We start from the raw sequence: 123,048 nt of genomic DNA, 5'->3' as shown, positions 1-123,048 counted from the left end.
GACTGGTTGGATCTCCTTGCAGTCCAAAGGACTCTCAAGAGCCTTCTCCAACACCACAGTTCAAAAGCATCAATTCTTGGGTGCTCAGCTTTCTTCACAGTCCAACTCTCACATACATGACTACTGGAAAAACCATAGCCTTGACTAGACGGACCTTTGTTGGCAAAGTAATGTCTCTGCTTTCTAGTATGCTGTCTAGGTTGGTCATAACTTTCCTTCCAAGGAGTAAGCGTCTTTTAATTTCATGTCTGCCCGGAGTAGGTCCTGCCTAAGTCTAGCTCCATCAGCCCTATTGCAGCAAGGCTCCTGGGCTCTGCTTGGGCCGGTCCCGTCGCCCCCAGGGGAAGGGGAAACCAGGTCACAGCGCCTCCCAAACCTGCCTTCCCGGAATCTGGACCTCGCAGGGGGCAGCCAGCGGGCGGGGCGCTCCGCCCTCAGAAGTTGGGACCCAGAAAACGGGCTTGACTCCCATTCGGGTGCACCCTCCTCCCACAAAAACCCAGTCTCCGAATCTCTCCTTCCAAAAAAATTAACCGTAAGAATTCAGCCTCCAGCCCCTCCTCCCTCAGACCCAGGAGCCCAGGAGCCCAGGCCCCCAGCCCCTCCTCCCTCAGCTCCAGGAGTCTGGGCTTCCATTCCTTTCTGATTCAGATCCAGGAGTCACAGTACTAAGCTCCTTCCCTCCCAGACCTCAAGAGTTGGAGATTCCAGGCCCTCCTCCCTCAAGATTTCCCGTTTAGGCCCCCAGCCTCTCCTCAGCCGTACCCAGGGTTCCAGTTCCTCGGTGCTCTGCCGGCTCCGGGTGGGAGGAGTCGGAGCGGGAGGCGGGCCGTTCCAGTTAAAAGGCTCCAGGATCTTGTACCAGGCACACAGAGCTGAAGTACTGGGAGCTCTTCCTCTGGGTCCGAATCAGTAGGTGACCCCGCCCCCTGAATTCTATAAGGTGAGATGCCAAAGTTCTCAGGCACAGGGTATCAGACCCCCGCCCCCTACCCCAGAACCTCAGCTCCCTTCCTCCTTGGAGACCCAGCAATCAGCACCCCAGCCCCATGCTCTCCAAGACTTAGGAGTCTCAGCTCCCAATTGGCTCTTCCTTCAGACTCAGGAGTCGGAGACCCTGACTGCCTCCTTCCTTGGAATGCGGGAATCCAACCCCTTGGGCTCCCAGCAACTCAGATTCAGCAATCTGGAGCCCCATCTCATTCTTCTTCAGAACCAAGACTCTGGGTCCTCAGCTCCTGCTTCCTGCAAGACCCAGAAGAATGGTCCAGGATCTTGCTTCTCCCCACCCCAATCCTGAGATTACTAGGGTTTTGGTCTCCTCTTTCCTCCTCCGCTCAGCCCTGTCCTCTTGTCTCCCAGGCCCCACCATGGGACGTCCCTCACCTGCTGCAGTTTGGATCTGGATGCTCCTGCTCTTGCTGTCGGAATCCCGGGCAGGTGAGGGGGCCCAGAAGGCATCAGTGGAGCACATGAGCCTGGGGGAACACCGTGATGGTGGCTACGTGGGTGCCTGTGGTGGCCTGTGGGGAGATGGGAAGTGTGAGATGACATGTGGGAGTTCCTGTGGGGTGTCCAGAGGGTGGAGGCCTGGTACACGTGGCAGCTGGTAGGAATGTGTTCGTTTCTGCTGGGTATTGCAGGAGCACACCAAAGCCAGCAAGGCTGCCTGCTGAAGGGCGCAGATATTCACGAGAGTCTATGGGGCGGGTGCACGCAGGCTCAGCTGTGTGACTCCGTGTTTGGTGACTCATGGCCTTCCACGAGTGTACGTGTGCATCTGTGCAGCAGCATGTGCAAGCCGGGTAGCAGACGCCGGAGGAGGGGGTGTGTGTGTGTATCCGTTTGAACCCACTGTGTTTTCCTGCCCCAAACTTCTCCCTCCTGCCTCCAGGACACTTGAGGGCACAGGAGAGCAAGGTGCTGGAAGGGAAGGAATGCAAGCCTCACTCTCAGCCATGGCAGACGGCCTTGTTCCAGGGTGTCCGGCTCATCTGCGGGGGTGTTCTCATAGAGGACAACTGGGTTCTTACAGCAGCCCACTGTCAAAAAAAGTGAGTGGATTCCTGCAGCAGAGGTGGTGGAGAAAGAGCGGGCTGGGGCTCCTCTTGAGAAAGGGCGAGCTGGGGAGCGGGTCTCTGAGAATGGAAGTCTGAGAGAAGAGGGGACCTGGGTCTCAGAGAGGAGGGTCTGGGAGCCCAGATTCCTGCCTGGGTGCCCAACCACCCCCCATCATCACAGGAAATACACAGTCCGCGTGGGAGAGCACAGCCTGAAGAATAAGGATGAGTCAGAACAAGAGAGGGCCGTGGCTCAGTCCATCCCGCACCCCTGCTACAACAGCAGCAACAACGACCACAGCTACGACCTGATGCTCATTCAACTACGTGGCCGGGTACCCCTGGGGCCCAAAGTGAAGCCCATCAAGCTGGCGGATCACTGCCCTCAAGCTGGCCAGAAGTGCACCATCTCAGGCTGGGGCACTGTCACCAGCCCCCGAGGTAGTGGGAAGGAAAGGAGGAGCTGGTTGGCCCAGTGGACCCCGAGCCATTGGCGACACTTAGCCTCTAGAGCAGATGAGGAAGGGAACATGACTGTGAGGTTGACAGTCATGGGCGGTCCACGTTAGAAACCTTCAGGACCAGAATACGGACAGGCATGATGGGGGGAAAGGAAACAGATTGTTTAATAGGGCTCAGAAAAGTGGATGGATGGATGAATGAAGAGTGGATGAGTTGAATAGTGGATGAGTGGCATCCCTCCACCTTTAAGTTAGAGAGTTAAGAGACTTTCTGTTGTACAGAAAGTCAAAGTGTTCGTTGCTAGTCGAGCCTGACTCTTTGTGACCCCATGGACTGTAGCCTGCCAGGCTCCAGTGTCCGTGGAATTCTCCAGGCAAGAATACTGGAGTGAGTAGCCATTCCCTTCTCCAGGGGAATCTTTCTGACCCAGAGATTAAACCTGGGATTCCTGCATTGGCAGGCAAATACTTTACCATCTGCACCACCAGGGAAGCCCTATCCTGTTGTTCAGAGTTTTATGTAACCTTCACAACAGACTTGGGATACAGGGACTCAGGGGCCCAGGAGGATAGGCTCCCTCTTCTCCATCTTGAACCCAAGATTCTGGCCCCAGATCCTGCCACACCCAGGGGTACGGGCCTTTTCTCCCCCAGGACGCTCAGTCTAGATCCCCAGCTCCCTCCTCTTTCTTGACTCAAGTCTGGACTCCACTGAGGTCCTTCCTCTGGGGCTTCAGAGTTCAGGGAGCCCTTAGCGCTGCTTCACAATGAAGAGATTGGGGCTCAGCTCAGAGGTGAAGCGATTTGCTAGGAAAGCAAAAATCAGGATTCAGGTCCCTGCCTGTCTGACTCCTAAGAAAACAATGGGCTGCTGTGGAAAGCTACCTGCTCATGAATCAGGCAAGTCAGTTCAAACCATGGTTCTGCCCCTTTTCTCTGGGCAAGTCCCTTCCCATCTCTTGACCTCAGTTTGCTCAGCTACAAAATGGGCATAATTATCCAATGGGTTTCTAAGCTCCACGAGGACTCAGATTATATCTGTTTTCTTCACTGTATGTTCCTAGTGTTCAGGGTGGTGACCGGGATACAGTATGTCTTCGGTAAACATTTGTTGAAGGAATGCATGGGTGAAAGAATGAATGGCTCCCTTCTTCCAAGAGCTCATGTGAGGATTAAATGAGATTCTGGGCATATAGCTTCTGGTACATAGAAGTACCAGGTAGAATTTTTCCCTCTGAAGTCTGTTTTTCAAAGGTTAATAAGAAAAACTAGTTCCACTGCCCATCATCTGTTTCAGCACTTATTTTGTGAGCATCTGATATGCCCCAGGTGTTGTACCATACAAAGCCTTGTGGAGTTGCATGCTAGGTGGAGGAATAGACGATAAACAAATACATATAAAATGAAATATTTGGTGGAGCCAAGTGCTATAATGGAATATTGTAGGGGGGAGGTGAGAGGAAAGGGAGTGATGGAGATGTGGTGTTGTAGTTAGAATAATCAGGGAAGGCTTCTAGGAAGAGGTGATATTTGGAAGAAGTAGGACCGAGCTGAGATGGAGGACTTGCTGGTCTGGGAATGGGAAGATTGGAAAGATTCAGAGGTGTCACAGAGGGGTGCTTCCAGGTCCCCCTGTCATCCGACCCCTCATTTGAAAGGCAAGAAACGAACAGTAGGGTCCAAAAGTCCTTCTCTGGGTGGAGAAAAAGAAACAGCAGGGGCCATGGCTTTGTTTCCTGCGATGAGAGGAGAACGTGCCCTCCTGTGAGATGTCTCAGAAAGCCCTGTGCAGCTATGGGTGTTAGGTCCCGACAGGGATGGAGGGAAAGGATTGCTGTCTCTGGCAACTTACAACCTCTGCTCCCTCAGAGAATTTTCCTGACACTCTCAACTGTGCAGAAGTAAAAATCATTCCGCAGCATCAGTGTGAGAAAGCCTACCCGGGGCAAGTCACGGATAGCATGGTCTGTGCCAGCGACAGCAGTGGGGCTGACACGTGCCAGGTGAGTGCCTTCGGAAACTCCCTCTTTTATTTATTTATTTTCGGCTGTGCTGGGTCTCCGTGGCTTTGCTCGGGCTTTCTCCAGTTGCAGCGAACTGGATGGGGTGTGTGTGGGGGGCGTGGGTTCCTCTTCGCTGAGGCACAAGAGCCTCTCATTGCTCTCTTGTTGCCGAGCGCAGACTCTAGGCGCGTGAACTCAGTAGTTGTGGCGCCCAGGCTTAGTTCCTCTGCAGCATGTGGGATCTTCCCGGGCCAGGGATCAAACCCGAGTCCCCTGCATTGGCAGGCAGATTCTTATCCACTGGGGCACCGGGGAAGTCCTGAAACTTCCTTCTTCCCTCACTCGCCTTGCAGAGATGTGAGGCTTGGCAGTGGGGTGATCCCAAAGAGTCAGCACCCCTCTCTCTACAGAGTGGGAAGCGAGTTCAGAGGAGGCACATTCTCCCTGCAGGCTGCACAGCGCAAGAATCAGAATAATTGAATCGGCCTTGCTGTTTCCTTGGGAACGCTTGCCAGCTGGGGAAGGTGCAGGGAGGGGTAGGGGATTAAAGGGAGGGAGAAGCTAAGTCCTTGAGGGATATGCTCCCTGCCCTCTTTCCTACTGTTAGCACTTGGAGTTTGTGCAGACTTTAGATGAGCGTAGAGTGAGCTACTTTTCTCCAGGTCCTGACTGGGTTCCCTAGCATGGCTACCTTCTCTCATGACTGGTACCTTGGGGAGCAACGCTGTCTTCCCAACTGGCCAGAAGATGGCACCGTTGATTTCAGGGCTTCCTCAATGGGCTCCCCATCCTCAAGATGACACATCTTGGGCTTTGCCATTGATACAGAACTCTCTAGCCTACTGGCTTCAAGTTCAGTCCTCACGGCTCCACTTGGATTTGTCCCCACCCCTTCTGCTAAGGATTGGTCCCTGAAGACAATGCTTCAGTGCTCCCTTTCCTATTGGCCAGGAATAGAATCATTCCCTTTCCTATTGGCCAAGAATAGAATCATTTCCATTAGATGTTGCTGTGGAAGCTAGTCTTTTCCGGCTGATCCCTTAGAGACAATAATGTCTTCCCACATGCTCACCGGTTCCCCTTGGGTGTGAGTATATCCACGAGAACCCGGCTCCTTTCTCCTGTGTTTTGTAACTAGACGATCTCTTCCAGATTGGCCAGGAATTGTTGTTGTTACTGTTCAGTCGCTCAGCCATGTCCCACTCTTTGCGACCCCATGGACTGCAGCATGTCAGGCTCCCCTGTCCTTCACTATCTCCCAGAGTTTGCTCAAACTCATGTGTACTGAGTCGGTGATGCCATCCAACCATCTCATCCTCTATCATCCCCTTCTCCTGATGTCAGTCTTTCCCAGCATCAGGGTCTTTTCCAGTGAGTCAGCTCTTCGCATCAGGTGGCCAAAGTATGGAGGAGCTCAGTCTCCCCGATGCAATTGCTACTCTCTGCTCTCTGGATTGGACCCTCCAGAGAGCATTCTCTTCCTGCGTTGATCACGATTTCCTCCATTGCCCTTAGACATCCTGTCTGTATCCCCACACGTGGAAGCCCCACCCCTCTCTCTCACCATTGTTCCCAGGATACAGTGATCTTATGCCCGGGGAACCAATCACGTGAGAGAGATGGTACAAATGCTGGTGTGTGTGTTTCCATTAGTTGCTCAGTCAGTCCGACTCTTTGTGATCCCGTGGGCTGAAGCCCCACCAGGCTCCTCTGTCCAGGGGATTCACCAGGCAAGCATGCTGGAGTGGGTAGCCATCCCCTTCTGGGATCTTCCAGACCCAGGAATTGAACCCAGGTCTCCCACATTGTGGGCAGATTCTTTACCATCTGAGTCACCAGGGAAGCCCATGAAATGCTGGTAACAGTTGAGCAACTTAGGTGAAAATCTTCTATTCTCCCCTTCTAGGGAGATTCTGGGGGCCCGCTGGTGTGCAATGGCGTTCTCCAGGGCATCACATCGTGGGGCTCAGACCCCTGTGGGCGGCCTGAGAAACCTGGTGTCTACAGCAAAGTCTGCCACTCCTTGGACTGGATTAAGAAGACCATAGGCAGCAGGGGCTGATCCCAAGACAAGCTCTAAACCTCCCTCAATAAACTCACAGCATCAGCCTGGCTCCCTGCCTGTCTGTGCTTTGGCCTTCCTGGGAGGGGTGGAGGGGCAGAGGGTCTGCACCCCGGAGATGGAGAGATCAGAATTCCCATGGTCATTCTGCCCATCACCACTGTCCAAAATTTTTCCCCTCCCCCCTGCCCTTTTTTTTTTTTTTTTTTTCTGGGAGGACTTGGAGAAATGGGAGATTAGTTTCAGAGGAGAGAGAAGATGTAAGGATTTTCAGATGTCCAATGGACTGGCCTGAAAAAGACCATTAAAAGAGTTTCTGTTCGGTTTTTCTGAGCAGCTAAACTTACTAAGCTCTGGGGGGAGATGCTGTTGTTGTTCAGTCATTCAGTCTTGCCTGACTCTTTGCGACCCCGTGGAGAGCAGTATGCCATGCTCCCCTTTCTTTTTCTGTCTCCTGGAGTTTGCTCAAATTCATGTCCAGTGAGTCGGTGATGCCATCCAACCATCTCATCCTCTGTCATCCCCTTCTCTTGTCCCCAGTCTTTCCCAGCATCAGGGTCTTTTCCAGTGAGTCAGCTCTTCCCATAAGGAGGCCAAAGTACTGGAGCGCCAGTCCTTCCAATGAATATTCAGGACTGATCTCCTTTAGGATTGACTGGTTTGATCTCCTTGCAGTCCAAGGGACTGTCAAGAGTCTTCTCCCACACCACAGCTTGAAAGCATCAATTCTTTGGTGCTCAGCCTTCTTTAGGGTCCACCTCTCACATCTGTACATGACTACTGGAAAAACCATAGCTCTGACTATGGGGAGATTTATCCTTATAAACTGTGAGATATGCAAAGTAGGGTCCAGGAAATATATGAATAGCTAACATATGCCCCCATGAGCATCCATGAGACTGAGGCAGCACAAAAGCTGGAAGGACCTATTTATGTCAAGGAGCTTTTGCATACAGTGGCTGAGCCGCAATGCAAACTGGCTGTATGCATAAAGGGGGGTTGGCTGGTTTAGGCGCTTAGGAGGGCCTTGGAGATGATTCACAGTATTAGAGGAAGTGACACGGGTATCAGAGTCTCAAGTACCTGAGTCGACGTGTGTGTCTATGTGCTCAGTCACATCCGACTCTTTGTGACCCCATGAACTGTAACACCACCAGCCTCCTCCGTCCATGGAATTATCCATGGCAAGAATACTGGAGTGGGCTATTATTTCCTACTCCAGGATATCTTTCCAACGTAGGGTTCGAACCCACGTCTTTTTCGTCTCCTGCATTGGCAGGTTGGTTCTTTACTGCCAGCGCCACCTGGGAAGCCCACCTGAATTGGTGAGTTAAGTCAACCATCTCTCTGTCTCTCTGTGACGATTTCTCTGTCTCTCTCCCTGCTGTCTCTGTCTCTGTTTCTCTCTCTCACATGTGTGGACTGTTTCTCATCTCGGCTCATCTCTTTTCTTCTCCCGTGGATCTCGTTTCAGCCTCTGTAGACAAATGTCTTCACACTCACGGAACATAGTAGCCTCAGACAGCCCCAGTTCAGCAAACCCAGCAGAAACAAAGATCTGTTTTCTTCCAGCATCTTAATATGAATCCCAGGGAAGAACTCTGATTGGTCCAGCTTGAGCTGAGCCCACCCAATGGATCGATCATTATTTCTAGGGAGGAAACCATGATCTTGACTTAACTGGGCCATGTGTCTATACCAATGGGTGGGAGGGTTTTGGAAAACTAGGATTGACGGTTTCACCAGAACTATATGCATGGGGGGGCAGCTTTCCAAAAGAAGTGGGGGCTGATGTTGAAAAAAGCGGGGAAGAGAATCCCGGAATTCAGAAACAATGGGCTTTCAGAACCTAAGAAGCTGAATCAGAAAGTTCCAGGATGACAATGTCCGGGATGCCTTAGGGCAAGGCACAGCTTCAGGACAGCAAGGTTCCAGTGCTCACGTGCGACGGTGAGCCGGACGATGAGTCCTCAGGCAGAAGGCCAGGACCTGAGTCTCAGGACAAGGGGAGTATGGAACTGGGTGTCTGGGTGGGACTGAAGAGCAGGACTAAGTACAAAGGGCACGCACAAGAGGGCTGGGATTTGGGGCTCTGGCCAATGTGGGGACGAGCATCGTGAATAAGTCCATGGGTTTCCCAGTTCATTTTGAGCCAACAGAGGTTCTGAGCATAGATGATGGTGTCCCAGGGAAATTTCCTTCTCAGACTGGGTCTGTGTGATGGTGATGGGTGCATGTGTGCTAAGTCGCTCAGTCGTGTCCGACTCTTTTCGACTCCCTGAACTGTAGCCCACCAGGCTCCTCTGTCCACGGGATTCTCCAGGTAAGAGTACCGGAGCGGGTTGCCACGCCCTCCTCCAGGGGACCTTCCCGACCCAGGGATCAAGCCTGTCTCTTCCGTCTCCTGCGTCAGCAGGCGGGTTCTTTACCACTAGCACCACCTAGGATACCTTGGGCAATCCTCAGCATTCCAATTCTGACCCTTCTGACTCCTTAGCTATTGCTTTCCCACAAGGATTCTAACTTATTTTTTCCTTTGGCAGCACCTCATGGCATGTAGAGCTTCCTCAACTGGGGATCAAACCCACACCCCTGGCAGTGGAAGGGCAGAGTCTTAACCAGTGCACCACCAGGGAGGCCTCAGTTCTAACTTCTTTCTTTAATATTTATTTGTTTGGTGGTGCTGGGTCTTCATTGCTGCACAGACTTCTCTCCAGTGGCGGCCAGCGGGGGCTCCTCTCCAGGCGCGGTGCGCAGGCCTCTCACCGCAGTGACTTCTCTCGTTGTGGAGCACAGGCTCTCGGCTCGAGGGCTTCAGTCGGTGTGGCCCTTGGGCTGTAGAGGCCGGGCTTGGTAGTCGTGCGCGTGGGCTTAGTTGCCACACGGTATGTGGGATCTTCAGGGATCGAACCCCTGTCTCCCGTATTGGCAGGCGGATTCTTCACCACCGAGCCACCAGGGAAGCCCTCTAACTTCTTCTAAACCTCCCTTTTCTCATCTATAAAGTGGGGAAGACAGTCCTCGCTTGGACCCATGAGAGGAACAGAGATGAGGTTCACAAGGCACCTAACACAGCACATAGTAGGTGCACAAGAAGTAGACGCTGCTTCTTTCCTGGGAGGATGGGGCAAGGCAGCACACAAAAACTCAGGGCTCGGTCCCTGGCCCGGGGAGATTCCACAAGCCGAGGGCAACTCCCACGACCTCTGAGCCCGCTCTCTAGCGTCTATGAGCCACAACTACTGAAGCCCAGGCGCCTAGAACCTGTGCTCCACAACAACAAGCCTTTAGTATCTGTATCTTCTACCATCAGATACCACGCTCCAAGCTTGGTCAGAATTCAAAGTGAAATCTGTGTGTTGCCTTTTAACATGTCTATAATGTGACCATATCCTTCATCAGTGCTAGAGGTGAAGAAGAAGGTGGACTACCACCTTTTAACATGCTTACTTGTCCTGTTTCCCATACAACATTTTAGAATATGAGTTAGGTGAGATTTATTTATAATAAAGTAATTGCATTATTAAGAAACAAAAAACAAGACTGGTGTTAAGAATTGTGTCAAAGTAAGGATTGTGCACGAAGTCCCTGGATTTCTCTTCTGCCTCCCCAGCATTCTGTGAAAAAGAGTGAGGTCTTTTCCACTCTCTCTTGAGCACTTCATCATATCCGACCGTGTCTTCTCAGTGAATGGCAGTCCCATCCATCAAGCAAGAGACTTTGAAGCCTTAACATCTGTCTCCCTCTCCCCAGCTTCCATTTAATCCATTGCCAAGACCTGTTGATTCCTCTACATGCGCCTTGAATCTCTCCACTTATTACCATCCCCACCTCCCAGATGGCTTATATCCAAGTCATCATCATCTTTCCTTGGAACAATCATAGTTTTCTCATGTCTCCACACCCCTTATAATCCATCCTTCATATAGCAGCCAGAGTGATTTGGAAAGTACAAATCCTGTTACATCACTCCATCCCTCTGCTTGACCATCTGCGGTATTTTGGCTTGGTCCACCGGCCACTTCTCTCCCCAGTCCCAGGAAGGCTGCCATGCTTCCAAAACTTACATCCAGAGGGAGTACTATCTAGAAGAAAGAAAAGAGAATTCTGCCAGTGTCTCTTTTTGAAAGTGAGAAAGATCCAGGGGTCTCCTCCTCACTCCTCATTGGCCAGACCTGCATCACATGTTCATTTCTAAACCAGTCCCTGGTGGGTAGGATATGGTTCTCCTGCTCGGTGCGGTAAACTTGATAGTCATGATGAGGATAAAGCAAACAAAATTGGAGTTCTGATAGAAAGGCAAAAGGAACAAATGCTTAAGCAGGCAATAGTAATGTCTATTGTGGGACAAACCTAGAGTTTGGTTAGGGGTCAGAATTGAGGTGAGATTTAGGCTCAGGGTTGAGGACCAGATCACATTTTGGGGGTCTGATTTAGAATCTGGGGTCAATTCCACTTTTAGGAACTGGCCTTCAGGTATAATGGTTCCCATCTTACTCAAGGTAAGTGCCAAAGTCCTACACTGATTTTCAAGGTCCTATGTCATCCGAGTCCTGTTACCTCATCACCTTGTCACCTGCCCTGTGCTGCTGCTCATTCAGCTCCAGTCAAAGGGCTCCCCTGGACTTCTCTTGTGGCGCAGTGGATAAGAGTCCGCCTTTCAATGCAAGGGACATGGGTTCGATCCCTGGTCAGGGAAGGTTCCACCTGCCTAGGAGTCCACAGCTTCTGAGCTCGCTCTGTAGAGCCCACGAGCCACCACTAGTGAAGCCCCCACGCCTAAAGCCTGCACTGCGCAGCAAGAGAAGCCACTGCAATGAGAAGCCGGAGCCCCGCAACAGAAAGCAGCCCCTGTCCACCGCAGCCAGAGAAGGCCCTTGCACAGCCACGGAGACCCAGCACAGACAAAAAGAAATAAATGGAAATTTCCAAAAGGGCTCCCCTGCTAGAACATTCTATCCATGCCTCTTGCCTAACTTAGCAGCCCATTTGCTCCACCTAGAACTCACCCCCTCCAAGGAGCCACATGGACCCATCCACCAACTCCTTTAAGATTTTGTTCAAATGTTATCTTCATGTGGAATCTTCCTAATAATACAACCAGTGGGGAAAACCAGTATCTCCCTGTCCCTCTTCCCTGCTTTTATTTTTCTCTTCAGTACTTAACCAACATCTCACAAACAAAGCATGTATTTTATACACTTATTTTTGTATTCACAGTCTCCACCCACTAGAACAAGAGCCTGTATGAAGGAATGCTGACCACAATGTCCCCAGGAGTCAGAATAATTTCTGGCACAAAACAGATGCTCAGTAAATATTTCTTGAATGAACATAATTAGCAAAGATGAATGTACAAGGAAGCGCAACCCAGCATTATTACAATTAAAACTATCCAAACATACTCTAATTTGAAACAGATTGCATAAATCATGATACAACTATAATATGGAATATTATTATGCAACCCTTAAGAAGGAAGGGGAACCCATCTAAACATACTAAGAGAAAAAATTCTTCAAGGTAATTTATAAAGAAAGAGGTGATAGTAAGTAGATAATGTTTAGTACAGACGCTTTTGTTATAAATACATAGTATAGAAATCTGGGTATAATATGAAAACACAGATGATACTGATAACAGTAAGCATTTATCCAGTCAAGAAAGAGTCTCTCTTTTTTTTTTTAATTCATGCCCTATATGAGGGTTAAATTAAAAAGAATCTGCCTGTAATTCAAGAGACTTGGGTTCGATCCCTGGGTCGGGAAGATCCCCTGGAGAAAGGAATGGCAACCCACCGAGTACCCTTGCCTGGAAAATCCCATGGACAGAGGAGCCTGGCGGGGCTACAGTCCATGGGGTGGCAAAGAGCCAGACACCACTGAGCCACTAACACTATATGAGGGTTGGGAATGGATTCAGTCAAAGACGACTGAGTTCCAGCCTGAACGAATTCTCCCAAACTGGTGAGAATTAGGGTGTAGGGTCTAGGGCATCTCCGAGAGGGGATGGGTGCAAGAAAATGGCCCCAGAGGAGGGCCCAGCCAGAGCCGATTTCCTGAGCCCTGCTGCCCCCTGAACTCCGCCCCCAGTCCTTGGGGCCGGAGCGTCTGGGTCCTCCCTCTGCAGCTGCACCCGGGATGCCCGCCCGAAGGCGCGGGGGTGAGAGGGTGGAGAGAGCCGATTGCAAGCGCCTGGGCTGCCGCAGGGGTTCGAGATAACCGCGAACGCGGGAGGGGGCGTCCCAGAGCCGGCCCCACCTGCACCCCAGGGCGCCGAGGGCGGGTGCAGGGGTGGACTCGGTATAAGACAGCCGCCGTGCGCCGGGCTGGAGACGCCCGGCTCCCAAGCGAGTCTGGCGCACGGGTCGGATCTGACCTCCCCGAGCTGAGAAGGGGCTTCATCTACGGTAGCGGGAGAGGGGGCGGATGAGGCTGGCTGGACCCCTGACTCCTGTTCCTGAGGGGAGGGGGCAGAGGGAAGCCTGGACGCCTGGTTCTGACGGTCGAGGGGCTGGAGGTCTGGAATTTGAGGTCTCATGGGAAAAGGAACTAGGAATACAGATTGGTGGATGGGGAGGGATGGGAGCCCAGATTCCTGGGTCCCCAGGGGAAGGGCGTCTGGGGGCCTGGAGTCCTGGGTCAGAGGGAGGAGGGGCTGGGGGTGCGGACTCCTGGGTCAGAGGGAGGAGGGGCTGGGGGCCAGGACTCCTGCTTCCCCAACTCTGTCCTCAGTCGCATCAGAAAAGACACCTCCCTGCCTGGCAGCCCCTGAGAGGCTCAGAGGGGTCACCATGACGACACCCTTGCTGATCCTGCTGCTCACCTTCGCCCTGGGATCTGCTGCACAGGAAGGTGGGGACCAGCCCGGGAGTGGGGGTGGGGGCTGCGCTCACCCCCGACCTCCCATCTTCAGCCACGTTGACCCTCTTCAGGGGCTCCTCTCTGGGCTGTGCCTGCTCAGGGCCTCCCCTGGCTCCAGCAGCTTCCTCCTTTGGAAGACAAGACTCCTCTGCCTTCTGCCTCCTTCCTTCCTGCTTCCTTCTGCCTCCCAGAGTCTCTGTGCCCCCCAGACCCTGTCTCCCGCACGCAGCGTCTCTCCCTTCAGCTTTGGCAGTGGCCCCCCAAGACGAGATGCTCCTCCTGGGTTTCTGAGCGGGCTGTCTCTGTCTCCGTCTCCATCTCCTGCTCTTTCTGCACTGTTCTCCTTTTCTGCCTAGCTCCTTGTCTGTCTGTCTGTCTCCATCTGTCTCCAAATCCCTTAGCAGCTGACTCAGTCTTCCTCTGAGGCTTGCTGCCCACTTGTTCCTCCATGTCTCTGTCCAGACCAGGGCGACAAGAGTGGGGAGAAGATTATTGATGGAGTCCCATGTCCCAGAGGCTCCCAGCCCTGGCAAGTGGCCCTGCTCAAGGGCAGTCAGCTCCACTGCGGAGGCATGCTGCTCAACGAGAAGTGGGTGCTCACCGCTGCACACTGCATGATGAAGTACGTGCGAGCACTTCCAGCCCTTCCTCTGGGTCCCCATCCCCCTCTCCGTGGTCCCCGTCCCCCTCTGTCTCTGGTCCCCGTCCCCCTCTCTGGGCCCCTGCCCCCGTCTCACTCCCGGCGTCTCTCTGAGCACTGCCGCCTCCTGCAGTGAGTACGCCATACACATGGGCAGTGATCGGCTGGTGGGTGGCCAGAAGATCAAGGCCACACGGTCCTTCCGCCACCCGGGATACTCCACACAGACCCACGCCAACGACATCATGCTGGTGAAGCTGAATGGCCGGGCCAAGCTGTCGTCCAGTGTGAAGAAAGTCAACCTGCCTTCCCGCTGCGATCCCCCCGGGACCATGTGCACCGTTTCCGGCTGGGGCACCACCACCAGTCCTGATGGTGAGGCTGCCGGGGAGACCCAGGGGCCCCAGACCCTGACCCTTCCTCCCCCAGACCCAGGAGACCAGGAGTCAGCCCCTTTTTCATAATCTGAATGTGGAGTCCCTCCCCCCACCACTCCTCCCCTCGTCCTTCAGGGTCCAGAATCCTGGACTCCCATCCTCTCCCCATCCAGACCCCAGACCTCTGACTGGCACCCCTCCCCATCCCTCAGTGACCTTTCCAGCGCAGCTTATGTGCACAGACGTCAAGCTCATCTCCCCACAAGACTGCAGGAAGGTTTACAAGGACTTGCTGGGAGACTCCATGCTCTGCGCTGGCATCCCCAACTCCAGCACCAATGCCTGCAACGTGAGACCCCCCTCCTCCCCCGCCCCGGGTCCCTGGCTGCTTCGTCTGAGCACAGAGCCCCCGTTGTCCCCCTTCACCCAGAATCTCTGCACGTGACCTTGGTGCGGGGCCTTCTCCATTACCCCTGCACTCCCCGCCCCAGGCTCAGCTTTCCTAGCTCTCACCACCCCCTTCTCTGCTCAGGTCAGTAGTGGGAGCCCACTGCGGGCTGATGTGACCCTGAGGATGAAGCAGAAAAATGAACAGGAGGGTCTGGGGATGGGGAACCTGTGGGCCAAAGGGTAGGCATGTGTGGCCTTGGCTTCAAACACAAACTGTATTTATTTTTAAATTGACATCTTTGTTGAGTATCGCAACCCATGAACACAGCGGTGGTGGTTTAGTCATTCAGTCGTGTCTGACTCTTTGCAGCTCCATGGACTGTAACCCACCAGGCTCCTCTGTCCATGGGATTCTCCAGGCAAGAACACTGGAGTGGGTTGCCATTTTCTTGTCAAAGGGATCTTCCTGACCCAGGGATCAAACCTAGGTGTCCTGCATTGCAGGCAGATTCTTTACTGACTGAGTCACCCGTGAAGCCCCCAAACACAAACTTTACAGGGGAAGAGGCGCCCAAAACTCAGGAATCGAGATAAATCACTTTCTAATGCAATATTTTGTCAATTCATGCAAGAGTCCACGATGAACAAAATATCGGAATTTTCAATAAAGAGGCCTCAGTCTTACTGAATTTCTCATCTACCTCAGGCTTCAGTGAGTCTCAGCACAGCCTGGTACCTGACCCTTTATCTGAAATTGGGATACAGTGTTCATCATGAACTTTTTCATATTAATTTCAGTTTTTAAGGTATTGCATTGAAATAGTATTTATTGCAATTACTGAGATCGGGTGCTTGAAGTTAAGGTCTCGCTCCCCTCCCTTGGGACCCAGTCTTAAGCCAAGAATTCTCTCTCCCTTCTTCTTTGTACCCCCCTCTCCGTGATAGCTCAGTTGGTAAAGAATCCACCTACAATGCAGGAGACCCTAGTTCGATCCCTGGGTTGGGAAAATCCCCTGGAGAAAGGATAGGCTACCCACTCCAGTATTCTTGGGCTTCCCTAGTGGCTCAGCTGGTAAAGAATCTGCCTGCAGAGTGGGAGACCTAGATTCGATCCCTGGGTTGGGAAGATCCCCTGGAGAAGGAAAGGCTACCCACTCCAGTACCTGGCCTGGAGAATTCCATGGACTGTATAGTCCACGGGGTCACAAAGAGTCAGACGTGACTGAGTGACCTTTGCTTTCACTCTGTCTCTGAACACCATCTTCCCACATCTCCCTTTTCACTGAATTTCATTTCATTCTTTCCATCTGTGTTGCCCCCTCCACTCCCGCTGGCAACCTCTTCTTCATCCTTTGCTATACTTCTCTTCCTTTTTTTTTTTTCTCTTCATTGTCCCGCAGCATGTGGGATCTTAGTTCCCTGAGCTCCCATGTCCCCCCACACTGGAAAGTGGATTCTTAGCCACTTGACCACCACGGAGGTCCCCTCCGTTCCTTTTCTCTGTGACTCTTTGCCTTTCCTTGTCTCGCTCCCCATACCTCCCTGCCCCCACTGCTTTGCCTCTCACCGGCACCCTCAGCTGTCAGGAATGGGGGCACCGTATGTGTGAGGGGTGGGGTGATGGGACAGGAATGTGTGTCCCAAAGAGTAAGGCATCCTGTTCCTCCCCTAGTGACGGCCAGCTTCTTGAATGTGAGAGTCGTCCTGTGACACAGGGTCCCACACTCGGGAGCGTCCCACGCTTGGTTTAACATATTCCTGTTGCTGTTTTGAAATTTTTAATACTTTTTGAGCTATGGAGCCCACATTTTCTTTCTCTTTTTTTGGCAATGCCAAATCACTTGGGAGATCTTAGCTCTCTCACCAGAGCTCAAACCCAGGCCGCGGCAGTGAAAGTGCCAAGTCCTAACCAATGGACCGCCAGGGAATTCTTTGCATTTCCATTTGGCATTGGGCCTTGTGAATTATGTCATCAGTTTGGCCCCTGGGTTCCAGGGCCACCCCATCCCCCTTTGGCACATCTATCCATCCCCTGGAGACATTACACTTTCCGCCCTTGGCTTGGTGCCAGAATCCCGAAAGATACGGAAGAAATGGGGCTTTGACTGCCAGAAGCCCCGCCCTTTCCCTGTGATTGGTCCCATGGGCTGGGGCTCAAGCCAATGTCTTTAGAGAACGTGGTTTCTCTTCTCCTCGATGGCCATAATTTCTGCTCTTCCATTGGTCCCCAGAAACAATGAATCTCTCCCCGTTAGTTAGTCGTGGTGGCAATCCAGGGTCCGCCTGACAAAGACTGACACCTGAGGCGGGGGCAGGATCTTCCCTCTGAAGCTGAAGCTAATTTGCTTTATCCCTTCCAGGGTGATTCAGGGGGACCACTCATGTGCAAAGGTACCTTGCAAGGCGTGGTGTCCTGGGGCAGTTTCCCTTGCGGCCAACCCAACGACCCAGGTGTCTATACCCAAGTCTGCAAGTATGTCGACTGGATAAAAGAGACCATGAGAAGATATCGCTAATCTCTCCACTCCCATCTCTCCATCCCTACGCTCTGGAACAGGAAATTGACAGAAATAAGGACCTCAGTGACCGACAGTCCTACTTGGCTTTATCTTTCCTGAGAGGCATGTCAAAACCTCAACAATATGTGTGTAAGCCAATCAAATCAGTAAGGACCTAAAAACCAAACAAATACAAAAATCTTGATGTTGGTAAGGATGCAATGAGACCAGCCCTCTCTGCCACTGAAACTGTAAATTCGTACAGTTTTTACAGAAGGTGATTTGGCAGTACTGATTTGAGTGGGGACGTTTGTTTTGTCCTCCACCTTTGACTAGTAATTCTAGTTGTCTACTTTAAAAAAAAAAAATGCAAAACGCGGACAAAGTTTGAATTTATCACAATGTTATTTTTCATAACAAAATAGTGGAAACACAGAAGGTGTCTAGAAACAGTGGACTGTTCAAACAGTAGGCTGGTTTGAGGCAAAGATATTCTGAAGCTGTTAAGGATAATAATTACACAGAATTCTTAGTATCATGTGAGCATGTTTATGCAGTGTGATGTTAAATGAAGGAAGGAATATACAGAAATATGTGTATGTGGTTCTCACTGTGTAAAATGAAAATATTCACAAAATAAAAGCCTGAAAGGACGTGTACCAGCCTGCATACGGTGGTAGTCACGGGACGCCTGCTTCCTTCCACTTACTTTTCTGAGGGTGTGCACTTCAATAGCCTGGAAAACAAAGGTGGAGAAGCTCTGGAGCTCCAAAGTGGAGGAGAAGTCACCCTGAAGAGAGGGAGATGGGAAAGAAAACTATATCTGATGTTTGGCCCCTTGTCCTGCCTCCATGCCCAGTGGCATATTTTTTCCATTTTCCAGGTCTCAGTTTTCCTCATCTGTAAAATGGGAGAGAGAAAGAATAATAAGGTAGAGAGAGTAAAAGGGCAGCATTAGAGAATATGCCACTTCATCAGGGTGTAGAGGGATGTGAAAGTGTTTCTAGGCATTCCACAGGTAATGTATTAGGAGTACAAGGTGGAAGCAGAAGGCTGGCAGGAAGACAGGACCCCTGGGTCACGCAAGGGGCTGTGTGACCGAAAGTGAACACGCAGCCTCCAGGGTGTCAGGGGAGATGCGGGGCTGGGAACCCGGTAGGTGGGCTCCTATCCTCAAGAAGAGGCCTCACAAAGGGAGGAGGGAGAAGCCCCAGTGACTCAGCCTGGCCACACCCCTGCTGCTGCCATCAGAGGCTCCCCGGGGGAGTCACACATCAGAAGCTGCTGACAAAGGGATCCTCTCCTGCCAGTCTTTCCAGTTGCTCCTCCAGAACTCCCTCCCAGTCAGCATTCTCCTCTTGTGGAAGCTCCATCCACTTTCCTTCTCTCCTCACCTCCCACTCTCCCACCCCTCCGCGTACTGCAGGAGTTCCACTGTCCCTGCAGAATGTCTTAACTTCCTCTGGCGTTCCAGCGCAAAGCCCCCTCCTCCCTCAGACCAGAGTTCAGACACCCAATCTCTTCCTGCCTCTGAATCTGTGTCAAGTTTCAGTTCAGTTCGGTTCAGTCGCTCAGTCGTGTCCGACTCTGTGTGACCCCATGGACTGCAGCACGCCAGGCCTCCCTGTCCATCACCAACTCCCAGAGTTTACTCAAACTCATGTCCGTTGAGTCGGTGATGCCATCCAACCATCTCATCCTCTGTCGTCCCCTTCTCCTCCTGCCTTCAGTCTTTCCCGGCATCACAGTCTTTTCAAATGAGTCAGCTCTTCAAATCGGGTGGCCAACATATTGGAGCTTCACCTTCAGCATCAGTCCTTCCAATGAATATTCAGCACTGATTTCCTTTAGGATGGACTGGTTGCATCTCCTGGCAGTCCAAGGGACTCTCAAGACTCTTCTCCAACAGTTGGACCACAGTTCAAAAGCATCAATTCTTCAGCACTCAGCTTTCTTTATAGTCCAACTCTCACATCCATACATGACTACTGGAAAAACCATAGCCTTAACTAGACAAACCTTTGCTGGCAAAGTAATGTCTCCAGGTTGGTCATAGCTTTCCTTCCAAGGAGTAAGCGTCTTTTAATTTCATGGCTGCAGTCACCATCTGCAGTGATTTTGGAGCCCAAAAAATTAAGTCAGCCACTGTTTCCATTGTTTCCCATCTATTTGCCACGATGTGATGAGACCAGATGCCATGATCTTCGTTTTCTGAATGTTGAGCTTTAAGCCAACTTTTTCACTCTCCTCTTTCATCAAGAGGCTCTTTAGTTCTTCACTTTCTGCCATAAGGGCGGTGTCATCTGCATATCTGAGGTTATTGATATTTCTTCCGGCAATCTTGATTCCAGCTTGTGCTTCATCCAGCCCAGCGTTTCTCATGATGTACTCTGCATATAAATTAAACAAGCAGGGTGACAATATACAGCCTTGACGTACTCCTTTTCTTATTTGGAACCAGTCTGTTGTTCCATGTCCCGTTCTAACTGTTGCTTCCTGACCTGCATACAGATTTCTCAAGAGGCAGTCAGGTGGTTTGGTATTCCCATCTCTTTCAGAATTTTCCACAGTTTATTGTGATCCACACAGTCAAAGGCTTTGGCATAGTCAATAAGGCAGAAATAGATGCTCTTCTGGAACTCTCTTGCTTTTTCGATGATCCAGCAGATGTTGGCAATATGAGCTCTGGTTCCTCTGCCTTTTCCAGAACCAGCTTGAACATCTGGAATTTCGCAGTTTACGTATGGTTGAAGCCTGGCTTGGAGAATTTTGAGCATTACTTTGCTAGCATGTGAGATGAGTGCAATTGTGTGGGAGTTTGAGCATTCATTGGCATTGCCTTTCTTTGGGACTAGAATGAAAACTGACCTTTTCCAGTCCTGTGGCCACTGCTGAGTTTTCCAAATTTGCTCACATTCCAAATTTACTGGTACATATAAGTGTCAAGTTTAAGGAATGTCAAAAGGCTTTGAGGGACTTTCCTTGGTGGGCCAGTGGTTAAGAATCTGCACTTCGACTGCAGGAAGCAAAGGTTCAATCCCTGATCAGGGAACTAAGATCTCCCATGCCATGCAAACAGAGTATTTGGCCACTACCTTTGTGAAGCCCCATCAACATCCCCTCTCTCTAAATCCATATTCAATCTAAACATTTTTAAAAGAACAAAACATTGCAGTTTCACTAGGTCAGCCTGGGGATAGTTGACTATGCCTCTAGGTGGATCTTTATGCAAATCTGAAGGTGGGTTGTTTCGCAATGACTTGAGAGTTCTCTCTTGTTGAATTTTTTTTAAAAAACAACTCCTTTTTTCTCTGGGCAGACAGTACACTGTATTCATTAAAGACACTGACTCTAGAAATGGCTTTTCAATGCCAATCCCAATTCTGGCAGTTGTGAGCTATTTGCCTTTGAGTGCATCACTTCCCCACCTTTGTTCTTTCGTCCTTTTTTGTTTGTTTGTTTGTTTGTTGAAGTAGAATAAATCAAGTTTGTTGCTTCTTGGAACGGAGGAAACTGCACACAATGGGAATCATGATATCTCAGTAAAGGGACGTTCAGAAGAATTTATTATAAGATTTGGTGTTTCCACGAAGGGTTTACAGAAGTAGTTGTTGTTTCTGTTTTTGTTTTTTTCTGGTATTGTGCTTTTTTTAAAAAATTAATTTATTTTTAGTTGAATGATAATTGCTTTACAGTACTGTGTTGGTTTCTGCCGTGCATAAACATAAATCAGCCATAGATATACGTATGTCCCCTCCTTCTCAAATTCCTTCATCCTTTTTTTTTTTTTTTAATTTTTCTTTAAATTTTTAGCCACACCCCCCAGTGTGTGGGACCTTAGCTCTCTGACCAGGAGTTGAACCCACATTGGGTGGGCAAAGTCTTAACCACTGGACCACCAGGGAAGTCCCCTGTTCACCCCAGAAATGAGGGAAAGAGCATCTGTTTCCCATGGCTGTTACAAAGCATAAATTTAATATTCAGAAAGTGCATGAACAGTGTCTGACATAGAGTCAGCCTGCAGTGAGGGTTGATTTTTACAGTTTGTGACTTCTGGCCCTTCTTCTTGCTTCTGCTTTCATAAAGGTTTCTAATTAAACATTCTCTTTTTTTCAAATGTTTTTTTGTAACATGGACTATTTTTAAAGTCTTTTCTTGAATTCGTCACAATATTACTTCTGCTTTATGTTTTTGGTTTTTTGATCCCAAGGCATGAGGGATCTCAGCTCCCTGACCAGGAACTGAGCCCTAACCCCCTGAACTGGAAGGTGGCATCGTAACCACTGGGCCACCAGGGAAGTCCCAAACATTTTCTTCATTGAAGACTTTTGCAGAGGATGAGCATGCATGGCATCTGGGGATGGCAGAACCATGAAGGCCACTGGCAAATGCCTAGAGGTGGGCACTTCACTCTCTCTGTTAGAGCTTCTTCCACTCCCCACTGAGGACCACCTCCCTCCTTTCCTAAGGGGCTCTCTGCAGCTCCTCAAAAATCCGCCCATCCCATGGAGTAGTAAAGGGGATCCAGAGGTGGCACCCAAGAGATGGGCCGTGTCCACGGCCATGTTGGAGGTTGAGTTGCAGTTCGGGCTCCATCGTTTTCTGGGTGTTGGAGGTTGAGCAACTAAATTCCCTTCTCTGAGCCTCAGTTTTCTTTTCTGTAAAACAGGAGTGGGTGTAATGAAATCATTTAATCACTTGGTCAACATTTCCTAAGGCTTCCTCTGGGCCAAGTCCTGTGCTGGTACTTGGGACACAGGGATGAGTCAGCCCTAGGGTCTGCCCTCAAGGAGCTCAGGGTCCAAGTGTGGGAGATGGACCCAGATGGTGATAGGAAGGAGCCACCTGCTCTAGGAGCTCCGATGAGAGTGACTAACCCACCTGCAAGGGGCTGGAAGTTGGGTGGTGTTCAGGGACGCCTTCCTGAAGGAGATGATGATGAAGCAATGGCAAGTTGTTGCCAGGAGGAGGTGGGAAGAGCATTGTGGGAGAAGGGAATAGCATAAGCGAAGGCTTAGAGGCTGGAAGACATGTAATGAATGGTTCAGGGAAACTGCCAGTCTCCATGGCTGCAGCCCTAGAAGACAAGTGGAGCGGAGCTGCTCCAGGCAATAAGGCAGCCACTCACCTCGGTGTCTCCAGACTCGTGAAATGTGGCAAGTTCCAATTGAGGGGTGCTGTAAGCATAAAGGGGGCATCCCTGGTGGCTCAAAGGGTAAAGAATCCACCTGCCAATACAGGAGACCCGGGTTTGATCCCTGAGTCAGGAAGATCCCCTGGAGGAGGACATAGCAACCCATTCCAGGGTTCTTGCCTGGAGAATCCCGTGGACAGAGAAGCCTGGCGGGCTACGGTCCATGGGGTCGCAAAGAGTCAGACATGACTGAAGCAACTTAGCATGCACATATGTGTAAAAGACACGTGGGATTCAAACACTTACTACGCAAAAAATAAGAAAGCAAACCGCCTCCTTAAAATCGTATTTAGATGTCACATTGAAATGATATTGTTTTGGATGCATTGAGCTAAATGAGATATTAAAATGAATATTTTACTTAAAAAAAATTGTGGTGGCTGCTAGAAAATTTAAAAGTGCATGTGTCCCTGGCATTATATTCCTATTGGCCAAAGCTGCCCTGAATGCTAAAGGGCTGGGACTTTTGTCCTGGTGATGCTGAGGGACCCAGGCCAGGGGTGCGAGCAGGACAGAGGCAAGGTCAGCTCTGGACACAGGGAGATGCCTCTGAGGTCACGTGAAGGATACAGAGAAAGGAAAGAATTAGCGATAATGGTCCAGATGGGAGAGGAGCAGGTTTGACCTGGGACCAGGGACATGGGGATGGAGAGAGGGGATCACACAGAGAGAGGAGGTGGGGGGACAGTGCTTGGGGATCAGTGGCTGTGAATGGTCCAGCCTATTTGGGAGGATGGGGGGTCCTCAGAAGAAGATGCTGAGTTCAGTGGGGAGGTGAGTGAGAAGGGCTGGGGGAGGCTGGGGGAGGCTGCGGGGGGTGGGGGGGGGAGGAGCTTCCCTGGAGAGTGTGCCTGCTTGCTCCGTTGCTTTCCACCCTGTCCGACTCTTTGCGACCCTATGGACCACAGCTCTCCAGGCTCCTCTGTCCCTGGGATTCTCCAGGCAAGAGAGAGCATATCAAATGCCAAATCGGTTTTCATCCCAGAGGTGACGGGGCCTGAGCAAAGGTGGTGACAATTTGGTTTAATGCAAGAATTAAATGTTAACCTGTACTGCCAGGCCCACGCTGGTTGCTGAGGTAGACATTATTCATATCAGTTGGACTTACTACCCAATGACTTTCCCCAAAGCTTCCATTTTCCATCCCACCCTTCCCATCTGATCACCACACCCATTTCCCGCCACGTGGCCACACACACCCTCAGGGCTCCAGCTCATCACCAGTTAGTTGCTTCCCCACCTGGGCCAGATCCTTGAACTACCCGCATTCTCTTCCTGATCCCAAGTTCAAGTTCAAAGACACCTCTTCAAATCTTCCCTGGACGCCTCCATGGCTTCCTGAATCCCCATTACTTATCACGTTCCCACGTGGCTCCCCAATGTTCCTGCATCCCTGCCTATTTCCATGGCCCATGCTTACTTCCACAGACATGTGAATCAAGTCTTGAAGTCCCCCTGGGTCCCACTAGCTCCCCTGGGGCTCCCACCTCCAGGTTGCCACTTCTCCAGGAGTTAACACCCCTCTGTGCATACACACGCTTCTCCTGGCAACACAGGGGGGAAGCTAGGAGAGGTAAGAAGAGAGATTTAGCATGTCAGTGGAAACACAGAAAATCGAGGGGGAAAGACAGCGATACAGAGAAAAAGATAAAGAGCAAAGGATGCTGAGACACAAGCAGACAGAGAAAAAGAGATGGAGGCACCGCCACCACCGCCAGGGAGAGAGATGCACAGACAGAGACATGGAAGAGGGGGACCAGGAGGGTCAAGAGCCCTGGTATCCGGCCAGAGGTGGACGGACAATCAAAGCACAGTTGGAGAGGGACAAAGGGAAGTTATTGATGAAGCCGTCTGTCCGCCTGCCCGGAAGAAAGCTTGAGAAATGGAGGTGCTAGGAGCATGGCACAGGGTGCTGGGGGCGGACAAAGCCCGATTGTTCGAAGGCCCTTTCCGCGCAGCGCCTGGCTCTGCACCCCAGCCTGGGGCCAGGGTGGGGACCGGCTTGGTGACACACGCTCTCTTGCTGGTCGGCTTGCTCTGTCTTGCGGGGACACGGAGGCTCTTGAACACCCACAGAGGCGACTTAAGGGCAGGTGCGTGAATCACCCCAACCCCACTGAACCCTCGCCGCCTGGTGGCCCAAGCCCCGGGGCACTGATGGCCCGCAAGCCCCAGAGCGCTCACAGGAGCGGTGGGAGTTCTGGAGGCAGGGGGTACTGCGTGCTTGCCGGGGATGCAGGCCTTCTGGGGTCCTCCTACCCTGTCGTGCTAGAGGACCTAGAAGTCTAGGAACTGAGGACAAGCTCCTGCCCTTCCTGCCTTTAGATCCAGGTGTGCAGACTTCCAGCCCCTTTCTCCTTGGAGGTCCAGAATTCTCAGCCCCCAGCCCCTCCTTCCTCCACCCGGGAGTCGGGGAGTCGCCCCCCTGGTGCACTCAGGCCCCTGCACCCCCCTCCCTTGAACCCGGGATCAAGGGTTAGCAGGAGCAGCTCTGTGGGGGTGGGAGGAATGTGTGTGGGAGGCCCGGGGAAGGAGGAAAGGGCGGGGCGGTCTCCTGCTCCAGGGGCCCGGGGCGGCAGGGGTTAAAAGGAAGCATGAGAGCATCTGAGGACAGGACGGGCCTCTTCCAGGCAGGCCAGGGTGCTGGGGTGTCTGTCCGCCAGGCCCTGGGTGCCCTCATTTTCTGCTTTCAGCCCTCTATCTCTGCCTGCCTCTGCTTTCAGCGTGCCTTCTTTCTGCCCAGCTCCCTGCACTTCTGACTCTTTCTGTCTCCCTGTCCATCCATCCATTCGGGACACCTCCTGTCCCTGACCCCAACCCAAGAACCGGCCCATCCCACCCCTGGCCCCCCCGCAGCCGGCCCCAGCAGAAGCCCCAGGTGTGGAGGCGAGTGACAGGTAAGCTCAGAGCCAAGGGGAGAGGGAGAAACCCCAGGGCAAGGGAAGAGCGTCAGGGGCCCTCCGTCCTGTTTACTGAACTGGCGAACTAGAGCCAAGAGGAGAAACAGAATGAGTGTAGAAACATAAGGAGAAGGGCAGAGTGAAGGGCAGGTCCTGGGGCCTGCTGGCACCCGCCTTCGTGGGACCCTCAGATGGAAGGCGAGGGTTGGGAAGATAAGAAACAGGGAGGCTAAATGGGAAGGACGGAAGCCAAGGGTCAGAAGAGCATGGCCAGCTGGGAGGATGGGGAGGATGGGGAGGGAGGAGCCTGGGCGAACTCTGAGGCTGGGACTAATGCAGCATTTGGCTTCCCTTCTCAGGAGTGGCCGTGAAGATGCTGGTCATAGCACTGGTTCTGTTTGCTGCAGGTGGGCAAAAGGGCGGGGGGGTGAGGGAGTCAGTTTGGGCGGGGCCTGGGGGGTGGTTGATGGGGGAAGAGATGCCGGGGAGGGGGCTTAGAATGAGGAAGACATTGGGGAGTTTAAGTTAGGGATGAGGGATGCAGGTGGGGAAGGGGTAGGAAGTGGGCTTCAAGATGGGGAAGAGGTTGAGGTTGGTTTGGGACATGGGGAAATTGGTCGAAGGTGGGTTTAAAGATGGGCTTCCCAGGTGGCCGCTAGTGGTAGAGAACTTGCCTGCCAATGCAGGAGACATAAGAGACACAGCTTTGGTCCCTGGGTCAGGAAGACCCCCTGGAAGAGGGTGGGGCCATCCACTGCAGTATTCTTGCCTGGAGAATCCCAAGGACAGAGGAGCCTGGTGCGCTATAGTCCATGGGGTTGCAAAGAGTCAGACACAACTGAAGCGACTTAGCAGGCACGCACAGGTTTAAAGACAGGAAAGTTTAGGGATGGGTTTGGCTCTGGCGGTGGGGATGGAGATGAAGTTGATGATCAAGGCAGCAATGGGGTTCAGCTTGGGGGGCTGTTGCCGACACCTCCAGACTTCCCCTCTCACTCAGACCCTCCCTCAGCCCAAGCAGAGGAGCAGAACAAGGTGCTCCACGGTGGACCCTGTGAGCAGACGTCTCACCCCTACCAAGCTGCCCTCTACACGTCGGGCCACTTGCTCTGCGGAGGCGTCCTCATTCACCCGCTGTGGGTCCTCACCGCTGCCCACTGCAAAAAACCGTGAGTGTCCTCGCTGCCGCTAGGCCCTGCGGGGTTCTTGCAGAATTGCGTGACTCCCATGTCATGACGCTGTCTGATAACCAGGCTCAACTACTGCTGCTGCTGCTGCTAAGTTGCTTCAGTTGTGTCCGACCCTGTGCGACCCCATAGACGGCAGCTCAACTGGCCAGTATTTAATTGTACAGTATCCGTGCCAGGCAGTGTCTGGGGCCCTGGGGGTGGGGGGGGGGACAGAGCGGTGAGGAAAACAAGCAAAACTCCTGCTTTAATAAACCGACCTTCTAAATGGGGAAGGAGGACCTTACCGGGCCCTGTAGGGAGGGGTGGATTTAACTCCAAGTGCAGGGGGAAGCCGCCTAGGGTTTTCATCAGGGAAGCAGCAAGTTCTGGTTTACAGTTTTAGGAGCACCCTGGAAAGGGCTGCCCAGGTGGCACTAGTGGTAAAGAACCCGCCTGCCAGTGCAAGAGACGCAAGAGACACGGGTTCAATCCCTGGCTCAGAAACATGCCCTGGAGAAGGAAATGTAACCCGTTCGAGCATGCATTCCTGGAGAATCCCGTTGACGGAGGAGCCTGGTGGGCTACACAGTCCGTGGAGTCGTAAGAGTCAGACACGACTTGGCAACTAAACAACCACAGGCCCAGGACCAATCCTCAGGGCGCTAATAATCAGTAGTTAGAGGAACAACAGCCTCCATTTTTTTTCAGTGCTAACTATGGACCATGTGTCCAGTTAGGCACATGGAATCCCGCACAGTGAAAGAAAGAAATTGAAGTCGCTCAGTCGTGTCCGACTCTTTGCGACCCAGTGGACTGTAGCCTACCAGGCTTTTCCGTCCACGGAATTTTCCAGGCAAGAATACTGAAGTGGGTTGCCATTTCCTTCTCCAGGGGATCTTCCCGACCCAGGGATCAAACCCGGGTCTCCCGCATTGCAGGCAGACACTTTACCATCTAGGCCATCAAGGAAGCCCAGTAACAGACTTTTCAGACCCATTTTGCAGATGTAGAAGCTGAAGCTCAGAGAAGTAACAAGTGATAAACCAAGAGGTGTCGTGCCCCAGTGGCGTCACGGGGAGACCTGTCTCCCCCCTTGCAGGGTCGAGGACTCAAGGACCTCCAGGGTGGTCTCCCCCAAACACAGGGAAACCTGGCTTCACTCTCACCATCCTCATTCATTTATTCAGTGCACATTGACCAAGGGCAGCCACAAATGCGAGATTTGAGCTGGGCCATGGGGACCCAGCAAAGATGGAGCAAGCTACCCAGAGTCTCTGCCCTTCGGAACGCTGGAGCAGAAAGGCACCAGAAGACAGCTGTCGAATCCTTGGGGGAAGACAAAAAAGAAATATATAATCACAAATTACTCTAAGCCCAATGAAAGGGAAAAACAGGGGTGGCTCCATGAGAGAAAAGAACAGAAGTACCTGCTTTAGACTGAAGAGGGTATCAGGAAGGACTTTCTGATGAGATAAAATTTAAGCTGAGGCACAGAAAATGAACGAGAAAGGGGAACCAAATGAAGAAGCAGGCTGAGCATCCCGGGCGGAAGAAATGAAGGCCCAAAGACCCGAGGTGGCAACAGTCTGAAGAGAGTTCTAAGGAAAATGACCGGTTCACTGAGGGTCAGAGAATAGTGGGATTAGGCACGTGAGCTTTATTCCGAGGGTAATAGGGAACTATAGAAAGTTTCTGAGCAAGGGAGCAACGCTTTGATCCATTTCACAAATATTTTTTTCAATGTCTGTCATAGGCCAGACACTGGTCTAGGTGCTAAGGAGGATATATCTGACTAAAACAAAAATCTCATCTTTTAAAAAAATAATATATATGTTTTTTATTTTTGGCCGTACTGAGTCCTCATTGCTGCACAAGTGAGAGCTACTTTCTAGCTGCGGTGGGAAGGCTTCTCACTGCTATCGTTTCTCTTGTTGCAGAGCACAGGCTGTAGCGCGTGAGGGCTTCAGACGTTAGTTGTGGCTGTGGGCTCAGTAATTGTGGTGCATGGGCTTGGTCGCTCCGCAGTATGTAGGATCTTCCCAGACCAGGGATCGAACCTGTGTCCCACTGGCAGATGAATTCTTAACCACCGGACCACCAGGGAAGTCTGAATATTTGCCCTGTGATTGAGTCTCCAGGGAAGGCTGCACTGAGAAGGTGACATTTGAAGGAGGTGAGGGAGTGAGGCATGCAGGTATCTGGGAGAAAGAGTTGCTGGCAGGTGGAACAACCAGTGCAAAGGTCCTGGGGTGAGAGGATGACTATTGTGTCCAGGGAAAGGCCGGGAAGCCTGTGTGGGGCTGGAGCAGAAAGAGAAGGAGAGTGGGACACAGCTGACGGATAATGGGGACAGATTGTGCAGAACTTTATGGGCCACAGTGGGCATTTTGGCCTTTATTCTGAGCAAGACGGAAGTCATGGGAGGGTGCTGAGCGCAGGAAGTACACGGCTGGCTTGTATTGTTAAAATAGCCCTGGCTGCTTTGTGGAAGCCAGACTAGAGAGGACCAAAGGTAGAAACCAGGAGTCCAGTGAGGCTGCTGTCCAGGTAAGAGATTATGGTGGCTCAGACCAAGATGGTAGCAGTGGGGGAGGAGAGAAGTGGTCAGATTCTGGATATGCTTTGGTGAGGCAAAAAGATTTCTGGACAGCTTGGATATGAAGCAACACATAAAGGGTCGCAAATAGCCTCCAGGGTTATTCTGAAAGGATGGATTTGTCATTTGCTGAGCTGGAAAGACTGTGAGGCAAGCAGCAGGCCAGATGGTTCGTGGTGCACCAGGCTACCCCATCTCCCACCGTAGCCCCCTCTGGAGTCTCAGCTGCAGTCCAAAGGGCTCCAGGTGAGACCCCAGCCTTTCCTTTCCCAGGAATCTTCAGGTCTACCTGGGAAAGCACAACCTTCAGCAAAGGGAGCTTTTCCAGGAGGAGAGCCCTGTCATCCGGACTATGGTCCACCCGGGCTACAACGCCGCCACCCACGACCAGGACATCATGCTGCTGCGTCTGTCACGGCCGGCCAGGTTCTCTGAACACATCCAGCCTCTGGCCCTGGAAAGAGACTGCTCAGCCAACCACACCAGCTGCCACATCCTAGGCTGGGGCAAGATGGCAGACGGTCAGTAGGGGGAGAATGATGCAGTGAGCTGTCATCACTGGGTGATGGGTCGTGATGGGTCGTGATGGGAGAGGGGGGTGGTTGTTCATGGTGAGAGTCAGTGGGAGAGTGAGTCAGTGGGTGAAAGTTCAATGGGGAGGGAGGGCAAATATGAGAGCTGGGCTAACAAGTGAACAGTCAGCGAAGAGAGCAGACCAACAGCTGGTTGAAATGGAGTTGTGGGACATGCCATGAAGGGTCAGTGAGGAGGGAAGGTCGGTGCGGAGATATCAATCAGGAAGTGGGCCAAGTGTCAAAAAGGACTGATCAGGATGATCAAGAAAGGATAAACAGAGGAGGGACTAATGGAAGAAGAGAGATCAATAAAGCAGGGAAGCCAGCTGAAGGATGTTGATCAAGAAAGCGAACAGTGTAGAGAAAACTGATGGTGGAGGAGAGAAGAGAAGAGTCAAAGGTCAAGAGGGGTCAGTAGATAAAGGACTAGAGGCAGAAATAAACCCAATAGATCAGCAGGAACCATAGAGGGTGGGCCTGTGAATGAAGAGCCAAAATAGAAGGGGGAATCAACAGGGGAACACGAGGCCATTTAGGAAACGACCAATGAGGGAGCACAGCTTTGGATGAAGGGCCAATAGGAAGGGAGAACTAACGAGGAAAGAAGGGACCAGTTAGGAAAGGCACACAGTCAAGTGGTGACCAATCAGGATGAGCCAATGGGAGAACAGGTCCAGTGACGGAGGAAGGGATATAACAGAGGAGCGACTAATAGAGGAAGAGAATACTGAAGAAGGCGGGGCCAGTGGAAAAGTGACAAGTGGAGGCGGGACCTAAGAGAAAGGGAAAACCAGTAGGAAATGAAGACTGAACTGTGGTGCTGGAAAAGACTCTGAAGAATGCCTTGGGCTTCAAGTAGATCAAACCAGTCAATTCTAAAGGCAATCAATCCTGAATATTCACTGGAAGGACTGATGCTGAAGCTGAAGCCCCAATGCTTTCACCATCTGATGTGCAGAACTGACTCACTGAAAAAGACCCTGATGCTGGGAAAGACTGAAGGCAGGAGAAGAAGGGGATAACAGAGAATGAGATGGTTGGATGGCATTACTGGCTCAATGCACATGAGTTTGAGCATGCTCCGGGAGTTGGTGATGGACAGGGAAGCCTGGCATGCTGCAGTCCCTGGGGTTGCAAATAGTCAGACATGACCGAGCGACTAACCTGACTGAGAGAAGGGGTAATTAGTGAGGAAGACAGGCCAATGGGAGGGAAGAGTGATGGAAAGAAGGACCAATCAGGAGTCAGGCAGTGGAAGTGGGTGTTGAGCATGAGTGACAAACAGAAATAATGGAACCAGTGGGAAATAGGAACCATTAGGGGAGGGAGGATTTATAGATGCTGGAGGATCAATGAGAAGGGTGGACTGTGAAGTAATCATGGCCCATCTTTCTTTGCAGGTGAATACCCCAACACCATCCAGTGTGCGTACATCCACCTAGTGTCCCGTGAGGAGTGTGAACATGCCTACCCTGGCCAGATCACCCAAAACATGGTGTGTGCTGGGGATGAGAAGCATGGGAAGGACTCCTGCCAGGTGAGGACGCCGGGACCCGTTGGCTACAAGGCCAAGGACGTAGACAGGCAGGAAGAGACAGACACATAGACCAAATGGAAGGGACAGACACACATAGAGCCAGGTTGGGTGAGAATCAGAGGCATGAAAAGAGAGAGAGAGATTCAGTTCCATACACAGAAACACAGACAGGGACAGGCAGAGACAAAAAGCCAATTAACAGAGACAGGAAGTGCAGAGACAAGGATGGAGATGAAGAGATCAAGAACCAGACAGACACAGTCAGGAGGCAGATGGTGCCAGGAGACTGTCCCTCCTGCAACAGAGCCCACACCGTCCTGCTTGGAAACAGCCAAGCTGTGCAGAAGGGAGACCCTAGCCAGGGAGCAAAGGGGCCCCATCCTCTCTCCCAAATACCTTTAACTTGGGTTCCTGCCACATTGTCCATTGGATCTCTCCTTCCAATGCCCAAACTGACCCCTCTGCATCGGAGGATCTGCAAAGACCACCCAAGAGGGAGAAGGAGACAAAGCTAGAGAAAGGTGACGCCCAGTGACTTGGATGCAAGGAAAGGGCAGGAAGAGAAGTCGCATTTCTGGGACTGTCCATCCTCCCTTTAGAGATGTCTGTGTTTCTGAGTCTCCCTCAGTCTCTATTCCCCTGACTGTCACTTTGTGTCTGTCTGTCTGTCTCTCTTTCTTTGTATATGAGTCATTCTCTCCATCTCTGAGTATCTTCCCCCGCCACCAGCCCCCCGTATGTCTCTCTGTGTCTCCTTCTGTCTGTTTTTCTTTCTTTTTTTTTTTAGAGTAGATTTTTAAATTTATCTATTTGTTTATGGTTGCGCTGGGTCTTTGTTGGGGCTTTCTCTAGTTGCAGTGAGCGGGGGCTGCTCTCTCATTGTGGATGGGCTTTTTATTGCGGTGGCTTCTCTCGCTGTGGAGCACCGACTCTGGGCACACGGGCTTCAGGAGTGGCGGCACGCAGGCTCACTAGTTGCAGCAGAGCCTTAGCAGCTCCGTGGCACATGGACTCTTCCCAGAACAGGGATCGCACCCACATCCCCTGCACAGGAGGATACCTGGTCGACTGTACCCCCAGGGAAGTCGCCGTCTCTTTTTCTTTCTCCTGTGGGTCTGTGTCTGACTCTGTCCCCCTCTTCACCCACAGGGCGACTCCGGCGGTCCGTTGGTGTGTGGCGACCGCCTCCGAGGCCTTGTGTCTTGGGGTAATGTCCCCTGTGGCTCCAAGGAGAAGCCGGGCGTCTACACTGATGTCTGCAGATACGGTCACTGGATCCAAAGAGTCATTCAGGCCAACTGATCCTGACCTGTGACCTCCACCTCTTGACCTCTTCCCCCTCTCCTCCCCACACCCGATCCTAATGCTTAATAAAAAGTCGTGACACCACAGTGCAAACCCTTCCTGATGCTACCCCAGCCCCACCCTCTCATCACTAGGTGGGATGGTGGACACGGGCTAAGGTCTTACCCCCGCCGCTAACAGAATACAAACAATTCCCTTCCAGTGATCTCTCCCTCCCTTGATGACCCCATGGGCTCAATTTCTTCCTACAGAGAAGTGGTCTCTTGTCTGGCCAAAGTCGAGTTGGGGGGTCCCAGCTCCCCCACTTGCTAGCCATGTACCCACAGGAACTGCCTTCCTTCACTGTGTAGGTTTTCTCCCCTGTAAAAATAAGGACAAGAATCATACATGCCTCATAGGGCAGTGGCTGTGGTGGGGGAGATTGAAGGTTGTGAAAGTGTGAAACACACACAACAGTGCCTGGCACACCCACGTGAACAATAAAAGAGTGAAGTTTATTATTTGCGGTGCTTTTTTGCTTTTATGCCTCATCTGCCCCTCTGAAGCTCGGATATCCTTAGTTCTCTTTCACAACCCAACTTGATCTTCCTCCCCCTCAGGGGAGATGTCCTTGATTCCTCCACCTTGTGCCAGCCCTGCCCGAAGGTGGCTTTCTCCACGAAACTCCCCTTGTAGCAGCATAAGCAGGGAGATGAGAGGGCTGGGAGGCCACTGTGAGTGGATGAGAGTGATGGGAGATGAGAGGAGAGCGCAGGGACCAGATCCCAAAGGACCTCAGACCCCAAGTTGGGAGTCTGGGGCTTCTCCTGAGGGTAGTGGGGAGCCATGGAAAGAGTGTGAGTACGAGCAGCTCTGGGACCACATACAGGATGGACCAGAAGGGAGAGATGACGCGTGGGGTGAGCAGGGGCTGGGGCTGGGAGGGCTGGAGAAGGGAGGCTGAATTTGAGTATGCAGTATGGAGGTGTTTGTGTCGGGAGCATTCTCAGGATGCTAACGACCTGTAGAAAAATCTGGGCGGGGCAGGGAGGCGGCGGTGAGAACTTCCGATGTGTCCTTGACATGGTAAATTATCCAGGATGGTGGGGGCTGGGGTTTGAGGCTGGAGAAGTGGGTGATGGGGCTGGGAATGTAGGTCAGTGGAAGATGGCGCTGGGTCCTGAGTGCCAGGTGGAAGAACTTGACCTTGATCCTGAGGGCCTTGAGAAAAGTACAGACAGGATCGGGAGGCAGATACGTGAAAGATCACGCTGCAGTCCAGCTGAGGGGAGAGGAGGGGGATGGGCAGGGAAGTGGAGAGACCAGAGACGCTCCCCCCAAATGAGGGGAGCAGACAGGCAGAACTGGGTGAGGACCCAGGCTTGCATGTGCCTGCTGGGCTTCTTCCACCCGCAGGCACTGCGCACGACCCCACACTGACGTTCACGCCCTGTCCTCAGAAAGACCCTCCTCACTTAGTCCCGCTGCATGAGCTCTGAGAAAGACAAAAGGCCATCTAAGCCAGCAATCCTCCCGGGAAGCTGAACGGAACAGTAAGTGGGTCCCCAGAGAAAGGGAAACGAGGGTCCAATATGGGAGCTGAAGTTTGGAGCAGAAGTTAGGATCAGAGAGAGGGTCAGAAGCCGTGGTCCATCTGCTTCGCCAACATGAATGGCAACCTTAGTTTTGCCCTGCAGAGTAGAATGATGTCAGAAATCATCAGAGTGGCCATTCCAGACAGTCTCTAGATCCTAAAGATCTTTAGAGCTGAGAAAAAGCACACTCAGATGTCTCAAGAACCAAAGGAAGGTGAAATTTTATCAAGGCAAAATTTGAAATTAGCACAACATGGTAAATCAACTCTACTTCAATAATAAATTAAAATGCAAAAAAAGAACTCCCCCCAAACCAGAGCAAACAAACAAAAAACCTTTCTGGAATTTGGAATTAAAAAGGTGAGTGAGCTAAGCTTAAGAGACTAAGAAAGAAGTAGGATGCAGGATTTGTCATGTTAATGCGTGAAATATTCATTGCAATAGGCAAAATAAGCCTCAGACTCTTATGTTTTGACTTTTTTTTTTTCCCCTACACACTGAAACCAGCCTCGGGCTCTAAATCCTCCCCGTCAACGGTTCTGGATTACAGAGGTGGACAAAGGAACATGAGCTCTGCAAAAGCAGCATCTCCAGACACCCTTGTCTGGTTTTGTTCACAGAGAGACCTGAGTTGGCACACAGTAGATGCTCAGGAAGCAGGTGTTGGATGAGTCCTTGGCAGAGACAGAGACTCGGAGACACAGTTAAAGACAGATGCAGAGAGCTGGGGGGCAGACCGAAAGAAGAGCCTGGATGGTAAGAGGCCAGGAGAGGCAGCCCCGGATGGCCTGGAACCAGAGAGGGAGTAGGCTCCCTTCGGGTTCCCACCCAGCGCCCCATTTCCTGAGGGGCCAGGAGCCACCCACCCCTTCTCCCAGCCTCTTGGCTTCCTTCCCCATCGGCAGGTGGCCCTGCCCAACTCTCACCCACACCTGGCTGTAGGCAGCAGTCTGTGGAAGGCATCTGCGGGGGCCCCTAGACCAGATCCCTGCCCCTTTCTGCCCCCAAGGCACCAGGTCCTGGATGTGGGTCAGGAGGAGGCATTGAGGGGGTCCCTCGGTAACGTGGCTAGAGTCTTCCTGGCCCCAGATGGACAGCGAGGGAGACAGGGGGACAGAGAGATGCGGAGATATACGCACTCAGTGACAGAGAGAGAGAGGGAAGGAGGGAAAGAAGAAGATGAAGGGGAAGAAGAAGATGCAGAGACAGAAATAGAGATAGGAGACAGGGAAGGGTAGAGTCAGAAAAGAGAGAGGTAACAGAAAAGATACAGAAAGAGACCCAGGATGTGGAGAAAGAGAGGTTAATTGAGAAGCACAGAAACACATAAAAGGGCATGAACAAATTTTGGAGATGATGGATACATTTGTTATCCTGGTTGGGGTGATGGTTGGATGAATGTGGGTCAGAACGCATCACGTTGTACATGAGCATTTTATTGTAGCTCAGTCATACCTCAATAAAGCCAGGGACACTGGTTGGGCGCCTTAATACTGAAAGGGACTCAGAAAGATTCCAAGGCAAGCGGAACACAGAGAGAAGCCTAGAGCAGAGGGAGGAGGGCAGGGGAAGCCGAACGAGAGAAGGCGCAGGGAAGACGGAAAACCGAGCCCAGCGCGCCTCCGAGAGGGCGAGGCGCTGGGTTTGAGGCTCGGGGAGGCCCCGGGGCCAAAACTCTGGAGACCCCTCCCCATCCCGGGGCCAGGGAGGTAGGGAGTGGCTTTCGGGACTGGGTGGGGGGGATGCTCTGGGGGCGGAGGTGGGGGGAAGGCCGGAGGAGTGGTTGCTAAAGCCCGGTAGGGCGCCTCACTACCCGGGAATGCGCCCCGGGGATCAGTGGGTGGTTATAACCCAGGCTGGTGCCAGGAGCCGAGGAGGAGGAGGAGGTGGCGGCTGCAGGACCGCGGCGGCGGCGGCGGAGGCCTGAGAGTCTGCGGCTGAGCCGGGAGCCGGGTCCCCACCCCCCACCCCCCACCTGGGGGACGCGGCAGGTGAGCCCTGGGGAGGGGCGAAGGGACGCAGAGACGGCTTCGCGTGGGCTCTGGTCTGGGAAGGATGAGTCCGGGTCCTCTCTCCATCCCATGTCCATCCTCGCTTGGAGACGGGAGGATGCTCCGAAGTCTAGAATTTCCCCCTAGCCTCAACTCAGCACTCTGGGTGGACCACGTGCTCATGGCCCCTCTCTGCTCTGAGCAACAGGGTGTAGAAGGAGATGGGGTTGGGATAAGTGGTCCCAGAATCACCTGCCCACCCTCTTCTCCCCCACCCACCTCCATCAGGTGCAAAGACCATGGCCGCAGCAGGAGCCCCCTGGTCCTGGATGGTCCCTGCACTAATCGCAGCCCTGATTCTGGGGGCGACAGGTAACCAGGACCCCAGTGTGTGCACACAGGCCAACCGTGCTGGGGCGGGGTGGGGAGCTGTCAGGGACTCTGTGATCTAGGGGGACTCCATGTGACTAGTTATGGCCCCAGGGTCGGGTGACTGCGAATCTGCATTTGTGATTGTGTGTGGCGGTGGGACTGCTACGTACGTGCGTGTGTGTGTGTGTGTGAGTGTAAGTGTGTGTGTGTGTTGCCTTTTCCCATATCAAGTGACTCTCTGTGACAGGTGGGACTACCCTTTGAGACTGTACATGTGATCGTGTGACTGAGTGTGTGTGCATCTAAGGCGATGTGTGTGTCTCAGTGATTGTGTGCGTGGCTGTGTGTGCGCTGTGAGAGCTACTGCGTGCGTGGCTGTGTGTGGCTGTTCGGCTGTATGGATGCCAGCTGGTTTCTGTCCCTGCATCACAGGATTGTGTCTGACAAAAGTGCTTGGCGCTGTGAAACTGTGTGGCTAGGTGCCTTCAGGTAGCCATCTGTGATTGTGTGATTGTGGCTGGGTGCAAGGTTATGGGTGGTTATGGGTGGCTCTCTTTGTGATGGCTACAGGTATTGCTCACTGGTTTGACAGCAAGGAGATCAAACCAGTCGATCTTAAGGGAAATCAACCCTGAAACACTCATTGGAAGGACTGATGCTGAAGCTGAAGCTCCAGTATTTTGGTCACCTGATGCGAAGAGCCAACTCATTGGAAAAGACGCTGATGCTGGGAAAGATTCAGGGCAAGAGGAGAAGGGGATGACAGAGGATGAGATGGCTGGATGGCATCATTGATGCAATGGACATGAACTTGGGCTAACTTCAGGAGAGGGTGAGAGACAGGAAGGCCTGGCATGCTGCAGCCCATAGGGTCGCAAAGAGTCAGACCCGACTGAGTGACTGAACAACAACAACTTTGTGTGGCTGATTAAGGCTCCATGTATGGATGACTGTATGTGGCCGTGTGTTTGTAGGATCTAGCTCCCTGACCATGGATCGAACCTGGGCCCCCTGCATCGGGAGCTCGGAGTCTTAGCCACTGGACCACCAGGGAAGTCCCCATGACTGCGTGTTTATAGGGGTTGTATGTGTGACCACACAGTGGTGTGTGTGGAGTTCCCATCCCTCCTGTGACAGACCGAGTGTGCAGAAGAGGCTGTCACCGTGAGAGAGTGGCTGTGTGACAGTGAATGAGGCTAAGTGACTTGCCCTGTGTCATGCTTGGTCCACAGAGCCCGTCTAACCTTGTCACTATACTAATGTGCTGTGTGCAGAAGTAAGGGGCAGTCTCTACATGTCTGTGCACAGGGTAAATATATATATATATATATATATATATATACAGGTCACTAAGGTACTGTGTGTGGGTAAGTGAGATGGTGTGAGTTCATTTCAGTCACTCAGTCGTGTCCAACTCTTTGCAATCCCATGGACTGCAGCACACCTGGCTTCCCTGTCTATCACCAATTCCCGGAGCTTACGCAAACTCATGTCCATCAAGTCGGTGATACCATCCAACCATTTCATCCTCTGTCATCCCCTTCTCCCACCTTCAATCTTTCCCAGCATCAGGGTCTATTCCAATAAGTCAGTTCTTCGAAACAGGTGGCCAACGTATTGAAGCTTCAGCTTCAGCATGAATATTCAGCTCCAGTGAATATTCAGGACTGATCTCCTTTAGGATGGACTGGATGGATCTCCTTGCAGTCCGAGGGCCTCTCAAGAATCTTCTCCAACACCACAGTTCAAAAGCATCGATTCTTCGGCGCTCAGCTTTCTTTATAGGCCAACTCTCGCATCCATACATGACCACTGGGAAAGTGTCAGCCTCCCCGGAATGAGTGTACTTGGGGAGCGTGTGCACCACGAGGCAGAGCTGCGTGTGGGGATGATTCATGTCGCTGTGTGTGCATGTCTGTGACAGCCGTCACAGACAGGCGATGAATAGGCAATGGATGACCGATGATGGAGGAAGGTATCTGGGTCCCTTCGTGCAGGTTTGTGTGAGGAAGAAGGGTGCACATTTGTGTTTTTGAATTCACAAAACAACCCTGCTCTCCACCGCCCCACTCCGATGAACCCTTTCCCCTTGCCCCAGTCTGAGCACTTTTCCTAGCTCTGCCCCGTTTCCTCAACCATACTCCTGGTCCAGACTTTATCCACACTCCGGCAGTGCCCCTTCACCAAGAAAGCCCCAGCTTCTTTGGGTTTACCTCCTTGGGCCAGGTTCCACCTCCAGTCCTGGCCACAGTTCCTAGAACCCAGCCGTGGCCTCTTCCTCCAACGTCAGGACTCTTTATAGAATCACTCCTTCACGTGACCCTGGCCTTGGCTTCGCCCAAATCGATTCCAAGCCCCATCCACATTTCAGGCCCTGCCCACACAAGCCCAGACCTGGCTCTCTCGAAGGCTTGACTTCCTCACTTTTGGAAACTAGGCCCCACCCCTTAGGGCCCTAGCCACGCCCCTCATCAGTCGACTGGCCCCGCCCCCCGAGCTCCATCACGCCCACTTTCTGCCCCCAGACCCGGTTCTTGCAAACGATGTGGCTTCTTGCGACAACCCGTCTGCCATCGGGCCCTCTGGGAGCACCCAGGACCTCAGGCCCGGGGCGAGAGAGGACACCCGGGCGGATGAGAGCAGCAGCCGCATTGTGAATGGGACCGACTGCGAGAGGAACAGCCAGCCGTGGCAGGGTGCGCTGTTGGTGAGATTCAACCAGCTCTACTGTGGGGCCGTGCTGGTGGACCCGCAGTGGCTGCTCACGGCTGCCCACTGCCGCAAGCAGTGAGTGGGGGCTCCAAGAGGAGGGCTGGGGGAGGGGCATGGGGGGTCTGGTGAGGATGGGATGGGGTCGAGGGAGCAGGAGGTGGCAGAGTTGGGGATGGGATTTAGAATGGAGCTGGGGAGGAGAGTGGGGCGGAGATGATGTTAGACTGGGAGGGGGTTGTGGTAGGGGATGGGAGTTAGGAATGAGCTGGATTTAAGGCTAGAAATGCAAGCACTGGATGGTTATGAATGCAAAGCAGGAGACACAGGAGACGCGGGTTCAATCCCAGGGTAGGGAAAATCCCCTGGAGGAGGAAATGGCAACCCACTGCCAGTATTCTTGCCTGGAGAATCCCATGGACAGAAGAGCCTGGTGGGCTACAGTCCATGGGGCTGCAAATCGTTGGACATGACTGAGCAACTTAGCATGAATGGTTAGATGTGAGATTGAGGATGGCTGTATTAGGGGTTGAGAATGCGTTTGTTCATGGTTTTTGTGGGGGGCTTCCATTGTGGCTCAACTGGTAAAGAATCCTCCTGCAATGCGGGAGACTTGGGTTTGATCCCTGGGTTGGGAAGACCCCCTGGAGAAGAGAAAGGCCACCCACTCCAGTATTCTGGCCTGGAGAATCCCATGGACAGGGGAGCCTGGTGGGCTACAGTCCATGGGTTGCAAAGAGTCGGACACAACTGAGCGACTTTCATTTCACTTTCTGTGGGGAAAGGATTAGAGTTGGTGCTGGGGACAGGATGGAGATGCGTTGGCCATTGTGACTGGGGCGGGGTTAGGCAAAGGGTCGGAGGCAAAGATGGTGTTGGGGATGGATTGAGGATGGCTGTGAAGTTGGGGTTGGGGGTAGGTTTGGCATGGGATTTGGCATTGCATATGGGGGTCGGGATCAGAGTTGGTGGGGTGATCAGCACCCACCTTCCTCAGATTTTTCCGAGTCCGTCTTGGCCACCACTCGCTGTCACCCATGTATGAGTCCGGGCAGCAGCTGTTCCAGGGCATCAAATCCATCCCCCACCCTGGCTACTCCCACCCCGGCCATTCCAACGACCTCATGCTCATCAAACTGAACAAGAGGATCCACGAGACTCCGTATGTCAGGCCCATCAACATCGCCTCCCGTTGTCCCTCTGCCGGGACCAGCTGCCTGGTGTCTGGCTGGGGAACAACCAGCAGTCCCCAGGGTGAGTGTTCGGGTCTCTCTCTCAATGCCCACCTATGTCTGCCTTCTCCCCTTCTCCATCTCTGAGCACTCTGCCCCTCCTCCGTCTTCCTCACCACCTGCCTCCACTCTGCGGTCTCTCTTTTCCACAGTTACCTTCCCCAAAGCCCTCCAGTGCCTGAACATCACGGTGCTGAGTGACGAGCAGTGCAAGAAGGCCTATCCAAATCAAGTAGATAACACCATGTTCTGCGCTGGGGACCAGGCGGGCAGAGACTCTTGCCAGGTAAGGCTGGAGACTTCTCCATTCATTCAGCTGATACACACCGAAACCACCTATGTACCTGGAACCTTGCTGTGTCCTGGGGACCCCGTGATGATCAAATCAGTGAGACCCTCTGTTCCCACAGAGCTCATATTCTGGAGCAACGCTTTCAAGTAAAACATCATGCGAGCCTTACGGGTAATTTTAAACATTCCGGCAATTACATGTAACTTCCTGGGCTTCCCTGGTGGCTCAGACAGTAAAGAATCTGCGTCCAGTGCAGGAGACCCAGGTTTAATCCCTGGGTCAGGAAGATTCCCTGGAGGAAGGCATGGCAATCCACTGCAGTATTCTTGCCTGGAGACTCCCATGGACAGAGGAGCCTGATGGGATACAGTCCATGGGGTCACACAGACAGTCAGACCCAACTGAATGAGTAACGCTTTCACCCATAGTTACATGTAAAAAAAAAAAAAGTAAAAACAAACAGGTGAAATTAACTATTTTAATAATATAGTTTGTGATTTCCCTGGTGGCCCAGTAGTTGAGAATCTACCTTGCATCGCAGGGGACATGGGTTTGATCCCTGGTTCGGGAAATAAACTCCCACATGCTGAGGGACAACTAAGCCCACGTGCTGCAATGAAGACCCAGCAAATAATAATAATGATAATGACGATAATAATAATAATAGTGGCTCAGTGGTAAAGATGCGCCTGTCAGTGAGGAGACAAAAGTTTGATCCCTGGGTGGGGAAGATCCCTTGGAGAAGGAAATGGCAACCCACTCCAGTATTCCTGCCTGGAGAATCCCATGGACGGAGGAGCCTGGTGGGCCACATGCAATAATAATGTACCCTATTTCATCCCATGTACCCTGGCTGCTGCTGCTGCTGCTGCTAAGTCACTTCAGTTGTGCCTGACTCTGTGCGACCCAGTAGACGGCAGCCCACCAGGCTCCACCGTTCCTGGGATTCTCCAGGCAAGAACACTGGAGTGGGTTGCTATTTCCTTCTCCAATGCTTGAAAGTGGAAAGTGAAAAGTGAAAGTGAAATTGCTTAGACTCTTTGCGACCCCATGGACTGCAGCCTACCATCCTCTGTCCATGGGATTTTCCAGGCAAAAGTACTGGAGTGGGGTGCCATTGCCTTCTCCTATGTATCCTAAGTACCACCATTTCAAAATGTAATTAATATGTAAGAATTAGGAATAAGGTGTTTTACATCCTTTGAGTCTCATAGTAAGTCTTTGAAAGCTAGTGTGGATGTTTTTCAATGGTTTTTCTTTTTCCTGTTTTTTTTTTTTTTCTTGTTTGCTTTTTGTTTGCACCAGTGTTTCCTTTTCCACTGACAGCATATCTCAGTCGGGGCTAGCCATGTCTCAAGTGCTCAAGAACACCATGTAGCTAGCTAGTGGCCACTGCGTCAGACAGCACTCGTCTCAAGGGAGAGATCAAGCTTGTGTTGTATGGACAGGCAGGGTGTGCCCAGAAAAACAATCCCACATCCCATTCGTACCACATATATCACGTGTGTTCAGTTGCTCAGTCGTGTCTGTCTCTTTGCGACCCCATGGGCTGTATGTAGCCCGCCAGGCTCCTCTGTCTATGGGATTTCCCAGACAAGAATCCTAGAGTGGGCTGCCACACCCTCCTCCAGGGGATCTTCCCCACCCAGGAATTGAACCCGGGTCACCTGCACGGCAGACAGATTCTTTACCATCTGAGCCACCAGGGAAGCCCTGATAAACACCACAGGTTTGCCTTATTTATGTTGGCACTTTTCAGGCAAGTGCAGTCTTAAGAGTCTTATCCCCACAAAATCTGTAGTAGGAATGTTTTCTGACAGATGCTCGAAAAACATCTCAAAAACGGAAAACAGGAACTAGGGGTATTTTTTTTTAAGGCAGTATGTAATAGACAAGATTGATCACAAAGTTATTGGCGTAGTAAATAAATTTTTAAAAACAGTTCTATGGTCGAGAAACTGCATAAACAGCGTAATTTCAGAAAGTGGTAAGGACCATGAAGAAAATAAAATGTAGTTTTATGACAGCAAGTGATGGAGGAGCGACATACGGAAGGGTTTTTGGAAGGACCTTGAAGAGGTGACATCTGAGCAGAGACTGCATGACACACAGGAGCCAGCCTTCCACAAGTTAATGGCAAGAAAAGCATGTGCAAAGGCCCTGAGGCAGGCGGGAGTTCTACTGATTCAAAGAATAAAAAAAAGAGCCAGCATGTTTAGGGGATAGAGGTTGAGAGTGGAAGGATGAGTAGAACCCAGTGTTCAGCAAATACTCCTTGATTCCCAGGACACAGCTTCTTTATGTTCTCATGGTCACTCTATTTGTTGAGGATGACAGAAATTAATGTTACAGCTCAGGACCCTTCCCTGTAGTCAGGTCCCCAAAGGGTCTGGATGCGTGCTAAGTTGCTTCAGTGTAGTCTGACTCTGTGTGATCCCATGGACTGTAGCCCGCCAGGCTTCTCTGTCCATGGGATTCTCCAGGCCAAGAATAATGGAGTAGCTTGCCATTTCCTTCTCCAAGGTATCTTCCCAACCCAGGGATCAAACCTGGATCTGTTTTGTCTCCTGAACTTGGCAGGTGGGTTCTTTACCACTAGTGCCACCTGGGAAACCTCCCCCCCTCCAAAGGAGCCCTCCTCCCTCTAGAGGAATATAAATTAACAAGCTCTCTGCTGGCAGGATGTATGTTCAGTAATACTGGTGTTTAGTAAGCTGTGGGCTCAGACAGCACTCCAGACCCATTCTGATGTCTGGGGAAATCTCCCCTACCCCAAAAATCTTACAAATGTAACAACTGCAAAAACTGCCCAGGTCCAGCAGCTTAATCTCTGTTCCCAGTTAACCCTAGAAGCACACACATCTGGATGGAGGGGTTTTTATGAGAAGAAAGCACATCTGATTCAGATACCAAAATCTTAAAAAAAAAAAAAAAAAGCTTTAAATTTTGTATTGGGGTGGAGCCAATCAACAACGTTGTGACAGTTTCTGGTGAACAGCAAAGGGACCCAGTCACACACATACATGTATCCATTCTCCCCCCAAACTCCCCTCCCATCCAGGCTACCACATGACATTGGGTTCCGCATTTTCTCCCGTAGGTCCTTATTGGTTACCCATTTGAAACAGAGCAGCATGTACATGTCCATCCCAAACTCCCTAACTATCCGTTCCCCTTGGCATGCAAAAATTGTTCTCTAAGCCTGTGACTCTCTTTCTGTTTTGTAAATAAGATCCTGTGTATCATTTCTTTTTAGATTCCACATAAAAGAGATGTTACTCCTTCTCTGTCTGTCTTACTTCACTCAGTATCCAGATGTCAACATCGTAAAATATGTAGCCTTTTTGTAGCCAAGGGTAGTACCTTGGTTTTTTTTTTTTTTCCTAAACCTCAAGTGGCTTTTTCATACCCGAATGCGGTCTGGGCGTGGCCGCTAAAAGCAAGAAGTAATAACAATCATACTAATACTATAATAATAGGAGCTAATTAATTGCCAGACACTCTTTTTAAGTGGTTCAGAAGCATCAGCTCAATTAACCCATTTAACCACTATTATTAACTCTGTTTTATAGACAAGGAGCCAAGGCTCAGAGCAGTTAACTCACTGCAGAGCGAAAGGAACTCTACAGGGATATTAAGAAAGAGCGAACAAAAAAAAAGAGAAATTAAACCACAAAAGAGTGGAAATTTAGCAATTGGGGCAGCAGAGCTTTTTTTGCCTAGAAAACAGCATCTGCATTATAATACGAGAAGAAGTCAGGTCGGAGGGATTTTGCATAAACATAAACAAGAAGTGACAGGAAAAATGCCGAGTATTATTATAGGAAGGGTAATTACAGGGAGCTAAGGGAATTAAGCACAGGCAACCCAAATTAGTCCGCGAGAGCGATCCTCAATTCTGAACCCCCGGGGAACGAGTGACAATGCCTGGAGATGTTTTTGGTCGTCTCAATGTGTCTGGGGAGGGAGGGAGCTCCCGGTGTGTAGTGGCTGGAGGGCTGCTGCTAAAGGTCTTACAATGCACAGGACAGCCGCCCACAGTGAAGAACTGTCTGGTCCCAGTGGGTTTCCCACGTGGCTCAGTGGTAAAGAATGCAGCTGCAGGTGCAAAAGCCACCGGGGACACAGGTTCCATCCCTGAGTCAGGAAGGCCCCTTGGAGGAGGAAATAACAACCCACTCCAGTATTCTTGCCAGGAGAATGTCATGGACAGAAGAGCCTGGAGGGCCACAGGCCATGGGATCGCAAAGAGTCAGACACGACTACATGACTGAGCAAGCCTGCAGAATGTTAGCAATGCCAGGCTGAAAAAGCGTCACCCAGGGGTTAACGACTGCTCCTCTGCAAAAGTGGGGTATGGGTACAAGGCGGATTGGTGTCGAGGATGGGTGAAGAGTGAGGAAGGGAAAGGAAGGCATGTCCAGGAGGAGAAACTCAGTATTCCAAGGTTGGAGGGAAGAGGGAGAAAGAAATAGAAGGAAACACAGAGACAGGCCGTGAGGGAGACAGACAGAAAAGAGGTTGGGCTTTCGGTAGAGCGGGACAAAGGGTCAGTGCGTATTAGTCACTCAGTCGTGTCCGACTCTCTGCGACCCCGTGGACTATAGCCCGCCAGGCTCCTCTGTCCATGGGATTCTCCAGGCAAGTATACTGGAGTGGGTAGCCATTCCCTTCTCCAGGGGGTCTTCCTGATCCAGGCAATCAAACCCAGGTCTCCTGCATTGCACGCAGATTCTATACCATCTGAGCCACCTGGGAAGCCCAGAGAGGGACAAAGGGGGTTTCTGAAGGGTGGGCTTGGGGTGAAAGAGTAATATGCTCTCTGTGTGTCTCTTTACCTGTGTCTCACCCTCTGGTGCCTTCCTCATCTGTGTGACCCCCTCCCTCCACCTCCCCGCATCGCTGCCTCTCTGCCTCCCTCTCTCCTCCACAGGGTGATTCCGGGGGCCCCGTGGTCTGCAACGGGTCCCTGCAGGGCCTTGTGTCCTGGGGAGACTTCCCCTGCGCCCAGCCCAACAGACCCGGCGTCTACACCAACCTCTGTCGCTTCACCAAGTGGATCCAGGACACTATCAAGTGCAATTCGTGATTCATTCCTGGACCGGGCATTCTGGACTCCCCTCGTCCCCCCCCATCCCCCCACAAGTCCCCTTCCATACCCCAGTTCCTTCCCTAAAATGTTGAGGTTGCTCATCCCTCCAGCGCCGCCCTCCACCTGGAGTCAAGATCCCCCTTCCCGGGCAGTGGAGAGACCAGTCCTTCTGGGCAGATCCTGAATTCAGTCCCCATAACACCCAGGGTGAAGGCTGCACCTCAGTCTCCCCAGCGCTTCCTTCCTCAAGTCCAGAGTCCACCTTCTCTGCGGCTGTGACCCAGATTTGATCCCAGAAATAAAGCATCTGAGAAGCGGGCTCCGTGTGTAGTCTCTTCCTTGAATGGACGGGCAGCCAGGAACAAGTCACTGGCCCCTCTGCACTGCCGTTTGCTCTGTTGGGTCATCTTCGTGACTGCAGGAAACAGATTCTTTCGATCAGCTTTTCAGTTTATTCACAAATGCTGATCAACTGACAATTTCCTGCCAGGAATGGGTCCACATGCTGCGGATATTACAGCGGGCAGAACAGAAAAGATAGACAAACACATTTTGTACTCTAATAAGTGTGTAAGTGATATGAGTACAAGGAGAACAGGCCTGGGGGAAGAAAAGGAATGTTGGGGGAGGGGCGTATTTATACCGGAAGGGTGTCGGGGAGCAGTAGCCACCCCCACCCTCGTCCCAAGGTGTCCACATCCTAATCCTTGGAATCTGTGAATATGTGACTTCATGTGTGTGTTAATTTGCTCAGTCGTGTCCGACTCTTTGCGACCCATGGACTGCATGAAGCACACCAGGCTCCTCTGTCCATGAGATTCTCCAGGCAAGGATACTGGAGTGTGTTGCCATTTCCTTCTTCAGGGGTTCTTCACGACCCAGGAATCGAACCCAGGTCTCCAGCATTGTGGGCAGGTTCTTTACTGTCTGAGCCACCAGGGGAGCTTCATGACTTTACATGGCAAAGGATGTTGCTGCTGTTGCTGCTAAGTCACTTCAGTCGTGTCCAACTCTGTGCGACCCCATAGACAGCAGCCCATCAGGCTCTCCCATCCCTGGGATTCTCCAGGCAAGAACACTGGAGTGGGTTGCCATTTCCTTCTCCAGTGCACGAAAGTGAAAAGTGAAAGTGAAGTCGCTCAGTCGTGTCCAACTCTTAGCGACCCCATGGACTGCAGCCTACCAGGCTCCTCTATCCATAGGATTTTCCAGGCAAGAGTACTGGAGTGGGGTGCCATTGCCTTCTCCAAGGATTTTGAGAGGGCGAGGCCAATACAATCCAAAGGGCCCTTATAAGAAGGAAGCAGGGTAGGGAGTCAAAATGAGAGAGAGACTGGACAATGCTATGCTGATGGTTTTGAAGATGAAGGAAGGAGCCGTGAGCCTAGGAATCAGTTCAGTTCAGTCACTCAGTCGTGTCCGACTCTTTGTGACCCCACGAACCTCAGCACACAAGGCTTCCCTGTCCATCACCAACTCCCGGAGTTCACCCACACCCATGTTCATCGAGTCGGTGATGCCATCCAACTATCTCCTCCTCTGTCGTCCCCTTCTCTTCCTGCCCTCAATCTTTCCCAGCATCAGGGTCTTTTCAAATGAGTCAGCTCTTCACATCAGGTGGCCAAAGTATTGGAGCTTCAGCTTCAACATCAGTCCTTCCAATGAACACCCAAGACTGATTTCTTTTAGGATGGACTGGTTGGATCTCCTTGCAGTCCAAGAGACTCTCAAGAGTCTTCTCCAACACCACAATTCAAAAGCATCAATTCTTCGGCACTCAGCTTTCTCTATAGTCCAACTCTCACATCCATACATGACTACTGGAAAAACCATAGCCTTGACTAGACAGACTTTTGTTGGCAAAGTAATGTCTCTGCTTTTTAATATGATGTCTAGGTTGGTCATAACCTTCCTTCCAAGAAGTAAGCGTTTTTTAATTTCATGGTTGCTGATGGCTTTGAAGATGAAGGAAGGGGCCATGAGCCTAGGAATGCTGATAATGAAAAAGGCTCAGAAACGGATTCTCCCTGAGAGCTCCCAAAAGGAATTCAGTCCTGTCTGCCAGTGCCTTGATTTTAGCCCAGGGAGACAACACTGTGAACATCTGACCTCCAGAACCGTAAGCCAGTAATTTCTGTTGTATGCTACTAAGTTTGTGATCATTTGTTACATCAGCAACAAGAAACTAATGTAAAGGGCCTCTCAGAGGAGGAGGCATTTGAGCTGAGACCTGCAAGATGAAGTGTTTTTCTGGTGGCTCAATGGTAAAGAACCCGTCTGCTAACACAGGAGAAGCAGGTTCTATCCCTGTGTTGGGAAGATCCCCTGGAGAAGGAAATGGCAGCCCACTCTAGTATTCTTATCTGGAAAATCCCATGGACCAAAGAGGCTGGTGGGCTACAGTCCATGGGGTCCCAAAGAGTCAGACACGACTTGGCGACTTAACAACAGCATGCGAGATGAAAAGTGACCAGCCCCGTGAATGTCTGGGACCTGGAATTCCAGATAAAAGGATAAGTGCACGGGCTGCAAGATGGTGATAGGATGGGTATTTCTGAGAACGCAAAGAAGACCAATATACCTGGAAGCTGGTTTGTTTGTTTCCCTAAAAGGTCGGGAAGCCACCAGAGGTTTTAAAGCCGGCTGGTGACAATGCTAAGCAAATCATTCCAGATATTGGTGGAAAACAAAACTTACTGGCCAAAGTTAAAAAGGGAGGTGCGTTATCAACAGACTGTCCATGACTTGCAGTTGGAAAACGATGGAACGGATAGTGAGCTCTAGGACGGCTCACTCTTTCCCCATGCAATCTTACTTTCACGGTCTCTTCTCATTTTCTGCAAGGGGCCGCCTCTGTTTTCTCATCACCTCTGGGACAACTGGCTCCAGTGATTGGGTGTCTTAGTTCACAGTCAACAGAGAGGAAAAAATCTGATTGGCTGCTCGTGGGTCAGGTGCTGACTCTGGATCCAATCAGCTATGGTTAAGGAGGTGGGGCCAACTATTACGAGCCAAGCAGTCCATCACCCAACCTTCCGCAGCGACCCACGGGGTAGTGCCCCTGAGAAGGCTTCAGGGTGTGGCGGTCGAGGAAACAGACACAGCTGGGGGCAGGAGTTTTGGTCTTCAGAATCCAGACTTTAATATTGTATTTGCTCTGAGTTCACCCAGATTTTTGTCTGTAGATGTGAACGTTTCCTTCTCACCGTTCCCTGTATGTTATTGTGTAAACGTGCTTCAACTTACATACTCGTTTTTACTTTGGACAAGTATTGGAGTAGTTTCTAGGTTCTTCAACAGTTTTAAACAGCTTACCTTTTTCCTGATGTAACATCTGTTGGACTTGCCTGTTGGTCCAATGGCTAAGACTCGGCCCTCCCCACATTCCTGGTCAGGGAAATAAATCCACATGCCGCAACTAAGACCCGGTGCAGCCAAATAAATAAATATTACGCCCCCAAAATTGAAAAAAAAAAAAAAAACGATGGTGAAAAGACTTTAGGAGAAGCTGTGTGCTTTGATTCTCCACCCACCCCATCCGCATTCTTCTTTCTGCTGATGGTAGAACCCGGAGACGTCCTGGATGGATTTAGACTCCAGAGTCAGCAGGAGATCAGAGGGGAAGTGTGTGGGCCAGAAGACAGAAGGCGAAGAGGTGGGCGTCATTCTCTGTACCGCATCACCACCTGAGACCCTGTGTTGCCATGGCATGGCACGTGACCCAAGTAAGGACGTTCATCTTACCTCTGGGTGGCCGCGTGACCCAATTTTAAGCAGTAAGACAGAAGCTGAAAACTAGCAACTGGATTTTCCTGGGAAGTTTTTGTTTTGCTGATAAAAGAGAGAGCATCATGTTTGAACTTTCCCCCTCTTCCCACCTGGCATGTAGGTGCCCGGAGGCAGACCCGCCCCTCTGAGGATAAAAATCACAGGATAAAGATTGGGTCGCAAGAAGCAAGAGGAATCCTGCATTCTTGGTGACCCGCTTAAGTATCTGCTTCAGGCATGGACTTCCGACATCTGGGCTTGAAACAAAATAAAACCTGAAGTGTCGGGGCTTCCCTGAGGGTCCAGTGGTTAACAATCCGCCTTGGAATGCAAGGGACCCCGGTTTGATCGCTGGTCTGGGAAGATCCCACGTGCCGCGGGGCAACTGAGCCGGAGCACCGCAACTACTGAGCCTGCCTGCCTAGAGCCCCGTGCTCCGCAAGGAGAAGGCACCACCGTGAGAAGCCTGTGCGCCACAGCTACACAGTAACCACCGCTTGGCGCACCTAGAGAAACCCCACGAGCAGCAACAAAGACCCAGTGCAGCCAAAAATGAGACAAATAAAAATATATTAAAAAAAAAAAAAACCCTCAAGTGTTTGAGCTACTGGAGTTGGTTTTTAGTATGCTGATAGGGAGGAGATGGTGTGGGAAAAAGTTTCCAGGAACTGAAAGCTGAGCAAAGACATTGCGCAGATTTTCCTTGGCAGGTTCGACTTTCTCTTCCTGAGTGAGGATGTGTCTTTTCCCACAGGGAGGCCAGGATGGGGTAAGTGTCAGTAAATAGTTCCCATGAAGGGTGGAGAGGATCAATGTGTTTCCCGCACGGTGATGTAAGCGGTGAGGATAGGGTTATGGTGGTGCAAGAAATAAGCTTCTTGCCCTACTAGACATAGTGCAAAACAAAAAGAATGTATTTTTTGAAGTGAGGCAGTAGTGAAAGAACAGATAAATGGGTCAGTGACACAGAGAAGGAGCTTAGAAAGAACTCGTGGGAACTCGATGCAATATTATGTACTATATATAAAATACGGTAAAGTAGCAACTCAAATTAATAGGGGAAATTTTAGTAGGGAATCTAATAGTTTTATTTAACCCTGTTTATTAATAGGGGAAATACGGTACACTTAATTAATGGTATTAAGAAAACTGGCTCACTATGAGGAGGAAAATAAACCCAGATTTCTATCTGACACCACACAAGAAAGTGAAGTCTAAAAGTATTAGAGACCAATATGGAAGAGATATCATTATAAAGTCAGTAGAAAAAAATCAAGGAGAATATCTTTGAATCTCTGGGACAAGGAATGACTTCTTGAGACTTTAAAAGCAAAGATATTAGAACAAAACATCGGTTAGGCTGATTATGATAAAATTTAAAATTTGGGTTTAAAGGAGGGTAAAACAGACCTTTGATGGGCATTTGTCAGAATGGGAGAAATTATGTGTAAAATCAAACATGAACCAGGGGAAAAGATGGACAAGAGACCAATGCCTATAATAGGCTGAGCACTGAAGAAAGGATGCTTTCAAATTGTGGTGCTGGGGAAGACTCTTGAGCATCCCTTGGATTGCCAGGAGATCCAACCAGTCCATCCTAAAGGAAATCAGTCCTGAATATTCATTGGAAGGACTGACGCTGAAGCTGAAGCTCCAACACTCTGGCCACATGATGTGAAGAGCCGACTCATTGGAAAAGACCCTGATGCTGGGAAAGACTGAAGACGGGAGGAGAAGGGGGTGACAGAGGATGAGATGGTTGGATGGCGTCATTGAATCAATGGACGTGAGTCTGAGGAAAGTTGGGAAGACAGTGAGGGACAGAGAAGCCTGGCGTGGTGCAGTCCATGAGGTTGCAAAGAGCTGGACACAACTTGACTTGTCGACTGAACAACAACCAGAACAACCTGTGAATTGATAAGCAATAAGATGGACACCCTTAGGGGAAAATAGGTAAAGGATTCGAATAGGCAATCTGCAAAAAAGCTATGCAAATGAGGGGATGTTCAAACTCTTTAGGTATCATAGAAATGTAAACTGAAACAAGATACTACTTTCCGCCCTTGAGGGTGGAGAAAATTAGGAGGATGCATAGTGTGAAGTATTGCTAGGGATGTATAGATATTAGAATATTCAGGCGCTGCTTGGGTACGTGTGTGGTGGTTTCAATTCTCTGAAGAAGGATTCTGGCACTATTTCATCAAATTAAGTATACCCACACCCCATGATTCAGCCATTTCTATCATGGCTATCCATCCCAAAGAAATTCTTACACACCCATAAGGGGACACGTACGAGGATGTGCCCCGCAGTGTTTTTGTGGTTGGAGTTGGCAGCCATGGAGTGTCTGTTTCCAGGGAGACTCTTGGGTGAACGTGGGGACACCCTCCGTGGAGTTCCTGCAATGAGCCAGACGCAGGAACACAAAAAGCACGGTCGGGTCTTAGAAACACAGCGCTTGTTTGAAAATCAACTGGGACGAGAGGGAGATGTGTTATCCAACGCCAGTGAGACCAGTTAAAAATACATACAAGAGCTACGTGACATAGTTTATGAGGCTGAAGGAGGAGGGCAGGAAGGAGGAAGGAAGGAAGAGAGGGAAGGAGAGAAGACAGAAAGAAGGATGGAAGGCGGGAGGGAGAGGAGACAGATAAAAGAGGGATTCCATGCAAACCGGCGATGATAATGTTAATAATCATGTGTGTATGATATTCAACCTCTGACCTAAGGTCTAAAGGCAGCAAAAGAAAGAAATAAGTGAACTCTTCGAATGATCAAGCCACATTTTGCACAGCGAGGCGCTGAACCTCTCCTGCAAGACTGTGGAAGCTGGGTGTGCTGTCTCTGTTCACCGTGGCCACCTTCTGATACCGCTCTGTATCCCTCACTCGTTACATGAGTCTCTGAACCTAACCTGACATGGCGGCTCCTTGCTTGATGCCTCCCAGCACACACACCAAAGGCACGGGGTTGGCTCGGGACGTCAGAGAAGCCGAGACGAAGGGCGAAAGGTGTCATCGGGTGTGTCGACAGAAAGCTGGTGTGTCCTCCGCCCGATGCCCTCGCTCTTGGGGGTGCCTGATCCAGGCTAGAAACTGAGGTCAGGGAGTGGCCCCAATTTTGGTGGTAGGAGGATCTTCCTCATGCATTCCACACACCAGATAAGCACCTAATTGTTGGCCCCAGAGAGGCTGGCAGTGGGTTACTTTGTATTAGTAATAATAATAATGACGCTGATGATGACACCTCCCATTTACTGAGTGCCAGACACCTCGCCACATGCGTTGCGAGCCTCGTCTCTCCGGTTCTGACTGCAGCCTCTCTGGAGGGAGGCTCTCAACAAATCAGGAGGCCGAGGGGCAATGAGATTGGGTAAATCTGGCTCCATTTCTGCAGCGGGTACGTGGCAGAGCTAGGATGTGACCCAACGAGTGGGAGTCCTGAGCTTGTGCCTGAAACTACAACGCACTTGGGCCAACAAAAGCAAACAGAAGGACATAGAGCCAAACAAGGGATGACGATGAGTGATGATGGGAGGGGTGCGGAGGGATGAGGGGAGAAAGAGAGGAGGCGGGAGAGACGGAGATCTTTAAAGAAAGAGAGGCTGGGACTTCCCTGGTGGTCCAGTGGCTAAGACTTCACCTTCCAATGCAGGGGTGTGGGTTCCATCCCTGGTCAGGGAGCTTAAGATCCCACATGCCTCAGGGCCAAAAAATCTAAAACATGAAACAGAAGCAATAGTGTAACAAATTCAATAAAGGCTTTTAAAGAGGATGAGATAGTTGGATGGCATCACGGACTCAATGGACATGAGTTTGAGGAAGCCCCTGGAGATGGTGAAGGACGGGGAAGCCTGGCCTGCTGCCGTCCACGGGGTCGCAGAGTCGGACGCGACGGAGAGACTGAATAACAAAATGGTCCATATCAAAAAAGAGAGAGAGAGAAATCTTTTTAAAAAGTGGGGGGGAGGGGGAGAAAGACAAAAGAGGTTAGAAGTGATTTAAAATCAGACACAGATTTAAAGAGTGGGGAAGAAGGAGCCAGCCCTTTGGGAAACCTCAGAGAAAGACTAAAACAGAAACTACAGAGAGGGACTGAGGGGGATGGAGAGAGAGACTCGGTAAGATAGATACTAGATCGACAGGCAGAGGATGGTTAGAGAGAGGAAAGAGAGGCTCACGAAGAGACAGTAATGTAGGAAGGATTCCTGCAGCGGGCTTTAGCTGGGAGAGGGGCAATCCTGGACCCCAGATGTCCTTGGCTGACCCTGATCTAGTTTTCCCTGCGCTTCCAGATGCCTAAGTCTCTCCCCCCACCCCCACCCCCAAGCGCTGTGGCCTTTCCACCAGCCTCCAGAGCCCCCATCTCGTCTCCCTCGGCCCCTGCGCTGAGTCTCGCCCTGGGTCGGGTCTGTACGGATGCGCAGACCGTCATCCGCTTCCTGTTTCGTTCCCGTGGGACGATCTCACAGAGCTACCATGAGCATTGAAGGAGAGAATGTACCCTTAAAGGTAAGCGCAGAGAGCTGGGCACTGAAGGGCCGTGTGAAAAGAGTTGTTTCCGTAACGATTATTAACATTACTGGGTTCCCTAAGCTGCCCCGTACAGTTGCGACGACAGGCATCGATTCTTCAGCCCTCGCCTATCGGCATCCTCAGTGCCTGGCCCCCTCTCGGACCAACTGAATCAAGAGTTGCAAGATCCCCCGGTGATTCATGTTCGGGTCTGAGGTGCGCCCAGGAAGAAGGCGTGTTAAAAGCCGGGGTGTTAGAATCCACCGTTTGCTCTACGGCGCCACCTCGAGGCCCCTTGAGGAAACGTCTACCGGGAGCCGTGAAGGTGGCCAGACTTTTTTGGAGGCTTCGGATTCTGAGCACCAATTCCTCCGCTAACTTGGAGCAAGTTCCTCGACCCGTCTGAGCGGTGGATGGAATCAAACTCCTTACGGGTAACACCGAGATGACAATGCCACTTCCTGCCCAGCGTCTGCCCCAGAGTTGGTGCAGAGAAAAATATGCCACCACTTTGAGAATGCAGCCCAATTTCGAAGACAGCGAGTGCCTAGACATAATTGAGGGGGAGGGTGCAGATCACCGTATCGATAATATTATGGGTTAAGTGGTGTTCCCCCGAAAGATATGTCGAGGTCCTAATCCCCAGTACTTCAGAATTGTGACCATGTTTGGAAATAGGGTCACTGCAGATGTAATTAGTTGAGTTCATACCGAAGTAGGGTGGACCTGAATCCAATAAAGCCGGTGTCTTTATGAGAGGAGGAAAGACGATGTGAAGACAGACTCACGAGGGAGAACGCCACGTGAAGACAGAGGCCGAGATGGAGGGGCGCAGCCGCAGGCCAAACACTGCCGGCCGCCAGCAGAAGCTGGAAGAGGCAAGGAAAGATTCCACCCCGAGTTTCCGAGGGAGCTCAGCCCTGCAGACACCTTGACTTTGGACTTCTGGCCTTCAGACCTGTAAGAGAATGAATTTCTGCTTTTTCCAGACACCCAGCCTGTGACACCTTATTACAGCAGTCCCGGAAAAAGAATATACACTGGAAGGTTGATCATCTGTGTAAGTTAGATTAAGTGTTAAGTCGCTCAGTCGTGTCTGATTCTTTGTGACCCCATGGGCTGTAGCCCACCAGGCTCCTCTGTCCATGGGATTCTCCAGGCAAGAATACTGGAGCCGGTTGCCATTTTCTTCTCCAGGGGATGTTCCTGACCCCAGGATCGAACCCAGGTCTCCTGCACTGCAGGAGGATTCTTTACCGTCTGAGCCACCAGGGAAGTTAAATAAGGGCATTAGAAAATGTATCAAGAGCCCTTTCTTTTAAAAGTTTATTTAGTTATTTAGGCTGCGCACAGGCTTCCTCTTGCCAGGTGCGCGGGCTTCCCGTGGCCACGACTTCTCTTGTTTGCAGAGCACCGGCTCTAGGCACACAGGCTTCAGTATCTGCATCCCTCGGGCTCAATCGTTGTGTCATGCAGGCTTAGGTGCCCTGCAGCAGGTGGGCTCTTCCAGGACCAGCGATCTAAACAGCGCCCCCCTGTGTTGGCAGGCGGATTCTTAACCACTGGACCACCAAGGAGGTCCAAGATTCCTCTCTTTGAGAGAAAAAAAATCAGATAGGTCTACTTTACAACAGAAAGTTTGAGCAAGCTTGGGGAGTTGGTGCTGGGCAGGGAAGCCTGGCGTGCTGTAGTCCATGGGGTCGCAAAGAGTCGGACATGACTGAGCTACTGAATTGAACTTACAAGAGAAGATAGGCAAATGGGCAAAAAGCAAGGGAAAAGATCGCAACATCTTTAATCATGAGAGGAATGCAACCGAAAACCATCTGACAGTTGTTCATAGCGGCTTTATTTGGAGAGGACTGGAAGCAGCCCAGGCATCCATCAATGGCAGAACATATAAACGAAACTGTGGTGGAGTCCAGCAATGGGATATGCCACTGAAAGGAACAAATTCACTGAGTGAATCTCAAGATGAAAGCGCCTTACACGAAAAGGATGTATTTATATCTCCATTTACATGAAGAGCAAGCAAAACTAACCTATAGTGGAAAGAAATCAGAATACTGCTTGCCGGTTGGGTGGGGGTGGGGATTGATGGGGCACTAGCATGAAGTGACAATAAGTGTTCTACATACCGATAAAGGTTTTACTGTTGTTGTTCAGTCACTAAGTAGTGTCCCGCTCTCTGCAGCCCCATGGCCCACAGCACGCCAGGCTTTCCTGTCCTTCACTGTCTCCCGGAGTTTGCTCAGACTCGTGTCCATCAAGTCAGTGATGCCATCCAACCATCTCAACCTCTGTCATCCCCTTCTCCTCCTGCCTTCAATCTTTCCCAGCATCAGGGTCTTTCTCAGTGAATCGGCTTTTCACATCAGGTGGCCAAAGTATTGGAGCTTCAGCATCAATCCTTCCAATGAATATTCAAGGTTGATTTTCTTTCAGATTAACTGGTTTGATCTCCTTGCAGTTCAAAGGACTCTCAAGAGTCTTCCCCAGCACCACAATTTAAAAGCATCAATTCTTTGCCTCTCAGTCTTCTTTAGGGTCTAACTCTCACATCCATACATGACTACTGGAAAAAACATAGCTTGACTATACGCACCTTTGTCAGCAAAGTGATATGTCTGCTTTTTAATATGCTGTGTAGGTTTGTCATAGTTTTTCTTCCAAGGAGTTAGCTTCTTTTAGTTGCGGGGGGCACACCGCAAAAAGAGAGAAGCCATGGAACTTCCCTCAGCAAGGCCGAAGGGTCCCGAGGAGAGGTGAGCCTGCAGCCCCCCAGCGAGCGAGAGACAATCAGACGCGACAGTGGTTCTGTCTGAGCAGTTCTGCTTTATTGTCGTAAGCTCTCGGTTTATAAAGGCAAGCAGGAGGGTTTTTGCGAGGGACTTTCCTAGGTTCTACCAATCAAGTTAAAGGTCAGATTACCATGCGCTTACATCATGACAGGGGTCTATGGTGATCACGCGTTGTCCACGAGCACGGAAATCAAGAGGGCCAATCAAAAATTTTGACAAACAATATAGACCACGCCTTCACTCCTTCCTGCAGGCGCCATCTTAGCTTCTAACCGCAATGCGTGTGTTTTCTTTAAGCCCAAGCTTAGCATGTTACTCTTATGCCCATAGAGGTTTCTCCACTTGGGGCCCCACATTTAGTTTCATGGCTGCATTCTCCATCCTCAGTGATTCTGGAGCTCAAGAAAATAAAATCTGTCACTGTTTCCACTTTTCTCTTAGTTTTTGGAATGTTGAGTTTAAAGCCAGCTTTTTCACTGTCCTCTTTCATCTCCATCAAGAGGCTCTTTAGTTCTTCCCTTTCTGCCATTAGAATAGTATCACCTGCGTATCTGAAGTTGTTGATATTTCTCCCAGCAATCTTGATTCCAGAGTGTGATTCATCCAGTCAGGCATTTCACATGATGTACTCTGCATAGAAGTTAAATAAACAGGGTGACAATATACAGCCTTGACATACTCCTTTCCCAATCTTGAACAATGTGTTTATTGTTGAGGAAAACAGGTTGTTCATCCTGAAAGTTTGCACATCACAGATTCCCCTGATTGGCTCCCTGTGGGCCTGTTTAACATGTTTCTCCATCTTCTGGTAGTTGGAGCAAAAAGCACAATCTCCTTCAGGTCCGAGCTGGGAGCAAAATATTTCAAAGCTGCGGCCGTGTCTTTAGTGTCACAACAAATCAAGAGATACTTGCTGTCGAGTTGTCTCTCTTTGTGATGTTAGGATTCCAGTGTCGTCAGCCTGACCCATATAAGTTCCCATCTGCTTTCCACCTACTGGCTTTAGCGGTCAACCGTGACCATAGCCCAGAGGCACCGTTTCGTTATGGGTTTCAAAATGGTGATTTTATAACTTTATCACCCTCCTATATTTATGATCTGGAACTCTTCTATTTAAAAATTCTCTCATCAACTATTTAGTTACACAGAGGAACATGTGTAAGGAACACGTGGGACACGGAGGAACTCACTACACGGAGGCATGTGAATGAAGAAAATAAAACCACATAGTGATTCAACTGTCCAGAGAAAGCCGACGTGGGCATTTTCCTATGTTGCTGTCGAGGCATTGAGTGGCACTAGGGGTAATGCTGATAGTGATTGGCACTCCTGCCAATGCAGGAGGCTTGAGAGATGCAGGTTCCATCCCTGGGTCAGGGAGATTCCCTGGAGAAGGGAATGGCCACCCACTCCAGTATTCTTGCCTGGAGAATCCCATGGACAGAGGAGCCTGGAGGGCTACAGTCCATGGGGTCGTGGAAAGTCAGACACGATTGAATGACTAACACACTCAAGAAAAGCTGTCCAGAACTGACTCTACCAAAACACCCCTGCAGGGCATCAGACAAAGAAGAGTGAAACTGTTCATCTTCACAGTGAGGCGTTTGCCCAGAGCTTTTATAGCTTTTAAAAACAATGTACCTTAAGAAATATACCAGGGAAGCGTTGGGGCTGTATCATTTACCTGCACTGATAACGAGAGAGTCATCTCTAATTTTCACTCTTAGTCACCGTTGCATAACTCGTGTTACCTCACTAAATGCTGTGTCACAAACTTTGTAACCAACTCCAGCATCAGGAGGTCTTTTTTAATATTTTGTGGTAAAAATACCTACTGTGAAATTACGTACCATCTTGCGCACTTTTAAGCGTGCATTTCGGTAGTGCTAAGTACATTCACATTGTCGTATGACCGATCTCCAGAACTTTTTCATCTTGCAAAACTGAAACGTGGGGACTTCCCAGGTGGTCCAGTGGCCAAGACTCCATGCTCCCAATGCAGGGGGTGCGAGTTCGATCCCTGATCAGGGAACTAGATCCCACTTGCTGCAACTCATGAGTCCACATGACTTCAGAGCTGTAGACCTAACTAATGCTCCCACATACTGCAGCCAACAATGTAGATGCTTCTGCACTGAACATGTGTTGTGATCACTGTTCTAGCTCTCTCTGTGTGCACTTTTCACTCTTATTTGTTCCATGTCCAGTGTTCTCTTTCCACCCACAGGACGGTGACTGCAGCCATGAAATGAAAAGACGCTTGTTCCTTGGAAGGAAAGCTATGATTAACTAGACAGCGTATTAAAAAGCAGAGACATCATTTTGCCAGCAAAAGTTTGTATAGTCAAAGCTATGGTTTCTTCCACTAGTCATGCACAGATGGGAGAGTTGGGCCAGAAAGAAGGCTGAGCACTGAAGAACTGATGCTTTTGAACTATGGTGCCAGAGAAGACTCTTGAGAGTCCCTTGGACTGCCAGGAGATCGAACCAGTCCATCCTAAAGGAAATCAGTCCTGAATATTCATCGGAAGGACTGATGCTAATGCTGAAGCTTCAATACTTTGGCCACCTGATCCGAAGAACCAACTGATTGGAAAAGACCCTGATGCTGGGAAAGATTGAAGGCAGGAGGAGAAGGGGAGGACAGAGGATGAGATGGTTGGATAGCCTCACCAACTCGATAGACATGAAATTGAGCAAGCTCTGGGAGACAATGGAGGACAGAGGAGCCTGGAGTGCTGCAGTTCATGGGGTCACAAAGAGTCGGACAGGACTGAGCGACTGAACAACAACAGTCACCACAGAATGAGTGGCAAGCTCCCTTGGGCGTGGGTGGAGGAATGCCTCCCACTGAGTTCTCCCAGACTGGAAGCCTTTCCAGTAGAGAGCTTTATGTTCATAGATATAATTATGAATCATCTGTAATTTTCACACCAGCCATTGTTTTATAACTTACGTAACTATCTAAACAGTGTTGCACAAACCTTGAAACTAACTCAGCATTATAAGTTTTTTTGATACTTATTCACCAAATGTTGTGTTTTTTTTTTTTCTCATGTACCCTTATTGTTAGCTGCCTGTGACTCTTAGACCAGCCTTAAAGATACAGTAGAAACAAGGGCAGATCTGTTATAATTCACAGTTTATTCTCATAAACTGTGTACTGTCATTTCCAAAAACTTTTGTTTATAATGCACTTTGATAGCAGTCACATGAGATAAGGAGCTATTCTTTCTTTACACTCATCATCTCCCCTGGAGATGTAGCAAAGACCCAGTTCATTTCTGTAGGCCCAAGAGTTAAGACTTTCTCAAATTCTGTTTGTTTTCTCAGCGTCTAAATGGTTCATTTCACTAGATGTTTTGAACACCAGGAGACAACTCACTTTTCAAGAAGCCCAGCCTGGTGGCTAAAACCAAGGCAAAAATGAGAAGACATCTCTGCGTTTAATGGGTCATGTGCAGTGAAACCCTTGAAGATGACCCAAGAAAGACACTCTAGTCGTTATGCTTGGAAGAGGGGTGAGGACAGGATCAAAGGCCGGCAAGGTCAAGATGGAGGTTTATCACTCTGTATGTTTTTAATAAACATACTTTGTTTCTGTGCCACGTGGAAGCAATGCCTATTCAAAAATCAAGTCGGAAAGACCTCCCTGATGGTCCTCCCTGGCGGTCCACTTCCGCCTGGAAGATTTCCCTGGTGACAAGTGGATAGGAATCCACCTACCAGCGCGGGGGACATGGGCTCGATCCCTGGTCCGCGAAGATCCCACGTGCCACGGAGCAGCTATGCCTGTGCGCCACGACTACTGAAGCCTGCAGACCGAAACCCCCGTGCTCCGCTACAAGAGAAGACGCCGCAAAGAGAAACCCGCGCCTCTCAACTGCAGAGTCGCCTCCGCTGGCCGCAACTAGAGAAAGCCCGCAGAAAGCAATGAAGACCCAGCGCAGCCAAAAATAAATATAAATAAATAAACGATTTTAAAAATGAAAACAAAAAAACCAATATAAAAAAAAAAAAAGAATCCACCTTGCAATGCAGGGGACTCCGGTTTGATTCGTGGTCAGGGAACTAAGATCCCACGTGCTGCGGGGCAGCTAAACCCGGGTGCTGTAAAGCCCTGGAGCCGCCACTAGAGAGTCCCTGCTCCCCAAAGAAAGATCCCGCAGGACACAGTGAAGATCCCAAGTGTGCAGCAGCTAAGACTTGACCCAGCCACACAGATAAATAAATCTATTTTTATTTAAATAAATCTACTTGTTTCTACTTTTGAAAAGTGAAGTGGGAATGACGTTATACACACACACAGGTACACACACACACACACACAGATTCTCATGCAACTCTCCCTGGGTTCAAATCCAGCTATTTGTTTCTGTGATGGCTTGGGTTTCTCCCCGCTTAGAGTGGAGACAGACAATAGTAGCGACTTCTTAAGGTTAATGGGCACATTAGCAAATTAATCTGAGTGAAGCTGCTGAAATAATTTCACAGAGCATGCACTCAGCATATGGTAACCATTAGTGTTAACATGTTCCCCCAAGTATGTAAAAACAAAGAAGGACTTTGTTTTCACCTCCCCCGACACCCTAACAAATATAGCCAGCAAGGAGTTTTCTGAGAAAAACTGATTTCCTTTTACAACGGGGGAAGTCACATTTCTGAACCTCTCTCCTTTTGTGAAAAGACAGGCTCATAATTTTATCCCCTGAGATTAAGAACAATAACGCAAGCGAAACAATGACTGGAACCACTCCCTGTATGCTGGTTTAATCGCTAAGTCACCTCCGACTCTTGTGACCCCATGGACTGTAGCCCGCCAGGCTCCTCTGTCCATGGGATTTTCCATGCAAGAATACTGGAGTGGTTTTCCATTTCCTTCTGCAGGGGATCTTCCCAACCCAGGAATCAAACCCAGGTCTCCTGCATTGCAGCCAGATTCTTTACTGACTGAGCTATGAGGGAAGCTCACTCAACGCATGGGAGGGATTTATTATCCTCATTAATTTTATTATCCTCATTATTTTAGCATGATCATTTATAGGTATCTGGGTGCACAGAGAACATGGTTCTGGAAGACACCCAGGGTCACCATGATTCAAGAATAAACAGAGATGGGAATTCCCTGGAGGTCCAGTGGTTAGGACTCAGCATTTTGACTGCTGAGGGCTTGGGTTCGATCCCTGTTCCGGGAACTAAGCTCCCACAAGCTACACGGTGTGACCAAAAAAAATAAATAAATAAACAGAGATAAAGTAAATAAATAAACTGAGTCCTCCTGGACTCATTGTATTAGTATCAATAATTGGAGAAAACAGTGGCTGACCTCTAAGACCAAAAACACTCAGCTGCTGACCCAAGCTCTTGCTGGAGCAAATCTGACTCCAGAGGTCAGATTTCTGAGCCCTTCTTTTTAGTTCCTGACACACCCAAGGTCAGGATCAAGACCCAAGCTCACAGAGGGCAAGGCTCGGAGCTCACCAGGGGCAAAGCTCAGGTGGCGGTCCCTGCTGCCGTCACCAGTCGGGGTTGCACCTGCCTCCTCTGCTCCGATGTCTGCATCCAGAGCTGGGTGCCGGGGCCCAGGGCGATCGACGCAGGAGACCCTGGGGTCCCGCCTTTGTCCCGACCCCCTCCCGACCTCTGAACTCTCTCCGTGTGTGTGTCTCCGGATCCACAAGGGGGCACTGTTGCACAGTCGTTGGGCACAGAGAGGGGCTACTGCTACCAAGTCACTTCAGTCGTGACCGACTCTGTGCGACACCATAGACGGCAGCCCCCCAGGTTCCCCTGTCCCTGGGATTCTCCAGGCAAGAACACTGGAGTGGGTTGCCATTTCCTTCTCCAATGCATGAAAGTGAAAAGTCAAAGTGAAGTCACTCAGTCGTGTCCGACTCTTTGCGACCCCATGGACTGCAGCCTACCAGGCTCCCCTGTCCCTGGGATTCTCCAGGCAAAAATACTGGAGTGGGGTGCCATTGCCTTCTCCACAGAGAGGCGCGAGGTCTAAATTCCAGCTCTGAAGGTAACCAGCTTGCCTGCCGACCTGTGCTCAGTCGCACAGTTGTGTCCAATTCTTTGCGACCCCACGGCCTGTAGCATCGCCCCCACCCCAGGCTCCTCTGTCCGTGGGATTCTCTGGGGAAGAACACCGCAGTGGGTTGCCATGCCTTCCTCCAGAGGATCTTCCCAACCCAGGAATCGAACCTGCGTCTTTTACGTCTCCTGCATTGACAGGCGGGTTCTTTACCTGCAACCGATTTCCTACACCAGGTGATCTTCCCAGCTTGATCAACTGCATATGACTCTGCTTCTCTGTGCATAATTTTTTTTTCATCTGTAAAGTGGGGGTGATAACTCTTACTATTTCATAGGATAATGAGGACATGGAATTAACGTTTGTGGAAAACCTAGAACAAAGGCGCATGGAATGTGGTTGGGCCTTTGGGTCCTGGTAAGTTTTCTAATTTCTATTCGGAGTGTGATCAGAAGTCTATGGATCAGGTTATATGCCTTAGAGAAGACTCTCCTACAGTTGAAGGTTATTTGTAGATCAGCCCAGACAAAAGATCTGCCATTTCCAGAGCTTTTTTTTTTAGATCAGTGAAACTCGTAGATGCCAAGAACAGCCCGGAAAAAAAAGAAACTCACTGGTGCCCCGTCACGTTGTCATTTAGTCACTCAGTCATGTCCGCCTCCGCAAACCCAGGGACTGTAGCATGCCAGGATTCCCTGTCCTTCACTATCTCCCAGAGTTTGCTCAAACTCATGTCCATTGAGTCTGTGATGCCATCCAACCATCTCACCCTCTGTCGCCCCCTTCTCCTCCCGACTTCAATCCTTCCCAGCATCAGGGTCTTTTCCGGTGAGTCGGCTCTTTGAATCAGGGGGCCAAAGCACTGAAGCTTCAGCTTCAGCATCAGTCCTTCCAGTGAATATTCAAGGGTTGATTTCCTTTCGAATTGACTGGTTTGATCTCCTGGCAGTCCAAGGGACCCTCAAGAGTCTTCTCCAGCACCACAGATTGAAAGCATCAATTCTTTGGCACTCAACCTTCTTTATGATCCAACTCTCACATCCATCTCACGTCCCCAGTCACATCAGTTTACACAGCATAAGCTTTTTTGTGTTGCTAATCTTTGATTCCTATTCCCTCCACACCAGCACTATCCAATCAAAATATAGCAGCAACTGCCTAAGTACTTTAAAATTTTCTAGTAGCTACTGTTGCTACGCAACAAGAGAAGCCACCCCCAACGAGAGGCCCCGGGCACAGCTCCTAGAGGGTAGTCCCCGCTCGCTGGAGCTAGAACAATCTCTCAAGCAGCAACGAAGACCCAGCACAGACAAAAATAAAGAAAGTAAATTTTAGAAAACTAAAAATCCGGTGACTATTTCACACCTACAGCAGCATCTCCACTAGAATGCTAAATTTTCATTTGGAATTCTAGGTCTTCATTTTAGAGCCTGTAAAACTTAAAAGAGTTGAAAAGGTGGATTCAGGTAGCCGGCTGGTTCCAAAGGAACTTAAAACTTTCCCAGTAATTGAATCAAGTGTTGGCATTTATGCTGAAACTCACTGAAATTAACTAAACAGTGAAAGCCAGTTCTTTAACCACACACTGGCCACGTTTTAAGTGCCCAATAGACACCGATGGTTGCTGCTGTTTGGGCAGTGAAGATCGAAATGGATTTTAATCTGCTTCAAGCCCACTGGTCCTCCCCCAACCCCATATCCCACTAGTCTGGCAGGAAATGCCTGTCACTTGCAGGCCCCATTTCCTTCTACAGGGGGATGACATAACTTAGCTTGAAAATACCAGGAAAAAGAGAAATGTCCAGGCTGCTGGTCCATGGGGGCTACTTACTGCCTTTTTTTTTTTTTTGGCTGTGCCAGGTCCTAGTCGCCACACTCAGGATCTATGGTTGTGGCATTTGAGATCTTAGTTCCAGCATGGGGTATCTAGTTCCCTGCCCAGAGGCTGAACCCAGGTCCCCTGCACTGGGAGCATGGAGTCAGTCTTAGCTGCTGGATAGGGAAGTCCCATGAGGGCTACAGTCTTAACTTCTGCTCCTTTGACATTCACTGAGAGCCCCCCAGCCCCAGCCCCTGTCACTGTGAAGTGTCCAGGAGATGCCCCAGTAGTGGTCCCCACAGTCCACAGCCATCTCCCCAGCTCACAAGTGGGCAGGCTGTGGCCTCTGTAGTTCTCCAGGCTCCAACGCTCTCACCCCTTCCCAAATCCCTGTCCCCGTTGTCCCTGCTTCGGGGTGGACCCCCACCCCTGGTGTTGGCCTCTCTCGCCCCCAGGAGAGAAGCAGGAAGGGGAGATACTTTCAGCAGGCAGTTTTCCTACAGAATCCCCCATCGCCCTTGATAAGCGGAGAAAAACCACTTCTCTTCAGGGAATATAATCTATGCCAATGTGGTTTTAGTTATTGAATGAAACAGGGGTAACCCCTCCGCCCTCCACCCTCAAGTTGGTTCAGAGCCAGTCTGAAGGCGTTTCCTGAGTTTACCGGGTAAAACTTGGGGGTGAATTTCCTAAGGCAGGGTCCCTAACCTCCAGGATCTAATGCTCGATGATCTCAGGTGGAGCTGATGTGATAATAATAGAAATAAAATGCACAATAAATGTAACGCGCTTGAGTTATCCTGAAACCACCCTCCCTGCACCCCACACCCGGTCTGTGGAAAAATTGTCTTCTGTGAAACTGGTCCCTGGTCCCCAAAAGAATGGGGAGGGCTACCCTAAGGGCTGGGACACACGCCCCTGAAAATGTGGTCAGGGCCGCTTTGGGCCTTAGAGCAGATGACATCTGTAAGCAGGTGGCCAGCCTCCACTGTGTCCAGGAGATTTAAGATTCTCTTCTTAGCTCCGTCTATGGGAGGGGGAGAGGCTTGCTCTTCCAGTTATGCAGTGAGAGGGGTACTTGGGGCTGGCGTGGCAGCATCTCATCCCCTCCCCAGTGATGCTCTAAGCCTTCTCTGGCTGAGGCTGCCCCTCAGCTGCAGGTGGGGATGATGGCAGATGGCTCAGGTGAGGGGCTGTGGACCCAGGTGTATCCTGAACCCCCATGACCTGTGTCCCGAGACAGCACACCCATCCCTCAGCTTCTGTTTCTGTTTCTTAATGTGCATGAAGGAGGCTGCATGGCAGAGAGCTCAAGATGCGGGCTCTGGATTTAGATGCCTGGATTCGCTGCCACTTTGCTATGTGACTTTGGGTTAGCCAGTTGACCTCTCTGTGCCTCCCTTTCCGCCTTCATAAAATTAAGCATAATTACGGGGACCTCGTGGGATTATTGTGACGATTAAAACTAGTTGGTATGCATAAAACTGTTACGAAGGCACCTAGTAAAAACTGATATATAACTGTTAGATCTTTTTGTTTTTAATCATTATTATCCTGAGATGTGTGTCTTTCAGCATCTACCTTCCGCTTTCTTTCCAGCTCTCTCGTGCTCTGTATCTGTCCATCTCTGCCCATTTGTCCATCTCCATCTTTCCCAGAATCTGTGACCTTGCTGCTGCAGCTAAGTCGCTTCAGTCATATCCGATTGTTTGTGACCTTATGGACTGTAGCCCACCAGGCTCCTCTGTCCATGGGATTCTCCAGGCAAGAATACCAGAGTGGGTAGCTGTTCCCTTCCCGAGGGGATCTTCCCAACCCAGGGATTGAACCCAGGTCTCCTGCATTACAGGAGGATTCTTTACCTGCTGAGCCGCCAGGGAAGCCCTTCTCACTCTCTGTCTCTCCCTATACCCTTCTGGGGTTTTATTTCTCTGCCTCTGGTCCCAGTCTCTTTGCCTATCTCTGCAACTCGTGGTCTCTGCCTCTCTCCACCCTCAACCCCAGCCTGGGTTCTCACCCATGGAGCCCCTGTTCCAAACCCTTCCCACTTGCCAGGCTGGAGGCGTCTCCATGATATGACCTAACCACCCCCCCCCCCCCTCGCCCAACCCCGCCAAACACAGACACACTCACTCTTGGATTCATCCCCAAATAACTGGGTCACCTCTGCCTAACCTCAAGCAGGACAGGACAAGAGGTGAGGCCGCAGAGCAGGGTAGAAGGATTCCGCATCCACCCCCTTCTCCCTCATTCCAGCCGCCCCAGCCCTGTCCCTCCCTCTGGCTCCAACCCCCCCTCCTCCCACTGCCCAGACCTAAGTCACGTCTGGGCAGCTGTGAGGTCTGAGCCCACCCTGCACCACCCACCCACCCCCACACACACACCCCTTCTGCTGACCTCCTCCATGTTCATGGTCAAAGCTGCAGGTCCCCGGAGCAGAAGGGTCCGGGGTCTCTGTGCCCCCAGGTGACCAAACACCGCAGGCAGGTAGAGGGAGACAGGGTCGGAGAACCAGACACTAGGGAAGGGCCAGACACATAAAAAACAGAGGGAATCGGGGCCTGAGAGAGACGGAGGGAGGCCCAGTCATCCCTCAGCATCACCTCAACTGTCCCTACAACCCCTCATCAGGGTGGTCCACACCTGCTTCTTGAGTGATCTCATCCAACCCCATGGCTCTAAACACACGTCTCCTCAGGTAACTGCTCACCGTGCCTCACCCACCCCGACCTCTGTCTGTCCCCTGGGGCTCATACGTCCAACCGCTTGGCTCCCGATGGGCGCCCTCAGTTCAGCCCTTCTCCCCCACACCCCCCAGCACCTCTACACAGATGGCGCCACAAATGTGACCGCCAACAGACCCAGGCGGAGACACCCTCCACGCCTCCCTTCTCCTCCCTCCCCACCGTCCACCCATCGATCGGGTACTTGACTCCCCGTCCCTCCCCTTTCTCTTCTCCCAGGGGCCACAGCCTCTCCCATCCGGGGGTCTGTTGCCACCTCCCACCTCCTCGCTGGTTTCTCCGCTTCCATCTCACCCCTACTCCCATCATTCTCCATGCGGAATGCTTTTTAAAAAGAAATCAGATCACACCACTCCTATCTCATGCTTAAAAATCCAGTGCACTGAGGGACTTCCCTGGTGGTCCAGGGGTTAAGATGTCACCTTTTTAATACCGAGGGTGCAAGTTCGATCCCTGGTCGGGAAGCTAAGACCCCGCATGCTTTGCAGCCAAAAAAATAAATAAAAACCGAAACACAAAAGTGAAGCAGTATTGTAATACATTCAGCTAAGACTTTTAAAATGGTCAACAGCAAAAATAAAAATAAAAAATAAAAAATCCATTGCATTGAAAATACACCCAAACTCTTTCCCCTTGCATGCAAATCTCTCAGGGATTGAACCCAGGCCATCGCAGCGTAAATGCCAAGTCCTAACCACTGGACAACGAGGGAATTCCTCCAACTTCTCTCTCTTTTTCCTGCCAAGTTCGCTGCCTCTCAGCTTTAAAGTCCCCTCCTCCGAGACGCCCCGACACCCCCTCATTTGCAGTCACCCCACCTGGTCCCAGTCCCTCTCTAATATCAGCCAAGTTCTCTGCACACACATGACTACCAGATATTCACTTGTCCCTGCATCTTTTTCTGTTGGTCGGCCTCCCCCGCTGGGACATGTACCCCTGAAGCATCGAAATGTGCTTGTCCCTTCCCGCAGCTTGGAGCCTCAGAAGGGCACAGGTGCTCTTTGACTAGCAAAGGCTTCATCCTACCCCCCACTCTCTGGGTGCCCACAGCATGCCTGGCTCGGTGTCCATTGCATTCCCCACCTCCCCACCGCAGAGTCTTTTGGAAGAATTTTGAGACAGAGGAACAATGATCACCCTGACTTTACAGATGAGAAAACGGAGGTTCACAGGGGTGCAGTCACGTGTGCAAGGTTCCAAAGGCAGAATGTGCTGCTGGGAATTTGAATCGGGGAGGTTCTGCTGGGGAAACACAGCTGGGAGAGGGAGGAAGGGAAGATGAGAGAGATTTAATGAGAGGGAGAATAAGAGAAAAAGAAACAGAGAGTGTGTGTACATGTGTGAGAGAGAGAGGGAGGGAGAACCGGAGAGAGGGAGAGGAGAAAGCTGACAGGCCACCAAGCAAGAAGGGGGCAGTGAGACCGGGGTCTCTTGGCCCCTCTGGCTCACTGAACTCAGCCTGGCACCAGGCAGCCTGAGAGCTCTGAGCTGCAAGCTGGCAGCACCTCGCCCCAGGAGTGTGTCCCTAGGGGGCAGGCCAGCCCAGCTGGGGATGTTTATAAGCTCCCCAGGGGGCCCCTGCTGGAGGCAGCAGGCAGGAGCCCAGCCCAGTGTAGGATCCCAGAGTCCAGAGGCAACCATAGGATCCCAGAGCCCAGAGGCAACCAGGTGAGTGTTCCACCCACTACTCCCCTAAGAGCAGTCTTCATGACCTACTCTCCGTACAGCTCCGTGTCCCTGTGGCTCTCGGCCTCCGGACCTTAGGTCTTCAGGTCTGTTTCCCCCAAATAGGTCTCTAGTCAGGAGGGTCTCTCCAGTCCTCCCTGTGTCTCCCCTGGTCTATTTGCCTGAATCTCTCTCTCCCGGACTCTGACTCTCAGCCAGTCTCTGATGTTGCCTCTTCGCTGCATCCTTGAGGGCCCTGTCTCCATCCTCCTACGTCTCCCAGTCTATAGATGGAGAGACAATTTCTCCATCTCTTCCTCTCCACCCACTACTCTCTCTCTTTCCACTTCTCTCTCAGCCTCTCAGTCTCTCCAGGCTGTGGGTCTCCAGGCCATGAGCTCAGACACTGCGATGTGTATGTGTGTGGGTCAGAGAGGGGGTGGTATACATCTTTGTCTGTCCAATAATATCCTGGGGGAGGGGGAGCAGGAGTGGAGAGAGAGACTGATGGAAAGACTTGGTTCCCTAGAGACTGACCCTCATACAGGTGCTGAAGGATGACCACAGCAGGAAACCCCTGGGGCTGGTTCCTGGGGCATCTCCTCCTCGGTGTCACAGGTATCTGAGCGAGGTGTGTGTGTGTGAGATTGTGTCTGAAGCTTGTTACTGGGTGGGCACGACTCAGGGTCCTCCAGGACCTGACTGAAGCTGCGTGGGTGACAGTACGGTGTGACGGTTGCTGTCTGGATGCACACATGTGATTTCTTGTATCACAGGGTGTTTGCATGGGTGCCACCTGGGTACTGGCATGTGTGTGGCTTTGCATGTCTCCGTGTGCAGTCGTACCCATAAGAGTCGGTGCATGATTGGGGAACGGGTTTGACAGTCTATGCCTCTGGATACCCTGCTCAGTGACAATGCTGAGAGGACCTGAGTGATGAGGCTGCAAGGACCTGTGGAGCCGGAAAGTGTGAAAGTGTCAGTCGCTTCAGTCATGTCCCGTGCTTTGCGACCCCATGGACTGTAGCCCGCCCTCCCCCCACACCAGGCTCCTCTGTCCATGGGATTCTCCAGGCAAGAATACTGGAGTGGGTAGCCATGCGCTTCTCCAGGGGATCTTCCCGAACCAGGGCTGGAACCCGGATCTCCTGCACTGCAGGCAGATTCTGCACTGCAGGCCTTGCCTGGGGTACCTCTGAAAGGGAGATTACGATTCTAGGGGAGTCACCCATTGCTGGCAATCTGAGCCTGCTTCTTGGGTCTCCAATCCTGAGAGGCCCCAGGGACCCACATGAGGACGGGGTTGCTGTGTGAGCCGGCTGTCTGCTGCCCTGGGGGGACGGGACTGAGCCAAGTTGGGCGAGACACCGGGGCTACAGATACTGGCACTGCCTCCCTGAGCGTCTTCCTCTGTCTCCCTTGCCTCTGCCACCTTGTGTGGAGGGGTCTGCTCGTGCTGGGAGACTGAGGCCCCAGAAGTGCACAGGCCTGCCGTGGTGCTTGTGTGTGTGTGTGTGTGTGTGAGAGAGAGAGAGAGAGATGGAGTGTGGGTCTGGGAGATGGCTGTAACGAACTCGAAGCTGAAACTTCCCCGACAAGAGACCCTACCTCTGTGAACCCAAACCCACCCCAAGGAGCCTGATGCGTGGAATTAAGGCCCCACACTGTGACTCCGCCCCTAGGACTCTCACTGCCCGCAGGATCCCTGACTCCATCCCTGCGGTTCTAACCACACCCGCCCACCGAGAGGTGTAGTCCCATCCGACCGCCACACACCGCAGTGCACTGTGACCCCGCCCCCAAGAGCCCTAGTCCCGCCTCCTGTCTGTCTCCCAGCTCTGACCACGCCCCCGTGCACCGAGACCCCGCCCCCAACCCCGCTCCCGCAAGTCCGGCTTCCACCCTGAGCCACGCCCCCTCACCGCGGCAGAAGTCCCTACCACCCAGTCAACAGTGGCTACGCCCCCTAGAGCCATGGCCACGGCCCCAGGAGTTAGTGTCCTGCATTCTGGGCCTTTGGCCCAGTTCTGACCACGCCCCCACGCCGAGCCCCGCCCCCAGGGGCCCCGTTTCGGCTCAGAGCCGGGTCCCCCAGCCCTGCCTCCGCCCTCAGGATCACTCGCCTGGGGCGGCAGCAGCCGTATCATCAACGGCGAGGACTGCCGCCCGCACTCGCAGCCCTGGCAGGCGGCCCTGTTCTTGGAAAATGAATTTTTCTGCGGGGGCGTCCTGGTGCATCCGCAGTGGGTGCTGTCAGCTGCGCATTGCTTCCAGAAGTGAGTGCAGGGCGCTGGGGTGGGAGGTGCGGAGAGGAGGGACAGGGACGGGGCTTGGGTCCTAGGGAGGGTCTGGATGCACTGTTAGGGGCTTCATAGGTTCAGTCTCCGGGTACTAAAAGGAAGGTTCTGCGAGGGAAGCGGGAGTTCTTGCTTTGGAAAGACTCAGAGTCCTGGGTTGACATCTCAGTTCCATTGCTGAGTATCTAGTAAATTAAGGCAAGTTCTTGCCTCTGGATTATTGCTTGTGCACTAGGATTTGAAATCATGACTGGGTAGTGCAGAGCTTAGCCAGGAAGATGAGGGTGGGGCAGGGGGCCGGAGATGGCGTTGTGGTTGAAGACAAGAATGGAGATAATGGCGCGGCTGCCACAGAACTAACCTGTCCCCACACTACCCCCGCACCCTCGACCCCCTGGCCCTCAGGTCCTATACCATTGGGCTGGGCCTGCACAGTCTTGAGGCCGACCAAGAACCAGGCAGTCAGATGATAGAAGCCCACCTCTCCATCCAACACCCAGAGTACAACAAACCATCTTTCGCCAACGACCTCATGCTCATCAAGTTGGAAGAATCGGTGCCCTCGTCTGATACCATCCAGGACATCAGCATCGCCTCCCAGTGCCCGGGCGCCGGGGGGGATTCCTGCTTGGTTTCCGGCTGGGGTCGGCTGGTGAATGGTGAGCTCCGGAGATGGGTGTGTCTGGTCTCTCTGAGGGGTTCTCCGCCCAGCCAGTAGAGGCTGATCTGATGCTCTGCGTCCCAGGCAGACTGCCCAAAGTGCTCCAATGTGTGAATATCTCACTGGTGTCGGAGAAGATCTGCAGTGAACTCTATGCTCACGTGTACCACCCCAGCATGTTCTGCGCTGGCGGAGGCCAGGATCAGAAGGACTCCTGCCATGTGAGAGATGGGGGAAGGGAAGAGGGGAGAGGATCCAGGGAGAGGTGGAAAAGGGAGGGGACAGGGACCCCGTGGTGTGAAGAAACAGAGATATGGGAGAGAGACTGGAAGAGAAATAGACACGGGAATAAAGAGAAGCAAGGAAAGTGAGAAATAGAAATAAAGACAGATGTAGTAAGGCAGAAAGAGACATACACACATGCACACCCGGAGAGAAACAGATACATTGACACACAGAGATGAAATGTAAAGTGAAATAGGATAAAAACTCAACATACAAGGAGGTGCCGAGATGCACAGAGACTCCGCGAGTCATTGAGACAGAGAAGTAAGCTATAGTGGGAGAAAAAGAAGGAGAGACCCAGAGATGGAACAGCAGCAAACGCGAGAGAATCGGCCAGCTGTTAGGACGTAGGGAGCCAAATTAGGTGTGATCAGGGCTCTGGAGTGGAACCTTTAAGGAATATGTTGCCATCTTTTGCCCTCTCTCCTGTCTTTGCCTCTCTTCATTTGGCTCCTCTCTGATCTCACATCTATCTCCACTTCTCTGTGTTTTGTTTGTTTTTAATATTCATTTATTAGTCTGTCTACTGGCCTGACCCGGGTCTTAGTTGCAGCGCACAGGATCTTCGTGCAACACGCTGGCTTCTCTACTTGTGGTGCTCAGGCGTCTCTCTAGCTGTGGCACATTAGTCGGTTGCCCCACTCTAGTTAGTCACCCCACCGCATGCGGGAGCTTAGTTCTCCGACTAGGGGTCGAATTTGTGTTGCCTGCCTTGGAAAGGGGATTCTGAACCACTGGGCCTCCAGGCGCGTCCCCACCTCTCCGTGTTTTGGATTCTTTATTCTCTGTCTCTCCACAACAGGGTGACTCTGGGGGCCCCCTGGTCTGCAACGGGTCCCTGCAGGGCCTGGTATCCTTTGGACAAGCCCAGTGTGGCCAACCCTACGTGCCAAGCGTCTACACCAACCTCTGCAAGTTCACGGACTGGATACAGAAAACCATCCAGGCCAGTTAACTCCTGCGACTGGGATTCATGAAATTGAACCCCAAAATATAAGCTGCTGAAGGAATTCAGGAATCTGGGTTCCCAGTGCCTTCCACCCTCAGACTCAAGAGTCTAGACCCCCACCCCCAGCCCCCTCCCTCAACCCCAGGAGTCCTATCCCATCAAGAATCTTTTCCTGTACACGGTGCCCCCTAGCGGCATGATGTTGACACCGCCTTATCATTGGTAGAGAAAGCTGATTTTTCACCGTTTTTGTCCCTTCCCCTAAGCCCTGAAATAAAGTCTAAGAGAGTACCAGCTCGGTTCAAACTGTCCTCCTTGCTTCCTTTCCCATCCAAGGGATTCCAGCAAATAGTTTGCCTTCTTGGTGCCTCAGTTTTTTCATCTGGGAAATGGGACCCTTGACCAGGAGAATCACAGGATCCCCATGGAAGAAGACATACCTGAGAGGAGGTTAAGAGAAACTGATTCTGTGGATGTTGTCCAGTTTCTGAAAAGTCGAATCAGCAAACAGCAAATTAATGGGGTTTCCTTATTTTGTTTAATCAACTTTAGTTGACTTATTTTGGTTCTTTGGTGCATTTTAAGAATTTTTCACTTGTGGTTGCCTCAGGACCCACCTGCTGTAGCTGGAGACTGGTGGCAAGAATCTGGGAGGCAGGGGTAGGGGAGTCTGAGGACGGAGAGAGGGGCGAGTTAGGACAGAAAGAGAGAAGACTGAAGGCCCAAGAATATAAGGAATTGTTATTATACTAAATACAATGGGGCTTCCCTGGTGGCTCAATGGTAAAGCATCTGCCTGACAATGTAGGAGATGCAGGTTCAGTCCCTGGGTCAGGAAGATCTCCTGGAGAAGGAAATGGCAACTCACTTAGTATTCTTGCCTGGAGAATCCCATGGACAGAGGAGCCCAGTGGCAGTCCAGTGAAAGTCCATGGGGTGGCAAAAAGTCGGACACAACTTAGAGACTAACCAACAACAACTAAATAGAATAAAAAAGATAAGAATTTATATCCAGGAATGTCTTCATAAATAAACTGTGAACCTATACTTAAGGAGATATTCAAATTTCTCTGTATCTCTTCAGTATCCTCAAATATATAAAGTAAATGATGAGATAACTAAGAGAGACAAATCCCCACTCACGATAGAGGACTTGGGGAAATCCCTGGTGGTCTAGTGGCTAGGACTCTGTTTTCACTGCTGATGGCTCAGGTGCAAATTCAATCCTTGGTCAAGGAACTAAGATCCCACAAGCCACTCGGGGCGACCAAAAGTAAAAAAAAAAGATTTTGAAAAACGTAAAGAGGACTTTAAGGAGCCTCTTAAAAAATAATAGAACAAACAAGATAAAAGTGGATAAGGACATATATGATTTGAACAAAGTGATTAACAAACTTTATTTAGTCATCATATATAGAACATTGCACCCAGTATCTGAATATACAACCTTTTCAAATCACACATATCTACTAGAATGGCTAAGACTAAAAAGAAAGACAGCATGGTGTATTGGTTGTATGTAGAGCAGCAGTAATTCTCACATATTTCTGGGGGCGGGGGAGTATAAAGTGGTACAACTGCCTTGGAAGACAGTTTGGCAGTTTCTTAGAACATAAACATATGCTGTCTACCCCATAACCAGCACGTCCACTCTTAGGTATTCATGTAAGAGCAATGGGGAAAAAAAAAAAAAAAAACAACCTCCCACGAATGTTCATAGGAGCTTTATTCATAGCAGCCAAATTGGAAGCAACCAAAATGTCCATGAAGGAGTGAATGGGCAAACTGAACTATTCACACAATGCAAAACGCTACTCAGTAATAAAAAGCTGACGTATTGATATATACAACAGTATAAGTGCATCTCAAAATCAGTATGCTGAGTAGAGACTTCAGTAGCGATCCAGTGGTTAAAAAATTCCAGAACCACAGACTCTCAGTTATTCCAGAATCCTAGGGTCTCAGTCATTCTAGAACCACAGACCTTCAAAATCTCTAGATTATCAGACCTTCAGATTCTAGAATAGAAAGGCTTGTTGTTGTTGAGTTGCTATGTCTGACTCTTTGTGACCCCATGGGCCGCAGCACACCAGGCTTCCCTGTCCTTCACTGTCTCCTGGAGTTTGCCCAAGTTCATGTCCACTGAATCGCTGATGCCATCCTGCCATCTCATCCTCTGTCACCCTCTGTATGGATACACATATCCACTATCCTTTAGATTCTTTTCCCATATACATCATTGCAAACTGCTGTAAGAGTTTTCTGTGCCATACAGTAGACTGCAATGCTTTATAATGTGATGGGATTGAGAGTTACCTGGGTGTATGCATTTATCAAAACTCGCTGAACACGAAATCTATATCTTGCACTGTGTACACCACGATTTTAAAAATATACCTCAAGGCCTCATTCAGTAAAGCAACCCCCTTGCCCCCTCCAAGATCGTCTTGCACCCCACGTCCCACCCAGGTCAAGTGTCTACAGCACGTAAGCCTTGTTTTTCCCTTCAGCACTTCAGCTGGTTATTTGTCACTGTTGTCTTTCAGCCACCTTTTTGTAAAATGGGGTTTCAGTTTTGTCTTTTTTTTTTTTTTAACACCGGTAAATACTTGCATTCAAGCCAGGAAGGGGAGGCTGAGGTCTGGCCCCCTGCTCTGCTCCTTTGATGCTGTGGGGCCGGCCCCTAGAGTAGACCCACCTCTTTGGGTTCCCTGAGCTTCTTTGCTTGTAGTTTTCTCAGATTTGACCTGTCCATGTCGTGCCGTTCAACCCCCTTCAAGATGCCTCTGGAGGGCAGGGGAGATCTGCCTTCCACTGTGACTGGGCTGTGGGGTTCTGACTACCTTGCTTACAGGCTCATGACTTGATTAATTTGTTGTATTCGAAAACTTGAAATGTAGGAAGCCATTAAGTATCTGTTTCTATTTTTGGAATATTTCTATTACTTACAATTAATTAATAAAAGTGGGTTTAAAAACCTATCCATGAATGGGGGGTGGGAAATATATATATATATATATATATACATTTGCACAGCATTTACAAAAATTGTACTGATACTGAGCTATGAAGCAAGTCTCAACACATTTCAAAATGTTAATATACCGAGGTTATTGTCTGGCCACAATGTCATTAAGCTAGGAATTGACAAAATACCATAACCCGAGCTCCAGAATTCGGAGTTGGTCCCCCACAGCCCGCTCCGTCTGACCCCGGAGTCCCGCCCCCAGCCCGCCCCCAGCACGCCCCGTCCCTCAGAGCCGCGTGTTGGCGCCACCTGGCTGTGGAACCCTCCCAGGACAGGAGGAAAAGAGGTTCCCTCCGGTTCCGCCTCGCGCAGCATAAGAAATATAAAAAGTTTCAGGGAAAAACCTAGCTGGACGTGGGGCGTCCCCCCTCCTCAGAGTCACACTTGCAAGCTGGGGCCGCACACATATTTTAACTCCCTGGGCCTCAGTTTCCCCATTTTTAAACTGGGGAAAAGAGGGTTCAGAAAAAGAGGCCCAAAATTGAGAGATGGGAGAGCCCTTGCTTCTTCAGGTCCTAATCTGCTCTGAGAAAGACCCCAAAACCACCCCTCGGTAAGATTCTGGGAAAACAGGACTGATGATGGCCTGCATTACTCATTAAGTGCCAGGCACAGATTTCACACACTAACGCCTCAAAACACTCCAAACAGGCAGAAGCAATTATTAGTCTCATCTTACAGATGGATGACTGAGGCACAGAGAGGCCAAGTGACTTGCCTAAAGACACACAGCATTATGTGAGGTAGGATTTGACTCTAGGCTGCCTGGAGTCAGAGTCAACGTCTGAATCACGTCCCCTGTTAACTTGTCTTTCACACACCAGCCTAATTCTGATTTACACACCTGCTCTATGCATATCAACTGGTCCAATCCCATCCATTCTCCACTCCCTCCCCCACCCTAAGGCCCCATCACAGATGAGCAATGATAACTAGAGAGAGGTGATGCTTCACACCCAAAGAGCCAAGGACTTCTGGACCATTCTCTCATCCCACTTTCCAACTTCCTCAGCCTGGGTGACCTTGAACTTCTGGGGTGCTACCCTCCCCGCCATCTATCTGCTCCTGTGTGAGATTAATTGTTTACTCTGTACTCTTAGCTCCTTACGCGTATCTGTCTTAGATACTCCTTGTAACACTCTGTGATTTTATCTGATTATTATTAAATAGAATTACCTGGGTTTTAAGGATGAGAAACTGAAAGCACTTACCAGAATTTCCAAAACAGTAAGCCGTGGGGCAGGGGCCTGAGCCCAGGCTGTCTGACTCCAGGGCCAGGACACTGAAATACTACTTTTGACTGGTTCCATAATGAAGGGGGGGGGGGGTTGTGGAGAGATGAAATTAGAGGAGACCCAACACCACATGAGGAGTTCCCTGGGGCATCAAGAGTCCAGTGCCCCTTGGGGAAGGGGACAGGATGCAGGGCCTGTCTCCCTGGTAGAGAGGGTTCAAGAGGAAGCTTGTTGCCTCAGCATATGTGCTCAGTCGTCTCTGACTCTTTGCGACCCCCTTGACTGTACCCCCCTTTGACTGTACCCCGCCAGTCTAAATTCCTCTGTCTATGGAATTTTCCAGGCAAGAATATTGGAGTGAGTTGCCATTTCTTACTCCAGGGGATCTTCCTGATCCAGGAATCGAACCCACGTCTCTCGCATCTCCTGCATTGGCAGCAGATTCTTTACCACTAGTGCCACCTGGGAAGCCCCCTGTTCCCTCGGGGTGGAGGGGAGGAAATCCCAAAGGGGCTCAAACACCAGGCTGAGACGTTTGTTCAGGGGTGATGGGGAGTCGCCCCTGGAAGTGCCGTGAGCAAGGAGGGGGCGGGGTCGGCTCTGCGTGTCTAGAGAGCCCCTCTGAGGCCAACTGCTGAGGGACAGGAGGGGACAGAGTAGAGGATGGGAGGCCAGGGTGGAGGTGGGGGCGAGGTCCAGGAGTAGAGGGGGGCACCTGAGCCAGACCAAGAGGACAGAGCGGAAGGACAGGGGTGGCTGCCACTGGGCTGTAGGGAGTGAGGGGAGGGATGGAGTCGCCTGGCCACATGACTGGGTGGACAGTGGGGGCTCTCCCTGAGACGGGAAACGTGGGAGGAGGGAGAAGGAGAGTTTGGGAAAAGAGAGAAATGAGTTATGACACACTGAGTGGGACAGACCTGGGGCCTCCCCGGGGTGTGTTGGGGGTGCCTCCCAGGAGCGTGGCTGCCCGAGGCTGGAGTATTAGGGTCAGATGGAGAACTCCTTGGTTGGTAGTTGAACCACGGAACTGATGAAAGAGAGACTCCAGGGAGTGTTCCCGGTTAAAAGACTAGGGAGGGACGAGGGCCTCAGTGGAGGTGAAGAACGTCTGGGGAGGTGCCCAGGGCGACATTGATTCCCCACGTCTGACTCGGGCGAGTGGGCGGGGCGAGGGGCGGGCCGTTGATGTCGCCGCGTCGGGGGCGGGGTGAGGCGGGCGCCCTCCCCAGGAGCTTGAGCTCAGGTTAGTAGGAGCCTGGGCGGCGCGCTGGTGCGAGCTCAGAGTCCCATCCGTGTCAGGGAGACGCTCAGAATACGTGCCTGTGAGAGCTAGTGGGAGGGACAGGAACACATGTGGTGGTGATGGAAAACGCTTAGCCTGGCACCTGGGATGCCCTTGCTATGATTACCCCTCGCCACCACCCGGCTAAAGCCGAGGGAGGTGGCTCCAGGGGTGGAGTTGAACAGACAAACTAGGTGGCAGAAGGCAGGATTCATCTTACCCTCCGTGGTGACCTTTGCTGTGATGCCCCTCTCTGGGTCTCAGTCTCACTATGTGTGTGAGTCACTCGGTCGTGTCCGACTCTTGGCGACCCCATGGACTGTAGCCCGCCAGGCTACTCTGTCCATGGAATTCTCCAGGCAAAAATACTGGAGGGGCCATTTCTTCCTCCAGGGGAGCTTTCCAACCCAGGGATCGAACCTGGGTCTCCTGCATTGCAGGCAAATTCTTTACTGTCTGAGCCAGCAGAGAAGCCCCAGTATTGAGGAAGCTGTAATAATACCCACCTCAGGGGGCTGTCAGAACGATAAATGAGATCATGCGAGGCCAACACTCCATAAACAGCGGCGGCTAAACTGCCAAAGCAGTGGCCCACTGTGAGTACAAAGGCTTTGAGCACAAATTTGCCGCAAGAAAAGGAGACAAAGTAGTTCTAGGGTAGATTCCAGACTGGGAATCAAACTACAGACGGGGTCCCAGAACCTCTGAATATGGCAGGGTTCTCGAATGCCTACAGATGTGCAGTTCTAGACTATTTTTCTATCTTGGGTTTGAGGGCAAGAAGAGAAGGGGGCAACAGAGGATGAGATGGTTGGATGGCAGCACTGACTCAATGGACATGAGTTTAAGCAAACTCCAAGAGATGGTGAAGGACAGGGAAGCCTGGCATGCTGCAGTCCATGGGGTCACAAAGAGTCGGACACAACTTAGCAACTGAACAATGACAACAAGCCTTTCTAGTCTAGAATCAGATGGTCTGACATTCTCGAGATTTTGAAGGTCTATGGTTCTAGAATGACTGAGACCTTAGGATTCTGGAATAACTAAGAGCTTGGGGTTCTGGAATGTCTGAAAGACATCTGGGGGGCTTAGATACCATCATTCACCCACATTATCTGTGGGGAACTCAAGGGCTAGGCATTGGCACTAACGTCCTTAACAGTCAGCCCCAATCAGGCAGCCCCTTCCTGTACACATGATGGATTTCCAGAAACATGGAAGAAATATGCCTATAACAGCTCCCATCTTTCGCTGGGTGATCTGAGGTCAGTACCTCCTTCTCCCTGTGCCTCCTCATTAGTTAAACTAGCCATGATAGTCTCGAGACAATTTCCCAGGGTCCTCTATGGTCCTGAGACACTAGAAAACAAATCTAAATTCCCAAAGCTTTGGGTTATCTTAGTGATGATCTCCAGTCTCCAGAAAACCAGAATCCAGATTTCAAGCTCAATAAAGACCATAGGATCCAGAATAGACTCCAGCTTCCCAGTCTCTGAAGTCATGCTCTAGAGTCAGGATCCTAGGAATCTCAGATTCATGGGAAGCCAGGCCCCTGTCTCCCAGTCCAGTCTTTTAAATACACAATACAGATTTGAAAGTCGAGACTTCACATTTCAGAGTCTATCCATGTAACCTCAGAATCTAGACCCACACTCTAGAAATCCAGGCCCCCAAAACTGAAAATCCAAAATTTATCATTCATATTCCAGGCCCCAGGGCCTCGAGTCCTATATTCCAAACACCAGACTTCAGACTCTTAATCTGGACTCTAGTATTCAGAGGCATCAAATCTAGAATCTAAGTCTGAGACCTGGCACTCAAAGGCCAGGGTGCAGGATGCAAATTCCAGACCCGAACTCCAGAAGTCAGACTCCCAAATCCACCCCTGACTCCAGGTCATGAGTGCTTGATTCTAGGCCCCAAACTCAGAATTCAGAATTGGAGATCCAGAATCAAAGATCCAGAATCCAGAATTGGGAGGTTCGGACTCCAAGATCCAGAACTGGGTGTCTAGGTCCAGAATCCAAGATCCAGAACTGAATATCCAGATCCAGAATCCACTGTTCAGAATCCAGAGTAGAGAGTTCAGAATCCAGAATCAGAGGTCCAGAACTTGGGGGATCCCTGTCCAGCTCCAGAGTCCAAGATCCAGAACCCTCATCCAGGCACAGGAAGCTGGGCTCTAGAATCCAGTTTCTACACTCCAGACCCCAAATTCCTGGTTACGTGCTCCGGACTCCTGGCTCTGTATTTTGGTCTCCTCCAATTCTCTGCTCTTGCCCTACTGCCTCCTCTACCCCCACCCCCCAGACAAACTGCCCCTGGGAGGGAAGTTCCTCCTCATAGACTCAGACAAAAACTTCAGCCTCATAAATGCTCATTAGGCCTTGTCCCGCACCCCACCAGCCACCTAGGCGTCCCCGCCTGTAAACTGACTCCCAGCCATTTCCCACCCCACCCTCCCCACTCTCCCAGGACCCGGGTGGAGCTGGGAGCTTATAAATTCAGGCGTTGGGGTGCCAACTCCCTTTCCTCTGGCATCCAAGCTGCCCCAGATGCTGCTGGAGGATCTGGAGGGGGTGAGATCCTTGAGATGGAGGAGAGGGGTTGGAGTGAGGAGGGACACAGGTCTGCGCTGGTCTAGGGGAAACAGGAGGTGCCCAGGTTCCCGGGAGCAGATATGGACTGCCTGGAGGGATTTTCGTGTCAAGGGCACCTGGGGAGGTCCATGTGTTCTTTACCCAGACACCAAGCTGGACCTGAACCAAGAAAATGTCCTGGAGATGTAAGAGGGAGCTGCAGCGGGGAGGTGGGGGAGGGGAGGGGCCGAATCAGAAGGACATCTTCGAAAGCATTTGTACCAGGGCCAGGAACCAAGGTCAGGAGTTATCACCGGAGCAGGTCAGCTCAGCACAATCTCCCTGAGGCCTCCCGTGTGCTAGGCCCCTGGCTGGGCAGTGCGCGGGACGCAGAGAGGTGCTGACCTGAGCATTCCTGGGGATGAAATCAGAGCAGGCACTCTAGGACCCAGAAGAGATACCTGTCTGATATCAGGGTCTCCCAGCTCAGCTGAGGGCTGAGCCTCAGCGGGCAGATATGTATTCCGAAGCTGAAGGGAAGACGGACTTTAAGCCCCAAGCTTGCCCAGCACCATGCAGTGCTGGGCTTCCAGAGTCCAGTCAGGCTGGAACTGCCCTTAGGGAGTTCTGGGTCTGGAAGGGGAGGCAGACACCACTGACTTGGGGGAGGTCAGAAGTGGACCTTGAAGGGAATGGCATACCTGGGAGGAGGAAAAGCCTGAACAGAAGTGTAGAGGCATGACATTGTAAAAAGGGAAAAAATGGAAAAATTGGCTGCCTCTAGGGCCAGGTTATGAGAGACCCAGCCAGTGAGGGTGGAAGGGGAGAAGACACTCAGGTGGTCTGGGACTTTATCCCGGGGGAACTGGGGGTCTGCAAGTGCTGTGAGTGGAAAAGGGAACTGGTCACCTCCAAGCATAGGAGCATTCTGTGTGGGCCATGTGGGAGGACAGGCTGGTGGGGGGTGTGGGACTCAAGTAGAGGGACAGGCTGAGTGAGGGGAAGCCCAGAGGCTGGATAGGAGGCTGGATAGAAGGCTGGTATAGGGTTTGGGGAAAGAATGAATCTTGAGCCAGAGCCCTCGGGCAAGTGGATGGTGTTGGGGTCTGCCAGGCCATGGGGACCCCGGGGAGTCTGACTAGGTGCCTGGAGGAACAGCAGACTCCTGCAAGATGGGGAACCCGAAAGGAAGAGCAAGTTGGGGTGGAGTACAAGGATGCTGAGAAGAGGTGTCTTAAGAAAAAGTGGGATGAGTTTGTGCCTGGAGGGGTCCAGGTGGGGGTGGGAGGGTCCAGCCTCACACCAGCTCACCCTCTCCCCTCCCCAGACTTCAGCAGAGCCCTGGTCCCTCCGTCACGATGTGGCTTCTCCTCACCTTCTCCTTCCTGCTGGCGTCTGCAGGTGAGGTGGGCCCAGGTCGGATCCAAGGGGACCATCTGAGAATCCCTGCCCCCACCCCCACCTCAGCCACCCGCTGACCCCCACCTCCCCGGGGTTTCCACCCTACCCCAAGCGCTGTCGGGGGCCCGGGGCTGCTCCAGAGTCCCCGTGATGATGAGCATGGCCCTTGGAGGACCCAGACCTGAGTTCAGGTTCTGGGGCTGCCTCTTTCTCGCTGTGTGACCTTGAGGAAATTGCTTCCCTTTCTGGTCCTCGCGCGCCTTCTCTAGAAGACAACCTCCCTGTAACAATAACAGCGAGGTTTCCATAGTACGATATAGGTAAAGCTTATGCATGCGTGCGTGCTGAGTTGGGTCCAACTCTGCAACCCCATGGACCGCAGCCCACCAGGCTCCTCTGTCCATGGGATTCTCCAGGCAAGAATGCTGGAGGGGGTTGCCATGCCTTCCTCCGGGGGATCTTCCCGACCCAGGGATCGAACCCGCGTCTTCCTGCATCTCCTGCATTGCAGATGGATTATTTACTGCTGAGCCCCTGGGGAAGCCGCATGGGTGAGCTCTACTGCCCTCATTTGACAGCAGAGGGGGCTGTGACTCAGAGAGGGGTAGCCTCTAGGTCAAGGTGACCCCAAGTGACAGGAGAACTCCAGACCAGGTTCAGCCACCTCCCATGGAGAAATTAAGTGTAACCTGATGCCTCTACTCTGGACAAGCAGAAGGTGGACTGTAATTAACCTCTCCCCACATGACCCTCACTCCTGGGGGCCCCTCAGACCTCCCCCTAACCCCGCTGCCAGCCTCCCCTCTGGCGCTCTCCACGCTCCCTCCTTTCTGCCCCCACCCCATCCCCCCACCTGCCTGCTGCACCCGACTGGGGCCTCCACCCTCCTCCAGCTTTGACTGGCCAGGTGCAGCCTCGGTGCCCAGCTGTTCAGCCCGCACCCTCCGACCTTCTCCGTAGGACAACCCCACCCTTCCCGTGTTAAGCCCCTTGTCCACCACATCCGCGTTCTCCCCCCGCCCCCAGCCTGGCCAGGGCCCTTGGCCCAGTTCCTGACCCCGGAGCTGGGTAGCGTGTGGTCATTTGGTATGGCTGTGTGAAGCCCGCCCCGGTGTGCGTCTCTGTGTACCTAGGGAGCTGTCACCTTGAGGGGACGTATCCCATTGCCCGGTGCAGGGGGTCATGATCTTGACCCTTCCCTGCTCATGTACTTGCGCACAGTGCAGTGTGGGTGGGGGGAGTGTGTGTGTGTGCACGGGTTACCCTCTGTGTCTACATCCCGACCACACGTGTGAACCCGGTCCCCAACTGTGAAACGCAGTTAGTGACCTTGAACACCAAGGCAATGACTTGAAGGCTGATCTAGAGATGGATAAATGTGTCCTGCCCCGGCTGCCTGTGTCTCCAGCAATGTGTCTTTGACCTTGAATGCCACCTCTGTGTTCCATGTCTCCCGGGGTCTGATCTAGTGGGTTCACATCTGAATTCTGGCCCTCTGGGTCGGTTCTATAACTCTGAATCTCCACAAAGTGACTTGGGAAGGAATCACAGTTTTGACCTTGACCATCTTTATGTGAATTTGCACATATGTCTGGCTTCCTTGGCTAAATTTGTGTTGATGACTTAAACATCCATGTGTGCCTATATAAGTAAATCTATATGTCCTTTAGCTTCCCTGGTGGCTCAGTGATTAAAGCGTCTGCCTGCAATGTGGGAGACCCCGGTTCGATCCCTGGGTCGGGAAGATCCCCTGGAGAAGGAAATGGCAACCCACTCCAGTATTCTTGCCTGGAGAATCCCATGGAGGAAGGAGCCTGGTGGGCTACAGTCCACAGGGTCGCAAAGAGTCGGACACGACTGAGCTACTTCACTTCAATATTTATTAAGCAATTACAATGTGCCCCAGGCATCATACACACCCTTTCTCTTTCTCTCTCTTGCTCTCTCTCCCACTTAATTCTTAGAACAATCCCATTTTACAGATGAGGAAATAGAGGTACAGAGAGGTTAATTTGCTCAAAGGCTTACAGATAATATGTTTGAATACAGGAGTTTTTACTCTATCATTTCAGATTTAACCACTACACTATAGACTCATGTTGGTGACCAGTCTTTGGGAACCTGAGTGTGTATTGGTGCCTCTTCCTGTGGACCCTTACTAAAAATTTCATTTTGTTGTTGAGACCCCATGTGCAAGTATGCAAGCCTGTGACCTTGTATATGCAGATCCACACAGGAGACTTGATCTGAGCTTCTATGTCCAAATCTGTGTCTGTAAATGTGTGTGTATGCACACACGTACATACACATGCTGGCATCCTAACTATCCCTATTCACATACACACATGGAGTTCTGTGCTGTGATTCTTAGAGCTGCAACCCACATATGTGCAAATGAATTTCAGCTTAAAGTGTTGGCAATATCAGTTCCTACGTTTAGAAAACTCACTGTGTCCCTATGTTTGCCCATGACCTTGTGTGGCCACATCTGTGTCCTTGTAAGACACTGCGTTTGGCTGAGATGTCCAGACTCTGGAGCCAAGACTTGTGTCATACATATTGAGCGGCCACATCTTTTTGATGGCTGTGACAGCTCAATCGGTGACCTTGAATGGCTGGTTCCAAGTGACCATCTGTCTGGACCTGAATCTATCATTCTTGTCTCCACTTCCTCTCACAGACGGCTTCCTGCCCTCTTGTCCTCTCCCTGTCCTCGCTCCCAGAGTCCTGTATCAAATGGGTGGGGGCTAAGGGCAGGGACACGGTTCTGGAGGGAACAAGCAGCAGCTGGAGCCTCCCCTGGCTGTCCAGTGGTTAAGACTGTGCTTCCACGGCAGGGGACCCTGGTTCAAGCCCTGGTGGGGAAACCAAGATCCCGCATGCCATGTGGCATGGCCAAAAAAAACCCCATTTTTTGGTTTAAAGTAGCTGTTGTAAAAGCTAGAGAGAAAGTTGTGCTAAAAAATCAATAGCAGGGGCTAAAACAAAGGCAGTGAACTTCCTTAGCGGTCCAGTGGTTAAGATCTGGGGCTTCCGCTGCAGGGGCCACGGATTGGCCCCTGGTTGGGGAAATTCTGCATGCCACTGGCCGAAACAACAACAAAGACGACAACAGGGACATCTTAAGAATTTGGGGGAAGGCAATATCTGGAAAATGTGTGGTGAGGGCAGGGTGGAAGGAAGGTGCAGGGTGCAAGGGAAAGGGCTCTTTCCTCAGGGATCGCCTCTCTCTCCTTTCTCAGTGGCCCAGGACGACAGTGACAAGGTGTGGAGGGGTGAGGAGTGTGTGCCCCACTGCCAGCCATGGCAGGTGGCCCTCTTTGAGCATGGACGCTTCACCGGCGGTGCTTCCCTCATCTCGCCGCAATGGTGCTGCCTGCAGCCCACTGCCAAACCCGGTATGAAAGCTTAGGGTCCTGAGGTGGCGTGGTGGGAGGGTCTAGGAATCTGAGAATCGTAGATTTTGATTTGAGGGAGAAAAAAAAAAAACAGCTGAAACCGGGGGATTGAGTTCCAGGTGTGTGTGTGACTTTGGCACCTTGGTCTCTGAGGGGCAGGGGTTGGAACTATTGGCTCCAGGGCCCTGGAGAAAGGGTAACAGGATCTCCAGATTCCCAAAGGGTCTCGGGACCCCGAGTTACCCGCCCTTTGATATTTCTGTCCTCTCCTCACTCCGCTTGCTGGTAACCGTTCGCCTGCCCGCACAGCTTCCTGAGAGTGCGCTTGGGCGAACACAATCTGCGCAAGCGCGATGGCCCGGAGCAACTGCGGACTGTTTCTCGCATCATCCCACATCCGCGATACGAAGCGCGGAACCACCGCCACGACTTGATGTTACTGCGTCTAACACGACCCGTGCGTGTCACCGCCGAAGTGCGCCCGGTCCCGCTGCCCGCGCGCTGCCCCCAGGCCGGCGAGGCCTGCGTGGTGTCCGGCTGGGGCCTGGGGGCTAACAAGGAGCCTGGGGCCACAGGGAGCCCCGAGTCACAAGGTGCGTGCGTAAAAGGATGGAACTTGTTGTCGGGCCTCCCTCGAGGACCTTATTCTCCAGGGCTCTCAGGCGGAGGGGACAAGGGCCTGAAATTTTACAGATTCGCTCCAACTCTACTGTCCTCTGCAGTGAGACTCCCGGATACGTTGCACTGTGCCAACATCAGCATTATCTCCACCGCGTCTTGTAACAAGGACTATGCAGGGCGCCTGATGGACACCATGGTGTGTGCGGGCGTGGAGGGCGGAGGCACCGACTCCTGTGAGGTCAGAGCTGACAGGCAGCCACGGAAGGAAGGGAAGGGGCGGGGAAACAGGTTTGGGAGTTGGAACAGGGGGCCGGGTTTTGCTTGCTGTGGGCCAGGGAAGATGCTGAGGATAGGTTTGAGGAAGGGAGAATGAAGGGCCCTTAGGATGGAGGTGAGGTGGGGGATGGGCTTAGAGAGGTGATGGGTTTGGGTTGTGTTTGGGGTGGATGATGTGGTTTGGGCTGGCCGTTGAGGATGGGTATGAGTTTGGCTTGTTTTCAGATGGGAGATATATCGAGGTTGAATGGAGGATGGAGATGAATTTTGTTTGGGATGCAAAAGACGGGAAGATTGGGGCTGAGTTGTGTTGCAAGTGAGGATGGACGTGGGTTAGGTTAGATTTTGAATGGCAAAAGTGCGAGGTTGGGTTGGGTTGCTGGGTGGGGGGTGCAGTTGGACATGGGTTGTATTGAGCTGTGTTGGGTTGAGGTTAGGTTCGATTGGTTTGGATTAAATTGAGTCCTCCAGAGTTGAGCTGGGATGGGTTTGCATGGGGGTGGAGGTGGATTGGGTTTTGTTTGAGATTCTGAATGGTGGTGAAGATGGGAATGGGTTCCCATGCAAGCTTCCCATTCTTCCCACAGGGCGACTCTGGAGGACCTTTGGTCTGTGGGGGTGTACTGCAGGGCACTGTGTCCTGGGGCGATGTCCCCTGTGACACGACCACCAAGCCCGGTGTCTATACCAAAGTCTGCAGCTACTTGGAGTGGCTCAAGGAAACCATGAAGAGGAACTGACCATTTGGGCCTACTACCTGTGTCCCAGCAGCCCCATCCTGACCTGGAACAGGACTGGGCCATCCCCCCAAGACCCGGTCCAAGGCCCAGAGGTTAGCTGTGGACTTGCCTGTCTGAGACCAGAGCCGGTGCTCATGGTCACCTGTTTGATACCAAGATAACAGAAAACACTGAAACAAGCTTCTCTGTGGAAGTTTCTGCAACTTACTTCTGGGGATTAAGGGAAAGAGGGGCAAGAGACTGGGAGGGGAAACCAGAGCCACCCAATCCTGGTCCTTTTCACCAGCTGCCCTGATCTTTAGGCGAGAAGAAACGACATGAAGCAGGGCCCTCTCTGTTCATTCAGCACGTTTTGATCTTGAGCCAAAGATCCCACCTCAGTCAGCCTGGCTTTCCCCATCTCATGTTGCTGTCCTTAGAAATAAATGACGTGATTCATAGGGACTGATCTGAATAGTCCCTGGCACTGAGAAAAGATTCTGTATTTCCGGACCCCAGTGAAAGGACGCAGTACACACTAGATAGTCGAGAATGACTTCCTTTTCTTCAAGATTGAGTTCTGGGCTTCCTGGTAGCCACGGCAAAAAGGCAAAGACTCTCCTTTCTGTAGGCAGGTTCCTGACATGCAGCAGAGGTTGGGCCCCCATGAGCTGCTTTGAATCTAGTTCCTGACCCCCCAAATGTGATTTTTTTCCCAAGGTCACTGAATGTTGGAGCACATGAACCTGCCTCCTGATACCTAAATATTTTATGGAGAGGAGGGTGGGTTGGAATTTGTGGAGAAGATCTCTTGACCCTGGAAGGCAGGTATTCCAGGATCTCTGGGATTTTGGAGGACATGACTGAGCATTCAGACTTGGGAAACCAGGAGGAGGTGGATAATGGGACCCTCCCATTGTCTGGGGCGGGGGACATTAGATTTTGAGATGCCGGGAAATTCACTCTGGAAACCATTGAAATGTCATATTTCTGCATCTGGAGATGCCAGGATTTGGTGATGGGTACCTAAGACTTTATTATGAAAGGAACAGTAGATGTAGGGACCTGGATTCCAAACCTGGGAATGCAAGAGTCAGGGCCTTCTGAAAGCCCAGACTTACATTTCAGAAGGTTGCTGGGAGCTGAGAAATTGGCATCTTTGGCTCCAAGAGGTTCGGGGAGAAAGGAATCAGAACCCCACTGCTGGTATTTGAGGGTGCATTGGGTCTTGGGGGTACATAGCCTTATGTGGGGTTAAGGTATCTGGGGCTTGGTAGTGGAAGTCAGTGGTTCCTCCACCATCCTGTTCCTGCCCCCACTCACCCCTCTCCCCCTCTGCTCACCAACTCTGGCCTCATGGGCAAGCTCCAGGCCCTGCTCCGGCTGGCTTCTGGCCGCAGGAATGCTTCCAGCGCGATTGAGGGCCTGCAGAAGAACAGGTGCTCAGTGTCCCGTCTGTTCCACAGCTCTTGGGGTGGGAGAAGGTTGTCCAGGCCCCAGGAAGCAGGGGCAGGGCTTGAGCCAGCATCTGGGTGCCAGCAGGGCAGGGGTGGAGCCCTGGGGAGGGGGAGGAGGGCTTTAAAAGCCTCCTTTGGCGAGGCTCCCCAGCTACAAGCTCAGCGCCTGCCTGCCCCTGGACACCATGTGGTTCCCGGTTCTGTGCCTTGCCCTGTCCCTGGCAGGGACCGGTGAGACAGTGGGGAAGATGGGGGAGGGTGGGGTTGGGCCCTGATTCTCCGGCTGTCCCCGCCATCCCTGCTCCGTAACTCCTTCCCCTCCCACCTGGCACCTCAGCCTTAACCCCTCCAACCCCGTCCAGCCCAGACCAGGATACCAGGCTCTTTCTTATCTCTCCCAGCCGCACCCTAAAATCCAACCTGTCACTCCTCACTGTCACCTTGCTCCCACCAGGTCCTTCCTCCCTCCTGGGAAACAAGCAGGGTTTCGTCCTCTTCCCCACTCAGATCCCTGCCCCCGTTCACTTTATGGGGTGGATCCCCATCCATGTCTGTCTGTCTCTTCCAAGGAGCACCCCAACCCCATCGGACGCTGGGACCCCAAGTCCCCGCTGCTCTCCCTAGTTCTCTATGGCCAGATGGTCTGGCTCTTGAACTCCCAAGTCCTACCACACCCTGGCGATTCTCCCCATCCAGCTGTCAGCTCTCAACTGGCTCCTCCAGTCTTGCCATCTGATGCCCCCTAAGCCCCTCAAGATCCCCGAATTCCAACTAGACACTGATGCTTCTTCGAAAACAGACTTTCTGGTCTGCCATGGGTGATCAGGTGGGCCTTCCATCTGGTGTGGGGGGTTTTGGAAGTGTCTCTTCCTCTCCTCTTTGTTCCAGAACCTCCATCCCATACCCCCAGCCTTCTCCCCACCAGGAAAAATATCCGGAACGCACAACCACGTGCCCCTTTCCATGTGGGATTCTCATCCTCCCCACGCGCCAGCTGTTCTCCAGCTGAACTCCTCCCACCCAGCTCTGGTTTCCTGGGACCCCCTGCCACCTCTTCAAGATCCCAACATACACCTTCTCAGCCCAGCTGTCCTGTCCCAAGATACCTCAACATCTGATTCTAAAACCTCCCCCATCAAGTGAGTTCTGTGTCCCCACAGCTGCTTGGCCCCTGGCATGCCTTCCCCTTCACTTCTGTTCTGGCCCTGCCCCCAGGAGAACCCCAGGTCCCCAGACCCTGAGCCCCATCCCCACGAGAATCACCTGAATCCAGAATGACCACCATTCCACCTTCCCTCCTCCCGAGCTCCCTCCCAATCTGACCCCAACCTGGTTCCAGAGCTCTAACTCCTCTTAGATTGTCATTCCTGGATTGCAGGACTCTGACCCTCACGGGACTCCTTTCCCAGCCTAATCCTTTCATTTGCTCTTTGATCCAGAACCCCAGATTCTCCCATATCTCCCGGCCCCAATCCAGGAGTCCCCAGATCCCCCGGATGCTCTTCTTGGCCCCTCTAATCTGAATCTGCAAATCTGCATTCTTTCCAGAGCACCTGACAGTCAGCCCAGGAGCCCTTTCATCCTCCAAAGCCTTCCTCCCACAGCCTCGGGCTCAGCCTCCTGGGGCCTTTAACCCTCGGTTTCCCCTCCCAGAGCCCAGAGCCTCTCGTCCTCCGCTCCAAGAAGCCAGGCCATCCAACCCCCACACCAGATGCCTGCTGCACACGTTGTCTTGTCATTCCCTCCCCAATCCCCAGGGTCAGCTCTGTGCTCTGCAGTCTCCACCCCCAGGATCAGCCTCCAACACCACCCCACCACCCCAGCGATGGTCCCCAGCATTCCAGGCCCTTCGCACAGCCCCTGGCCCATGTCCTCAGGCCGCCCCCCAGCTCTGGTCAGGCACTCCCATGGCCCTGCAATCCCACAGCCCACTGCCTTGCCCCCCTCCCCACCTGACCCGGAGCACCTCCTCTGCAGGCGCTGTGCCCCCCATTCAGTCCCGGATCGTCGGAGGCCAGGAGTGTGAGAAGCATTCCCAGCCCTGGCAGGTGGCTATATACCACTTCAGCACCTTCCAGTGTGGGGGCGTCCTGGTGGCCCCCCAGTGGGTGCTCACAGCCGCTCACTGCAAGAGCGAGTGAGTAGGGGCAGGGGGTCTGGAGGGGGCCCCGTGCACACAGGATTAAGCGGCCAGCACTGACCCTCGGGTGGGCTTCCCTGGTGGCTCAGACAGGAAAGAGTCTGCCTGCAATGCCAGAGGTCTGGGTTCCATCCCTGGGTCAGGAAGATCCCCTGGAGAAGGGAATGGCAACCCGCTCCAGTATTCCTTCCTGGAGAACTCCATGGACAGAGGAGCCTGGCAGGCTACAGTCCTCGAGGTCGCAAAGGGTTGGACATGACTGAGCAACTAACACACACACACACACGTGCGTGCACGCGCAGGCACTGTCCCCTCGGATAACCTCAGGGGAGGCTGGGGGCCTCAAGCAGAGACAGGGGTTGGAGGGGGTTGTGGTCCAGGGTCACAAGACAAGAGAGGCAGGGCTGGGACTGGATGACCCCAGGGAAGCCTGCTCCACGGTTGCCTGGCTCTCTCGAGTCAGTCCTCCTAACTGTCCCTCTGTCTTTCTACGTCTCCCTCTGTCCTGTCAGTCTCTCACTAACTGGTTCTGTGCGTCTGTGACGACGATTTAGGTCTATCTCCCTCTCTCTTTTGTCTTTGTCTCTGTCTCTCTCCCTGTCTCTGTCCATCTCAAGGTCTCTGCTACCATCTTTATCACCTATGTGTCACCCTCCATCTCTCTGCCCTGCCCCCATCTCTCTGTCTCTGTCTCTGTCTCTGTCTCCGTCTCTCTCTGTCTCTCTGTCTGTCTCTGTCTGTCTGTCTGTCTCTCTCTCAGTCCCTCTTCCATCACTACTGAGCACGCCTTCTCCCCAGAGAAGCGGAAGAGACTGTCCCCATCCGTGCATAGAGGGGTGGCTCTAAGGGGACACAGAGAAGGGCTGGTGTCAGCTTGAGCTGGGGAGGCGAGGGCAGGGGAGGGAAGGAGGAAGAAGAAGAGGGAGGGAGGGAGCTGGGGCAGGGAGGGGACGCAGACCTTGGGCCGGGGGCCAGGCCACCTGCTCTCTGGGGAACCAGCCCCGGAGCCTCCGCCGCAGCTGAGCTGGTCCCAGGCCCCGCCCCCTCTCCCTTTTCCCTGTTAAACTCTTACCCGCTCGCCTCCCCTGCCTGTTCCTCATTCTCTCCTTCCCACCTCCTGTGGACCCGTTTTCGCTCTCCTTGCTCCTTCCATCTTTGCCCTCCCTTCCTCTTTTTGTTTTGGCCTATTTCTCACCGTCTCCGTCTCTTCCTTATCTCCGGAGTGCTCTGTCTCTCCCCCTTCTTTCCCATCCCCTCTACTGTTCCAAGCTCTTTTTCACTCGGTTTCTTTGTCTCTGTCTGTGACATTGTCACATTCTCTTATTCTTGCGCTCACTGTTCTCTGTCTTCTGTGACTCTATCTTTCCTGTCTCTCTCTCTTTCACCCCCTTTCCTGTTTCTCTTTGGACCCCTCCTCATGTTCTCCTGCTCCGTCTCCCTTTCCTCCCCCATTGCTTGCTTGTCAGTCCTGTCTGACCCTTTGGGACCCCATGGACTGCAGCCACCAGGCTCCTCTGTCCGTGGAATTCTCCAGGCAAGAATACTAGAATGGGTGGCCATTCCCTTCTCCAGGGGATCTTCCCCATCTAGGGATTGAACCCGGGTCTCCCGCATTGCAGGCAGGTTCTTTGACCGTCTGAGCCACCAGGGAAGCCCTTCCTCCCCCACCCCCACCCCCACTCTCAAGGTCTCCATCCTCTCCTTCCCCTAGAAATTACCAGGTCTGGCTAGGTCGCCACAACCTGTTTGAGGACGAAGACACGGCCCAGTTCGCCAGTGTCAGTGAGGACTTCCCAAATCCGGGATTCAACCTGAGCCTCCTGGAAAACCACACCCGCCAGCCAGGAGAGGACTACAGCCACGACCTCATGCTGCTCCGTCTGCAGGAGCCCGTCCAGCTCACACAGGACGTGCAGGTCCTGGGTCTGCCCACCAAGGAACCCCAACTGGGGACCACCTGCTACGCCTCCGGCTGGGGCAGCGTCAAGCCAGACGAGTGTATGCCGGCGTCCAGACGGTGCACCATGGAACCCGGGCACCGGGGTGTGCGGGAGGAGGGGCCCGGGGACCTGAACTCGAGAGTCTGAGGGAGGAGGGCTGAGGGTGTGGGGTCTGGCCGCAGCCGCGTCTCTCCCTGGCCCGCAGTCTCTTACCCAGACGATCTCCAGTGTGTGGACCTCACCCTCCTACCCAATGAGAAGTGTGCCACAGCCCACCCCCAGGAGGTGACAGACTGCATGCTATGTGCTGGACACCTGGAGGGCGGCAAGGACACCTGCGTGGTGAGCCAGCCTGCCCCCCCCCCACCCCCAGCCTCCGGGCCTTGAAGTGCTGGGGGCGGGGGCTCAGATTCTGCGCTGGGGTTCAGAGCTAAGCAGGCAACCGTCTCCATCGCTTCGCAGCTGTAGCTTGCTACCCCCTTTCCTTCCTGTAGCCCCAACCTCCACACACATCAGAGTTCACGCGTTCCTCCCTCTGACACACATTTCCGGTCCAGTCAGAGAAAGCCTGGGGAGAGGTGAGCTTGAGGGTGGGCGGGTCCTGTAGGGTCCTGCTCCTCCTCCGCACTGACCTGCCTTGCCGGGACCATCTTGCTCCTGAATCCTGAATCCTGCAGGCACTGGACCCTGAGACTCCCTCCCCATCGGCAGGGCCCTCTGTCGGAATCCGCGCTGATGTTTGTTCTTAAGGGAGTGGGCTCTGGAGACAACTATCTCTTTCTCCAGAGATGGGGAGTTACTGTCTGGATCTGTGCACTCGCGTCTAAGTGCTAGAGCTCACCAGGCAAAACCCTCCAGTCTTTGCTAACCTCTCTCACACTCTCCCCTCCCCCTTTGTGCTGTAGGGTGACTCAGGGGGCCCGCTGATCTGCGAGGGTATGTTGCAAGGAATCACGTCATGGGGCCACGTCCCGTGTGGCACTCCCAATAAGCCCTCCGTCTACACCAAAGTGATTTTGTATCTGGACTGGATCAATCAGACCATGACTGACAACCCCTGAATGCCCCCGCCCTGTCCTTTACCCCTAGTAAAATCAAATATGCATCAAATTCGCATCAAGTCCTGGTGTCGTTCTGGCTTCCAGACGCTGGACACCTGGGAACTCGGGAACCATCCGGCCCGGACTAGAGCCTCTCCAGCCCTCCCGGACTCTTAGCGGGAGATTTGCAGTTATGAGCAGCAGGGAAAGGAAGGGTCAGAGGCAGGTGTAGACAGAAAGGCTCAGGCCCCAAAGGGCAAGGCAAGGACTCTGAGCCCCACTCTTCGTTGGAGGGAGAGCAGGAAACGGAGGCTCAGGCTCTGAGAGAAGGAACCCACGTTAATGGCTGGGAAAGCCAGGAACGTGAAGGACGGTGGAAATATAATTGCAAGCCACGCCCCCCGGGGGTAGGGCCTGTTCCACCGTTGAGCGGGGCGACATCCAAGGCTGGGCAGTGTCATGTCTGTCCGGGGGGCCAGACTGGACGTTCTGGGGCGGTGCTGGCCCTCGGAGGGGTAGGAATGCCTATAATGGCGTGAGGCTTCAGGCCCCCGCCAGTGAGAGCTAGACACCTGGGGGCGGGGCCTCACCAGGCTCAGGGGCGGGGCCACACCGCTCTGGCCACGCGCGGGCGCTGAACGCGAGTGGGCACCGTCGGACTTCCGGGGTGGGGGCAGGGAGAGACACGCTGGGCGGGAAGGCCAAGGTGAAAGGGGTGGCCTGGCATCAGTGTCCTGAGAAGCTCGGGTGCAGTTGGCTTCGAGAGGCTTGGACGGGGCTGGCGGTGGTGGGGGGCCGGGGGCAGGCTCTTAAACGGACAGGTCCTCGTTGTGCTTGGAGCCTGCGTCCAACGACGGCGGCGGTTCGGATAAGGACTTCCGGGTGTTCTGCAGCGAGGCCCACCGGCGGTAGCTCATCCGCCGTTCCATGGAGGGCGTCCCTTTGCCCCACATGCCCATGTAGTTTAAGTAGCTCAGGATTCCTGGGGGCGGGAGTGGAGGTGCTAGATGGCCCCCTAGGCCCCGGCCCGTCCCTGTAGGCTGACCTCCCATGGGGTCCACCCCAATCCTGTCCGCCCTGCCTGGTACGCTCGCCCCTGGCCCCACCCCCTGCCCTGCCGAGACCCCGCCCTCACCGGCCCACAGCATCAAGGCTCCGGCACCCCAGCTCAGGTAGGTGGTCACCAGGTAGGATACCTGTGGCCTCGGTTGGAGCATCTCGCAGTTGGCTATAAAGAGCGTCAGGCTGAGGAGAATCAGGAGCCCTGCACTGAGATGGGGCCAGAGATGGACACGAGGCTGGACAGGGACCCAGAGACCTCCAGAAAGAGAAGCGAGCCAGAGACATCCTCTCCTACCCTGCCTGACTAGCGTGCCTGTGCGCGCGGACACACACACACACACACACGCACACACACACACACGCACACACACACACACACACACGCACGCACGCGCACACACACACACACACACACACACACACACGCGCGACAGAAAGATACCAGGAGCGGGGAAACAGGAAGAGAGTGAGGGATATGGTAGTTAGAACTGAGAAACCTACAGCAAGCGCAGAGCAGTGGGGGGCGGGCGAGGAGGCGTGGGGGGTGGGCAGGGATGCAGAGCTCAAGAGACATTCAAAGAGACCCAGCAGGACAGAAATTCTGGGACACACCTCCCCGAAGCCTTTTCCCAGGGCGACATTTACCAGTGAAGGAGCTGAGGGTACTGAAGACGAGGTCGGTCTTGTTAAGACGGCGGAGCGCAGGCCGGAAGGAGAAGCCCATGGCCAGGAGGAGGACTAGAGACAGGATCATGGCCAGGATCATGAGGCCCATGCTCATGTGGATGAGAACTGGGGGGAAAGGAGGTAATGCCCCAGACTTGCCCCTAGATACTCTCCAAAGTCATCCCCAACAGACACCCCTGAAGTTTCGCTACAGACAGACATCCTCAGTATCACCCCCAATGCCATCACCAAAGTCACCTCCTAGAAACTCCAAGATGATTCCCACCCTCACAAAGTCAACCCCAAATCATCCCCACTTTCTTTAAAAAGTGTGAATCGCTATGTTGTACACCTGAAACTTATATAACGTTGTAAGTAAACTATACCTCGATTTTAAAACAAGTCATTCCCACTTGCACCCTCAAAGTTGTCCCAAATCACCCCCTCTTACCCCAAAGTCAACCCCAGTCACTCTCATAATCAACTTCACACATACGTCTAAGGTCACCCCACAGATGATCCCTGAGTCACCCCCACCCACATCCTCAAGTTCAGCCCACAGAATCATCTCTAGCATTTCTAGAATTATCCCCACAGACACCCCCAGAGTTACTCTGCTTGTACTCTCAAAAGATTTCCCACAGCAGATCACATTTATACGCTCAATACCAACCCTCCGCTCCCAATAGCACCCTCGAAGTTACCCAGGACAACTCAGTCACTTCATACCCCAGGGTTCCTTAATGACACCATTCACACCCCTAGGCCTCCCCAGATATACCAAGGTCATCCCTAGAGCCCCTCACAGACATTCTCTAAATAACCCCCCAGACATCCCGCAGAGTGCACACACAGATGTACACACAAGAAAACTTCCAAATACTCTAAAATCAAGGTACCTAAAAGACATAATCACACTCAGTTTGAAATTGACATCCATTTTCATTTCAGCATGACAAGAGTTTCAGCCCTTTCTGAGAATTACATATCTTCATCTTAGCCCTTTCCTACTTTATCTACTTTTGAACAGTACAAGACTGTTTCATCCAAATGAGCTAAAACTCCATCTGCTTTGTTACTGGCAAACTGCATGTATATACAAAATAGAAATAGTGCTCTCAGGATCAATCGCATAATCCTGGTTGAGTGTTTTTCACAGCATACTCTGCCCTCTGGGATCACGGAAGTAGTCATGTAACTCAGGCTGAGTCAATCACAGTGCCCCCAGGGACTTAGGCATCGGCTCAAACACCAGCACATGCACCAAGGCCAACCAATCAAACTCTTCCCTGGGACTTTTTCTAACTGAAACTGTCAGCAGTAAAGAATCTGCCTGCCAAAATGCAGGAAACACAGGTTCGATCCCTGGTCCATGAAGACTTCTGCATGCCTCGGGGCCACTAAGCCTGCATACCACAACTACTGAGCCTGTGCTCTAGAGAAGATTATGAGCTTGGAACTGCCTGAGACTTACATCCAGCCTCATGGAATCCAGCCAACCACAGAATGACATCGTCCTAACCACAACAAAATGGTTCAGGGAGAAGTGAGAAATCTCAGGGTAGTAAATCTGGTCCCATCGGAGCTAATCCTGAGACCCTCATGTGAGGGCCACAGAAGACAACTTACTCTCTTTTCTCCATGGTTGTGTACAGGAAAAACAAAACGGGACCCCAGAAGCTGCTGACAGCCCCACTGCTGCTGTACAGCACAGCTTGCCTGAGGGCCCAGCACACAGGAAGCCTTCAAGGGGAGATGGCAAGAGACAGACACCTTTTGAGCACCTGGATCCAGCAGTACCTGAACCCGAACAATTTATGCCTATGGGCTTTTCTGTAACTTGAAACGAGCTTGAGTTTGGGCGGTATAAGAGAAAGAGATTAAGTAAGATTAATACTGCACAATGTTCTGAAAGTTTTATGAGCACTTATTTGCGATCTGAAATGAAGGTAGGTGCATTGACTTGGGGCAGGGGTGGAAATCCTTATGATAATAAGAAACCTGGATGAAACACTTCCTATAATATGTGCCAGGTGCTATTCTAATTCTTTTGTGTGTTTTCACTCATGTATTCCTCAAACAGCCCACAAATGGGTACCAATATCACTGGCATTATAGAAATGAGGAAGCCAAGCCACACAAGGGTAAAGAAATATGCTCAAGATCACTCAGCTACCAAGTAGCTGAGCCAGGGTTCCAACTCAGGTGCCCTGGCTCCAGGGTCTGGGCTGACTCTGTGGTAATGCTCAAAAGCACTGGAAAAGCAGAGACCTATAAGGAAGCAAAATGTTTCTGGGCTTCCCTGGTGGCTCAGCAGTAAAGAATCTGCCTGCCAAAATGCAGGAGACACAGGTTCAATCCCTGGTCTGGGAAGACTTCCGCATGCCTCGGGGCCACTAAGCCTGCGTACCACAACTACTGAGCCTGTGCTCTAGAGCCCAGGAGCTGCGACCACTGAAGCCCACACGCCCTAGAGCCTGTGCTCCACACTGAGAGAAGGCACCACAGTTAGAAGCCTGTGTGCCGCCACTAGAGGAAAGCCCATTCAGCAGCGAAGGCCCAGCACAGCCAAACACAAATTGTTATTTTAAAAAATCCCTGAAGGAGCTAAAAGCCATCTTGTTTTCTTTTTAAAAAAATAAAGTAAATAAATAAAAGGAGTGGGAGAGAGAATGATGGTGTCTTTAGCCATCTAATCGTGAAGCAGATTGGGGCTGGACCAAGTGCAGCGCTCGTCTTCCCAAGCACAGGGCCACTCTCGTTGCCTCATAAGCGGCGTACCCCTCCAGGAAGCTCCCTCCCAAGGCCTTCACAGAATGTCCAGAGAGCCCCTCGAGAATCCTAAAGATTTCTCTGGCAACCAAGAACACCCAAAGGGATTCCCCCAGAAGTTCTCGCCCTTGATCATCTCTAAAGACCACCACCCCCACAGAGCGCCCCAAAGCCTGCCCCATCCCCCACTGACCCGTGACTTGGCGCAGGTCGGCACACGTGTGCTTCTCGCAGTTGGTCCAGAAGCCCACGTAGCCGGTGTAGGAACCGTGCAGGTAGGCCATACGCCCGTCCAGCACGCTGAGCAGCATCATGGTTGCCAGGATGATGAAGACGAGACACCAGGCTCGCAGGACGAACTTGCGGTCCTCCTCCCATGAAGAGATCGGTTCCACTGGGGAAGAACAGAGTTCCCGGGGCCTGGGTCTGCCTGCGTCACTCTGTTATATCCTAGCTTCCACCTTTGAACACAACCACATCCCCCCCCCACCCACCACCCTCACTTTGCCTGTTACCCTGTACGCAATTCCCTTCCACCCACAGCCATCTTCCCATCCCCACCCAAACTCCAATCCCGGCTGCATCCCCATCTCTGTCTCCTGTCCTATCCCAGCACCATCCACAACCCCATGCCATCTCCAGGATGCTCCCTGTCCTAAACCTCAAACACAACTCCATTCCCATCTCTGACCCTGACGGCGCAGGTCACCTCCCACCTACAACCCATCCTAAACCCAAATCTACTTGTTTTGTCTCCAGCCTCATCTTCTGTTCCCTCATTCCCCAAATCTCAGCTCGATCTCTGCTCCCAACATCATCCCCTTATGTTCATCCCTGTCTCAGATCCCAGCCCAGGACACAGACAACTGTGACATGGGCTCCAAAGGGTGCTCACGAGGTCAAGACCCATGATGTCAAAAGAGTGCCCACCAGGGCTTCCCTGCTGGTCCAGTGGTGAAGAATCTGCCTTGCGATACAGGGGACACCCGTTCGATCCATGATCCGGGAAGATCCCACATGCCTCGGAGCAGCTAAGCCCATGTGCCGAAACCACTGGGCCTGTGCTCTAGAGCCAGGAGCCGCAACTGTGGAGTCCACGTGCCGCAATTACTGATGCCTGTGCCTCGAGAGCCCGAGCTCCACAACAAGAGACGCCACTGCAATGAGAAGCCTGCACGCTGCAACTAGAGAGTAGCTCCCACTTTCTGAAACTAGAGAAAGCCCTCGTGCAGCAGTGAAGACCCGGCAGAGGCAAAAATAAAAGAGTGGACACGGGTGGTGCACCCAACAGTCCCCAAGGGCTATGGGAAGAGACCCAGTCTTCTGCAAGATTCAGGGAAAGGTTAGGAGACACAGAGGCAGAGGAGAAGTAAAGAGAGCAAGAAGACACATAGAACTTGAGAATAAAGGGATGAAATTGATTTGTAGAAGGCCCTGGGGGAGGGGGAACGGTGGGAACAGGCAGGGGGAAGGAATTAGAGATTCAGATCTCAGGCCCTCCAGAAACTGCAAGAATTGACCTCAGATGTGGCCCTCGACCCAGCGCTGCCACCGCTGTGTCTAGCCCTGACCCCACCCTGGGCCCTTCTCCCATCCTGCTCTGCCTTCACCCTGACCATTCCTGATCCTCTTCCCCTAACCCTGCCCTGTGCTGACAGCTCTCTGACCCAGCCGTGACCCCTTTCTTGACCCAATCCTGACCCCACCCAGACCCTACACTGAGCCCACCCTGACCCAGCCCGAGCCCCCATGTCTCTCACGTGCACCTAGAGTAGAACATGAGTCCATGGCCAACGTCCCAACCTCCTGGAACCCCTCCAACTGTCATGGAACCTCCCCCCAGCCCCAGCGCCAGGCCAGACTAAAGCTCCAAGGCCTGCCTGTGGACAGTGAGAGAGACCACGACCCACAGGAGAGGGGACAGAAAGGTTCAGACCCTGAGGGACGGAGCCGGAGGCCCAGGAGAGACCAATGGGCTTCCAAGAGGACACAGTGATGGTTGGCAAAGGGGGATGAGGCGGTTGGCAGGGTGTTGAGTGCATCCGGGCACCGGCCTTGTCTCATATCTCCACATGGCCCAGAGGTCCCATTCTGGTCAGCAGAGCACTCAGCCGGATTCCCTCCTGGCCGCTCCCAGCAACTCCCAAGGGGAGAGCCAAAACCCTTCGTCCAGCACCTTCAGGTCCCGGGTCACTAACCAAGACTCTCAGTCCTCCCCCCAGACTCGCCGGGTCAGTATCCAAGAGCCGCTGCCTATCATCCACAGTCGCCGGGTCAGTATCCAAGAGCCGCCGCCCATCACCCACAACCGCCGGGTCAGTATCCAAGAGCCGCCACCCATCACCCACAACCGCCGGGTCAGTATCCAAGAGCCGCCGCCCATCACCCACAACCGCCGGGTCAGTATCCAAGAGCCGCCGCCCATCACCCACAACCGCCGGGTCAGTATCCAAGACCCTCAGCCCAGCACCTCGACTCGCCGGGTCAGTATCCAAGACCCTCTATCCATCAACAGTCAGCGACTCAGTATCGAGGACACAACGTCTGTCATCGGCTGTCACCGGGCCAGCATCCAAGACCCACTATCCGTCACCTACAGCCGCCAGTTCCACACCCGAGATGCTCCCCCATGTTTCCAAAGTCGCCTCTTCAGCAACCAAAACCCCTTGCTAACTACTCGCACCCCTCTGACCAACATAAGATCAGTAACCTGCCACAGCCAACTTAGTGTCCAGAGTCCCAAGTTAAGTCTTCAAACCTCCACGTCACCAGTCCGGGCCAGAGTCGACGTACCCCTTTCAATTACTCACAGTCCCGAGGCCAGTATCAAAAGTGTCGAGTCAATTGTCTGGACCTCCCAGGAGACCATCAGAGACTCTCTGAGCAGCTCCCAAACCAGCCAGTCCATCCTGGAAAACAACGCTCAGAACTTACCATCGGCCTCCTTCGAGAACAATGCTGGCAGGTGAGAGGCAGGGGTGCAGGGAGTAGGGCGGGTTTGGGGTCCAGAGTTCTAGGAGGTGGGGTATCAGGCAAAAGTCAGGGACCAGGGAGGCATGGTCAGTATATGAGGTAGAAGTCAGACTTAGGGATGGCAGGGATGAAGGCTGGCCCTGGGTGGGGCACAGCATAGAGCCCGGACCCGTGATTCCACCCAGCGATTGGAAGGGGCAGTGGCAGCTCCTGGAAGCTAGGATCTGGAGGCCAGGGAGCCTCGAGGCTGTTCTGGGGTGAGCAGGTCTTAGAGGGGGGACCTGGGGGACACAGGGAATGGAGAACAGACACAGAGAAGAGAGAGTCTGAACGTCAGATTGCCCGGGATTCTGACACGTGGACTTAGAAGCGGGGGTGGTCGGCTGGGCTGGCGAGCTGGACCCGATGCTGACCCTGCTGGTGGGCCACCCACTGCAGGTATCTGGGCAAGTACAGGCTCAGCCACTCTCAGCTCCCCATGGGCTGGTGGCTGCTGCACGAGGCCAAGAGGATCAGCCGCCAGCTGAACCTACTGCTGAGTCTGGCCAGCATAGTCATCATCGGCCTCATCTCTCTGGACCAGCCCTGGATCCACTTCCAGGTGCCTCTGGCACCCCTGGGGGACCCTGGCTTCCGGACCATCCCCATCGACACCGTCTTTGTCGTCCGCTGCTCGGATATGGCCTGCCTGCACGAGTATGACCAGAACGCTTGTAAGGCCTGCCCTATTCCTGGGGCTCCTCTTTCCTCTTTGTTTCAGAGACACCGCCCCGTCTTCCTGCCTCCCCTCGGCGGGTCCTCCCTTTTCCTAGGAGGGTCCTCACTGCCTCAGAACCATCCTCACTGTCCTTTGCTCATTCTCACCTACATGATACCCATCCTCACAGTTCTCACAACCTTAGCATCTTACACACTATTCCTAAGGAATCTGTCCACATCGCGTCAAGTTGGTTCCTCAATACTCACCCCGCTCATCACTGCCCAAGAACCTGTCCTTACTGACCTGGAGGTGCATACCTCAATGCGGAAGGCATCTATCTGCCTCAGTCTCCCTTCTCTGGAGCCCAGTTTCAATTTTCTTACAATGCTGGAGTAGCGTGGTGGGGGGGGCGGGGGGGGGAGAATTCTCAAGGGAGAGGGCTTAACAATGCCCCTAGGCTCCCGGGAGACCCTCTCCCCGCCAGGCTCGGGGCCTGAGGGCCTGTCCCGGTGTTCCTGCTTCTCTTCCTCCCCCAGACTTGCTGGACTTTGCCTGGGCCTTCCTGCTGGTCGCCAGTGTTACCAACTTCATCCTCTGCATCATTCTAATAAACATCATCTTCTCCACCAGCTCCAACGTGCCCTTGCTGGACTTCTCCAATGTCATCATCACTGCCCTCACAGGCACGGCGCTGAGACCCTCCCCTGAGGAGCCAAGTCAGGACCGTCCTGATACCCCAGCCCCTCCCCACCACGCTTCAGTCCCACCCCCGTCCTCGCCCTTCACCCCCCACCCCAAGCCTGTCTCCCTCCACATCTCCACCCCATCCCAGGACAGAATATCAGTTTCCAACCCAACTTCTCCAGCCCCGACACTGGCCTCCACGTCACCCTCCGCCTCCACCACCAACACCACTCTAATTCACTCATATTCCCATGCGTGATGTCCATTCCCATCCCCACGCCCACTCCCGACATTACCTTCTTTCCAGCCCCCAAACTATCCCCATTACCATTTCCGACCTGTTTACAAACCTTGACACCAAATCTCCATGCCTAACCCTCCTCAAGACTCATGCCAAATTCAACCCACCCCTGTCACCTGAGTCTCAGTCTCCAACTCAAGCCCCATCCATCTCTGATCCCGTCTTCTTCATCCCCAACCTCAACCACCACCAGATCCTGGTCACCTGTGACTCGCTCTCAGACTCAACCCAATGCATTCCCGACCCCATCTTCTCACCTGTCTCCAATCCATCCCCATTCCCAACCCCAGCTCAACCCCATCCCCCCAAACCTCAGAGTCCATCCCTCAAATATCCACTGCCCCAATACTCAACCCCATGTTCCAGTTTCAACTCCATCCCAGAGCCTATCTCACCATCACCACCACCACCAGCAGCTGTGATTTTGCTCAAGCTAGGTTGTGTTTCTGAGCCACAGTTTTCTCATCTGTAGGAGGGGGTTAAAATTCCCTACCATGTGGAGACACAGGGAGGACCGAATTAGAAAATGTCAGTACATGATGGCAGCTATTTAGCTTTGCACACAGCCTTGCCATGATAGTCCTCTCACTCTTTTCCACATAACTTAAAATCAATATTCTGATTAGAATAGTTTAGTTTTCCATTTGCCTGCCAAGTTAGGCTTTTTTCGAAAAGCGGTGCGGGGGTGGAGGGGGGAGGGGCACTTTAATTTGGAAATGAAGGATATTGTGTTCCGATCTCCTGTAATAATTGATCACAACAGTCTGTTGCATCAAAAGAACATTTTTGGAGAGTGATAGTAAGGGCAACAGGAGAGAACACCCAGCTTCCTGTTTTCTTGTTAGTAAAAGGTATTTTATCCAGTTTTTCCAGTAACTCTTCCTGATTGTTTAAGGGACAAAGTGTAGAAAACATCTCTGCTTTATGTCATCTAAAATAGGACATTTCTCTGTAAGATAATCACATCTGGGACTTCCCCAGCTGTCCAGTGGTTAAGACTCCATGCTTTCAGCGCAGGAAGAATGCGTTCCGATCCCTCATTGGGGAACTGAGATCCTGTGTGCCACTGGACGCAGCCAGAAAAAAAAAAATTTATTTTTACCCATTTCCCCTTTTAATTAGATGGAAAGCACTTATCTCCTATATTATTTTTCAAAACCATAAAAATTACCCTGTTCTCCACTACAGGAGGGGAGGAAAAAGAGTCTTTTCCTTTTCACAAATTGTCTTTTTTTTTTTTTTAAGATTTATTTATTTTTGACCTTGGTGGGTCTTTGCTGCTGCACATGGGCCTTCTCTGGTTGCAGTGAGTGGGTGTTACTCTTCATTGATTGTACGGGTTTCTCCTTGCGGTGGCTTCTTAGCACAGGCTCCAGGGCGAGCAGTCTTCAGTATTTGAGGCACACGGGCTTAGCTGTCCCACAGCGTGTGGGATCTTCGTGGAGCAGGGATCGAACCCATCTCCCCTGGACTGGCAGGCAGATTCTTAACCACTGGGCCACCAGGGGAAGTTCACAAATTATCTTTAAATTCGTATCATTTCAAAATAAAATTAAAATATCCAGAACGACTAAGTTTCTTGTCCACTGCTTCAGAAGCCCAAAATTAAACACCCAATAGAGCAACGATAATCTCAGTTTTTGAGGACCCACTGTGTGCCAATCTCAATCACTCCTCATGACGACCCAAGGAGACGGGTCCTACGACTACTCCCATTTTACAGATGAGGGAAATGAGGCTCAGAGAGATGGGAGTGGCTGCCCTGAGGTGGGGGATACAGAAGCAAGAGCTCCAGTCTGCTAGCTCCAAAGCCTGTGGTTTTAGACGTCACCACTGCCCGGTTAAAGAGCCAAGCCTTGCCCTTACCCATGTCCTCCACCGTGATACTGTCAGGAACCTGCTTTCCTGCCTGTGAGCAGAGGTTCATGAAGGTGAAAGTGAGTGGGAAAATAAGGAGCAAGACCCTGGCAGCCACGCAGCTCTGGGCAGGGGTCCTGCCACACGTGACGCCTGGCCTCCTAACACCTGTACTCATGCAGGGACCAGCCTGATCCTGGGTATCCTGTTCTACCTGATGCAGGCCCAGGAATACCTGCAGGAAGGCATGACCTACAAATTGGGGTGCAGCTTCTACCTGGCATGGACCGGAGTCTTCTTCTTCGTGATGATTGGTCGGGGCCAGGGCAGGGTTGGGGTTCGGGGCTTGGGCATGGGTTCCAGGATGCAGATGGGGACTGGGGTGGGATAGATTTGGGATGGGGTGAGCTTGTGGACAAGGAGGACTGGACTGAGGAGGGAGATAGGGTTGGGGTGGGCATAGGGCTGGATGTAGAGGCGGGGTTGGGGTTTGGATTTGGGAATGAGTTGGGGAGCGCGTAGAGGTATGGGCCTAAGTTTGGGTTTAGACGTGAGTCTGGGGACATGATAGGGAGCACAGCTGGGCCTGGAAAAGCGACTGGCATCAGGCTTGGGCTGGTGAACTCTGCACCTCACCCTCTCTGCTTTCTTCCTTCCCCCAGGTTTCTTTTCCTATTTGAACTACATAAATTTCTGGTCCCTCCTGGCGAGCCAGGCCATCTGGACTTAAGAAGTGGGAATGTCCCCATCCTCGAGTCTGCTCCCGCGGCTCCCTGCCGAGCAACCTGCCAGCCCTGCTCTCTAGTCCCGGACCCACTACCAAGAGTCCTGTCCTTTTTTCAGTCCCCTCTGAAATCCCTCCAACTCAGATTAATGATGTGTATTTTCAAATAATCTGTATTTCTCACCCAGAACGTTCGTTTAGTTCAGTACCTTGTGAGTGTTCCCTGGAAATGCCACGCTTCCTCAGAGCCCTCTGGGGGAGAGAGATGGGTGGGGGAGGGACTTGGGGGAGAGGTTCCTGGCATACAGATGGTGCTCAAGCAATGTCTGTTGAACAGCTGACTCTCCCCAAGCTCTTTGGGCTTCATTCTTCACACTTGTGACCCCCTAACAATTTGCTCTTCCTGGCACCCACATTTCACCTCTTGCCCTTACCCCTTACCCCTCCCACCATCACCCCTTACTTCTCTCCACACAAGTCTATACCTTTAACTAAAAAAAAATTTTTACAGTATCCTATTCCTTCCCTATTTATTTATTTTAAAGGCTGTTACACGTAGCCAGTTTTTGCAGATGGTTTGGGGGATAAAGACAGTACAGTTGTCCCTCGGTATCCGCAGGGAATTGGTTCCAAGACTCTCGTCGATACCAAACTCTGGGGATTCTCAAGTCCCTTATATAAAATTGCAGAGTGGATTTCCCTGGTGGCCCTGTGGTCAAGAATCTGCCTGCCAATGCAGAGAACATGGGTTCAGTCCCAGGTCCAGGAAGTTTCCACGTGCTATGGGGCAACCAAGCCCATGTACTACAATTACTGAGCCCACACTCTAGAGCCCAAGCTCCACAACAAGAGAAGCGACCACAATGAGAAGCCCCCGTATCACAACTAGAGGGCAGCCCCTGCTCACTGCATCTAGAGAAAGCTCACGTGCAGCAATGAAGACCCAGCACAGCAATAAACTGATTTTAAAATTGTAGGGTATTTGCATATGTACTACGCACATCCTCTTGTACATGTTAAATCATCTGTAGATTTACCTATAATATGCAACAGAAACGCTATGTAAACAGTTGCTGAGGCACACACCAAATTCAAGTTTTGTTTTTTGGAACTTTCTGAAACTATTCCCCCCCCCCAATTTTTCCACCTGAGATTGGTTTAAATGTGAAATCTGTGGACACAGAAAACCAACTGTACCTTAATCTAGTTAGAGTTTAGTCTATAGTATGTGCTCATTAAGTGTTATTACAATAATTGTTCTTCTTGTCTCCCACAAAAGGCTCTCCAGTGTATTCATTTTTAACAAAAAGTGAGCTGCAACTATGTGCCAGACACAGGGTCTATAGCAAACTGCACACAAACCCTAGTCTTTAAGGAATTGACAACTTTGCAGGGAGGCAGACCCCCCTATCCTGCAAAACCCCAAAAATGCCCACAAGTAGATATGTTAGGAGAGAAGAGCTATGAAGGAAAAGAACAGAGGGTGAGGGAGAGCAGTCTGGAAAGGAGAGGGTCTGTTATACAGAGTGGACAGGCAGGGGCTCCATGCTAAGTTGACCTTTGAGCAGAAACAGGACTGAAGAGACAGAGCCATGGGGACTGACTAGGGGGAAAGAGCTCCAGGCAGAGGAGACCACAAAAGCAAAGTTCCTGGGGTAGAAATGTCCTTGACAGGATCCAGAAAGACCAGGGAGGCCAATGTGCTGGTGCAGCCTGAGCAAGGAAGAGAGAGGAAGGAAAGGGCAGAAAGGGAACAGAGCCCAGGTCACCCTGGGCCGTGTGAGCCACAGTGGGGACTTTGCATTCCTGAGTGAGGCAGAACCAGTGAAGGAAACGTTGTCACTTCTTTAACGTGCAGAGTTTAGGTCTCTTGCTTTCACTTCAGATCACAGTCTCCTCACCAGACCGGAGAAAATCCCGGTGATCAGGGGAACAAGCTAAAGCGTGTTCTATTCACACAAGGGAATACTTAGCTACTGCTTAAGGAATGAGGTCACTCTGTACTGATGGGAAGAGACTACGTATGGGACAAACTGGAGTTTAAAAAAAAAGCATCTTTACCCATAAAACGTCTCTGTGTGTGCGCACGTGTCCATAAAATAAAAGTCCACACCAACCTGCTGACATTGGCGACTGTACGCAGTAGGAGGATTGAAGTAGAGGTTTCATTTCATACGTTTAAAAAAAAAAACTTTTACAATCATGTCAGTTGCAAGACACTCCTCAGATCTCCAACCATACCAAGATTACAAGCTTCCAGGCGAGCCCGGGCCTCCAGCCCCATCCTTTCGACCCAGGCGGGCGGCCAGCCTTCCAGCCTCCGCCTAGCCCCCTCCCACCTCTCACTGCGCAGGCTCGGCCTCTAACTCGGCGCCAAGCAGACGCTTTCCCGGAACGCCCCCTTGTCAATCTCCGCGCTGGCCCCGCCTCCCACCCTGCGGATGGGACTGTCTGAGTAGGCCCCGCCCCCACAGCCACAGCGCTCTCCCCTGCCGCGCTGGCAATCCCAGCGGCGTCGCCTTCCGGCCCCGCCCACATTCGGGGAGGGGCCGGAAGGCGCCTCTCCCCCATGGCCCGCCTCTCGTGCTGTTCACAGAATTGCCTGACTCTAATGCAGGATAATGGCCCCCAGTATTTGCTTGCTCCCATTTTCTCCGCCTCCTGGAACAACGTTTCATCTCCTGTTAGGAAGATTATTATTCTTGTTTCCTTCCTCAAGCACCAAAGTACAGTTTCTGACACCGGCGTCTGTGCTGGACGCCCCAGGGCGGGGCCCACCTGGCGCCGCGGGGCGGGCCGTGCGAGCGGCGGGCGCAATAAAGCAAAGCGCGCTGCGGGTCGCACGTGAGTTGCGGAGAGTGAGGTTGGGGTGAGCTTGTTGCTTTGTCTCCTGTTTGTGGGAGCGCGCGTGTTGGGGACTGGGTCACGCGTGACGTGTGTGCCCGGGGCTGCAGCGGGGGCGAGCATGCCGTGGCGGGGACGGTGTCAGGGCCTTCGTAAGCACTCGGCACCCGCGCCTCGAGGCGATCCCTGAGTGTTCCCTTCGGGGCGCGCAGTGGCTCGCTCGGAGAGGGTGGTGGCTCCCTAGGGGCGCTCAGCGGGTGAAGTAGAAGTCCTGCTACCCAAGCGAACGCGGACCCCCCTGGGCTGGGCCTCCTTTGCGCCGCAGTCTGGCTGCGCCGTGTCTGCTGCCCACGTTTCAGGGCTCCGCCATCTTGTCAATTTCTGGGGGGATTTTGCGGGGTGGGGGGAGGTGGGGAAGGTAGGCTTATGACAGTCTTTCTGCCTGAGGTTTTCCACTCCAGTGTTAGCTTACACGTGCCTTCCTTAGGAAATACTTCTTATGTATTCTGATTTCGTGTGGCTGGCGTGTTTGTGCGATGTAGACCAGAGGCCTCGTGGCAGGTAGAGACAGGACTTCGAGGGATGCCAAGGAAGGAGTGGGATCTCTTAAGTGAATTACTGGGTTGTGTCAGAACCAGAGGGGAGTAATTGTCGGACAAAGCAAAGGGGGCCTTCGCTCACTTTCAGGAGTCATTCTGACACAGTCATTTAAATACCAGTTTTGTGCTCGCTCAGAACATCAAAGTTTCGTTAAGCGTTAGTTCTGGGCTAATGGGGCTTTCTGGATAGCGTTTTCCCAACTCCCGAGCAATACCACACCTCCTCCAAGGAGATCCAGCCCAGGAATAGTTAGCCGATTTTCTGTTTCCCCACCACAACCCAGCAAGAATCTCCTCCAGCTTTGTTTCTCCTTTTAGAAAACAGGTAATTTTATCCTAACTGTTGCCTTGTCACAAGAGGAAGGCAGTTTCTCATCGATTCATCACTCTTTTGCATTGTCCCGTATATTCCCTTTTCAGGCCTTTTCGTTGTTAAAATCCCCAAACATACAGGCAAATAGACGCTTAACAGGACGTTTCGCCATGTTTTCTTTTGTGTACTTCATGTTTTGGAAATGAATTTCTCATTTCATCCAAAATCGTTAACACAGTGTCTCTAAAATTGCATTTTTTCTATGTAATGACAGTGTTGTCATCATCCTCAGTGAGATTAGTTCCTTCAGGAGGCCCTCTCCTGTCCGTTCTGTGGTCATAGTTCCTGTCATTTCCAAAATGTCTTTCACTGTTTTGTTCAAAACTGGTTGCGTTTTAAGGGTCTCTGGTGACTGCTCCTGTTGCTTGTACTTCAGGTTTCTCTTTTCCTCCTTATACACCACCCCCAACCCCCTGGACAGTTTCTTCCAAGGGATTTGCATCTTAGTAGCCACTGTTGAAGGTCAGTAGCCGATAGAGTCAATGCTGGAAATCTGCAAAACTGGGCTAAGGGGAGTAGTCAGTGGGTTCTATCCTCATGGTGGGTTTAGGACAGTCCTTTGTGGACCTGTGACACTGGGGAGGTGAAGGCATCTTGGTGTCACCACAGGGAAGGCTGTGCTCATTTGTACCCCATGATGGACTTCGTGTTTCCCAGTCTCTAGGCACTGTTAGCTTGCTTGGCTTCTGTCCCTGAAGGTGAGTGGCCTTGGGACCTGGTTGCAGAGGGACCTGGTCTCCCGTGATGTCCAGCACTGGGCTCCGATTACTCCCTGAGGACGCAGTGCCCCCAGGACCTTTGACAACCTGGGGATCTGAGGGGCCTTGGTTTCGATGATCTCTGGATCCCCACCGCAATACTCTCTTCCCCCACCCTCACCAAGTCCTTCCTGTGTTACAGGTGTGTCTTCAAGCTGAGGGGCCACCCACCCCACGTTGGTAAGAACCCTTGCTCCCAGTCCCTGACCCACCCAGATCTAAACTATCTCACCCTCATTTGGGGTGACTTTGCATGGAGCATCTCTGGGACCTAGTTTATCTGCCAGCAGTCATGCAAAGCCCAACTGTCCTGTTCTTGGGCTTAGAGATGTTAGTCAAAAGATTGCTTTCCTGAGCCTCAGTTTCTGTGTCTGTAGAGTGGGTAAAATCCATCAGGAGCAGATGGGCCCCAGTCCTCTGCCCAGTTGGGTTGGGGATAGTGATGCCTCCTGCCTTCAAAGGTAGGGTTTGAATATGACAAGAAATGTGGACTGCAGAAGGGGAAATATATAGTCTGTCCATGGTATCCATGGGGATTGGTTCCAGAGCCCCACAGGTATGGAGGGCCCAGTGTAAGTTTTTGGGTTTCAGGGGAAAAGACTCATCCAAAGTCTGATTTTCAGACTCAGCAGAAAAGAAGCAGAAAGGCTGGAAGCACTGTCATTGTCACATTGCAGGGTGGTGATGGTGGGATTTGTAGACAGTGTACCTTTCAGCAGAGTTTAGGCAGCTTCCCATGATTCATGTGTATGTAAACTGATACAGTTATCAAGTTTACCCTCAATTTATACAGTAGCCACTGTCAAAGAACATGGTTTATCTGGAGACTGTCACAAAATGTTTCAAGTTTTGGAGAATGTTTCACAATTGTTTCAACAGCTAAATCATCAAATGGGCATGGGTATGTGTGTTACCCGAAAACAACTGTTCCCGGTTCTAGGAGGGTTATTTTCCCCCTCTATTCAATGAAGTTTGGGCCTCAATCTGTATTTCCACTAATAAGGTTGACCTGAGATTGATGGAAATAGATTACTCTTTAAATACATACTATGGAGAACGGAAAGTGTAGTCTCAAGGGAGGTTTAGATTCTTGCTGACAAGTACCTGAGGGGGTGAGAAGCTGTGTCCTCTGAAGGCTTAGCTCAGAATGGGGAGCATCGGAACATCTTTTTGGAAGGGCTCTTCTCTTCCTCCAAAGTGATGTGGGCCGAGAGGGAATTTCTGGGGAAGTGTGGAGTTGGGAGGATGCCAGTTGGGCAGGGATATGGGAAAGGGCTGAGAAGAGGAAGCCCTAAGGGATGTGTAACACCTGTAGATTTCCGAGGCAGCAGAACTGGTGAGATGGAAGTGTTTTATTCTGCATCGGCCAGTCTGAGGGCAGCAGGATTGGGGTGTGGGGTTTGAGGGCACTGGGACCCCCATGATGTCCAGCACTGGGCTCTGATCTCCACTGAGGACATGGTGCACCCTGGGACCTTTGACACCCGGGGATCTGAGGAGGGTCCCACCTCTGGGGAGAGATGGAGGAGGGGGCATGGTTGCTCCGCACCCCACCAACCTCCAGCTCCCCGACCCCTTACTGTCTGCAGGTGGTTCCTCCAGGAGTTGAGCAGCCTGGCCACCCCTCGGTAAGAACAGAAGAGACTCCCCTTGTTATTAATACTGTGATGATCATCATCCAATTTACAGTAGCATCAATTTGTTAATAAAATGTATAGATTATGGTAATATTAACAAAGATAGCTGCTGAGCACTTAGTCTGAGCTAGGCTGGGTTTCTAAGCCCTGGAGTCATCTCCCCAATAACTTCATGATTTGAAACAGGTGCGCTTTTGCCACTATTCATGGCTGAGGTGGAAGCGCATAAAGGTTGCGATTTACCCATCCTCGGATCCTGGCCAGGAGGGGGCTTATTTCTGCAGCCCCCATCCACATTCAGGGGGACTGGGGTGGTGGGGGCTTTCTCTGTCACCCCTCTTCCCTACAGTTGAGGATACAGGACCAAGGAGGTGGATTTTGATCGCTGGTTTTGCCACTTTTGACATTAGGGCACCTTCATGATTTGTCTACAAGGATAGGGCTGGGGCGGGGTGTGTGCGTGCGTGCTGTGGACCGGCCTCCCTTGAGGTCCCAGGCCCCACCCTGCCTGGGCTTGTAGCTAATGCCTCAGCCGGTCCTGCTGGGGATCGCCCAGGAGGTGGCAGAGCTGGGGGGTCCTTGAACAGTCAGCCTTTGCAAGCCACCCCCAAAAGTACTGCATGCTCCCTGAATTCCTGTGGCATCTGCTGCAAAGATGGAGGGGTGGTGGTAAGAGGAAGTGGATGCAAGAAGGGCTGGGATGAGGAACAGGCCAGCCTGGGGTTGGGGGTGGGGGGTTGGTTTGCAGAGAGATGTGTTCAGTTGGTGCCGGAAGGTGCCGTGCGGGGGACCTCCCGTGATGTCAAGCACTGGGCTCTGATCTTCTGTGCAGACATGGTGCTCCCCCGGGACCTTTGACACCCGGGGGTCTGAGGGGTCCCGGGCTCTGGGCAGAGGTGAATGGGGATCGTGATTGCTGCACCCCACCAACCTCCTCTTCCCCACCCCCATGCCTTCCCATCTGCAGGCAGTTCCTCCAGGAGTCAGCAGTTCCTTCAGCCCTCCCGGTAAGAACAAGTTCTTAGTGGGTTGGCCAATACCGTAATCGTATCGAACTTATCCAATGTAGAGATGGTGGTGGTGGTGGTATCCGTACAGGCAGATGCTAAGCACTCAGCTATGAACCAGGCACAGTGCTAGGCACTGAAGGCATTTAATCTTCACAGTAACCCCATGATGGGGGCACGGTGGGTGGTGTAAGGTATTAGGGGAACAGCTTGGGGTCTGCGGAGACACCCGGTATCCGGGCTCCTGAAGAGGCTGTGCTTGGGGCCCCTGTGATGTCCAGCACTGGGCTCTGATGTCTCGTGAGGACATGGTGCCCCCCCAGGACCTTTGACACCTGGGGGTCTGAGGGGCTCCCCCTCTGGGGAGGGGTTGTGGGAGGGTGACTGTTTCCCTGCCCAACGCCCCTCCGTGCCCTTCCGCAGCTCCGGCGGCCGCGCCCCTCCGGCCTTACCGCTGGCCCCCGGCACCTCGAACGGCCACGGCCATGGCGGGGCGGGGCGACCGCTACTACACGTACACCGAGCTCCTGGCCATTGCGCGGCGCTTCCGGCAGAACCCCAACGAGCTCATGATCAGCTGGATCCTGCGGGTGTATGACCAGGGCGGCCAGGCCCTGACGCTGAATTCCGGGGAGCTGGCCCTGCTGGGCGACCTGACCGGCGATGCCGTCTTCAACTACCACTGCAAGACCCTGCGGGGTGACTGCAAGACGCTGCTGGCCTGGCTGCTGCTGGCCTGGCGCCGGCGCTGGGAGTCCTTCCTGCACTTCGAGGCCACCGAGCTGCCCTTCCGGCCCTGGACCACCATGGAGGAGGGCATCCAGCTGGTACGCGAGCTGGGCATGCTCGACTGGATCTACCGTGAGCCGCTGCTCCCTGAGCCCGCCGGGCTAGCGCCGGAGGACCTGACCTTCACGCAGGGCCTGCAGCGGCGCCTGCTGACAGCCGCGCCCTCCGAGCTGCGACTCTCGCTGGTCAGCCTGCTGGTCAAGGGCATGACGGTGCTGGAGGCGGTGATGGAGATCCAGACCATCGCCGACGTGGGCCTGCTCTGGCGCCAGAGCCAGCCGAGCCGCGCCAAGCTCATGCTGGGGCCGAACCCCACGCGCAAGGACCTCATGGGCTGGCTGCTGAGCCACGGCGTGCCCAAGGAGCGCGTGGACAAGCAGCCCACCAAGGTCCTCCTGGAGCTGTACATCAAGGAGGCCAAGCGTAGCCGCGGCCACGCCCCCTACGGGCTGGGAGAGGAGCAGCCCCCGCCTCCCCCGTACTCCGACCAGGCGTGCGGGGAGGAGCCACTGGTGCGCCATGACTAGGCGCCCCCGTCCTCGGGACTGGGGCCCAGACCTTGTAGGGGAGACGCAGAGTCTTGGCTGGCGTGTCCAAGGAACCCTAAAGAGGGGTGGTGTCCATGCCCCTAGCCACCCGTGGGCATCACCGGCTACTGCTGGTGGAAAACAGGTGGCTGGCTCTTGGCAGCTGCTGCGCGATGCGGGGAGAGAGTCTGTTACATTTCCAGTCTTTTACACTTTAGCCCGATGGGCATGGTGGGGTGGCTGCGCCTTCCGCCCCCACCGCTCTGCCTCACGACCCCCACCCCCACCCCCCAGGCACTACAGGCCAAGTGGGAGACCCTGCCGCCCACACCGTGAAAGCACTTTGAAGTTTGTACCCTTTTTCTTAAGGTTGTTTTTTTGTTTGTTTTGGGTTTTTTTAATGCAATATTTTTTTTACTCTGATCTTTAGCAGACAACACTTGTTTTTTAGCGGTGCTCGTTTCCCCCTTTGTGAAGGATTGTCTCTTAAAAGACTTTTTTTTTTTTTCTGCAATTCCTTTCTCTTAAAATGGAATTTTGTCCCTTCTGGTTTCTCCAGCTGCGTGTGTGGCTGGAGGGTCTGTCACCTCCGGGCGAGGGGCACTGCGGCCAAGAATCCCAGCTTTGTGAGGATGGACAGCCCTGGCAGGTGGTACCATGCATCCATTAAAAAAAAAAATACAACCCGTGTGTCACTCCCTGTGAGCTGTGGTGTTTGGGTGCTGGGGTGAAGCTGGAGCCAGAACCTTCTTCCCCTGGTGGGGCCAGGGGTTGGTTGGATGGTCTCCATTGACACACACACCCCTCCCCCTCACCCCTCAGCTCTCTGCAGAGGAGAGCACTGGTCTTTTGGTAGGCCGTGGGAGCTGCTCCCAGCAGCAGGGTTAGGTGAATCAGCTAGAACTTTCCTTGGGTCTTCTGTGGCTCTACGGGGCTGCCCTGGTGGCTCAGTGGCTCCCTGCCAATAAAGAAGACGTGGGTTCCATCCCTGGGTCAGGAAGATCCCCCTGGAGGAAGAAATGGCAATCTGATCCAGTATTCTTGCCTGGCAAATCCCATGGACAGTGGAGCCTGGCGGGCTACAGTCCATGGGATTGGACACAACTGAGCACGCTCACACGTGGATCCATAAGCAAGAGACTGTTCCTGTACCCCCTCCACCCCCCCACCCCGCCAAGACCATGGAGTGCAGAGAGCATTCCTAACCCTTTCCTGAGGCCCTGTGACTGTCCTGGAACTCCAGGGATGATGGTGGCCTGTGTGCTCATGACCCAGGCAACCTGGGGGGGCCGGGCTCCCCTGCCCCATGATGCTGGGCGGTGGGTAGTGCCAGGGAGGGTGTACTGGCCCCACTTGGAGCAGGAGGGGAATATTCCTGTCCTGTCTAGCTGTGAGGACCCAGCTGTTAACTTCAGCCCTTTTTCTCCCATGCCTGGGGGGTCTGGGTCTGAACACCAGGCCCCCACTCCTGGTCCTCCAACTCTGCCCCATCTAATAGGCACCAAGTGGCGTTACAGAGTGCCTGCTGCACACCAGGCTACTCGTACAGTCAGGTGGGCTGTCGACAACGATGCAGACATGATCGCTGGTACCCCAGACTACTGCTTGGTTGTAAGCAGAGTTTCCTGGGTTGAGGGGTGACTGAAGCCCCACAAGAGCAGGCCTGGCACCACCCAGTCTCAGACAGGCACCCATGAGCCTGCTGTTCATCAGGTGTGCGGTAGCTTCCCTTAGTTCAGTGCCCACCCACAAATGAAGCTCCTGATCTGTACCTTCCACTGGTACAAATGGGACCTCAGGGCAGCCACTGGCTGCCACACCCAGCAGTGCTCAGGTGGGGTCCCTCCCCCTTCAGATCATTATTGTAGTCCCTGCTATGCTAAGCAGCCCACCGGCGATGTTACAGGCCCCACCTGCTCCGCTGCTTCCCAGGAGGTTAATTTCAGGGGTGGGGGAGTTTTTGCATCAAAGGAGGTGGGGCTCAGCTTAGTCGCTTGTGACCTTCAGCTGCCAGGCTTCCCTGTCCATCACCAAATCCCGGAGCATGCTCAAACTCATGGCCATGGAGTCGGTGATGCCACCCAACCATCACGGGTTGGGGCACAAAGGCCAGTTAACCCAGAGTCACGGCCTCCGGACCAGTCCCAGCAGGCTGGCAGTGGGACCAGGCTTTCAATCTCAGCTCTCTCCCAGAAGTGCTTAACCCACAGTGGGGGGCTCATCCAGAGCACAAGTGCTGGCGCCTAGAAACGGGTTTCCACACGTACACCCCGTGCCCCCGGGCGTGTATAGAAACGTGCACATAAACACCCATACAGGTATTACCCACAGAAGCACAGGACCACATAGGTGTGCGCATGTGCCAAGTATGTATGTACACAAGCACGGCACGGATTCGTGCAGGAGCGCACGCATGAATAGCCGTCCGCGTGCACCTGCACACAGACCCACGCACCCTTCAGCCCACACTCATCCACAGGGCCAGGTGTGGCTTCCAGGCTTGGGAGCCCGCCCCCGCGTTCCCCCGGCGCGCAGAGTAAGTCACAGAAGCCAGAGGAGCGGGTGAGCACAAGTGTTGGGATCCAAGTTCAGTTGTGGGGGAAAGGGTGCCCGGTTTCCTGGCTCACACGGGGCCCCCCCAGGCCCGCAGGCAGCCAGGTCTCCAGGCCAGTAGGCCCAGCCCCATGCTGAGGGCCGCCAGCACGGCCACAGCCCCAGCCAACAGGGGCACCACGGTGGCTGCGGGGAGAACACGGGGGTGTGAGTCACGAGACCGGCGCCCCCCACTCCCACCCCAGCGCCGAGGGCCGTCACCTGCGGGGGTAGCGGGCTCGTGGGAGCCGTGGCAGGGGATCCCGTGAGCTGGAGGCCGGGCGGGGGCCGTCAGCTGGCGGAATCGGCTTAGTGGACAGGGGGCTGGGCACCCGGGGAGGCGGAGAGTCAAGGGCAGACCAGCAGAGTCGTTGCGGTAGAAGAGGGAGACGGTGACATTCCTGGAGGGAGAGAGGAGGTATCTTGGTCCGTCCTCGCCTTCCCTGCCGCTGACTTTGAATCTGGAGAAGAGCGATTGGATGAAACAGGGCGCTTCTGACTCCTATCCCTGCCAATACCGTCCCTGTAAACTCCCCCCTGTGCCTGGGTCACGCCCTGTACCGGGGTCTCCATCCCTCCTCCTCCAGAGCGTCCCGGCCCCGCCCATTTGCGGGTACCGCCCCCTCCTCACCCTGGGCGGTCGCCATCTGCGTTGTCGCGGTCCGTGTCGCTCAAGCGCCGCCGGAACTCAAAGCCGAGGCAGGCGGCGTAAGGCGGTGTGTGCCCGTCGTAGAGACCCAGGGCCCCCTGGAGGGCCAGGAGAGTGCTGTCGTGCTGCGGGCGGATCCAGGGCTGAGTCGGGGCTCCTCCAGATGGCCCTCAGACCCCTTAGTACAAATCCTGCCCCCCTCAAACCTCCTCAACCCTGGAGGCAGCCCCACCAGTTACAGGTGGTCATTTAAGAAATATGACTGGACAGCTCAGCCAAAAAGCCTGTCCTTCCAGAAGAACTGAATTCTTTCCCATCATCACATCATCACCTCCCTTGCATCCAGATTCCATATCTGGTGATGTGATCCGGGAGTATGGTTTGGAGATATGTGTTACTCAAGGCATGAGGCTGAGGTTCCACTGAGACCATCAATCCCCCATCACCCAAATCCCACCCTCTCCCCATCTCTGTGCCCACGCGGCACTGCCTCCCTTCCCAAAGACTTACAGCAGAATACATAACCATCTTGAGTGGCAGCCCCAAGCGCTGCACCCGGGAGAAGTTGGCCAGGATGGCATCTAGCAGGATTCCTGACAGGGCAAGTCAGAATGTTAAGAACCCTGCAAAGGAAGGCGCCTGGGCCTCCCAGCCACCTGGCTCCACATCTCACCTCCGCTCAGCTGGGCCTTCTCCGCTGCCTGGGGTGGGCCCACGTGAGCTCCGATATCCAAAGCCGAGATCTGAGCTAGTGTCTGCAGGACATCTGGAGAGGCCCAGGATGGGAGGGAAAGACCATGGGCTTGCTGGGGAGAGAGGGAGGGGACAAAGTGACCGCGATGTCCTGAGCTCTTCATGCTCCCCTCAGACCCATCGGCGATGCCCCCATCAGCTGCAATTCACTTTTCCAACCCTCCTCTGATGCCCTCATAGGTGAGGTCTGGTCAGGAACTTATGGTGTGGGTAATGTGCTAAGCTGCTTCAGTCGTGTCCAACTCTTTGCGACCCTATGGACTGTAGCCCACCAGGCTACTCTGTCAATGGGATTCTCCAGGCAAGAATACTGAAGGGGGTTGCCATGCCCTCTTCCAGGGGATCTTCCCGACCCAGGGATCAAACCCACATTTCTTACCTCTACCTGCATTGGCAGGCAATTCTTTACCACTAGCACCACCTGGGATGTCCTTGGTGTGGGTAATAGCGGTTATTAACCATAGTAATGACCGTTATTGCAGAAGCCCTTATTGGAAACCCTTGGGGCTAGGGCTGTTTCAGAATTCAGACATTTGGGGGGACTTCCCTGGTGGCCCAGTGGCTAAGACTCCCCACTTCCACTGCAGGGGGTCCAAGTTCGATCCCTGATCAGAGAACTAGATTTCATATGCCTCAACTAAGACCCGGTGCAGCCAAATAATTGCTTAATTAAAAAAAAAATAATTCAGACGTTTGGAATTTCACAAAGGTCTGGTGATGAGAGTAGTATTAATATATATCTCATAACACATCCAGTGGGGGCTGGGGCAGCCGCCTTAGACACACACGTTGTTCTTCCCACCATGCAATTAGGAACATTCCCATTAAGTGGGTAAGCAAGGACTGCCAGCTTCAGGTCAGCGCCTGGGGCCCAAGCTTTGCCTTCCCGCGCTTTTCCAGTTAGGGAACTGGAGGATTGGAACAGCAAACACTAGGCCGAAAACGCCTCACTGTGTGCCAGGTGCTATTTTAAGCACATCGCGTGAATTAACCCCTTTTGATCCCAACAGCAAGCATTGTCGTTGTATAGATGGGGAACTGCTGCTAAGTCACTTCAGTCGTGTCCAACTCTGTGCGACCCCATAGACGGCAGCCCGCCAGGCTCCCCCGTCTCTGGGATTCTACAGGCAAGAACACTGGAGTGGGTTGCCATTTCCTTCTCCAATGCATGAAAGTGAAAAGTGAAAGGAAAGTCGCTCAGTGGTATCCGACTCTTAGCGACCCCATGGACTGCAGCCTACCAGGCTCCTCCATCCATGGGATTTTCCAGGCAAGAGTACTGGAGTGGGGTGCCATTGCCTTCTCTGATAGATGGGGAAACTGAGGCACTAAAAGTTAAGTGACTTGCCTGAGGGAACACAAGTAGTGAGGGGCAACGCTGGGATTGGAAACCAGGGCCCTTAACGACTTGGCAGGCTGGGTGAATGGGGCAGGGGCCCACCTGGCAAATCAGAGTGTCCAGGACCTTCCACGCCTTGCGCAGCGGCTCCCCAACCAGCGGCAGCCCCGTGAAGTTCTCCAGGCGAGTCAAGAAGTCCTGCAAGCACCGAACCCGGATGGGTGAGCCTGGCAGACATCAACACCCCTAGGGTCCAGCCGTGTCCGGCCGGCCCCGCGGGCCCCTCCCAGATGCCCCGCCCGCTTCAGCCTGCCGGCCCCTCCGTGTCCTGTGGGTCCTGCCACATCCCACTGGCCCCGCCCCATTCCGGTCGGCCCCGCCCCCGCCGGCCCCGCCCCCGCCGGCTCCTCCCCATCCTGCTGCATCGGGCCGGCCAGGCTCACCGTCCAGCCCTCCAGGGCTGTCTTGTACTCGGCGGCCTCCGTGGCCTCCCTCAGCAGCTCACGGTATCGGGGACAGCTGCGCGTAGGGAACCTCAGCAGCTGGAGGAGACTGAGGCTCAGAGGGGACAAAAGTGTGACCGGGGCCCGACTGCAGGCAGGGAAGTGGGACTGGAGGGGTCCTGTCTCCGGTCCACGGTTTCTCCCAGATATGGCTGAGCAGCGCGGGGTGGGCGGCTCACCCCATCAGGACAACTCAGCCCCAGGGAAGGCATCCTTGCTCTAGTTCCGGGGAGCCCCCTCCCCCCACCCCCGTCGGGTCCGAGCCTGGTCCTTGAGCCGCCGGCCCTCTCCATCTGAGTCCTGTCTCTCTCCATCCCTCCCGCCCCCAGGCCAGTCCAGCCCCCTGACCTTGTCCTCAGCGACCGGCACCGTGTGCACAGGGATGGGTCTCCAGGTGGCCTCGGAGCGCCCTGGGGCAGCCTCAGGGAACAGCCCTGCCAGGTTGGCCTGAGCACTCTCCAGTGTCCGGTCAAAGTCTGTGCTGCGAATGTACACCTGGGTAGGGGGGTGAGAGGACACGCCAGACGACCACTGTCAGGGTCAGAGGTCAACTACAGCAGCAAACCAAAAGCTTCAGATTCAGCTCAGGGTCCAAGGTCAGGTGTTGGGGGTCAAAACTCAGGGCAGGTTCAAGGACCTGACCTTCAACATTAGAAGTTGGTATCAAGGGTCAGAGGTCAATGTCAAGAGCAGTTGGGGTGGGAAGTTGGATGGACACTGAGGATTAAGGGGATCAGTTGAGCCAATGAAAGTCAGAAAGGAAGATCAGAGTCACTGGAGGTGGAAAGTTAGAGGTCAAGAGGAGGAAGGCAGGTTGGAGGTCATGAGATCAGGTCAGCAGGAATGATGCTATGGTCATCTGTCAGGAGGCAGAGGAAGACATAGAAAAGTCAGATTTGATGAAGGGTAGAGGTCAAAGGTTGGAGTCAGAGGGCAGGTAGAATCAATGAGGGCCAAAGACAGAATCAATCAAGTTTCGAAGTCAGAGGGTCTGATTGGAGTCAGTGAGAGTCAGAACACAGAACTGGAGACCAGAAAATAAAAGTCAGAGTTGATGGAGGTCAGAGGTCAAGATGTGACTCAGGTCGAGATGGAGTCGGGGGTCAGTGTGGGTTAGTTGATGGTTCAGGGATCAGAGATCAGACCTAAGGTTCAGGTCAGGCGGATGGGGGTTAAGGGCCAGAGATGGAGGCCCAGGGAGGTGCTGAAGTCAGTGGAGGTCAGAGGTGAGAGGTCACAAGGTAAGATGAAGGTCAGGATGGCTGTACCTCTTCCCGCCGGTACTCGGGGCTCAGAAAGTCCTCGTAGCGGCTCCTCAGGAAGCGGCCCAGCTCCAGCTGCTGGCGGACCCCCTCCTGGGGACAGAGCCGGCTCAGCAGACCCCTCCCCACCCCACCCCACCCCACGCTCCATCCCCAGCATCTCACCTCGGTCAGCTGGCCCAGGCCACGTGGCCACAGGGTGGATGCAACCTCCTTGTGCGGGTCAGTGGGGTAGGAGGCCAGCGGGGCCCGGTCGCCATGGCGGAACACCTGGGGAGGGGACCAGGTCAGGGCCAGGCTGGGGGATGTGAGGGGCCGGGACGGGGCAGGGGGCACCTCACCACCGCCACGAAGACCAGGGGTCCTTCCGTCAGGGCCGGGGGCAGCAGCAGCAGCAGCAGGAGAGGTCCGGCGGGGTGGCCCCGAAACCCTGGCCCGGCCATCTCCACACAGCCAGACGCTGAGCTCAGCGCACTGTCTGCGCCGCAGCCCCACCTGCTCATTACCCCCGCCCCAGCACCCCCCCCACCAGAAGAGCAGGTCCCAGCACGCCTCCCCCTGGATCCAGAACCCTCGATCCCCCAGGGCTTCTGTCAGCCATGGATTCACCGGGGATGCATCCGTTTAATCTTTCCCCGCAACCCCAGGAGATGTTGATCTGATTGCCTCCGTCTCCATGGTGCGGATGGGGAAACTGAGGCACCGCCAGGGTAGGCAGTTTGCCTGAGGGAACACAGCTAGTGAGCGGCAGAGCTGGGATCTGAACCTAGTGCCCTGAGAGTAGGTGCAGAGGGAGGGAGACCCCCACCCCTGCCCCACATTCTAGACCCTGCCCTCTCCTCCCTCCCCAGTCTGCCTGCCACGCCTGTTCTTTGAGGTTCTCTTGAGCTTCTTGGTGATTTCATCTTCTTACAATGCCACTCACAGCTGGCCAAAGCCAGCATGGCCCAGAGGCTGAACACCCATACCCTGGAGCTGAGACAGGTTGGATTCAAATCCCAGCTTTGCCATATATAAAGCTGTGTGATTTGGGGCAAGTTACTGCCCCTCTCTCTGCCTTTGTTTTCTCACTCATAAAATGGGGACATACACGGTCTGTACCTCAGAGAGGTTCTTTGAGAATTGACAA

The 123,048-nt window shown here is 52.6% G+C and overlaps 9 protein-coding genes across 21 annotated transcripts; 8 read left to right on the top strand and 1 right to left on the bottom strand.

Annotated features, from left to right (window-relative positions):
- On the top strand, window positions 873-6,632 carry KLK8 (kallikrein related peptidase 8). Its single transcript, XM_005692751.1, has 6 exons — window positions 873-943; window positions 1,363-1,440; window positions 1,895-2,054; window positions 2,242-2,501; window positions 4,391-4,524; window positions 6,431-6,632. Exons 2-6 carry the CDS (start codon window positions 1,371-1,373, stop codon window positions 6,584-6,586), a joined length of 780 nt encoding a protein of 259 aa, XP_005692808.1. The 5' UTR covers window positions 873-943; window positions 1,363-1,370; the 3' UTR covers window positions 6,587-6,632.
- On the top strand, window positions 12,784-18,023 carry KLK7 (kallikrein related peptidase 7). 4 transcript variants are annotated; one of them, XM_013971544.2, is made up of 6 exons: window positions 12,784-12,995; window positions 13,321-13,440; window positions 13,912-14,071; window positions 14,223-14,464; window positions 14,679-14,815; window positions 17,217-18,023. In XM_013971544.2, exons 2-6 carry the CDS (start codon window positions 13,380-13,382, stop codon window positions 17,370-17,372), a joined length of 756 nt encoding a protein of 251 aa, XP_013826998.1. In that variant the 5' UTR covers window positions 12,784-12,995; window positions 13,321-13,379; the 3' UTR covers window positions 17,373-18,023. The 4 variants fall into 4 exon arrangements, with proteins under 4 accessions (XP_013826998.1, XP_005692807.1, XP_013826996.1 ...); XM_005692750.3 differs by having other exon boundaries at window positions 12,932-13,105; window positions 13,354-13,440; XM_013971542.2 differs by having other exon boundaries at window positions 12,933-13,105.
- On the top strand, window positions 24,537-33,127 carry KLK6 (kallikrein related peptidase 6). 7 transcript variants are annotated; one of them, XM_018062892.1, is made up of 7 exons: window positions 24,537-24,641; window positions 25,292-25,445; window positions 25,808-25,855; window positions 26,461-26,617; window positions 29,487-29,734; window positions 31,189-31,325; window positions 32,475-33,127. In XM_018062892.1, the coding sequence occupies exons 3-7, from the start codon at window positions 25,822-25,824 to the stop codon at window positions 32,625-32,627; spliced, it is 729 nt and encodes a 242-aa protein (XP_017918381.1). In that variant the 5' UTR covers window positions 24,537-24,641; window positions 25,292-25,445; window positions 25,808-25,821; the 3' UTR covers window positions 32,628-33,127. The 7 variants fall into 7 exon arrangements, with proteins under 7 accessions (XP_017918381.1, XP_017918378.1, XP_017918380.1 ...); XM_018062889.1 differs by having other exon boundaries at window positions 26,449-26,617; XM_018062891.1 differs by having other exon boundaries at window positions 25,272-25,445.
- On the top strand, window positions 35,705-46,211 carry KLK5 (kallikrein related peptidase 5). 2 transcript variants are annotated; one of them, XM_005692748.3, is made up of 7 exons: window positions 35,705-35,913; window positions 36,071-36,195; window positions 36,484-36,567; window positions 39,093-39,354; window positions 40,274-40,530; window positions 40,661-40,794; window positions 45,734-46,211. In XM_005692748.3, exons 3-7 carry the CDS (start codon window positions 36,495-36,497, stop codon window positions 45,887-45,889), a joined length of 882 nt encoding a protein of 293 aa, XP_005692805.2. In that variant the 5' UTR covers window positions 35,705-35,913; window positions 36,071-36,195; window positions 36,484-36,494; the 3' UTR covers window positions 45,890-46,211. The 2 variants fall into 2 exon arrangements, with proteins under 2 accessions (XP_005692805.2, XP_017918358.1); XM_018062869.1 differs by lacking the exon at window positions 35,705-35,913 and having other exon boundaries at window positions 36,060-36,195.
- KLK4 (kallikrein related peptidase 4) lies at window positions 69,798-73,721 on the top strand. The gene is made up of 5 exons (XM_018062888.1): window positions 69,798-69,858; window positions 71,354-71,516; window positions 71,943-72,196; window positions 72,283-72,419; window positions 73,286-73,721. The coding sequence occupies exons 1-5, from the start codon at window positions 69,798-69,800 to the stop codon at window positions 73,436-73,438; spliced, it is 768 nt and encodes a 255-aa protein (XP_017918377.1). The 3' UTR covers window positions 73,439-73,721.
- Window positions 82,915-88,432, top strand: KLK15 (kallikrein related peptidase 15). The gene is given in 6 exon segments (XM_018062895.1): window positions 82,915-82,962; window positions 86,208-86,325; window positions 86,328-86,355; window positions 86,665-86,948; window positions 87,078-87,214; window positions 87,840-88,432. Coding segments are annotated over 6 exon segments (768 nt in total). The 3' UTR covers window positions 87,993-88,432.
- LOC102177186 (kallikrein-1) lies at window positions 89,580-94,618 on the top strand. The gene is made up of 5 exons (XM_018062885.1): window positions 89,580-89,659; window positions 91,406-91,565; window positions 93,280-93,566; window positions 93,714-93,850; window positions 94,414-94,618. The coding sequence occupies exons 1-5, from the start codon at window positions 89,614-89,616 to the stop codon at window positions 94,567-94,569; spliced, it is 786 nt and encodes a 261-aa protein (XP_017918374.1). The 5' UTR covers window positions 89,580-89,613; the 3' UTR covers window positions 94,570-94,618.
- C18H19orf48 (chromosome 18 C19orf48 homolog) lies at window positions 109,074-115,505 on the top strand. 3 transcript variants are annotated; one of them, XM_018062878.1, is made up of 5 exons: window positions 109,074-109,131; window positions 111,004-111,041; window positions 112,451-112,489; window positions 113,466-113,505; window positions 113,929-115,505. In XM_018062878.1, exon 5 carries the CDS (start codon window positions 113,991-113,993, stop codon window positions 114,819-114,821), a length of 831 nt encoding a protein of 276 aa, XP_017918367.1. In that variant the 5' UTR covers window positions 109,074-109,131; window positions 111,004-111,041; window positions 112,451-112,489; window positions 113,466-113,505; window positions 113,929-113,990; the 3' UTR covers window positions 114,822-115,505. The 3 variants fall into 3 exon arrangements, with proteins under 3 accessions (XP_017918367.1, XP_017918366.1, XP_017918368.1); XM_018062877.1 differs by having other exon boundaries at window positions 109,079-109,156; XM_018062879.1 differs by having other exon boundaries at window positions 109,128-109,150.
- On the bottom strand, window positions 117,379-122,362 carry ACPT (acid phosphatase, testicular). Its single transcript, XM_018062858.1, has 11 exons — window positions 122,261-122,362; window positions 122,085-122,189; window positions 121,926-122,012; window positions 121,006-121,152; window positions 120,598-120,696; window positions 120,257-120,352; window positions 118,736-118,868; window positions 118,573-118,655; window positions 118,045-118,187; window positions 117,636-117,814; window positions 117,379-117,560 (listed from the first exon to the last, which is right to left on the bottom strand). The coding sequence occupies exons 1-11, from the start codon at window positions 122,360-122,362 to the stop codon at window positions 117,445-117,447; spliced, it is 1,290 nt and encodes a 429-aa protein (XP_017918347.1). The 3' UTR covers window positions 117,379-117,444.

This window comes from Capra hircus, chromosome 18 (genome assembly GCF_001704415.2).
Source record: "Capra hircus breed San Clemente chromosome 18, ASM170441v1, whole genome shotgun sequence".
Taxonomy (NCBI): Eukaryota; Metazoa; Chordata; class Mammalia; order Artiodactyla; family Bovidae; genus Capra; species Capra hircus.
Note: the sequence above shows the minus strand (reverse complement) of the source record. Positions and strands in the feature narration are given on the sequence as shown.

Excerpts from the sequence above, each read along its gene's own strand:
- KLK8 (XM_005692751.1), top strand. The coding sequence starts at position 1,371 with ATGGGACGTCCCTCACCTGCTGCAGTTTGGATCTGGATGCTCCTGCTC. Across the intron at positions 1,441-1,894 it reads GCTGTCGGAATCCCGGGCAG|GACACTTGAGGGCACAGGAG; the intron begins GTGAGGGGGCCC and ends TCCTGCCTCCAG. Across the intron at positions 2,055-2,241 it reads GCAGCCCACTGTCAAAAAAA|GAAATACACAGTCCGCGTGG; the intron begins GTGAGTGGATTC and ends CCATCATCACAG.
- KLK7 (XM_013971542.2), top strand. The coding sequence starts at position 13,015 with ATGAGGCTGGCTGGACCCCTGACTCCTGTTCCTGAGGGGAGGGGGCAG. Across the intron at positions 14,465-14,678 it reads CACCACCACCAGTCCTGATG|TGACCTTTCCAGCGCAGCTT; the intron begins GTGAGGCTGCCG and ends CCCATCCCTCAG. Across the intron at positions 14,816-17,216 it reads CCAGCACCAATGCCTGCAAC|GGTGATTCAGGGGGACCACT; the intron begins GTGAGACCCCCC and ends TATCCCTTCCAG.
- KLK6 (XM_013971540.2), top strand. The coding sequence starts at position 25,822 with ATGCTGGTCATAGCACTGGTTCTGTTTGCTGCAG. Across the intron at positions 25,856-26,448 it reads ACTGGTTCTGTTTGCTGCAG|ACCCTCCCTCAGCCCAAGCA; the intron begins GTGGGCAAAAGG and ends CCTCTCACTCAG. Across the intron at positions 26,618-29,486 it reads GCTGCCCACTGCAAAAAACC|GAATCTTCAGGTCTACCTGG; the intron begins GTGAGTGTCCTC and ends TTCCTTTCCCAG.
- KLK5 (XM_005692748.3), top strand. The coding sequence starts at position 36,495 with ATGGCCGCAGCAGGAGCCCCCTGGTCCTGGATGGTCCCTGCACTAATC. Across the intron at positions 39,355-40,273 it reads GCTGCCCACTGCCGCAAGCA|ATTTTTCCGAGTCCGTCTTG; the intron begins GTGAGTGGGGGC and ends CACCTTCCTCAG. Across the intron at positions 40,795-45,733 it reads CGGGCAGAGACTCTTGCCAG|GGTGATTCCGGGGGCCCCGT; the intron begins GTAAGGCTGGAG and ends TCTCCTCCACAG.
- KLK4 (XM_018062888.1), top strand. The coding sequence starts at position 69,798 with ATGACCACAGCAGGAAACCCCTGGGGCTGGTTCCTGGGGCATCTCCTC. Across the intron at positions 71,517-71,942 it reads GCTGCGCATTGCTTCCAGAA|GTCCTATACCATTGGGCTGG; the intron begins GTGAGTGCAGGG and ends CCTGGCCCTCAG. Across the intron at positions 72,197-72,282 it reads CTGGGGTCGGCTGGTGAATG|GCAGACTGCCCAAAGTGCTC; the intron begins GTGAGCTCCGGA and ends TCTGCGTCCCAG.
- LOC102177186 (XM_018062885.1), top strand. The coding sequence starts at position 89,614 with ATGTGGTTCCCGGTTCTGTGCCTTGCCCTGTCCCTGGCAGGGACCG. Across the intron at positions 91,566-93,279 it reads GCCGCTCACTGCAAGAGCGA|AAATTACCAGGTCTGGCTAG; the intron begins GTGAGTAGGGGC and ends TCCTTCCCCTAG. Across the intron at positions 93,567-93,713 it reads CAGCGTCAAGCCAGACGAGT|TCTCTTACCCAGACGATCTC; the intron begins GTATGCCGGCGT and ends CCTGGCCCGCAG.
- C18H19orf48 (XM_018062878.1), top strand. The coding sequence starts at position 113,991 with ATGGCGGGGCGGGGCGACCGCTACTACACGTACACCGAGCTCCTGGCC.
- ACPT (XM_018062858.1), bottom strand. The coding sequence starts at position 122,362 with ATGGCCGGGCCAGGGTTTCGGGGCCACCCCGCCGGACCTCTCCTGCTG. Across the intron at positions 120,697-121,005 it reads TGCCGGTCGCTGAGGACAAG|CTGCTGAGGTTCCCTACGCG; the intron begins GTCAGGGGGCTG and ends AGTCTCCTCCAG. Across the intron at positions 118,188-118,572 it reads AGATGGTTATGTATTCTGCT|CACGACAGCACTCTCCTGGC; the intron begins GTAAGTCTTTGG and ends ATCCGCCCGCAG.